Raw genomic sequence first — 144,179 nt, 5'->3', positions numbered from 1 at the left:
CCACTGTTATTTGTCATTTATATTAATGATTTGGATGAGAATATAGGAGGCATGGTTAGTAAGTTTGCAGATGACACGAAGATTGGCGGCATAGTGGACAGTGAAGAAAGTTATCTCCAATTGCAATGGGATCTTGATCAATTGGGCCAGTGGGCTGATGAATGGTAGATGGGAGTTTAATTTGGACAAATGCGAGGTGATGAATTTTGGTAGATTGAACCAGGGCAGGACTTACTCAGTTAATGGGAGAGTTACAGAACAAAGAGATCTTGGGGTACATGTTCATAGCTCCTTGAAAGTGGAGTCACAGGTGGACAGAGTGGTGAAGAAGGCATTCGGCATGCTTGGTTTCATCGGTCAGAACACTGAATACAGGAGTTGGGATGTCTTGCTGAAGTTGTACAAGACATTGGTAAGGCCACACTTGGAATACTGTGTGCAATTCTGGTCACCCTATTATAGAAAGGATATTATTAAACTAGAAAGAGTGCAGAAAAGATTTACTAGGATGCTACCGGGACTTGATGGATTGAGTTATAAGGAGAGGCTGAATATACTGGGACTTTTTTCTCTGGAGCATAGGAGGGGCTGAGGGGTGACCTTATAGAGGTCTATAAAATAATGAGGGGCATAGACAAGGTAGATAGTCAATATCTTTTCCCAAATGTAGGGGAATCTAAAACTAGAGGGCATAGGTTTAAGGTGAGAGGTGTCCACAAAAGTGTCCAGAGGGGCAATTGTTTCACACAGAGGGAGGTGAGTGTCTGGAACAAGTGCCAGAGGTAGTAGTAGAGGCGGGTACGATTTTATCTTTTAAAAAGCATTTAGTTACATGGGTACGATGGGTATAGAGGGATATGGGCCAAATGCGGGCAATTGGGATTAGTTTAGGGGTTTTTAAAAAAAGGGTGGCATGGACAAGTTGGGCCGAAGGGCCTGTTTCTATGCTGTAAACCTCCATGACTCTATAAATGTCACCTAATTTGAAACATTGCTGATTTCTGATCACCACAATGATCGCCCCCAAGGGGAGGCGATGGCTGAGTGGTATTATCACTAGACTATTAATCCAGAAACTCAGCTAATATTCTGGGGACCTGGGTTCGAATCCCGCCACGGCAGATGGTGGAATTTGAATTCAATAAAAAAAATCTGGAATTAAGAATCTACTGATGACCATGAAACCATTGTTGATTGTTGGAAAAACCCATCTGGTTCCCTAATGTCCTTTCGGGAAGGAAATCTGCCGTGCTTACCCGGTCTGGCCTACATGTGACTCTAGAGCCACAGCAATGTGGTTGACTCTCAACAGCCCTCTTAACAAGGGCAACTAGGGATGGGCAATAAATGCTGCCCAGCCAGTGACGCCCATGTCCCACGAATGATTAAAAAACTATGCCCTGTGTAACACGTTATAGTTAAGACACTAAACTCACCTCAATTCCCATTATCAAGCCACTCCCCCTTAGTAGAGGGCAGATTTGGTGCAAGGGGAAATGATATGGACAGAAGAAGAGACAACAAAAGAGGAAGAAAATGTCAGCTTGATTTACAAATAAAGATAATTGCAGAAGGGACTTTGCTGGCAATTCGAAGGGGATATAAGTCACAGCCCTGGGGTGGCACAGTGGTTAGCACTGCTGCCTCACAGTGCCAGGGACCCAGATTCAATTCCCAGCTTAGGTCACTCACTATATGTGTGGAGTTTGCACATTCCCCCCATGCTTTCATGTGTTTCCTCCAGGTATTCCTGTTTCCTCCCACAGTCTGAAAGATGTGCAGGTTAGGTGGATTGGCCATGGTAAATTGTCCCTTAGCATCCAAAGATGTGCTGGTGAGGTGAATTGGCCATGGTAAATTGCCCCTTAGTGTCCAAAGATGTGCGGGTTAGGTGGATTGGCCATGCTAAATTGCTCCTTTAATGTCCAAAGATGTACAGGTTAGGTGGATGAACAGAGTAAATACATGGGGTTTGGGGGATAAGGCGGGGGGAGGGCCTGGGTAAGATGCTCTGTTGGGGAGAGTCAGTGCAGATTCAATGGGCTGAATGGCCTCCTTCTGCACTGTAGGGATTCAATGGTGGACCCGTAGAAGTTGAAAATTTCTCCATAGCAGAGAACGAAAAAAAAACTTGGCAGTAGTTTGCCTGTAGCTGTCTATTTTGGCAAACAATAGCTCGATTGTTTGTAAGCTTATGTACTTGTTGGCCACATTGCTGCTGTGGTGTACTGATACATGTTGGCCTGTTTACTGAGCTAAGCCACCCGGGGAGAGTTATACAGGTGGTGAAATCTGATGCTGGAATGAACAATGAAATGTTTAAACAAATCTGTCGGTGCGGTTAACCATACTGGAATCTCAGGCATCACTCCCCTCTCTCTGTACAGTCTGTTTCACTGGAGTCATAATAAGTTTGAAGCTCTGAGGTCTTAACCCTCTTGTTTGGGAATTAGGATGTTATCTGCCCCTAATCATCACTTATTCACTCAGTGAAACCCAAGGCTGCAGATTCCAACCTTCTTTTTGGGATGTCTTGTTGAAGTTGTACAAGACATCGTTAAGGCCACACTTGGAATACTGCGTACAGTTCTGGTCACCCTGTTACAGAAAGAATATTAATCTGGAAAGAATGCAGAAAAGATTTACTAGGACGCTACTGGGACTTAATGGTTTGAGTTACAAGGAGAGGCTGGATAGACTGGGACTTTTTTCTCTGGAGCGTCGGAGGCTGAGGGGCGATCTTATAGAGGTCTATAAAATAATGAGGGGCATAGATCAGCTAGTCAATATCGTTTCCCAAAGGTAGGGGAGTCTAAAACTAGAGGGCATAGGTTTAAGGTGAGAGGGGAGAGATACAAAAGGGTCCAGAGAGCAATTTTTTCACACAGGGATGGAGAGTGTCTGGAACAAGCTGCCAGAGGTAGTAGTAGAGGCGGGTACAATTTTGACTTTTAAAAGGCCTTTATATACAGTTACATGGGTAAATGGGTGTAGAGGGATATGGGCCAAATACAGGCAATTGGGACCTGCTGAATGGTAAAAATTGGGCGGCATGGACAAGTTGGGCCAAAGGGCCTGGTTCTATGCTGTAAACCTCTATGACTCTAACTCCCTCCCGACCATATACCACAGTCAATGTTGTGAGTAATCAGCATGCACTCACTTGCTTTACGCAGGAATCACTTCAGTCAGACCGGTTGGAAAAAAAACTATACGGACGGGAATCAGTGGAACGTGGGAACCCTACACGTGGGTAACAGTCAATAATATGTCTTGTGTGGCCGCACTCAGAACCCAGATGAGCCGCATGTGGCCCACAAGCTACCCACCACTGCCCTAGTATATTAACAGACACAGTGAATAAGTTGTGGTTTGTTACTACAGGACATCAAACGGTGTACAAACACTTAATAGATCTTCCGTGTCTCACACTTTACTACCACTTGCAATTCACGAGTAAACCTTCTTGAAATCAACAACAAACTCTTTTCAAATAAAATAGAGTTCAACTATATTTGCAGAAGCGAGGAAAATTACTGTCATCACACCCAATCTTAAAATCGCAATTCCAACACCTACACCTCATTGTCTCACCTTGTTAAACTGTGGGGCAGCATTTTAGGGATGTTGGTAGAATTGGATGTTCATACATCTCCTTTCCAGATGTATCACAGCTTGGTCTGGCTCCTGCGCTGACCAAGACTGCAAGAAACTACAAAGCGTTGCGAACAAAGCCCAGCCCATCACTCAAACCAGCCTCCCGTCCACGGACTCTGTCCACACTTCCTGCTGCCTCAGAAAAGCAGCCAGCATAATCAAGGACCCCACTCACCCCGGACATTCTCTCTTCCACCTTCGTCCGTCGGGAAAAAGATACAGGAGTCTGAAAACACGTATTAACGTGTTAGGGCGGCATGGTGGCACAGTGATTAGCACTGCTGCCTCACAGTGCCAGGGACCCGGGCTCGATTCCCAGCTTGGGTCACTGTCTGTGCGGAGTTTGCACACTCTCCCCGTGTCTGCGTGGGTTTCCTGCAGGTGCTCCGGTTTCCCCTCACAGTCCGAAAGGCGTGCTGGTTAGGTGCACTGGCCGTGCTAAATTCTCCCTCAGTGTACCCGAACAGGCGCCAGAGTGTGGGCGACTAGGGGATTTTCACAGTAACTTCATTGCAGTGTAAGCCTTACTTGTGACACTAATAAATAAACTTTAAATTATTTTTCGCTGACATCTTTCAATCCAGTTGACCATCTCTGTTGTCCCTTTCTCTTCTTCTTTGGGACAGTTTGTGTGAAATCCCACTTCGAGGGGCAGAAAAGAGTCATCACCTGACACGCCAATCTGCCTCCCCCCTTGTAGCTGCTAGTGTACACGGACTTTCCAGCTGACTGTGTCTCAGTTACAAATCTACAGTATTTGCACTCTTGGATTTCATCATTTCCCCAAACGGGAAGCTTCTGTAGTGAACAGGACCGACTTTGATATTAAAGCAAAGTACAAACTCAAAAATGCCATTATCGCTTTTAATATAAATTAGTTTAATATCAGCTAGATGCTGCCTGCAAACTTTAGAAAAATTATACGTGCAAATAAATTCAATTTTATATTCAAATCTTGTTAACAGCACTCTAATTTTTATTTGCCAGAAACAAATCAACAGGACTGTGTGTCGAGTCTGACCTTAAAAAATGGTGAGAATACAAAAAAAGATTCACTTTGCCAGGATGTGTTTGATATGGCAATGGAAGCAAAGAATTATATAGCGGATAATTTCTGAGGATCGGTCAAAGACAGACAAACGAGCGTTAAAATTACCCCACAAAATGTTTCCAGTGGGGTGGCTGATAAACTTTGATACAGTGCATAAAACCTGAAAGGATATTTTTTTTTTAAAAACACTAGAAAGAGATATTGCACGACCCACCCAGTGTGGGGGCTAAGTGCAGTTGTCACAGAATCCTGTCATCAGTGGTGTCAACATCTGTAAAAGCAGCAGAAAGACAAAACCTCACCGTGAAATAAATAGACTCATAACAAGAGCTTGCAATGTTAAAATAGACAAGTACTTAAAAATGTTATACGTAATGCACATGCCGCCTTCTTCTGAAGAAAAGGTCCTCCCATCCTTGGGGTTTTAGTCTAACAGTAGTGACAACTTTTTAATAAAGTGCATTGTTGAAAGATTTGCTAGTCAAGCCTTGCCTGCACCGAATATATAAAGTTAACAAAACATCTGCATTCATTAGAAACCAAGTCCGTCACAGCATAAATCTTCAGGAAATTCATTTCGTTTTTACACTGACAATTTACTAAAAAGAATTAAGATGCAAACTAAAAAACCCACAATAGTGTTTACATAATACATAAATACCAAGCATCCATTTTGTGCTTCTGATTGGCAATTCTGTCTTTCCATACCCAGGTCAAAATTAAGCAAAACGGTTAAATACTTCTTATTGTTCTTTTAGCACAGTTTGACAAGAGGAGTTGCACACGGCTCTAAACTGGGTCAGATTTTCGGAAGCTTTGGTGCGCTAACAACAGGGTTGGCCTCCTGCAAGTATCTCCTTCCTGCCGTCTTGTAGTCGTACGTGCATGCGTGAGTCTCGGCATAGCGATGTGTTGCACAGAAGTTGTTTCCACACCTGCGGTTGGATGAACACGGTTTAGTCTTTCAGCGATAGGCTGTGTCACAGAACGGGCAACTCGCTAAACTGGAAGCAGCTCAAGGTTCCGGGCCCCACCACAACGCTGCAGTCTCACCAGAAACAACTAACATCTGGGAGATCTTAACCAACGGAGTGTGCACTGAGCAAACTCGGGATACTTTAGCAGCCGGAACAGAAGCATCAATCCAGCCCAAACGGATTGTGTGAAAGCCTTCTGTGGGGCGCAGAGGCTCCTGTTAATTTCAGCTTGTCAGCAAGTGTGTAACTGCTCTTAATTTGACAACTGCTTGCAGAGACCACAAGGCGGCCCGGCACAAAACAAAACTGCCCTAAGACCAAGCCTTGCCCCTCAACCAGAGGTTGTCCTGTGACGAGAGGCTCCAGTTTACAGCTGGCTGCTCTCTATTCGACAATGCTGGCAAGCTTAAGTTTTAAAGTTTATTTATGAGTGTCACAAGTAGGCTGACATTAACACTGCAATGAAGTTACTATGAAAATCCCCTAGTCGCCACACTCCGGCGCCTGTTCGGGTACCCTGAGGGAGAATTTAGCACGGCCAATGCACCTGACCGGCACGTCTTTCCAACTGTGGGAGGAAACCCACGCAGACACGGGGAGAACGTGCAAACTCCGCACAGACAGTGACTCGAGGCCGGGAATTGAGCCCGGGTCCCCGGCGCTGTGAGACAGCCACTGTGCCACCATGCTGATTGTGAATAGTGTCCACTGTTTATACTGGGAAGGTTCATGCCAGTGCAATTTGCCGACTGCACACAATGGACAGTATCACACCCAAGAGGGAATGAGGAAGGCCCAAACATACAAAAGGTAATACACAGGGAACTTGGCCAGGTGATAGCTGCTTACTTAAGGTCACTCTTGTATTCAGTGCACCCGACCAGTGTGTAAACTAGTGGGTAAATACAACTGTTTCTGCCCAAAATAAAGAGAACACTGAAGAATGTGCAACTGGCAACTTTAAAATTGATGGTGAACAGTTTTTGCAACTGTCCATTTTACACATGGACATTCTAAATGGTGGGGTCAGTGTCTGATACGGAAAAAAACAGGTAAGGATCTCAGAGAGTTGGGGGTAATGCATTAGCAGGGATAAAGGATTGATTAAAGACAGGAAACAGAGTGCAGGAATGAACGGGGCATTCCTTTGTTTGTAGGCTGTAAGGTCAGTGCTCAGGCCTCAGCTATTTACAATCCGTAAGTCTTGCTACACTTGTTCAGGCATTTGATGAGGCCTGGAATATTGTGCAGGGCGGCACGGTGGCACAGCGGTCAGCACTGCTGCCTCACAGCGCCAGGGACTCGGGTTCGATTCCCAGCTTGGGTCACTGTCTGTGCAGAGTTTGCACATTCTCTCCGTGTCTGCGTGGGTTTCCTCCGGGTGCTCCGGTTTCCTCCCACAGTCTATAAGACGTGCTGGTTAGATGGATTGGCCATGCTAAATTCTCCCTCAGTGTACCCGAACAGGCGCCGGAGTGTGGTGATTAGGGGATTTTCACAGCAACTTCATTGCAATGTTAATGTAAGCCTGCTTGTGTCACTAATAAATAAAAAAATTTTTAAATTAATTTAGGCTTTAGTGTTCTTTTCTAAGGAAGGATATACCCATCTGGAGGCAGTGCGACAAAGGTTCACTAGATTGGTTGCTGGGGTGAGAGGGTTGTCCTACGATGAGAGGCTGAGTAACTTGGGTCTGTATTCTCTGGAGTTTAGTGGAACGAGAGGCAATCTCACTGAAATATAAAAGGTTCTGAGGGGACTCGACAGGACTGAAGCAAGAGGCTGTTTCCACTGGCTGAACACGAGGACTTAATCTCAGGGTAAGGGGTGGATTATTTTAAGATCACTTCAATTTCTTCACTCATGAGGGTTGTGGATCTTTGGAATTCTCTAAGCCAGAGAGCTGAGAGGACTCAGTCACTGAGTATGTTTACGACAGCTGTTTGGAGCCTTGGAGAAACCAAAGGATATTTGGGGGCAGATGCAAGGGGCTGAATGGTCTACTACAGCTATTCTTTACATTCTGAAAGCTATTACGCCAAGGAAGACAAATATTCGTTCAAGAGTAGATGAGGAAAGCACTTTGAACTGTAAACACTTGGTGGTTCGCACTGCTGCCTCACAGCGCCAGGGATACAGGTTCGATTCCTGGCTTGGGCCACTGTCTATGTGGAGTCTGCACGTATCTGCGTGGGTTTCCTCCCACAGCCCGAAAGACGTGCTGGTTAGGGTGCATCGGCCTTGCTAAATTCTCCCTCAGTGTACACGAACAGGCGTCGGAGCGTGGCGACTAGGGGATTTTCACAGTAACTTCATTGCAGTGTTAATGCAAGCCTACTTCTGACACTAATAAATAATCTTTAAGACTTCTAAATTGGGATTGCATACCAAAGCAAAACCCGCAGCAGGGAAACACGTCCACTTGGAACACAACACTCAAGAATTGCGACTGATTTACTTGCCTGCACTCATAGCTGGTAGCCAATCCAGTTTTCTTCCCACAAAGAAAGCAGTGCTTGGCATTTTTCTTTTTTGGTTGGGTTACAGCCTTTACTGGTGGGAAATGGTGTGTAGGGGTGCCTGGGACAAACAATGAGCAGACATGAAATGGCGTTTAAATTAGATTATACTCTCCAACCTCTTTCCTCTCGCGACTTCAAAAACCAAAACAGGGATTAGGGAAAGGATTAGAACGTGAGAAACATTCGAGAAAGGAGTGAGTGGGTGAATGCCCCGTTTCAGTCTCAGAATGGATGCCTCATTACAGAAACTCGAGAGACAGAATTGTACTTAGGAAGGCGCTTCATCAAAGTTTCTATTTGCTTTTAACATTCATTGGTGAAAAGTCACTCAGTATAAGGTCTTCAGCACCTCCTCTGAAAGAAGCTAATCCCACTTGCTTGCAACTCAGCTGGAATCAGGCCCAAATGCACAGAGAGAGCAAGCAGTCATTCTCTGAACAAATGAGCTAAAATTGACTGCTACTTTTTAAAAAATTCATTGGTGGGACATGGGCGTCGCTGGCTGGCCAGCATTTGTTGCCCATCCCCAGTCGCCCTTCAACTGAGTGGCCTGCTGGTCGTGAACGTAGCCCAGTCCATCACGCAAACCAGACTCCCATCCATTGACTCTGTCTACACTTCCCACTGCCTGGGAAAAGCAGCCAGCATAACTAAGGACCCCACGCACCCCGGACATTCTCTCTTCCACCTGCTTCCGTCGGGAAAAAGATACAAAAGTCTGAGGTCACGTACCAAACGGCCTCAAAAACTGCTTCTTCCCTGCTGTCAGCAGACTTTTGAATGGACCTACCTCACAATAAGTTGATCTTTCTCTACACCCTAGCTATGACTGTAACACTACATTCTGCACTCTCTCCTTTCCTTCTCTATGAACGGTAGGTTTTGTCTGTATAGCGCACAAGAAACAATACTTTCCACTGTGTACTAATACACGTGACAATAATGAATCAAATCAAATCATTCAAGAGGGCAGTTGAGAGTCGACCACATTGCTGTGGCTCTGGAGTCACATGTAGACCAGACCGGGTAAGGACGGCAGATTTCCTTCCCTAAAGGACATTAGTGACCCAGATGGGTTTTTACAACAATTGATAATGGTTTTATGGTCATCAGTTGATTCTGCATTCCAGATATTTTTTATTGAATTCAAATTCTACCATCTGCCGTGGTGGGATTCGAACCCAGGTCCCCAGAACATTAGCTGAGTTTCTGGATTAATAGTTCAGCGATAATACCACTAGGCCATCGCCTCCTCACTAGGGAAAGGACCTTACAATGAAAGGTCTTCCTTATTCACTCGTCCAGCCGTGCCTTGGCCCACACACACACCTCGTTCCCCAATTCGATCTGTGTTTGTTGCGGATCAGCTGCGGTTTGAGCCTCGCAAACATTAATTCTGGTTGCATATTCTTGTGCATTAAATCAACAAGGGGTTCAACAGGTATGTTCCTGCTTTGCAAAGCGAGGAGGACAGGCAGCTGATGAAATGGAAGTGAGAGAAGGTGACACGGGATCACTCAACACAAGAACAGAAAACGCTGGGAACACTCCAGCAGGTCAGGCAGCATCCGTGGAGAGACTGAGTGCTGAGGATGAAGTAACCAGGAGTCTAAACAAAATGACCCAGGGGAACAAATTGAAACAAAAATCACTAAAAGGAGCAAGACAGGTTAGAAAGGCCACTGAAATGTCCAAACACAACATTGGGACTAATTTCTAAGAGGCGGCACAGTGGTTGGCACCGCTGCCTCACAGCACCAGGGACCCGGGTTCGATTCCGGCCTCGGCTCACTGTCTGTGTGGAGTTTGCACGTTTCTCCCCGTGTCTGTGTGGGTTTCCTCCGGATGCTCCGGTTTCCTCCCACACTCCAAAGACGTGCTAAATTGCCCCTAATGTCAGGGGGACTAGCAGGGTAAATACGTGGGGTTATGGGAATAGGGTGGGATTGTGGTCCGTGCAGATTCGATGGGCCAAATGGCCTCCTTCTGCACTGTAGGGATTCTATGATTTCTATGAAGTGGATTGGAACTGAAAAGCAGAGAAGTATGTTGAAATTCTCTGGATTAGACCACACTTGGAGCACTTTGCATAATGCTGGTCTCCATATCAAAGTTTGGAGCAACCATAGAAACCCGACAGTGCAGAAAGAGATGAGATAAATATTCTCAAGGATGATTCCAGAACTGAGAGGTTGTATTGGGCAGGGAGGATTGAACAAGCTGCAGCTTTATTCTTTAGAAGAGAGAAGGCAGAGAGGTAAACTATACAATGCATGTGAATGGGGGAGTAGTTATACAGGTAGAGTGTTTCAAAACCAGCCGAGTCTGAAAACCAGACTTTCATTTTAACACAAAAGGGACCATGCATCAATTTTTAGGCGCTGAGTGAAAAGAAAACTGACTGGTCCGTTTGAGGAGTTGCTGCATTGGCGTGGTGATGTGCCAAGGGGTTATCTGTTTCACGCGCCTGTCATTTCCAGCACTCCGAGTGGTCACAGTGACCTTTGACCCCACCCAACCCAGCTCAAGGGAGTCTGGGGATTTTTTTTGGCACGACTTCCATCTTGAATGTTTCTCTGGTCCTCCCAGTGGGCTGAACCAAAGGCAGCTCCTTACACAGCGTCCTTGACCAAAGCGCCAGCCAGCTTCAGTGTGGCTGCTTGAGATTTGGATTGCTTGCAATCTTTATCCAACAACATTATCGATTCTGTGAAATACTTGGGGACCTGTTGCCAAAAAAAAAAATTGGCAAGAATTCCAGCACCGACTCAGCCCCGAGGGTGTCGGGGTGGAGATAACTTGGGCTATGGCTTGATGTTGAGGTGTACAATGAAGGTGAACTGATAGAGGGCTTTAAGATTACAAAAGGGTTTCATCAGGTAGGCCGGGGAAACCAAAACTAGAAGCCCTAAATATATGAGAGTCGCAAAATGAATCCCATTGGAATTTCAGGAGAAGTTTCTTGACCCAGACAATGATTGGAAAGTGGAACGTTTTCCTAGAAGTTGCTGAAAGGATTAGCACTGAAGCAATTACGGGGAAGCTGTACAAGTTCATGAGAGGGACAGCAATACGTGGTTATCCCAGACTAAGACTCCATGCTTAAATTGTGCCCTTTCTGGTGTATTGACGAGGGGTTGGAACAGACTTAATGGAGTATAGTGGGCGACACGGTGGCACAGTGGTTAGCGCTGCTGCCTCACAGTGCCAGAGACCCAGGTTCGATTCCCAGCTTGGACCACTGTCTGTGTGGAGTTTGCACATTCTCCCCGTGTCTGCGTGGGCTTCCTCCGGGTGCTCCGGTTTCCTCCCACAGTCCAAAGATGTGAGGGTTAGGTGGATTGGCCATGCTAAATTGCCCCCCGAGTGCCAGGAGGACTAGCTAGGGTAAATGCATGGGGTTATGGGGATAGGGCCTGGGAGGGAGACTCAATGGGCCGAAAGGCCTCCTTCTGCACTGTAGGATTCTATAATTCGATGATAAACACTTGACCTGGACCTGTTGGGCTGAATGGCCTGTTCCTGTGCTCTACTATGTAAAAAGAGAAAGCTTGGGACAGGGTGAGTGATGATGGGCAGGGAATGAGACTCATTGAATCTGTGTGAATAGGAGAATGTCTCCTGGTCTAAAAAGGGGAGATTTAAACAACCTGCAGGAAATCAAAGTCATGTTGCTTCAGCAAGCTTACCTATTCGTCTTCCTATTGTAGTGGGTCTGCAAGTCGCACAAAGTCCAAGGGGAGACTGTAAGCGAAGGAAAGGAGAACATTGGGTATATTAAACACATAACAGAAATTAAGGATGCAGCAAACTATGATACATATTGGGTACAGTGATTTCGGTATCAGACACCGCAAGGGTGTTTTCTAACTCTTGGTATTGTTTTAGGGCTGAAACACACAAGTCTTTGTAAGTAATGATTCCCAGGGGCTTAATAATCACCCAAACCAGAAATGGTCAAATCTGTGGAGGAAGATGCCAAAATCGTTGACTCAACATGAAAAAAAATAGGAATATTCACCTTTCTCCTCAGCTTTCCTCCGGAAAGAAATGTTTCCTCCTTATCCTTTGTGACTTTCCAAGTTTGGCACTACCCCGGCTCAGGCTTTGCTGGAGTGGGGCATCTCATTGTGTGGCCCGTCTGTTACCTTACTCTGCTCACCCTCCAGTCCGGAGCGCTTTCCGTGCTGCAAGTTGCTACAAGTGCGAGCGTCTAACAGCATAGAGAAGGTAAGGCCTGGGACCATGGCAGGCAAATGGACTAAGAGTTTATACCCTTAACCAATAAAATTCAAGAGCAAAAGAAAGAAACTGAGGAACAATGGAGAAGGAAATAGAATTTTAAAGTTTATTTATTAGTATCACAAGTAGGCTTACATTAACACTGCAATGAAGTTACTGTGAAAATCCCCCAGTCGCCACACTCCGGCGCCTGTTCGGGTACACTGAGGGAGAATTTAGCATGGCCAATGCACTTAACCGGCACGTCTTTCGGGCTGTGGGAGGAAACTGGAGCACCCGGAGGAAACCCACGCAGACACGGGGAGAATGTGCAAGCTCCACACAGACAGCAACCCAAGCCGGGAATTGAACCCAGGTCCCTGGCGCTGTGAGGCAGCAGTGCTAACCCACTGTGCCAGCATAGAGTGAATTAGAGTCACATTTGGGAAAGAGCTATAAAGGGAGGGAAAGATTTAGGGAGAAAGAAAGAAGGGACATAAGAACATTTTTTTAAATTTTAAAAACCGCTCTCTTACGAATGAGACTGCACCTTTGATTTTGTCCCTTTCTGGGGCACAGATGTTGAGGGGCATCGCAGAAATGTAAACCTACTCACGAGAAGGTTCCTTACGCCACTGAATACGAGCTCTAACTTTCTGTGGGGAGTTTACACTGCTTCAAAATGGCACCTGCAGAAATTTCTAGAAACTCTCGGGGAACTTGCACCGAGTTACCAGGTTAACAGCAGAGCAGTGCAGACTGTGCAACAGTTTGCGACGGTTCACAACTTCCATTGCCACAAATCGGATTGTTCATGCAGTAATAATGCAGTAAAGTTATCGGAACACGACACAGCAGAGGAACAAACACTGGAAAGACGAACTGTGGAAGAATTCCGCTGATTTTCACAACATTTCCCCGTGCGCAATGGGCCCAGGACACTGCTCAAGTTATTCCAATCAGCAAAGGTTAATCATCCACACGCCCAACATTTTTCTTGGAGCTGTTTAGCTGATCTGGCTTTTAGTCGGAGCTGCCACATTTTTTGCACCTTTCACAAGTTAGAAAGATTCGATTGTGCAAAACAAAAGTTCCTCTCTTTCCCGCCCCACAGAATCTCAAAGATCAGGATTCAAATCCTAAAAAGCCCACATAAATTTTGAACAAGAGCGTATTTTACCACAACAGAAACAGAAAATGCTGGAAAATCTCAGCAGGTCTGACAGCATCTGTGGGGAGAGAGAATACAGCCAATGTTTACCTTGGTTCCGTTTTCTCCCCACAAATAGGTGGCACAGTGGGTTAGCACTGCTGCCTCACAGCGCCAGGGACCCGGGTTCCATTCCCAGCTTGGGTCACTGTCTGTGCGGATTCTGTACATTCTCCCCGTGTCTGCGTGGGTTTCCTCCGGGTGCTCCGGTTTCCTCCCACAGTCCGAAAGACGTGCTGGTTGGGTGAATTGGCCGTGCTAAATTCTCCCTCAGGTGTTCCTGAAGTGTGGCGACTTGGGGATTTTCACAGTAACTTCATTGCAGCGTTAATGTAAGCCTGCTTGTGACACTAGTACAAAATGCTGTCAGACCTGCTGAGATTTTCCAGCATGTTCTGTTTTTGTTTCAGATTCCAGCATCTGCAGTAATTTGCTTTCGTGTTAGTGTATTCTGCCTTCTATTCAAGAAAATCTTCAAGCAATCCCACCTATTTAGGAGCTTAACACGTCAAAGTAGCACAGACACGCCAATGCAGAAAGGGCTCTTTCTAGGGAATTGCACTAAATATCGGGTTTCAAGCCAGGTTTGAAAAATCACTCTGTCTATTGTATAATGGACTTACTCCAATATCCGCACAGGATAAACAAACTGGAAACTACAAAATAGTTCCACAAATGTGTGAGAAAGTGAAGACTGAGAAACAGGTTTGTTTGATGTGTTCGCCCCCATGTTGGCATACTGTTCCAAAATAATTCAAGGTGTATGCAAAGCTTCTGACGCACAAGGTGGTTTCATTTCACAGCATGAGGGGGTGGTATCTCTCAAAATACTTTTAAATTTTACATTACTATTTGTGTCCTGGTCGATGAGGTTCATTCTGACAGTCTTGTCCATGGCCTGTGTTGCCTCAAGTGCTGTCACAGGCTAGACCCCTCTGCCACACTGCTGCTTCCACCTACCCAACACATTACCCAACCCTATCCACGCCCCTTTTGCTGTACCCCCCCATTCACCACCCCACACAAGAAAACAGGAGTTAACTAACGGGGTGGCACAGTGGGTTAGCACTGCTGCCTCACAGTGCCAGGGACCCGGGTTCGATTCCCGGCTTGGGTCACCGTCTGTGTGGAGTTTACACGTTCTCCCCGTGTCTGCGTGGGTTTCCTCCGGGCGCTCCGGTTTCCTCCCACAGTTCAAAGCTGTGCTGGTTAGGTGGATTGGCCATGGGAAATCAATCCTAATGTCAGGGGGATTTGCAGGGGAAATATGAGGGGTTACAGGAGTGGGGCCTGGGTGGGATTGTGGTCGGTGCAGACTCGATGGGCGGAATGGCCTCCTTCTGCACTGTAGGGATTTTATGAATAGCTACCATCTACTGAGACTCTAGGTGCCCATCTGCCATACACTCAGAATAAGGAATTCCACATTTTCAAAACTGAAACTGTGTCTGAGAACCTTGTTTTCCTAGTTTTTTTTAAAACTCAAGAACACTCGTGTTCCTGCCCAAGATTTAACACGTGGACAAGCTCTGCCGACATCTCCCTCACCCTGGGTAAGAGGTCTGGCAGATTAGTGATCTTAATTTTTAAAGCCTCTCTCTTCACTCTCTCAATCCCCCTCAGCAACGTTTGGTAGCTGTTTCATTGAGATTAGAGGTCCTGAGAACTAAATCCGTCTTGGTCTTCATAAGCCTTCCAAAACATCTCCCAAGCCTATGACCTCTACCACCTGAAGAGTAAAGGCAGCAGGCTTGAGGGAACACCTACACCAACTCCAAGTCACACGCCATCCTGACTTGTGACTATTCCTTCATCGCCACGGGGTCAAATTCCCCAAACCCCCCCCTTATTTTTATTCCTTTGTGGGACTTGGGTCTCTCTGGCTGGCCAGCATTTATTGCCCATCCCTAGTTGCCCTTAAAGGGCAGTTCAGAGTCAACCACATTGCTTTTTTTTGGATTCAAATTCCACCATCCACCGTGGCGGGATTCGATACCGGGTCCCCAGAATGTTAGCTGAGTTTCTGGATTAATTGTCTAGTGATAATACCACGAGCCATCACCTCCCCTCCCTAACAGCACTGGGGATGTACCTACACCACACGGACAGCAGTGTTTCAAGGCTCACCACCACCATCTCTGGGGCAATTAGTGAAGGACAAGGAATGCTGGTTTGGCCAGCAACGTAAATAGTATCCCGAAACTCTTTTTAAAAATCTGTAAATCTATTCTCCGACATAAACTTCCTCATTCTCAAATCCTCACAATGTTGAAACCAAGACCCAGTGCATCACCAATCTCCATCCTCGGGGCCTCATGACTGTGGAATCTGTGACCAATCACAGTTTTGTTTTCACCCATGAGCTTCAGTCCAACTTCTCAGCCAACCACAACTAACGCTACTTTTTCCTGCTCCCTACCTCCCCACCAGGTTCGGAGATATCCTGAACTCAGGAGTCTTCACCTCAATTTCTCCAAGCAATGGAATATTACTCTACAGCTACAGACACCTGGATTGGAAGCTCTGCCTCAGTGTTTGTTCCTGACACTCCAACAGTAGAAGTTTTCTGAAGATGCGTACCGTGGCACGTCCTGTTGAAGTTCCAGACCAGTCAGTGGCTTTGATCTGTTGCTAGTCTGGGCATCAAGTGGTGCTGCAACTCTGCTTTCAAACCTTGGTTTGAACCTTCTTTTAGCAAAGTGGATTCAAAAGGGAAATCATACAATCCCTACAGTGCAGAAGGAGGCCATTCAGCCCTTCAAGTCTGCACTGATCACAATCCCACCCGGGCCCTATTCCCGTAACCCCACATATTTACCCTGCTAATCCCCTTGACACTAGGGGCAATTTAGCATGGCCAATCAACCTAACCCTCACATCTTTGGACTGTGGGAGGAAACCAGAGCACCCGGAGGAAACCCACGCAGACACGGGGAGAATGTGCAGACTCCACACAGACAGTGACCAGCCAGGAATCGAACCGAGTCTCTGGCGCTGAGAGGCAGCAGTGCTAACCACTGTGCCATTGTGCCCATAGCACCGGATAACAGTAGAGCCGGTAACACTTGAGAATTTGTTTTTTGTTACCCAGGGACCCCAGGCCCTGTGTGATCGTGAATGCTGATGGGAAGAAAACTCCATCCCTGGATGGTCTCGAACCACCAACCTTTCGGTTAACAGCCGAACGCGCTGACCACTTGCGCCACAGAGACTGATAGTGGAGATGGTGGCGTAGTGGTAATATCACTGGATCAGTAATCTAGAGACCCAGGAACCTGGGTTCAAATCCTACCACGGCAGATAGTAAAATTTGAATTTAATCTAAAAATCTGGAATTAAAAGTCTAAGCATGAAGTCATTGTCGACTGTCGTAAAAACCCATCTGGTTCACGACTGTCCTTTAGGGAAGGAAATCTGCCGTCCTTACCCGGTCTGGCCTACATGTGATTCCAGAGCCACAGCAATGTGGCAGACACGGTGCCACGGTGGTTAGCACTGTTGCCTCACAGCGCCAGGGACCAGTGATTCTATTCCAGCCTCGAGTGATAGTCTGTGTGGAGTTTGCACGGTCTCCCAGTGTCTCCGCGGGTTTCCTCCGGGTGTTCCAGTTTCCTCCCACACTCCAAAGATGTGCGGGTTGGGTGGATTGGCCATGCTAAATTGCCCAATAATGTCAAAAGATGCGCAGGTTAGGGGGATTAGGGGGGTAAATGCATGAGGTTGGGGGAATGGGGGGGGGGGGGGGGGGGGCTCTGGCTAGAATGTTCTGTCGGAGAGTCGGTGCAAACTTGATGGGCCGAATGACCTCCTTCCGCCCTGTCGGGATTCTATGATGATTCGATGACTATGAAGAAGGATAATTAGGGACGGTCAATAAATGCAAGCCCAGCCAGCGACACTCACATCCCCTGAACGAATAAACAAACGGAGCCCCTGGGCCCCAGATACCAATCTGACAAGTGACGAAACGCGGGTATAATATTCCACTGGGGGCAGCATTTTCCACTGAACCGCAGGGAGAGAAATACAAAGTCCTGTCCGATTAAAAGCAACATCTCACCAGACTCAAAGGACGACAGAGGAAGCCCCAAGTTCGACAGACTGTTCAAGACTCGGCCCCCTGATGTGAACTCCCTGTAACTGAATTGTTCATCACCTTACAAAGGCAGTGTTTTATACAGATCAGAGAACCCTTCACAACGAGAGCTACAGTTCCAGCTTTGAAGATTCCTATCGCCAATGTAGAATCGAGAGTGGACACAATCGCGGGTCCTTTTATTCGGGAAGCAGTTTGGTACAGAAAACTGCAAATTCGATTCAAGAGCACCGTAAAATCCACCAGCAATTAAAAACCCCGGAGTTAAAGAGTTCATCAAAGCAAAACTGTACCGATTTTAAAAATGATAATTGCCGGAGGAAGATGTGAAATCTTTTCATACAGAATCCCCACAGTGCAGAAGGAGGCCATTTGGCCCATCAACAACAATCCCATCCAGGCCCTATCCCCAAAACCCCACATATTTACCCTGCTAATCCCTTCAACATATACATCCCGGGACACGAAGGGGCAATTTTAACATGGCCAATCAACCTAACCTGCGCATCTTTGGAGTGTGGGAGGAAACTGGAGCACGCGGAGGAAACCCACGCAGACACGGGGAGGACGTGCAGACTCCGCACAGACAGTGACCCGAGCCGGGAATCGAACCCGGGTCCCTGGCGCTGTGAGGCAGCAGTGCTAACCACTGTGCCACCGTGCCGCTCCTTATCGTCGCCACCTGCAGAACATAGGTCATGCACTATTAATATACAAATTTAAGAGGCGGAGATACTTGACACAGTGTTATCATGAACTTCACACAGCACATCACCCAAGCTGTTCAGGAAACCACAAATCAAAGACAAAAGTGGAACTCTACGGGTGGGATTTTCCGGCCGCGCTTGCCCCAGGGTCGGAAAATCCCGCCCGTGGTCAATGGACCTTTGCGTGGTCCGTGTCCCGTCCGCCACGGGAATCAGGGATGGGAAATTTCCACCCTATGAGTTAAAGTTTACCACGGGCGGCCAAAGTATAATTTGTCATTTGACGAAGTAGTGTGGACACTGTATAACGGGCATGAGGTAAACAGTAAACTCTCAGTGCGCCGAGTCTCCCAGGTTACAGTTCAGGCTTTCTCATATGCAAATTTGGGAGAGCCACTCAGGCTAGATTGTACGGTTTCCTTAAACTGATTGCCAGAAAAGTGGTAGAATTCACTTACAACAAATGTATTTGAAACTCGATCTGGTGAGGGAATGCTTCGAAAAATCTCTTCGTGAAAGTTTTGAACATTAGCAGGTAGTGCAATACCAGACGTCCGCTGCCTGTTCGCCGCACAGTTACTTTGTACGCTGTCCCGGGATGTGCTTCGGGCCAGCGAAGCAAGCATTCCAATGTCTTTCGGTGAGCCCACGGGCTCCCGGGCTGCTTTATTTGCCATCTCGGCCACTTCCGTTTTCAAAATTATATCCGCCTTCTTCCCGGGGGAATCGACCTTGAGTCCTCGGAACCGGCCTGCCTTGGACAGTGAAACACTGGGGAAAGCGCCACTGTCCGGGGGGGCTGTGTGCAGCAACTGCTGTGCGGCGGGGGGTCTCAGGCTATTTATGTCAAACATCTTCGAGGGTCTTTGAGTTGGGAGGGCAATTAAAGAACTATGCGAGGCCGGGTCACGGTATCGAGGCGGCGACGCAACCTTTTCCTTCTTCAACTCAGCAAGATTAGATTTTTCAGATTCCATTGGGATGTAGCCCAGCATGTTTGGGAACGCTGGTCTGATCACATTTGGTTCCACAGCATCCCTCTCTGCCAGCTTAGCTTCCATCTTGGTCTGTTCATACAGTGAAGTGTTAAGTCCTATTTCGCTCAGTAGGTTGGCCTCCTCCGCTCGGTCGGCATCGACAGACAAGGCAAGGACACTTGCAGCATCATCAGCTACCCTTCTCTCTTCACCGAGGCTGGCTTCCGTAACGGGGGACTTCAGCCGCGAGCCACCTGCCACACAATCGCTTACAAAATCTGTGCAAATAGTCGGAGCTTCCCTGAAGTCCTGAGAAATAAGAGGCGGGAGCATGTTCTGTTGCCGGGAGTTTCTCATTTCTCCCTGAAGAACCATGCCCGGCGTGGGCACCGCACTCTGGAGCAGAGGGGTCAAGTCGGCATTCTCGTCATCCTTCAGCAGGAAGCTGTTCGAAGAGGACGGAGCCAAGCTAACGCCAGAAGCAAAATTGGAGCTCAGTACATTATGGTACGAAAGCGTTGGATCACCAACAGGAGGTAGACACAGTGAATGATTGAGAGACTGCCCACTGTGAGGGAGAACCCGGAAGAGGCGATGACGAGCTGCGGTGACTGAGCTGCTGGTAGGTCTGGGTGCCACTGGAGGCCTCGGCTTCACCTTGGCAATCTTCTTGGGCTTTGTGGAAAGATTAACAAATAAAAAGTTAGACACAACTACTGAAAAACATAACCCCCCAACCCCCTGGAGAATTAAATTAGAAACAATTTGTATGTGCGGAGTCTGCACATTCTCCCCGTGTCTGCGTGGGTTTCCTCCCACACTCCAAAGATGTGCAGGTTAGGTGGATTGGCCATGCTAAATTGACCCTAGTGTCAGGGGTAAATGCATGGGGTTCTGGGGATAGGGCCTGGGTGGGATTGTGGTTGGTGCAGACTCAATGGGCTGAATGGCCTCCTTCTGCACTGTAAGGATTCTATGAAATTCTTTGCTAAAAATGCATGCTTTCAATTCACATTTCAACCTCACCAGTTGGATTATAAATATCTAGAAACTTTCATTTGCCACTATAATGACAATATTGGATAAAGCGGTGGAAGGTTTGCCTTCCTGTTCACCTTCTTGTCAGTTCAACTTGAGAGATTTTTGTCCAAAGCTTCCAAATGGAAGGCACACTGGGGAAGATTTACTAAAAATAAAGTACAGGGAAAAAAGGATTTAATCCGGATTTTTCTAGTGAATACTAGCTGATCTTCTATAGAATTACTCGTGGATATTTCCAAACCTAATTATAGCTGCTTTTTCAGGTCTGTCCTGAGATGCTTCACAGAATCCATAGAATCCCTACAGTGCAGGAGGAGGCCATTCGGCCCATCGAGTCTGCACCGATCACAATCCCACCCAGGCCCTATCCCCGTAATTCCACGTATTTACCCTGCTAATGCCCCTGACACTAAGGTCAATTTAGCATGGCCAATCAACACATCTTTGGACTGTGGGAGGAAACCGGAGCACCCGGAGGAAACTCACACAGACACGGGGAGAACGTGCAGACTCCACACAGACAGTGACCCGAGACCGGAATTGAACCCGGGTCCCTGGTGCTGTGAGGCAGCCGCCCCAACTCGATCCTCCACTTTCTACTCCATCTTTAAGATTTCCACTCCATGTACACTTTCATCAGCTACATCTCCTATTCTCTGACTCATTAATTTATTTCCTTCTTTCTCATCTCTCTCTCTCTTGCCAAATCTCTTTGTCCGCTTCCTCCCAGCTTATCTGCCCCAGCCATTAACACAAACTCATCCCCTTCCCTTTTCTCATTCTCTGCTTACTAACTACATTTCATTTTCTCTCCACATTGAGGAACTCACTCATGCACTGGCCAACATGTACCAAGAGTGGTGGTGAGCGCAAGGAGTGAGGGGGCATTAAACTGGTGCATGCTGTGGTGTCGTGGCAAGTTGAAAGTTTTAAAATTTATTTATTTGTGCCACAAGTAGGTTTACATTAACACTGCAATGGAGTTACTGTGAAAATTCCCCAGTTGGCACACTCCGGCGCCTGTCCAGGTACACTGAGGGAGAATTTAGCATTGCCAATGCACCTAACCAGCACGTCTTTCAGACCGTGGGAGGAAACTGAAGGAAACCCACACAGACACGGGGAGAACGTGCAGACTCCGCACAGACGGGAATCGAATCTGGGTCCATGGCAGCAGTGCTAACCACTGTACCACTGGGTAAAGGCCCTGGTCTAGCAATCCAGAGGCCCAGGCTAATGTTCTGGTAATACAATTCAAACCCTGGAATTCAAATTCTAGTAATAACAACTGGTGACCATGAAACTATCACCAATTGTCGTAAAAACCCATCTGGTTCACCAATGTTGTTTAGAGAAGGAAATCTGCCAACATTACCTAGTCCGGCCTACATGCACTTCCAGGCCCACAGCAACGTGGCCGGCTCTTAGGTAGCGTCTGATATGGTCCAGCAAGCCTTCGAGTTCAAGGGCAATTAGGGATGGGTAATAAATGCTGGCCTTGCCACTGACGCCCCCATCCCATGAAAGGATAAAGAAAAAATTCTGCGGGACAACAAGTGCGATGGAAAATCTCACTGATCAATCTTGACCTTGGGAAGACAGCAGAGCAAAGGCCCTCAGGCAAAAGGAGGGCCTGTGCAGTGCTTTACTAAAGTTAGAGAATCAACTTTTAAGGGATACATAAAGCAATCACATGGAAACAGCCAAAGACACTTTTTGTTTAAAACAAAGTGATGAGATTGAGGCGTCCTTTTGAGGGAGAAGTGCAGAGTTTGTCTCTGTTCTGTGTCTGTGAAATTTGAGCCAAAAGCCATGTTTTATATCTTGCGGAAACACTGGACTGTCACAGTAAATACAAAACTTTTACTTAAGACATTTAAATAGTGCAGCCAAGTTATACTCAGTCATTTTTAACATGTCAGCACCATGGGTCACAGTAGAATCATAGAATCTCGACAGTGCAGAAGGAGGCCATTCGGCCCATCAAGTCTGCACCAACCACAATCCCACCCAGGCCCTATCCCCATAACCCCACACATTTATTGGCATCACAAAACAAAAAATACTGAGGGGTGGGAAAAGGTGCTCGAAGAGTAAGGAGTTGGGGGGGGGTCTATAATCAGGAAATAGAAGCAGGTATAAAGGAAATGAGAGAAGATACAGAAGCAGATAATGGTGGACTTGCTAAAAGATTGCGTAAATATTAACTTCTCCAGCTTTTGGAACAGTGATGTTACAAATGACCATTTCGAGAATAAAATGTCAAAACAGCAGCTGAAGGGTTATAACTGAGTTTAATCCCCTTTCACTAGGGCCAATTCAGTATGGCCAATCAACCTAACCCGCACACCTTTGTAATGTCGGTGATCTTGAAATGTCTGAGCCAAATATTGTATTTTATTTAACAGATTTAGAAACTTCATGAAGGTTTGGATTGGAGAAAAGTCTGGCAGACTCGTGGTATAAGCAACCAGGGTGATAGTTGCTGAATGCTCAGCATCATCAGAACATGTGCCATCTGAATTTCATGGGATGCTTGATATCTCCAATGGTCTGTGTCACAGAAGAAAGTCAGGAGTGAATATTCTTTTACTTATAGAGTGAGAATAGATCTAAATGAATCAAGTGACCATTTCTGCATTTACCAGATACACTCTTGCTCTAAACTCTCTTATTAAGCACTACAAAATGGGATGGAGAGATGTTCAGGTTGAGGTTTACTCGCTAGACTAATCCTATCCTGGAGACAACTCTCTCTCTCCATTCCATCAGAACTTTTCAACTCCAATAAACATCAGAATTTTGCAACAAGTGAGAAACAGAAACCGTGGCCACTCGCTGGGTGCAACCCTCCTGGGTACCACTCTTCAGTATGATGTCCAAGAATTAAATCGGATAGCCTTTAGGATGGTCTTTGGTGCCCTGGAGGCAAGGAGTGGAAAATAGCACATTCACACTCCTGTACACTGCTCTGAAAGTGCCGTGTGTATATACCCGATGGCGACCAGCTGCAATACTGCAGGGGTACAGCCAGCACTCACACTCTAAGTTCACACATGAAGACTGGATGCTTGGGAATGGCAACTTTCAGGAAGAAGTCAATAGGTTCAGGAGACAAATGCACATTGACAGAAGGTGGTGGCCAATTAAACTCAGTTATAACCCTTCAGCTGCTGTTTTGACATTTTATTCTCGAAATGGTCATTTGTAACATCACTGTTCCATATCGAAAGCTGGAGAAGTTAATATTTACGCAATCTTTTAGCAAGTCCACCATTATCTGCTTCTGTATCTTCTAGGGGCAATTTAGCTTGACAAATCCACCTAACCTACACATCTTTGGACACTAATGGGCAATTTAGCATAGCCAATCCACCTAACCTGCACGGTGCACAGTGGTTAGCACTGGTACCTCACAGTGCCAGGGACCCGGGTTCAATTCCAGTTTTGGGTTACTGTCTGTGTGGAGTTTGCACATTCGCCCCGTGTCTGCATGGATTTCCTCCGGGTGCTCCGGTTTCCTCCCACAGTCCCAAGATGTGGGAGTTAGGTGGATTGGCCATGCTCATTGCCCCTTAGTGACGGGGGGGCTAGCTAGGGTAAATACACGAGGTTATGGGGATAGGGCCTGGCTGGGATTGTGGTCGGTGCAGACTTGAGGGGCCGAATGGCCTCCTTCTGCACTGTAGGGATTCTATGATCTTTGGAGTGTGGGAGGAAACCGGAGCACCCGGAGGAAATCCACGCAGACACGGGGCGAACGTGCAGACTCCGCACAGACAGTCATCCGAGACTGGAATTGAACCCGGTTCCCTGGCGCTGAGAGGCAGCAGTGCTAACCACTGTGCCACCGTGCTGCCCTAGTCTAACCTCAGGCGTCTATTCAAATCATAAAAAGAGGTAGACACAATGATCAAAAACTATGATATTTCAGAAAGGGTAAGAAAGCTCGAATAACAGATTGGTTTTTGCTGAATTAGGGGCAGCAGGTGGAAAGGAGATGGAGAGGCAAGTGTTTCAACAATACCTTCTTACTAAGATTCATATTTTCCATCTTTGCTTTCAGCTGCTTCATCTTGTTCATGGTAATTGAATTCTCCAGTATCTGCTGCCCCGACGGAGATTCCTCTGATTCATCTTCATCGTCTGCACAAAGGTTGAACACTGAACCTCCACTTAAATCAGAAAATAAAACATTGTTTTTTTTAAACAAACCTGCAGCAGACACAGAAAACAAATCACACAAGTCTTTTCACACCCATTCCGGCCGTACAGGAAAGGTCGATTAAATCCGACACAGTACTGAGTGTGCAACCTTAAGATTCTTATATTCAAATCTCACATGTGGAAAGGGAATAGCTTCGCATCAGGAAATGAACATTTTGGACTGTCAGAAAAATCTAACTGGTTTACTCATGCAAAGGTGACCCCCTACGCACGAATCCAGTGCCAGACTTGGTCAATAAATACTGACTTACAACTGTCACCCACATACCAAAGATAATTTTTTAAAAGCATGACGTATTTATAACCTTGCCTCTCCCAAAAAAAACATTCAATATTCATAACCCCGTATCTCCAAGGAAACCAGAGATAGAGAATCTGGTGAACTGGTGCAACGACAATAATCTCCCCCTCAATGTCAGCAAAACGAATGAGATAGTCATCGACTTCAGTAAGTGTAGTGGAGGACATGCCCCTGTCTACATCAACGGGGATGAAGTGGAAATGGTCGAGAGCTTCAGGTTTTTAGGTGTCCAGATCACAAACAACCCCCTCTACTCTGACGCTGTAGTTAAGAAAGCTCACCAACTTTCTCAGGTGCACCCTAGAAAGCATTCTTTCTGGTTGTATCACAGCTTGGTATGGCTCCTGCTCTGACTAAAGATTGTGAACGCAGCCCAGTCCGTCACACAAACCAACCTCCCATCCACTGACTCTGTCCATACTTCCCGCTGCCTCGGAAAAGCAGCCAATCAAGGACCCCACACACTCTAGGCATACCCTCTTCCAATTTCTTCCGTCGGGAAAAAGATACAAAAGTCTGAGATCACGTACCAACTGACTCAAGGACAGCTTCTTCCCTGCTGCCATCAAACCTTTGAACGGGTCTACCTTATATTAAGGTGACCTTTCTCTACATCCTAGCTATGAGTGTCACACTATATTCTGCACCCTCTCCTTTCCTTCTCTCCTATGTACGCTATGAACGGTATGCTTTACTTGTATAGCGCACAACAATACCTTTCACTGTATTCCAATACATGAGGCAATAATAAATCAAATCTAATCAATTCACTGCCTGGTTACGACCAAATTTCTTCAAATTAATGCACACCACTCACAAAATTCTTATTAAATATTACACACGACACACGCTTGTTGAATTCAGTGATATGACATTGCAGCCCAGTTCTGTTTTGTTAACTAACATACCTCAAGGACTCGGAGAGTGGTGTTAAAGTGCCGTCCCCCCGATCTACAACTCGAAAAAAATTCAACTGGTCCCCTTCACGATACACCAGAAAGGTGACTTGCTTGTTGGACGGAATCTTATCCCAGATGTCATCCCGACTGGTTTCCATGTATTCAGCCATATCCCTGGTGGGATCTTCCATTGGAACTGCAAAATACGGATTCATAAATGGGAGTACCTTAAATGAGGCACTGTGCTACACAAGTACAATATTAAAAACTTGTTCTGGGCTGAAACGGAGTTAAAGTTAACTTGCTTGCAAGTTAATAGTCTATTTTACCTACTCCCAAGGTTGCTAATCAGGGGGTGGCGGGGGGGCATAGATGTAAACATAGAAATATAGAAAATAGGAGGAGGAGGCCATTCGGCCCTCCAAGCCTACTCCGCCATTCATTATGATCATGGCTGATCATCCAACTCACTCGGGCAATTGATTTGGTCTGAAGGCTGATGACTTGTTAGACTTTTATAGCCACAGTATAAAGGAGAGAGTTTTGCCACAGCTACACAAAGCCCTGCAGTGCTGTGTGGAATCTGGGCACTGCCCTCAGGATTTATTGGCCTTGGAAAGAGCGCTGTGCAGATTCATCAGCATGATACCAAGTGTCTACAGGATGTGCTGGACAGACACAGCCAGTCTGGCAGCATCTCAGGAGAGATAAGTTAATGCCTGATGGGGGGAGCCTGATCCCGCCTCCCCCATATCCCTTGATTCCTTTAGCCCCAAGTGCTTTATCCAACTCTTTCTTGAAACATTCAATGCTTTGGCCTCAACTGCTTTCTGTAGTAGTGAATTCCACAAGCGTACCACTCTCTGGGTGAAGAAATTTCTCCTCATCTCAGTCCTAAAAGGTTTACCCCGTATCCTTAGACCATAAGCCCTGGTTCTGGACACCACCACCATCGGGAACATCCTTCCTGCATCTACCCTGTCTAGTTCTGTTAGAATTTTATAGGCTTCTATGAGATCCCCCCGTCATTCTTCCGAACTCCAGCGAATATAATCCTAACCGACTTGTCAGTCCCGCCATTCCAGGAATCAGTCTGGTGAGGTAAGAGACAGGAGATTTACAGGGGATTTCAGGAACAACATTTTCACCTGGAGTGTGGTGGGAATCTGGAACTCAGGTGGTAGAGGCAGGAACCCTCACGACATTTAAGAAGCACTTTGATGAGCACTTGAAACGCCATAGCATACAAGGCAATGGACCAAGTGCTGGAAAATGGGATTAGAATAGATAGGTGTTGGATGGCAGGAACAGACGATGGGCCAAAGTGCCTCTCTTTGTGCTGTAAAACTCTATGGATTAATCTCTGTTCAGAGATGTGTGGTATAGTCTTTATTCTGCTCACAAACAGGTTTAACATGAGCAAGGAGTCCCAGGTAATATCACACGCGAGTGCATCCACCACTACAACACAATAATAACTCAACCAACCCAATTTTATCACGTCAAGGCATAATGGAGAAATACAAAGATGCAACAGAAGACCACACCTGTGAACACATCTTTTCATCGCATTTTCTTTCACCCGCCTGTCCAATCTTGACGACTAACACAGATTGTGTTTCAACCGCCAAGGAGGTGAATTTCACAGCCTCACAACTCTGTGTAAACTGGTTTCTCTTGTTCTCTGTTCTGAATTGGATTTTGTCTTTGTGAGCCCGCAACAATCCACTACTCTAACAGGCCCCAGCCTTTCATAAGCTGCCCCATAATCAGCACAAGAAAATGATTCTCGTAGCCCCCTTCCCTCCAAATCTTTCCCTTTATTTGTATTTTCTCCTTTCAAGCTGTATAACAGTGAACGTAATCAATTTCTGCCTAACCTTAATCAGTGGTCCTGCTTTCAAATGCCTTGACCCAAGCTCTGGAATTGCTTCCCTAAAACACTCCACCTTCCTCTTTTAACATGTTCCTAAAAAGTTACCCCTTTAAAATCAAGCTTTAAGGGCGGCACGGTGGTACAGTGGTTAGCACTGCTGCCTCACAGTGCCAGGGACCCGGGTGGCTTGGGTCACTGTCTGTGTGGAGTCTGGACATTCTCCCCGTGTCTGGGTGGGTTTCTTCCGGGGGCTCCAGTTTCCTCCAACAATCTGAAAGACGTGCATTGGCCATGCTAAATGCTGCCTCAGTGTACCCAAACAGGCGCTGAAGTGTGGCGACTAGGGGATTTTCACAGTAACTTCATTGCAGTGTTAATGTAAGCCTACTTGTGACAAATAAATAAACTTTAAAAGTCTGTTGTGTGGCACTGTATTGAATACCTTCTGAAAGTCTATGCACTCCACAGGAACACTAAATATACGTTATTCCTAACATCCAACAATACAAACATTGAGCACTCAAAACTAGTAAGAAGTTTAACACCAGGTTAAAGTCCAACAGGTTTATTTGGTAGCAAAAGCTACACAAGCTTTCGGAGCTCCAAGCCCCTTCTTCAGGTGAGTGGGAATTCTGTTCACAAACAGGGCATATAAAGACACAAACTCAATTTACATGAATAATGGTTGGAATGCGAATACTTACAGCTAATCAAGTCTTTAAGATACAAACAATGTGAGTGGAGAGAGCATCAAGACAGGTTAAAGAGATGTGTATTGTCTCCAAACAGGACAGCCAGTGAGACTCTGCAGGTCCAGGCAAGCTGTGGGGAAACTGTGCCAAATAAACCTGTTGGACTTTAACCTGGTGTTGTTAAACTTCTTACTGTGTTTACCCCAGTCCAACGCCGGCATCTCCACATCATTCAAAACTACCCAGACAAATGTCAATTAAAGAAAGATTTCTTTAAAGTGTTGAACAGAGCAAAGTGTAATTGACTGAACCTAACACCGATGGACTGTGTGCAGTACCAAAGAAACATGCACTTATAAGGTCTTAGTCTGTGTGGTGCTTAGTTGAATTCCAGTATGGAGGCACTCAGGTAGAATGTTCAGCATTCGCCCACACTTAATGTACCCAATATCAGCAAACTCAGCTATCAGGCAGGAACACCCAATTCCCATAGGCAGGAGGGGGTAAAATCCAGCCGGCAAATTTACTTTATCCCAGCCACAACTTGCAAAATGCTGCCTCCATGCTGCTCCACATTAGGTCAACTCCTGCAGCGTGCATCTGGGGTAATGGCGCTTAACTGACACACATCAATACTTCAGCTAGTAGGGGGACAGAGGGGACCTGGGTTCAATTCCCGGCTTGGATCACTGTCTGTGCGGAGTCTGCACGTTCTCCCCGTGTCTGCGTGGGTTTCCTCCGGGTGCTCCGGTTTCCTCCCACAGTCTGATAGGCGTGCGAGTTAGGGTGCATCGGCCGTGCTAAGTTCTCCCTCAGTATACCCGAACAGGCGCCGGAGTGTGGGGGATTTTCAGAGTAACTTCATTGCAGTGTTAATGTCAGCCTATCCTTGACGACAATAAATAAACTTAAACTAAGACATTCAAATCCAATTACGTCTTTGAAAATCTAGTTGAAAGCATTGTGACTGGCTCTTGCATTTGAACTTTGCACAACTAGGCGTGCGACACTTGAATCAAACAACTGGCAAGTAACAGCGAGTGAGAATTTATATTTGTTTCAAATACCAGTTGGATAAAAGACATCAAAAGACTCGGAACGAAAACATGGTGTGGGCCTCACAGATATGTAGCCATAGAAACCATGAACATGGTTCGGTAGGAGTCAACGTCTGCTTTGAAGAAATCTTAGCGAGAGTTATCGTAACAGCCAAACGCAACTAAGTATTAAGCAGCAACCATTTTATACAGCAATGGGCGAATGGAGCAAAAATCAAAGTGCTTCGCTCTGTTGTTTATTGGAAGGGATGGGTTTTGAACCAGTTTTCAATCAACGAGATTATTTAAATGAAGGAAAAGGTTAGGAAAACAGGCAGCATATGTAGAGAGAAAGAAAGCTAATGTTTCAGGTCAGTGACCCTTCAGCAGAACTCTCTTGTTCCCTCCAAAATGCTGCCTGACCTGTTAAGTATTTGATTATTTTCCGTTTTTAAGTCAGATTTCCAGCATTTGGTATTTTAAGAAAGAATGACTTTTATGACCTGTAGATGCCCCAAAGTGCTTTACAGCCAATTAAATATTTTTTGAAGTACTGTTATAATGTAAAGAAAAACACTGCAGCTAATTTCCACATAATGAGGTTCCACAAATACAAATGAGATAATGACCAGATAATCGGATGAGAGTTAATTAATTTGTGTAGCTGGGAACGTTTGTTGTCAAGGCTAAAAATTCAACAACTTCAGCTGACGCAGTGTAGACAGTTGTGCTGCCACCAGGAATTAATCTCTCAGGCAGAAGTTCCAATATATAAAGGATGGTCTGACTTGGGGTTTAAAAATGAGGCGGAGATGCCAGCGTTGGACTGGGGTGGGCACAGTAAGAAGTCTCACAACACCAGGTTAAAGTCCAACAGGTTTATTTGGAATCACGAGCTTTTGGAGCGCTGCTCCTTCATCAGGTGAGTGAAGGATGAGGCGCTCCAAAAGCTCGTGATTCCAAATAAACCTGTTGGACTTTAACCTGGTGTTGTGAGACTTCTTACTTTAAGAATGGGGAGGAGATCTAATTGAGGTATATAAGATGCCAAAGGGATCAACAGGGTAGACGCAGAGCAGATGTTTCCTCTTGTTGGACATTCCAGAATGAGGGGCCATAGCTATAGGCCAAGGGTTAGAGATTTAAAGCAGAAATGAGGAGGAATTATTTCACTCGAAGGGTCATGAATCTGGAAATTTCTACCCCAAAGTGCAGTGGACGCCAAAACACTGAACAAATTTGAGGGGGTAGATAGAGAGGTTTTTAATTAGTAATTAGTATGAAGGGTTATGGGGATCGGGCAGGAAGGTGGAGATGAGGCTGAGAATAGATCAGCCATGATCGTATAGAATGGCTGCGCAGGCTCGAGGGGCTGAATGATCCACTCCTGCTCCCAGTTCTTATGTTTGAGCTGTTCCTCTTGCCATATCTTCCCTGGCCCGGTCCTTAAGCAGGTGGGGGTTGCCCAGATTTTCGATGGAATGTTGAAAACTGGGTCTCCGCCACTCGGTTCAGTTGTCAGGTTGTGGGTGGTGATGGTTCCAGTCAAACAGAGATTGCGTCATCGAGAGGTTTACCGGGTGTGGAGTATGCTCCAGTGGGGTCTTTGCAATTTCAAACAAAATGTGTGGGGTTTTTGAGGTTCTGTCAGTACTTCCGCAGCTGCCAGCCAGTGTTTGAGGAAGATTTTTTAAAAATTTGTTCATGGGAAGTGGGCATCGCTGGTTGGGCCAGCATTTATTGCCCATCCCTAGTTGCTCGTGTCGGGGCAATTAAGAGTCAACCATATTGTTGTGGATCTGGAGTCACATGTAGGCCAGACCAGGTAAGGACGGCAGATTTCCTTCCCTAAAGGACATTAGTGAACCGGATGGCTTTTTACGGCAATCGACAATGGTTTCATGGTCATCATTGGACTTTTAATTCCAGATTTTTATTGAATTCAAACTTCACCATCTGCCGTGGCGGGATTTGAACCCGGGTCCCCAGAGCATTTCCCTGGATCTTTGGATTACTAGTCCAGTGACAATACCACTACACCACCTCCACCATTTTCCCCGTGGGCCTCAGAATGATCAATGTGTGCTAGCCGCAGGAAGCCACTCGAGCCTTGTTGGTTTCAATGGGAAGGAGACTGAAACATTCACGTGGCCTTCCTGTTAAAGCAAGTTTTCCAATCTGAAAACCTGCAGACTAATACTGTCCAGAAGTGTTGATCCTGTGTACGGTTTGCTTCATTTATGCAAAGACTTCATTTTAAGAGATTTGTGCCGACGCAATTACATTTAAATGCCAAGCTTAAAAAACTTAACTTGACCACACTTTAAAGCTCAGAAGGAATGCTGGGTTAGCTGGAGAATTGACTGCAATTTTGAAAGTACAATGCAAGCAAAATCAGGCCTCTTTATAAGCCAAACAAAGTTTTTCATAAACAACATCTGCAGGGCCACGAGATAAGGATGGATATATTGCGGAACTGTGTGCTGAGCTAGCAGTCTGTTTTCGAGACCTGTTCAGTCTGTTTGGAGTTCTGCTTTGATTAGTATAGGACTGGCAGAAAAAAGCCAGTTTCTCTCTTTCCAGTATTTCTCTTTCTGTTCGCTTTTGTAATGATCTAATTTTACGTTCTGTTCAACTATAGAAATTCATCGTATCAGTGCTGCCTCCGTCTATTCTAAGGAATGAATGGACCCTACAGAAGACAACCAAACTCACCGCAAGGTTCTCGGGCCAAAAGCCCATTGCAATCCATGATGTTGGTTGAGGGATAAATATGGGCCAGGACATCAGGAAGTGCTCTGCTGTTCCTCTTCAATACTGAACAATGGGAACTTTTAATGATTGAGAGGCAGACAGGACCTCCGTTTCACAACACCCTGAAAGGTGGCATCTCCAACTGCCCAGAAATTAACTTAATGCCAAAAATACCAAAGTACTTTCAAACAGCGCGCACCCAAGTGGGTTTCATTCAATATTAATCTCTGGCACAGCGCACAAGTTCAAATTTTAACACTGGATCCTCTCATTCTATTAATTATGACAATACCATGCCTTTAAGAAATGTTTTTGTGTCATGTTTCTTGTGCAGGATTTTTTTTTAGCAGTCACTTCTATCTATTGGTGCCACTTTGTCTATAGCCGTCATCCACTGCTGTTACTGCATCAACATAATTGATCTTAATTGCTGGAATGTTTGTTCTAATCTGGATTAATGCAGAGTTGTTGTGTTAGTGTCTTCCCCTGGTGTTTTTCAGAGTAGGGTTTAATTAGGGTTTGACAGTAAGAGTCATGTGACTGGGCAGGGTTAGGCTCACAGAGAGAAACCCAGTTCAGTTGTGCTTGAGAGCTGTAGGGAGAAGTCGCCCTTTCTCTCTCTGAAGATTGGAGACTGGGATCTGCCAGAATATAGGTCTCTTGCTCTGAAGTTCTGCTGCTTGGAAGTTAGATCTTTCTCTAGAGACTGCTGTATGGGAGTTAGAAGACAAGTGCCTGTCTGGATCTCTGTCCAGGGGTGTTAAAAGGCTGGAAATGCTAGCTATTAAGAATTATACCTTGTCACGGTGGCACAGTGGTTAGCACTGCTGTCTCACAGCGCCAGGGACCCGGGTTCGATTCCCGGCTTGGATCACTGGCTGTGCAGAGTTTGCACGTTCTCCCAGTGTCTGCGTGGGTTTCCTCCAGATGCTCCAGTTTCCTCCCAAAGTCCAAAAATGTGCAGATTAGGTGGATTGGCCACCTAAATTGCCCCTTAGAATCAGGGGGATGTCGGGGGATTGGCAGGGTAAATACGTGGGGTTATGGGGATAGGGCCTGGATGGGATTGTCGTCAGTGCAGCTCGATGGGCCAAATGGCCTCCTTCTGCGCTGTAGGGATTCTATGATTCTATGTTTAAGTATTTTCAATTGTTAAAAGTTATGCCAATCCGTTTTGCTATATTCTGTGTTCTTAAATAAAGTTTATTTTATTGAAAGCTTCCTAATGGGTTAATAGAATCACACCCTGGAGAGAAACACCATATGTTGCTCACACTAATGCCAAAATCAAATAAAGTTGGGGTCTACGCCAACTTCATAATGTAGCTAGGAGTTTCTGATCTGATCCCTAACTTGTCCATCATTTTACCGAGTTAACCAATTGCTTGGTATTGATTCCTTGGGGCCCAAACTCATCAAAACCAACGGTTAGAATCCCTACAGTGCAGAAGGAGGCCATTCAGCTCATCGTGCCTGCACCGACAACAATCCCACCCAGGCAATCCCCGTATCCCCACATATTTACCCCGCTAATCCCTCTAACCTTCGCATCCCCGGACACTAAAGGACAATTTTAGCATGGCCACTGCACCTAACCCATACGTCTTTGGAATGCAGGATGAAACCGGAGCACCCAGAGGAAACCCACTCAGACACGGGGTGAACGTGCAGACTCCACACAGACAGTGACCCGAGTCCAGAATTGAACCCGAGTCTCTGCAGCAGAGAGGCAGCGGTGCCAACCACTGTGCCGCAGCCAATCTTTTGAGGTTCTACAAAAGCAGGAAGAGTTGATGCAGTGCAGCTCTGGAACAGTCAGTAGCGCTGATGCTGTGTCAGTGACAAAGTCCAGTTTAAAAGGAACCTTATAAGGCGGTCAGAAGTCTCCCAACGTTAATTGGTCATTCAAGATAACTGAAGTTTCATGTTAAATGATAACTAACTAACGACTAGCATGCTAGGTTTTACGTATCAATGAAGAATCATTCCAAGGCACCAAGAATGGCTCTGAACCAAGTCAATATTACTATTAGTGAAAGGCATACTGCACAGATAAACATTTGCACTTCCACAACCCATGGTAACATGGACTAGGTGTGTCTAACAATAATAGAGTTCTTCAGCGGTAGTAAGACAATGGTTGGGCAACATAACGCCCACTTACTGCAGTTTATAAATACTCATTGCAGACCACAATTGTTGCAACAGCCATTCGCTGCAGCAAGTGCCACAAAGTCGGTGTGTCTTCACATCGAACAGCTGAATGCTAATTATGTCACAAGGTGAACACATGACATGAGTGTAATTCACAATTTGGCAAGGTAATTACGTGCTACGACATGAATCGCACCCAGACATTTCACAGTTTATGTCTGTGCTGCACACATTCTGTACAAAGCAACATCTTATGCAATAGATTGCCGGGGTTTCGGGGGGTGGGGGCAATGTTGGTGTAGAAAAGGGTAGCCAGGAACAAAAGCAGACAGGAGACACGGGTCTTCAAAAGCTTTGCAAGGGGAGCAAAGTTCTCTCGAGCCCATGCTCACAGAGGCAAGCTGGAGCCCATCACAAGTGGACATCACAGCCTTTGAAAAGCTCCTGAAGACCTCCGACCTATAGCGGATCACAAGCAGCAAAGAGGGAAGTAGGGCGGTGTTGGAAGGCTGCAGTAACTGTGCAGGGTTATATGGCTGGAGTACATTTCAGGGGGTAGGGCCGAGGCCATGGAGGGATGTGAAAGCTGGGAGGACAAGAACCGTCACAGTCAATCTTTTGGGAAGTGCAAAAGCAGGAGTGAGGGGGATGCAGAAATTAGTGCAGGGCAAAGGCATTCTACATGACTCTGCTCAAGAAATGTAGAACGGGGGGGCCTAAAGGGAGAGCTCCGAGGTCCAGCTGCAAGGTGATAAAGGCTCAGATTAGGGCTGTGATGGAATGATGTACGAAGAACTTGCATTCACATACTGAGACATCCTAAAGTACTTTGCAGCTGCTGAATTACTGAAGTTTAACCAGTACCTTTAGATCTTTTACATCTAGCTGACAGGAGAGAGAGAACCTTGTGTTCACGTCTCAATTAAAAGGCAATGTAGCACTCCCTGGATGCTTCACCAGAGTCACTCTTGATAACAGGCCAGCGTCAGACTTGAACCTAGAGAAGTAGAGGCTACCACAGCAAGTGATCACTTGGCTCAATGTCACGGGCATCAGCAGGTGACTGTGTGGGGGGCTAAAGGAAATAGTCAGGGGCAAATCAAATGCGCAGAATAATGAGTGCTGGGGTTGGGCAATGATATCTGTAGAAATTTGCAGGGCGATGGGGCAAAAGCGAAGTGGGGGACTAAATGGATAGCTCTTTCAAAATGTATGATTTGAAATAAGCTTTTGTATCTTTGAGCAAAGTTAGAGGAGAGCGAGTGGAAAAGAGAGAGAGCAGAAGGGAAAGAACGGAAGAGAGGGTGAAAGGTAGCAGGAAGGGAGATATTCAGTAGAGGTAGGATTGGAGATTGTGGGTTCCTACATGCCCATATCTACAACCCAACAACAACCCATTCCAGCAGACCTGGAGTGGGTGGGTGCAGGAGCAATTCTCTAACAGCACAAGCAAGTAATTACCAAAGCATTGGAAATTTGACCCCCTAGCTATGAATCATTGGAACTCAACTCCCTGAGGCGAATAGATTCCAACAGCTCTCTCTCGCCTGTCTCTGTGTAGAACTGAGACGCTGGGTCTCAGGGGAAGAAACAGAATGAAAAACACACATCTCCTGCCAGTTAGCAGTGATGCCCCATTAACAGCAAGCTGGGGAAAGCTCACCGTACGTGGTTGCATTGTGCTGGCTGAAGGTGGAGAGCAAAAAAGTTAACAAGAGGGAAGGAACAACTCAATCTTCTGAAGTTCAGAGGGTTGGCATTCTTTACTTACCCCTTCTGGTATTTATAGGTCCTCCACGCATAGCAAGCACCAGTTTAAGTGTACAACCTTCTGATATACTGTAAATAAAAGACAGCAAACTGTGATCAACTGACGATGACTTCTGATGCAGTAGCTTGTTTGAAGTTAGCTACAACACTCCGAATTAAAAACTTAAAAGTTTTAAACAGTATCTGGAAAAAAAAGATACACAAAGCTCACTGGCGGGCCCTCCGACTGGAGCTGCGTTTACGTTGCTACGTTATTATCAGAGCGCACCAGCACATAGTTTATGTTGTTGCACCACAGGGCTCAGGGTTTCCTGCAACATTACACAAATCAGAGCCAGGCACCGAGCTCAGAAAGGTCGGGGGGACGGCAGAATTGCTCCACTGCTCTTGGTCTGGGCTGCAACAATACGAAACATTCGCAATGCTTCGGTAATAATCAAATAAAACTTCTGCTTATTGTGTTGGGAGTTCAACGGGAGAGGACGCTGGATGGAATGGGATGAGGTGGTGAAGAGGTTGCATTTCTCTTTAAACGACCTCAACTTACTTGTAGTCATGTAAACAGTACTCATCCTCCAGTTCCAGGTTGTTCCAGATCAGATGTTGCTGTACTATGGGAATACCTAGGAAAAAATAGACAGGTTCTGTTAAACACAAGGGGTGTTAGGTGTCAAGATAAAACACTCAACTGCAACCTCGGTATTGGCAATGATGGAGTGACACCCCGTTTACCCTGCAAAGTCTTCCTCACTAACATGTGGGGCCTAGTGTCAGAGTCGGGAATAAGAGCCTGATTAACAACCATGCACACTCAATCACAGCCACCTTCCTCCATCCCTGGCTACATCCTTTTCCACTGGTAGAGGTGGTGACAGCTTCAGGTCAAGGGAGAACAACGTTTATGGACAGGTGACAGCACACCTCGCCACCGTAAGTTTTAATTTTTGAATCAGACTGTGACGTCTTTTCCCAAACCCTCTGTTTATGAAGTCAATTTGACAGTGACTTGCATCAAACTCTCTTTCGGGTTAAATCAGAAATATTTTTTATTCATACATTCAAACCAGGATGGTCGTCATAACTACGCACACGCACAAAGGAGAAGATAGAAATGAAACATGTTTTATGACTAGGAACAGCTTAGAAAAGGAAACAAAGATAGGAATATTAATTCATGTGAATGTCAGGGTCCAGTGATGGTTCCTTCACGTAGGAGCTAGTTCAAGCTAGCTGAAAGCAGGAGTTGCCGAATTCCTTCAAAGTTGGTAACGACACAGCAAAATGAGGTGATATATGGAGACTCAGTCCACTCTACCGGCGATGGTAGGAATCTTCCAGAGAATCAGGCTTCGAGGAGGTTAGACTTTTTGTCGTCAGCCTGGAGTCCTGCTTTGGTGTTGACAGGCTGGATGCTAACAGCAAACCGCCCTGGGAGTCCAGGAACGTACAACAAACTTTCCAAAGGCGCTGAGGTCATGTGGTGTTGCCCAATGAGGAGACTTTTTCAGGTCAATCAGTTTCTGCGTCTCCGGTCAAAATCCACTGCTCAACCTCGGAGATAGATGGTGGCTATTAGCAACCCCACAGGGATAACGAGTTTCTCTTTTTGTTCAAAGTTCAGGCTGGGGAGACAGTACATCTGCTGCTCCCATATTTCATTGATGTGTAAGATTCCACAAGGTTAAGCTTTAGCTTGACATTACTGCTGGAAGTTTCCAAAACTGTAGCCATAGCTTTGGTCCAGCAAAGTCCATGTTTAAATAAGCAGAAAGTAAGGTTTAATCTAATTAGTTAATGTTTTCTTTCCTATCTTGTGGACATGACAACAAGAAAACATCCTGCTAGTTACCACCTACCACCCTCCTGCAGCTGAGGAATCAGTATGTTGAACATGGAAGAAGCAGCAAGGGTATGGAATGTACTCTGAGCGCGGCCATCAGCGTCCATCACCAAGAGTGTGTCACGGTAGATCCACGACTGACCAATCTAGCCGAGTTATGAAGGGAAAAGCACCCTGGCAGGGCCTGAGGCAAATGGTGAGGGAACCAACATGGGAGAAAGATTAGCTTGACCTCATCTTGCCAATCGACCTGCAGCATGTATCCATGACGATACTGGCAAGAGTGACCATTACGCAATCCATGTGGAGGACAAGTCCTGTCTTCACAATGAGGGCATCTTTCATCGTCTCCTGCTGCACCATCCCCATGCTAAGTTGGACAGACTCAAAACAGACCTTGCAGTTCCAAACAGGCTACCAGGAGATATTGTGAGCCATCGACAACAGAACTTCCTCAAGGCTTGGAATACCCCTCCGTCAGTGTAGAAGAGTATACCAGGAGCAGCACCAGTTTTACTTGAAAATACGACACCAATTCAATGAAGCGACAATTCAGGACAATGTATGCTATAAACAGAGTAAGTAGTCTCACAACACCAGGTTAAAGTCCACCAGGTTTATTTGGTAGCAAATACCATAAGCTTTCGGAGCGCTGCTCCTTCGTCAGATGGAGTGGAAATGTGCTCTCAAACAGTGCACAGAGACACAAAATCAAGTTACAGAATACTGATTAGAATGCGAATCCGGGATGTTGGATTTATGTCACACTATCAGTAACCCCCACAGCTTGCCTCCTGGGCTTGCAGAATCTCACTAGCTGTTCTGTCTGGAGACAATACACATCTCTTTAACCTGTGTTTAATGTTCCCTCCACCCACATTGTCTGTACCTTTAAGACCTGGCTGGCTGTAGGGATTCGCATTCTAATCAGTATTCTGTAACTTGATGTTGTGTCTCTGTGCACTGTTTGAGAGCACATTTCCACTCCATCTGACGAAGGAGCTGCGCTCCGAAAGCTTATGGTATTTGCTACCAAATAAACCTGTTGGACTTTAACCTGGTGTTGTGAGACTTCTTACTGTCCAATGCCGGCATCTCCACATCATGCTATAAACAGAGCCATGCAATCTCACAACCAACAGATAAACTGTGAACATTTAAGGACCTCCACTGGAAAAATGGGGTTAATGCCCAAGTTCAACTATGATAATACTGAATAGTGGGGCAGGCTCGATGGACCAGATGTCTAGTCCTGCTCCTATTTCTGTGTTCCTCATCCTCAACGAGTACAAATTGATCAAGAGGGGGAACATTATTCCCACACCTACCTTGTCAATACCGTTCAGAATCTTATAGACTTCAATCAAGTCGCCCCTTACTCTTCAAAACACTAGTGGAAACAAACCCACTCATTCCAGATATCAATCTAGTAAACCTCCTCTGAACTGTCTCCAACGCAGTTACATCTTTTCTTAAATAAGGAGCCCAAAACTTCACACGATGGTTGAGATGACTCACCAATGCCCTACGTAACTACTGAAGCATAACGGTCTACTTTCATGTTCAATTCCTCTTGTAATAAAGGATAACATTCCATTAGCCTTATTGATTATATGTTGCACTTGCATACCCACATTTTATAATTCATACGAGTACACCTCACTCACTCGGCACCTCGGCATTCTGCAATCATTCTCCATCTTGTTGAAGTTGTATAAGACATTGGTAAGGCCACACTTGGAATACCGTGTGCAATTCTGGTCACCATATTATAGGAAGGATATTATTAAAGTAGAAAGAATGCAGAAAAGATTTACTAGGATGCTACCGGGACTTGATGGATTGAGTTATAAGGAGAGGCTAGATAGACTGGGACTTTTATCTATGGAACGTAGGAGGCTGAGAGGTGATCTTATAGAGGTCTATAAAATAACGAGGGGCACAGATCAGCTCGATAGTCAAGATCTTTTCCCAAAGGTAGGGGAGTCTAAAACTAGAGGGCACAGGTTTAAGGTGAGAGGGGAGAGATACAAAAGTGTCCAGAGGTAAATTTTTTCACACAGAGGGTGGTGAGTGTCTGGAACAAGCTGCCAGAGGTAGTAGTAGAGACAGGTACAATTTTGTCTTTTAAAAAGCATTTAGTTACATGGGTACGATGGGTATAGAGGGATATGGGTCAAATGCGGGTAATTGGGACTAGCTTAGGGGTTTTAATAAAAAAAGGCGGCATGGACAAGTTGGGTTGAAGGGCCTGTTTCCATGCTGTAAACCTCTATGACTATTTAAATAATCCTCTACCTTTTTTATTCTTCCTGCCAAACTGAACGATTTCACATTTACCCATATTATAATCCATCTGCCCACTCACTCAACCTATCTATATCCGCCTGCAAACTTCGTACGTCTTCTTCACAACATACTTTCCTACCTCTGTGTCATTTGCATATTTAGCTCCCATGCCTTTGCTCCTCTCATTGATAGAAATTGTAAATAGTTGAGGTCCCAGCACAGATCCGTGTGTGACTCCATTGGTCAAATCCTGCCAATCTGAGAAAGACCCATTATACTTTCTGCCAGCCAGCCAAGCTACAATCCAACTAATATGTTACCCCCACAGCATGAACTTTTATTTTTTGCAATAACCTTTGACGTGGCACCTTAGAAATCCAAGTACAGCACATCTACAGGTTCCCCTTTCTCCATGGTGCATGTTATTCCTTCAAACAACTCTAGTAAATTGGTTACATGTGATTTCTCGTGATAAAACCATGCTGACTCTTCCAAATTACCTTGAGCCTAAGTGCCCAGCTATAACCTCTTTACTGACCGATTCTAACACCTTCCATACCACAGATGTCAAGCTAACTGGCCGATAGTTTCCTGTCTCCCCCCTCTTCTTGAATAGAGGGATTATATTTGTTACCTTCCAGTCTGATGGAATCTTTCCAGAAACAAATTTTGGAAAATGAACACCAACGCATTGGCTATCTCATTAGCCACCTCTTTTAAGACAATAGGATGAAGTCCATCTGGACCCAGATGTCAGACCACTGCTTCATTAGTTTGCTCAGTACAGCTTCCCTAGCGACTGTAATTTCACCAAGTTTCTCTCTCCCTTCCACCTCCCGATTTACAGCTTTTACTGGAATGTTCCTTGTGTGGCAGCACCTTCGCCAAGTTATCCATGATCAACATCCATGGGGGTTTCCACTGGCCAGAAACCCAACCAATGCAACCACGTAAACTCTGTGGCAACTTGAGAAGGTTAGAGGCTCGGTACTTTGTAGGTGTCACTGGCTGGCCCATCCCTAATTACCCTTGAACTGAGTGGCTCATTACGAGGTCATTTCAGGTAAGAGTCAACCACATTGCTGTGGATCTGGAGTCACATGTAGGCCAGACCAGGTAAGGACGGCAGATTTCCTTCCCTAAAGGGCATTAGTGAACCAGGTGGGTTTTTATGACAATTGACAATGGTTTCATGGTCATCAATTGACCTTTATTGAATTCAAATTTTACTATCCGTCATGTTGAGATCCGAATCTGGGTCCCCAGAGGATTGCCCTGCATCCCGGAGGCAAGCGAGCACAAAAAAACCTCTCCAGTGCATACAAAGCACAAATCAGGAATGCTATGGAATAACTTCCACACATACTTGTGTGATTACAGCTGCAACAATGGTCAAGAAGGTCAAGACAATCCAGGACAAAGCGGTACACTTGTAGGCAGCCCATCCACCACTTCAAACACAAACCCCCTCTCCCCTCAATCAGCAGCGCACCATGTCTACACTGTGCATTGCTTGCTATAGGATGTATTCCATTAAGACTTCTTCAACTGTACCTTCAAAACCTGCTACGTCCACCTAGGACAAGGGGAACAAGTCCATGTGGGCAGCCCAACTCCAAGTCATACCACATCCTAACTTGGACATATATCATTTCCTCATCACTTATTGGTCTAAATTCCTATCTAACCAAACTGTGGGAGCATCTTCAGCCTGCGGTCAAAGTGAAGCAGCTTCCTCCCACCTTCATTCACATGGGTAACCAGGTAAGCAGACGCTACAACAACCGATGAATGAACACCGCTCGACAATCACCAGGCAAGAGTGTTCTCTTCCCATTGGGGAACACTTCAGCGGTCACGGGCATTCGGCCTCTGATCTTCGGGTAAGTGTTCTCCAAGGCAGCCTTCACGACACAGCAGAGTCGCTGAGCAGAGACTGATAGCCAGGTTCCGCACACATAAGGACGGCCTCAACCGGGATCTTGGGTTCATGTCACACTATCTGTAACACCCACGACTTGCCTGGGCTTGCAAAGTCTCACTAACTGTCCTGTCTGGAGACAATACACATCTCTTTAACCTGTGCTTAATGCACTCTCCACTCACATTGTCTGTACCTTTAAGACTTGATGACCTGTAAAGACTCACATTCCAACAATGATTTTGTAAATTGAGTTTGTGTCTTTATATGCCCTGTTTGTGGACAGAACTCCCACTTACCTGACGAAGGAGCAGCGCTCCGAAAGCTGGTGGATTTTGCTGCCAAATAAACCTGTTGGACTTTAACCTGGTGTTGTGAGACTTCTTACTGAGTTAACCAGGGATAGACAGTAAATGCCAGCCTTAACTGCAATGTCCACAGCCCGAGAATTTAAAAAAAAACCTTACTCTCGACTACAGGCCTTGCAGAAGTCACATGACTAGATAGGAACCTTTGCAGGAAAATGCAAATGATTTTTATGAAATGTCAACAGTAATTGTGTTTGAAATGCAAATGCGTTTGTCAATACTGAGTGAACCATCAATAATTGGGTTACAGAGGCTATGGCCCAGACATTGTGACTGTTGGCCAACGTTTTCCATCATTTATATACAACTGACACAACAGAGAATGCTGGAAAATCTCAACAGGTCGGACAGCATCTGTGGAGAGAGAACAGGGCCTGTGGAGAGAGAACAGGGCCAACGTCTGGATGACTCAGGGTGGGATTTTCTGGCCACATTCACCCCAAAACTGGAAAATCCCCCACAAGGTCAAAGGACCTTTGCATGGTCTGCCCCCTGCCCACTATGATTCCCATGCCGGGCGGGACGGGAAAATTCCTCCCTTTGTCTTCTCTGACCTTCCCCGCTCTGAGGCTGCACATGCTGTAATCAGCAAAGGACTCAACCTCATACCCTTACGCTCCCACCTCAATGAATTTCGGGCTCGACACAATGCTGAACACTTCTCCCGCTACCTTCGTCTCCGTGCTGACTTCCTTGGGCAGGGGTCCTCCCTCCCGCCTCCATTCAACAGATCCTTTCACCCACCTCCAGTATTCTCACTCCACCCGGACCCCTTCCTCTGGCCTCTCACCTTCTCCTTGGGAACTGTTGGCATGACATCGGCCATCTCAATTTCTCTGCTCCTCTCACCCACTCCAACCTGTCTCCTTCTGAACTTGTTGCACTTCCCTCTCTCAGGTCCAACCCTGACTTTGTTATCAAAGCTGCCAACAAGGTCGGCTGTCATTGTCTGGCGGACTGATCTCTGCCTCGCAGAGGGTGAGCACCAACTCTCAGCCATTTCCTCCGACCCACCCCCCCTCCCAAGATCATGACCGCATCACCAAGCATCGAGCCATTGCTTCCAGGACTGTCACTGACCTCATCTCCTCTGGAGATCTTCCCTCCACAGCCTCCAACCTCAGTCTCCCAACCCGGACAGCCCACTTCTACCTCCTTCCCAAAATCCACAACTAGGACTGTCCCGGTAGTCCCATTGTGTCAGCGTGTTCCTGCCCCATTGAACTCATTTCTTCCCATCTTGACTCCATCCTCTCTCCTCTTGTCCAGTCCCTTCCCATCTACCTCCACGATTCCTCTGATACCCTACGCCATAACAACTCCAGCTCCCTGGTCCTAACCGCCTCTTTACCAGCGCTGATGCAGAGTCGCTCAGATTTGAAACATTAGCTCTGTTCTCTCTCCACAGAGGCTGTCAGACCTGCAGAGGTTTTCCAGAATTTTCTGTTTTTGTTTTAGCATCCACCATTTGTTCAGGTTTCAGATACACAGACTTTGTAGCCTTTTCTAAAGCACTGAACATGCCGTGGGCGAGTGCACTGCTTCTCCTGGGATCTGAGAGCAGGGCAAGAAACAAGTGAGTCTTAACGAGAGTGAAGAATACTCACTAAGACTAACACAGTCTAACCCAGAAAATGTAAACTGGAAAATATTATTAAATGTAAAATCACGTACAGAAATCATGGGCGGCACAGTGGTTAGCACTGCTGCCTCACAGCACAAGAGACCCGGGTTCGATTCCGGCCTCGGGTCACTGTCTGTGTGGAGCTTGCACGTTCTCCCCGTGTCTGCATGGGTTTCCTCCGTGTGCTCCAGTTTCCTCCCACAGTCCAAAGATGTGCAGGTGTGGTGCATTGGCCATGCTAAATTGACCCAAGTGTCAGGAGATTGGCAGGATAAATGTGTGGAGTTGCAGGAGTAGGGTGTGGGTGGGATTGTGGTCGGTGCAGACGCGATGGGCTGAATGGCCTCTTTCTGCACTGTAGGGATTCTATGATTCTATGTACAGAAAGAGTTGATATAAAAGGCAGATGGAAAGTTGAAGCAATTCTTTTTAAAAATCTCCTCCAATAATTAAAATTGTCAAACCTGCGCTCTCTGATCCACTCTGCATGCTTTCCCATCTGCTTTTGACGTACCTTGTTCAAAGTTTTTTTAAAATCATTGCTCCCGACAGCAAACTGACACTTGCGATCTATTTACAGAACAAATGTCCAAAGGTCCAAAAATGTCCAAAGATCGAGGGATTGAGTTTAGGAGTCGGGAGATAATGATGCAGCTTTATAAGACCCTCGTCAGACCCCACTTGGAGTACTGTGCTCAGTTCTGGTCGCCTCATTACAGGAAGGATGTAGAAATTATTGAAAGGGTGCCGAGAAGATTTACAAGGATGTTGCCTGGATTGGGGAGCATGCCTTATGAGGATAGGCTGAGGGAGCTCGGTCTTTTCTCCTTGGAGAGACGAAGGATGAGAGGTGACCTGATAGAGGTGTATAAGATGTTGAGAGGTATAGATCGGGTGGATTCTCAGAGGCTTTTTCCCAGGGCTGAAATGGCTGCTACGAGAGGACGCTGGTTTAAGGTGCTGGGGAGTAGGTACAGAAGAGATGTCAGGGGTAAGTTTTTCATTCAGAGGGTGGTGGGTGAGTGGAATCGGCTGCCGTCAATGGTGGTGGAGGCAAACTCGATGGGGTCTTTTAAGAGACTTCTGGATGAGTACATGGAACTTAATAGGATTGAGGGTTATAGGTAAGCCTATATGTAGGCCTAGGTAGGTAGGGACATGACCGGCGCAACCTGTGGGCCGAAGGGCCTGTTTGTGCTGTAGCTTTTCTATGTTCTATGTGTGGGTTAGGTGGATTGGCCATGCTAAATTGCCCCTTAATGCCAGGGGGACTAGCTAGGGTAAATGCATGGGGTTATGGGGATAGGGTCTGGATGGGATTGTGGTCGGTGCAGACTCGATGAACCGAATGGCCTCCTTCTGCACTATAGGGATTCTATGGTTCTGGTACTTCCCTGGCAATCCAGGAAAGAGAGAGAGAATACCCCACACACAAACACATCCATGTGCGTCCTCACCACTTGCAATACCCACGGCTCAGCAAGTCGAGGTGTTGTCTGGCTTGGAGGGGAAGCCGAAAGTCGTGGTTTATGTGCCTGCTGCCTTTTTCCTTCGAGGTGATGAAGGTTGAGAGTTTGGGAGCTGCTACTGAGCAATGGACACGGCACTGGATGTAAAGGGGAAAAGACCAGACCCTCTCTTGTTGGAGATGCTCATTGCCTGACACTTGTGTGGCAAGAGTGTTCAGTACCATTCACCAGCCCAAGCTGCATGCAGGCATAAACTGCTTCATTATCGGAGAGTGGAACTGAGCACTGTGCAATCAGCATCAGCCTCATTTCATAGAATCATAGAATCCCTACAGTGCAGAAGGAGGCCATTCGGCCCATCAAGTCTGCACCGACCACAATCCCACCCAGGCCCCATCCCTGTAACCCCACATATTTACCCTGCTAGTCCCGCTGACACTGGGGTCAATTTAGCATGGCCAATCAACCTAACCCGCACATCTTTGGACTGTGGGAGGAAACTGGAGCACCCGGAGGAAACCCATAGAGACACGGGGAGAACGTGCAGACTCCACACAGACAGTGACCCGAGGCCGGAATCGAACCCGGGTCCCTGGCACTGTGAGGCAGCAGTGCCACCGTGCCGCCCTTATACCGTGCCGAACCTTATACGGAGAAAAAGGTCATGACAAAGCAGCTAAAAATGAGGAACATTTTTTTTTGTTCATGGGATGTGGGCGTCGCAGGTTGGGCCCTTGAACTGAGTGGTTTGCTCGGCCATTCCAGACATTTTAAGTCAACCACATTGCTGTGGCTCTGGAGTCACATGTCGGCCAGACCAGGTAAGGACGGCAGATTTCCTTCCCTAAAGGACAATAGTGAACCAGATGGGTTTTTCCGACAATCGACAATGGTTTCATGGTCATCAGTAGATTCTTAATTTCAGATTTTTATTGAATTCAAATTTCACCATCTACCATGGTGGGATTCGAACCCGAGCTCCCAGAGCTTTACCCTGGCTCTGTGGATTATTAGTCCAGTGAAAGTACCACCACACCACTGCCTCCACTATATTATCTTGTGCAGTGATGTCCTAACAGCTGAGATAATTGGTCTCCAAAAACCACAACCTTTGTGCACGATATGACTGCAGGCAGTGGATTGACTTCACATCCACGGGGACAGATGTGGTCAAATGCTGGTTTGAGGTCAGACGTGGTCACTCTCACCTCAGAATCTGACTCCTTTGTCCATGTTTCGACCAAGTAATAAGGTCAGGAGCAGAGGGGTCCTGGCAGAACAAGCACAAAGCAATTGACAGGGTATCGGTGAGTTAATACCGCTTACTAGCACTGTCAGTGACACCTTCCATCATGAGTGAGCGCACTGGCCACACACAAACCTGGAATGTATCACGAGTTGAAAAAGGCAAGGCTCGGAATTTCAGCGGGAGGAATTTCCAGCGTAGATGCAAGAACTTCCTTTGAAAATGTAAACTGGCCACGGAGAGGAAGTGGTGCTCAGGAGAGTTTGCAGCCCATTGAGTACAAAGAGGGCGGGACAGTGATTGGATCTGCTTATTTGTAGATAGCACGGAATTCTCATGCGTCCTGTGTCAGGCGGATACCAGCCTTGCTGCTACTTTGGAACGGCTTGGCGGGAGGTGTGGCTGGTCCTGTAGCACAAGTCTTCCGCACTACAGCTGTTGTTGGGATCCGCAAGCTTTCCTGTGTTCACCGCACTTCACTGATTCCTGACATCCTGTGGAATTAAACTGGCTGAAGACTGACAGCAAAGGCCTCGGGGGTGGATCATCCACTCAGCACTCCCAGCTGGTCGAAAGCTTTGTCTTTCACGCTTTCTTGCTGGTGGTTTTCATGGAACATCGTCCTCCCTTCAGTTGTTTAATTGTTGACCACCATTTACATCTGGATGTGGCAGGATTGCAGTGGGCAACCCCACTGGTTATGGGGCTGCTTAGCTCTGTCTCTGGAAGCTGCTTCTGTGTAGTAGGCACCTAGAGCTGTAGCTTCACTAGACTGGCACCTCTTTTAGGTATGCTTGGCGCTGCCCCTGGCAGGCTCTCTTACACTCCTCACTAAATCAGGTTGATGCCCTGGCTCGATGGCAGTGGGGAATATGCCGGAGCCCGAGGTTACAAAGCTGCGGTGAAATACAACGCTGCTGGTTTTTGGTGACCCGCAGCGTCTCATGGGTGCCCAGTTTTGAGCTGCCAGGCACGTTCTGACTCGCTCCCATTTCACAAAGCAGTTGTGCTACTCAACACCACGGGAGGACGTCCTGAGTGAGAAACCGGGGCTTCCTCTCCACATGATCCATCACAGACTCAATGGGCTGAATGGCCTCCTGTATCATTCCATGACCCCAGTCTAGAATCATAGAATCCCTGCAGTGCAGAAAGAGGCCATTCGGCCCATCGAGCCTGCACCGACAACAATCCCACCCAGGCCCTATCCCCGTAATCCCACATATTTACCCCGCTAACCCCTCCAACCTACGCATCCCGGGACAGTAAGGCGCAATTTAGCACGGTCTAACCCGCACATCTTTGGACTGTGGGTAGAAACCGGAGCACCCGGAGGAAACCCACGCAGACACGGAGAACATGCAGACTCCACACACAGACAGACAGTGACCCAAACCGGGAATTGAACCCGGGTCCCTGGCGCTGTGAGGCAACAGTGCTAACCACTGTGCCACCAGACCGCCCATACTGCAGTGTTTCAAGAAGTCTCTGTATCTTCTGTGTTCTGTATCAGGGTTATGGGGATTCCAAGTACTGAGCAGTCCAGGTCCAGGATGTGGAGAATCCAGGTGCGTGTTTTGTGGGCTTAGCTACTTGCGATTAGAGGAGTAGTTCCCCAAATGGTGGAGGGTGACTGTTCTCTCATTTGTCACACCTACCATTGATTCGTCATGGGCTTTGGAGGGTGAATTTTCCAGCCGCCCTCATGTATTTTGAACCCTGTCCCCAACTCCATGGGCCCTGATTTAGTGTATTAACCTTCTGTGTGGCAGCTTATCAAATGCTTTTTGGAAATCCAGGTATATCACATCTACTGATTCCCCTTTATCTACTCGACTAAATACATACTCAAAAACTAACATTTGTCAAACAGAATTTTCCTTTCATAAAACCATGTTGTCTTGTTCTAATCAAATGATGCCTTTCTATCCTGGGGAGGCAAGGGATTTTTATACAGTTAGTCAATGTGATGCCCTGAATAATTGCCAAAGGGTGGTTAGAGAGGAAGAACCCTCAGAAACTTCTAACAGGGTTGGACAGGGTGGATTCCCAATGGTGGAGGAGTCCAGCACGAGGGGGTCATAGTTCAAGGGAGCCCTTGAGGACGGAGAAATTTCTTCACCCAGAGTGTGGAATTCACGACCACAGAGAGTAGTTGAGGCCAAAACGTTGTGTGATTTCAAGACGAAGTCAGATATAACTCTTGGGGATAAATGGAATCAAGGGTTTAAAGTTTATTTATTAGCGTCACAAGTAGGCTTACATTAACACTGCAATGAAGTTACTGTGAAAATCCTCCAGTCATCACACTCTGGTGCCTGTTCGGGTACACTGAGGGAGAATTAGCACGGCCAATGGATCTAACCAGCACATCTTTCAGGCTGTGGGAGGAAACCGGAGCACCCGGAGGAAACCCAAATAGACACATGGAGAGCATGCAGACCCTGCAAAGACGGTGGCCCAATCCAGGTCCCTGGCGCTGTGAGGCAGCAGTGCTAACCACTCTGCCACCCGTTGGAGGATCAGGATTTTGAATTTGATGATCAGTCCAAAGATGTGCGGGTTAGGTTGATTGGCCATGCTAAAAATTGCCCTTAGTGTCCTGAGATGCGTAGGTTGGAGGGATTAGTGGGTTGATATGGGGGTAGGGCCTGGGTGGGATTGTGGTCGGTGCAGACTCGATGGGCCGAATGGCCTCTTTCTGTACTGTAGGGTTTCTATGATTCTATGATGATTAAAATGAATGACGGAGCAGGCTCGAAGGGCCGAATGGCCTCCACCTGCTTCTAGTTTCTCTGTTTCTAACCCAGTTGTGAAAATCTAGCCATCGTGTGAGCAGGCTTGAAGGAACAACTTATCTTTTCCTGCCCAATTTCATGTCTTTCTCGGAGTCTGCAACACAGCAGCGATGTATCACCGAGCCATGCCTTTACCGAAGGTTTGCAAACGACACGTCCACCCAGTTGTGAATTAGAAAGTAAGCGGGAGCAAATCTCTCGCAAGGTCTGGAAAAGTGGAACGTACCAAACACACAAATTCAATCAAAGCCCATTTGATCAAATTAACGGGGAATAAAATAAATCTGTACCTTCTAGTCTTTGAATTTTTGCCTTCACAGAAATCACTGTCTCGAAAGGTGACACTCTGAGTTCAAAACAAGTTCCTGTGAGTGTTTCAATGAAGAGTTCCATTGTCTCATAAAACGGGAGTTTATAACTTATCGGCCCAGAATTGTCCTCATTAAAGAAGGGAGGTTCCTTTTTGTTTTCCATTTTACCACATCCAGAAGCTTCAAAGGGCAGCTTGTGATGAAGGCTGCTCCCACCACAGCTGCAGACTGAAGTCACATTCGAATCTCAGCCGAGGCAGGCGAGTGATGACCATGACCAAACACCTCGCTCTGGTGGCAAAAACAAGGAGACAGTTACTCCCCATTCCAGAACGGCACATTTCAGATTAAATATTATAATGTAACAAGACAATTCCCAGATACAATGCAGGAAATGAATCAAACGTGTCCATTAATTCGGTTCTGCATAAACAAAGTCAATGTGTGACAGTATTGCGAAAGCTAATAAAAAGGTATGACGACACTTTAACACACTTGCACAGTTAGCGAGCAGGGTATTACGTACTGGTGCATTTCATACAATAACCGGCAGCGACAGTATTCATCAGCATAATACCACAAAAAAAACAACCACGACGCACACAGCAGCTATGATCACCTCACACACACATTACCCGGACATAACCCAGATCAGCCAAGACCGCAAGGCACACACTGTGAAACCGGGAACACTGTCAGTGTGAGACACACACACACTGAAACCAGGAACACTGTCAGTGTGAGACACACACGCACACTGAAACCGGGAACACTGTCAGTGTGAGACACACACACTGAAACCGGGAACACTGACAGTGTGAGACACACACACACTGAAACCGGGAACACTGTCAGTGTGAGACACACACACACTGAAACCGGGAACACTGTCAGTGTGAGACACACACACTGAAACCAGGAACACTGTCAGTGTGAGACACACACACACTGAAACCAGGAACACTGTCAGTGTGAGACACACACTGAAACCAGGAACACTGTCAGTGTGAGACACACACACACTGAAACTGGGAACACTGTCAGTGTGAGACACACACACACACTGAAACCGGGAACCATGACAGTGTGAGAGACACACACACTGAAACCGGGTACACTGTCAGTGTGAGACACACACACACACACACCGAAACCGGGAACACTGTCAGTGTGAGACACACACACACACTGAAACCGGGAACACTGTCAGTGTGAGACACACACACTGAAACCAGGAACACTGTCAGTGTGAGACACACACACTGAAACCAGGAACACTGTCAGTGTGAGACACACACACACTGAAACCAGGAACACTGTCAGTGTGAGACACACACACCGAAACCGGGAACACTGTCAGTGTGAGACACACACACACTGAAACCGGGAACACTGTCAGTGTGAGACACACACACACTGAAACCGGGAACACTGTCAGTGTGAGACACACACACACACTGAAACCGGGAACACTGTCAGTGTGAGACACACACACTGAAACCAGGAACACTGTCAGTGTGAGACACACACACACTGAAACCAGGAACACTGTCAGTGTGAGACACACACACACACACCGAAACCGGGAACACTGTCAGTGTGAGACACACACACACTGAAACCGGGAACACTGTCAGTGTGAGACACACACACACTGAAACCGGGAACACTGTCACTGTGAGACACACATACACACTGAAACCGGGAACACTATCAGTGTGAGACACACATACACACTGAAACCGCGAACACTGTCAGTGTGAGACACACACACTGAAACCGGGAACACTGTCAGTGTGGGACACACACACACACTGAAACTGGGAACACTGTCAGTGTGAGACACACACACTGAAACCAGGAACACTGTCAGTGTGAGACACACACACACTGAAACCAGGAACACTGTCAGTGTGAGACACACACACACTGAAACCAGGAACACTGTCAGTGTGAGACACACACACACACACCGAAACCGGGAACACTGTCAGTGTGAGACACACACACACTGAAACCGGGAACACTGTCAGTGTGAGACACACACACACTGAAACCGGGAACACTGTCACTGTGAGACACACATACACACTGAAACCGGGAACACTATCAGTGTGAGACACACATACACACTGAAACCGCGAACACTGTCAGTGTGAGACACACACACTGAAACCGGGAACACTGTCAGTGTGGGACACACACACACACTGAAACTGGGAACACTGTCAGTGTGAGACACACACTGAAACCAGGAACACTGTCAGTGTGAGACACACACACACTGAAACCAGGAACACTGTCAGTGTGAGAGACACACACACTGAAACCGGGAACACTTGTCAGTGTGAGACACACACACTGAAACCAGGAACACTGTCAGTGTGAGACACACACACACTGAAACCAGGAACACTGTCAGTGTGAGACACACACACTGAAACCGGGAACACTGTCAGTGTGGGACACACACACACACTGAAACTGGGAACACTGTCAGTGTGAGACACACACTGAAACCAGGAACACTGTCAGTGTGAGACACACACACACTGAAACCAGGAACACTGTCAGTGTGAGAGACACACACACTGAAACCGGGAACACTGTCAGTGTGAGAGACACACACACTGAAACCGGGAACACTGTCAGTGTGAGACACACACACACTGAAACCGGGAACACTGTCAGTGTGAGACACACACACACACACTGAAACCGGGAACACTGTCACTGTGAGACACACATACACACTGAAACCGGGAACACTATCAGTGTGAGACACACATACACACTGAAACCGGGAACACTGTCAGTGTGAGACACACACACACTGAAACCAGGAACACTGTCAGTGTGAGACACACACACTGAAACCGGGAACACTGTCAGTGTGGGACACACACACACACTGAAACTGGGAACACTGTCAGTGTGAGACACACACTGAAACCAGGAACACTGTCAGTGTGAGACACACACACACTGAAACCGGGAACACTTCTCAGTGTGAGACACACACACTGAAACCAGGAACACTGTCAGTGTGAGAGACACACACACTGAAACCGGGAACACTTGTCAGTGTGAGACACACACACTGAAACCAGGAACACTGTCAGTGTGAGAGAGACACACACTGAAACCGGGAACACTGTCAGTGTGAGACACACACACTGAAACCGGGAACACTGTCAGTGAGAGACACACACACACACTGAAACCGGGAACACTTGTCAGTGTGAGACACACACACTGAAACCAGGAACACTGTCAGTGTGAGAGACACACACTGAAACCGGGAACACTGTCAGTGAGAGACACACACACTGAAACCGGGAACACTTGTCAGTGTGAGACACACACACTGAAACCGGGAACACTGTCAGTGTGAGACACACACACTGAAACCGGGAACACTGTCAGTGTGAGACACACACTGAAACTGGGAACACTGTCAGTGTGAGAGACACACACACTGAAACCGGGAACACTGTCAGTGTGAGACACACACTGAAACCGGGAACACTGTCAGTGTGAGACACACACACACTGAAACCAGGAACACTGTCAGTGTGAGACACACACTGAAACCGGGAACACTGTCAGTGTGAGACACACACACTGAAACCGGGAACACTGTCAGTGTGGGACACACACACACACTGAAACTGGGAACACTGTCAGTGTGAGAGACACACACACTGAAACCGGGAACACTTGTCAGTGTGAGACACACACACTGAAACCAGGAACACTGTCAGTGTGAGACACACACACTGAAACCAGGAACACTGTCAGTGTGAGAGACACACACACTGAAACCGGGAACACTTGTCAGTGTGAGACACACACACTGAAACCAGGAACACTGTCAGTGTGAGAGACACACACACTGAAACCGGGAACACTGTCAGTGTGAGACACACACACTGAAACCAGGAACACTGTCAGTGTGAGACACACACACTGAAACCGGGAACACTGTCAGTGTGGGACACACACACACACTGAAACTGGGAACACTGTCAGTGTGAGACACACACTGAAACCAGGAACACTGTCAGTGTGAGACACACACTGAAACCAGGAACACTGTCAGTGTGAGAGACACACACTGAAACCGGGAACACTGTCAGTGTGAGAGACACACACACTGAAACCGGGAACACTGTCAGTGTGAGAGACACACACACTGAAAGAGACACACACACTGAAACCGGGAACACTGTCAGTGTGAGACACACACACACACTGAAACCGGGAACACTGTCAGTGTGAGACACACACACTGAAACCGGGAACACTGTCAGTGTGAGAGACACACACTAAAACCGGGAACACTGTCAGTGTGAGAGACACACACTGAAACCGGGAACACTGTCAGTGTGAGAGACACACACTGAAACCGGGAACACTGTCAGTGTGAGAGACACACACTGAAACCGGGAACACTGTCAGTGTGAGACACACACACTGAAACCAGGAACACTGTCAGTGTGAGACACACACACACTGAAACCGGGAACACTGTCAGTGTGAGACACACACACACTGAAACCAGGAACACTGTCAGTGTGAGACACACACACTGAAACCAGGACCACTGTCAGTGTGAGACACACACACACTGAAACCGGGAACACTGTCACTGTGAGACACACACACTGAAACCAGGAACACTGTCAGTGTGAGACACACACACTGAAACCAGGAACACTGTCAGTGTGAGACACACACACACTGAAACCGGGAACACTGTCAGTGTGAGACACACACACACTGAAACCGGGAACACTGTCAGTGTGAGACACACACACACTGAAACCAGGAACACTGTCAGTGTGAGAGACACACACACTGAAACCGGGAACACTGTCAGTGTGAGACACACACACACACTGAAACCGGGAACACTGTCAGTGTGAGACACACACACTGAAACCGGGAACACTGTCAGTGTGAGAGACACACACTGAAACCGGGAACACTGTCAGTGTGAGAGACACACACTGAAACCGGGAACACTGTCAGTGTGAGAGACACACACTGAAACCGGGAACACTGTCAGTGTGAGAGACACACACTGAAACCGGGAACACTGTCAGTGTGAGAGACACACACTGAAACCGGGAACACTGTCAGTGTGAGACACACACACTGAAACCAGGAACACTGTCAGTGTGAGACACACACACACTGAAACCGGGAACACTGTCAGTGTGAGACACACACACACTGAAACCGGGAACACTGTCAGTGTGAGACACACACACTGAAACCAGGACCACTGTCAGTGTGAGACACACACACACTGAAACCGGGAACACTGTCACTGTGAGACACACACACTGAAACCAGGAACACTGTCAGTGTGAGACACACACACACTGAAACCAGGAACACTGTCAGTGTGAGACACACACACACTGAAACCAGGAACACTGTCAGTGTGAGACACACACACACACACTGAAACCAGGAACACTGTCAGTGTGAGAGACACACACACTGAAGCCGGGAACACTGTCAGTGTGAGACACACACACTGAAACCGGGAACACTGTCAGTGTGAGACACACACACTGAAACCAGGAACACTGTCAGTGTGAGACACACACACTGAAACCAGGAACACTGTCAGTGTGAGACACACACACACTGAAACCGGGAACACTGTCAGTGTGAGACACACACACACTGAAACCAGGAACACTGTCAGTGTGAGAGACACACACACTGAAACCGGGAACACTGTCAGTGTGAGACACACACACTGAAACCAGGAACACTGTCAGTGTGAGACACACACTGAAACCAGGAACACTGTCAGTGTGAGACACACACACACTGAAACCGGGAACACTGTCAGTGTGAGACACACACACTGAAACCGGGAACACTGTCAGTGTGAGACACACACACACACTGAAACCAGGAACACTGTCAGTGTGAGACACACACACACTGAAACCAGGAACACTATCAGTGTGAGACACACACACTGAAACCAGGAACACTGTCAGTGTGAGACACACACACTGAAACCAGGAACACTGTCAGTGTGAGACACACACACACTGAAACCGGGAACACTGTCAGTGTGAGACACACACACACTGAAACCGGGAACACTGTCAGTGTGAGACACACACACACTGAAACCAGGAACACTGTCAGTGTGAGAGACACACACACTGAAACCGGGAACACTGTCAGTGTGAGAGACACACACACTGAAACCGGGAACACTGTCAGTGTGAGACACACACACTGAAACCGGGAACACTGTCAGTGTGAGACACACACACACTGAAACCGGGAACACTGTCAGTGTGAGACACACACACACTGAAACCGGGAACACTGTCAGTGTGAGAGACACACACACTGAAACCGGGAACACTGTCAGTGTGAGAGACACACACACTAAAACCGGGAACACTGTCAGTGTGAGACACACACACACTGAAACCGGGAACACTGTCAGTGTGAGACACACACACTGAAACCGGGAACACTGTCAGTGTGAGACACACACACACACACTGAAACCGGGAACACTGTCAGTGTGAGACACAGACACACTGAAACCGGGAACACTGTCAGTGTGAGACACACACACTGAAACCGGGAACACTGTCAGTGTGAGACACACACACTGAAACTGGGAACACTGTCAGTGTGAGACACACACACTGAAACCGGGAACACTGTCAGTGTGAGACACACACACATATCAGTGTGACACACACCCTCCCCGGCAAGGGGGGGGGGCGGTGGATGAATATCAGTGACACACACCCTCCCCTAGGGGGTTTGGATATCAGTGTGTCACACAACCACCCCCAGAGGGGATGGGTATCAGTGTGACACACCCTCTCCCGGGGGAGGAGTATCAGTATGACACACACCCACCCCAGGGGGGATGAGTATCAGTGTGACACACACCCACCCCAGGGGGGGGAGGAGTATCAGTGTGACACACACCCACCCCAGGGGGGGAGGAGCATCAGTGTGACACTCACCCACCCCAGGGGGGATGAGTATCAGTGTGACACACACCCACCCCAGGGGGGGATGAGTATCAGTGTGACACACACCCACCCCAGGGGGGATGAGTATCAGTGTGACACACACCCACCCCAGGGGGGGATGAGTATCAGTGTGACACACACCCACCCCAGGGGGGGGGAGGAGTATCAGTGTGACACACACCCACCCCAGGGGGGGAGGAGTATCAGTGTGACACACACCCACCCCAGGGGGTTTGGATATCAGTGTGACACACACCCACCCCAGGGGGTTTGGATATCAGTGTGACACACACTCACCCCCAGGGGGGGAGGAGTATCAGTGTGACACACACCCTCAGAGCCCGGTGTGGGTGTCACCCTCCCCCAGGGCCCGGTGTGGGTGTTATTTCCCGCGCTCTCTCTCCCCGGTGTTCCCCCCTCTCTCTCACTCACCGGGCCGCCTCGCCGCGCCCGCCGCTCCCTCACATCCTCGGCCTTCCCTCCGCGACCTCTCACACGAGCTCTGCCGCTCCGCCGCCGCGGAAAAACCAAACCTGCTGGCGGGCCGCCGGCGCGCGGAGGGGGCGGGGCTGAGGGAGCCTTTGTGACGACACGGTGAGTGACGGGCCGGCCGGCCAATCGGAGTGGCGGGGGCGTTCCCTCTGGAACGTCAGCTGTGTGGGCAGCCAATCGGTGAGCAGGGCGCCCGTCAATCGGGGAGTGGGGGGGCGCAGCCACAGAGTGGGCGGGGCACAGGAGGTACCCGGATGCGACCGCTCATCTCCAACAACAATGAGCACGTGACCTTCCCCACCCCTGACCCTTAACCCCAACACACAGCAACATGGAGCCCCCTGAACCCCAACACACAGCAACATGGAGCCCCCTGAACCCCAACACACAGCAACATGGAGCCCCCTGAACCCCAACACGCAGCAACATGGAGCCCCCTGAACCCCAACACGCAGCAACATGGAGCCCCCTGAACCTCAACACGCAGCAACATGGAGCCCCCTGAACCCCAACACGCAGCAACATGGAGCCCCCTGAACCCCAACACACAGCAACATGGAGCCCCCTGAACCCCAACACGCAGCAACATGGAACCCCTGAACCCCAACACGCAGCAACATGGAGCCCCCCGAACCCCAACACGCAGCAACATGGAACCCCCCCTGGACCCCAACACACAGCAACATGGAGCCCCCTGAACCCCAACAGGCAGCAACATGGAGCCCCCTGAACCCCAACACAGAGCAACATGGAGCCCCCTGAACCCCAACACACAGCAACATGGAGCCCCCTGAATCCCAACACACAGCAACATGGAGCTGCCTGAAACCCAACAGGCAGCAACATGGAGCCCCCTGAACCCCAACACACAGCAACATGGAACCCCCTGAACCCCAACACGCAGCAACATGGAGCCCCCTGAACCCCAACACACAGCAACATGGAGCCCCCTGAACCCCAACGCGCAGCAACGTGGAGCCCCCTGAACCCCAACACGCAGCAACATGGAACCCCTGAACCCCAACACGCAGCAACATGGAACCCAACACAGAGCAACATGGAGCCCCCTGAACCCCAACACGCAGCAACATGGAGCCCCCTGAACCCCAACACGCAGCAACATGGAGCCCCCTGAACCCCAACACGCAGCAACATGGAACCCCCCCTGGACCCCAACACAGAGCAACAAGTGCCTGTAATGAGGAAGTGTTACCCCCCATATGAATTGTGAAACATCACAAGCTTTTGGCCAAACACTCACTCATTACGACATGGGAAACCAGAGCAGGGGAAGACACACTGCCTGTCACGCCTGCTCCGCCATTCAATATGAATTTGGTCTATCACCGGATTCAGCCCCACAATCCCACCCCCTCCCCACCCCTCCACTGTGGCATCTTCAGCCAGACTTTCCCCGTGAAACTTATAAAGTCACCGCACTTGCAGGTCAGACGTCCATTAATCTCACCACAGAATGTTAAGTCCAGTAATTAACAGTGTGGGTATTACATTAACAATGAGGTGATGTTAATGGCCACCAATTAACCTCGCTCACAGGAAGTGAACTATTTATGGAGATTTCTAAAATGTCAGACTTCAGTTTTTACCTTTCCTTCCCCTGATCTTTTTCCTCAATCCTGTCTTCATTCCCCACACTTTCTTTCACTTCATCTACGGGCAGCACAGTAGTTAACACTGTTATCTCACAGCACCAGGGACCTGGGTTCAATTTCGGCTTTGGGTCACTGTCTGTGTGGAGTTTGCACGTTCTCCCCATGTCTGTGTGGGGTTTCCTCCGGGTGCTCCAGTTTCCTCCCACACTCCAAAGATGTGCGGGTTAGGTGGATTGGCTATGCTAAATTGCCCCCTTGTGTCTAAAAATGTGTAGGCTCTGGGGATTAGCAGGTAAATACATGGGGATAGGGCCTGAGTAAGGTGCTCTATCGGAGAATCAGTGCAGACTGGATGGGCCGAATGGCCTCCTTCTGCAAAGGTGAGCAGGGGCCAGGCAGGGAAGTGAAGTTAGAATCCCTACAGTGCAGAAGGAGGCCATTCAGCCCATCGAGTCTGCACCGATCACAATCCTAAGCAGGCTCTGTCCCCATAACCCATGCTAGCCCCCCTGACACTAAGGGACAATTTAGCATGGCCAATCCACCTAACCCGTACATCTTTGGACTGAGAGAGGAAACCGGAGCACCCGGAGGAAACCCACGCAGACATGGGGAGAATGTACAAACTCCACACAGACAGTGACCCAAGCCGGGAATCGAACCTGGGTCCCTCGCGCTGTGCAGCAGCAGTGCTGACCATTCTGCCACTTTGCCGCCCCAGCAGTTGAGTTGAGGCCACCATCAGATCAGCCATTATCTTATTGAATGGTGGAACAGGCTGAATGGGCTGAGTGGCCTACACTGGCCCTAATTTGTACGTATGCATGTTTTTATAGACTGGGGTGTCTCTCGACCGCAAGAGCTCATGTTGAATAGTGCGGTATTTCCTCAGTACTGTACCAACATGTGTTCAAGCCTCTGCCGGGACATGAACCCACACATTGACTACTCCGAAGCAAGGTTACTCGCAGTGAGCTATAACTGAACACTTACTCAGGCATCAGGACAAGCCAGTAGAGCAAATGGAATTTTGTGGGAAGTGAAGGGTACACTTTTATCCCCGCGCAATAGTGGATCGTAGACTTTTACTGAGATAAATCTCCATCAATGGCAATCTTCCTTTCACATTCCCTGCCTGAACAAAACCAATCCCAACTTCTCCAGTCCCTCAACGCCTGTAAAATCCTAGAACATCACTTCATGAAAGAATTCCCTCAAGTGTCCAGAACTGGACACAACACTCTAACTGGGGCCTAACAGCTGTGACGTATAAAGGTTTAGCATAATTCCAAAGATGTGCGGGTTAGGTGGTTGACTATTCTAAATTGTCCCTGGGTGTGTAGGTTAGAGGGATTAGTGGGGTAAATATGTAGGGTTGCAGGGATGAGGCCTGGGTGGGATCGTGGTCGGTGCAGACTCGATGGGCCGAATGGCCTCCTTCTGCACTGTCAGGATTCTATGATTCGATAACTTCCTTGGTGGAGCATGGAAGCAGTAAGAGGCCAGTTAGTCCACCCCACCAAGCTTCATGGTTAGTCCGCAGTCTAACTCGATAACCCATCTCTGCCTCATCACCCCAAACACCGTAGTTATCAAAATTCTCTCAATCTCAGATTTAAAATACATCAAATGCATAAGGGGGAAACCTTTTAGAACTGAGGTGAGAAGAAATGTCTTCACCCAGAGGGTGGTGAATGTGTGGAATTCACTACCACAGGAAGTAGTTGAGGCCAAAACATTGTGTGATTTCAAGAAGAAATTAGATATAGCTCTTGGAGCTAAAGGGATCGAGGGATATGGGGAGGAAGGGGGGGATCAGGATATTGAATTTGATGAGCAGCCATGATCACAATGAATGGTGGAGCAGGCTCGAGGGGCCGAACGGCCTACTCCTGCTTCTAGTTTCTATGTATGTTTCTGTGCATTAAACTGTGACGAGGACATGCGATTTTACCGGTTCGTCCCGCTGCCCATCGATGGGCGGAGCAAGCCGGTAAAATAACGCAATAGCCGAGGATTCAGGATCACGCCGGATTTCTCAGCCCTCGTGATTATACTGGAGCTGGATTTCTGGCGCGGTCAGTCGCTCGCCCATTTCCGGCAGAGGCTGAATATATTATTCAAATCTACTGAAATGTTTATTTACTTGGCATTAGTGAGCCCAGCACTCATTCGCCCGTCTCGCTCGCCTTTTTGGCCTCGCCAGGAAAGGTTCTCTCTGGAGAGGAAAATACCTGGTCCCCATGAACGGGGAACAGTCGTGTGGACCTCGCCGGTAGAACCGGAGGTCATTGAGGCCCCCCCCGAGGAGGCCGCGGGCAAGGGGGGCCCTTTGGCACTGCCAGCCTGACACCTTGGCAATGTCCACCAGACACCTTGACGCTGCTCATCGAGCAGTGCCAGGGCAGGCTTGGAGGGGACAGAGCTTGGAGCAAGCGGGGCCTGGGGTGGTGTACCTATGGGAGCGGGGTTGGGCCTATGGGGGGGGCGGAGACTTGAGAGGTCAGGGCCTATGGGAGCGGGGCCTGGAGGGAGCTGTGCCAGGCCGGGGTCGTCCGATTCGGTCGGGAGGGGGAATTGCTGCGCACTCTGCATCATGATTGGTTGGGGGGTGGCAGGGGGGGGGTTGGTGAGCCCACTGCCACTCTGCCAAAGATCGTGGGTAGGGGAGTGCTGTGCACTCTGTAGTTACAATTGGTGGGAGGAGAGGGAGCCCACTGCCACTCTGCTGGAGATTGGTGGGGGGAGGTGCAATCAATCTGGGCAGTGGTGGGCTATTGCAGTGGTGGGGTGCTGTGTTGAGGCCGGCTGCGATCGCAGGCGCCTGACAGCTCTCTCTCTGTCAGCCCTCTGCTGTTGCTATTGTGCATGCGCAGCCATGAAGGTCTGCACATCCGCAATAGCTCCCTCTGTTGCCTGATCAGGCTGGCTGGTGAATTAAGCCCCGCCCAGTGCCTCGTATAGCTCGAAACAGTCTAGCCCATTTTTCATGCACTATGTGCATAAGATGTGAACTCATCCACTTTGGCAGGAAGAATAGAAAAACAATGCAGAGGTTTAAATGGAGCGAGATTGTGAAACTCTGAGGTACAGAAGGATCTGGGTGTCCTGGTATATGAATCTGGAAAAGTTAGCATGCAGGTACAGCAAGTGATTCAGAAAACAAATGGAATCATGGTGTTTACTGCAAGGGGGATGGAATATAAAAGCAGGAATGTTTTGCTACAGTTGTACAGGGCCTTGGTGAGACCTTGTCTGGAGTATCATAGAATCCCTACAGTGCAGAAGGAGGCCATTTGGCCCACTGAGTCTACACCAACAACAATCCCACCCAGGCCCTATCCCTGAAACCCCACGTATTTACCCGAGCTAGTTCCCCTGACACGAAGGGGCAATTTAGCATGGCCAATCAACCTAAACTACACAACTTTGGACTGTGGGAGGAAACCGGAGCACCCGGAGGAAACCCACGCAGACACTGAGGGAATGGGCAAACTCCACACAGACAGCGACCCAAAGCCAGAAACGAACCTGGGCCCCTGGCATTGTGAGGCAGCAGTGCCAACCACTGTGCCATCCTGTATTGTGTGCATTTTTGGTCTCCTTATTTATTAAAGGATTTAAACGCACTTGAAGCAGTTCAGAGAGGGTTCACTTGACAGAAACCTGTGGTGGGGGAGAAAGTTATCTTGAGGACAGATTGGGCCTGTATCCATTCGAGTTTAGAAGCAATGAGAGGTGATCTTATTGAAACGTACAATATCATGAGGGGACTTGACAGGGTGGATACTGAGAGGATGTTTCCCCTTGTGTGGGAGAGACTAGAACAGGGGCACACAGTCTAAAAACAAGGCGTCTCCTATTAAAGAGAGAGATGAGGAAAATTGTTGCCTCTCAGAGTGTTGAAATATTCTGAATATTTTTAAGGCAGAGGTAGACAGATTCTTAACTAACAAAGGAGTCAAATGTTATTGGGATAGGCAGAATGAGGCCACCAGCAAATCATCCATGATTTTATTGAACAGCAGATTAGCATCAAGGGGCCGAATGGACAACTCTTGCTCCTAATTAGAGTTATAGAGTTACAGAAGTTTACAGCATGGAAACAGGCCCTTCGGCCCAACTTGTCTATGCTGGCCAGTGTTTACCATTAAGCTAGTCCTAATTGCCCGCATTTGGCCCATATCCCTCTCTACCCATCGTACCCATATAACTATCTAAATGCTTTTTAAAAAAGATAAAATTGTACCTGCCTCTACTACTACCTCTGGCAACTTGTTCCAGACACACCACCCAGTGCGTGAAAAAAATGCCCCTCTGGACACTTTTGTATTTCTCCCCTCTCACCTTAAACCTATGCCCTCTAGTTTTAGACTCCCCTACATTTGGGAAAAGATATCGACTATTTACCTTGTCTATGCCCCTCATTATTTTATAGACCTCTATAAGGTCACCTCTCAGCCTCCTACGCTCCAGAGAAAAAAGTCCCAGTCTATCCAGCCTCTCCTTATAACTCAATCCATCAAGTCCCGGTAGCATCCTAGTAAATCTTTTCTGCACTCTTTCTAGTTTAATAATATCCTTTCTACAATAGGGTGACCAGAATTACACACAGTATTCCAAGCGTGGCCTTACCAATGTCTTGTACAACTTCAACAAGACGTTCCAACTCCTGTATTCAATGTTCTGACCGATGAAACCAAGCATGCCGAATGCCTTCTTCACCACTCTGTCCACCTGTGACTCCACTTTCAAGGAGCTATGAACATGTACCCCTACATCTCTCTGTTCTGTAACTCTCCCCAACGCCCTACCATTAACTGAGTAAGTCCTGCCCTGGTTCAATCTACCAAAATGCATCACCTCGCATTCGTCTAAATTAAACTCCATCTGCCATTCGTCAGCCCACTGGCCCAATTGTTCCAAGATCCCGTTGCAATTGGAGATAACTTTCTTCACTGTCCAGTATGCCACCAATCTTGGTGTCATCTACAAACTTACTAACCATGCCCCCTATATTCTCATCCAAGTCATTAATATAAATGACAAATAACAGTGGACCCAGCACTGATCCCTGAGGCACACCGCTGGTCACAGGCCTCCAGTTTGAAAAACAACTCTCTACAACCACCTTCTGGCTTCTGTCAAGAAGCCAATTTTGTATCCATTTAGATACCTCACCCTGGATCCCGTGAGATTTAACCTTATGGAACAACCTACCATGCGGTACCTTGTCAAAGGCCTCATCTATCCTTGCCTTAAAAACATTCAATGAGGTAGCCTCAACTGCTTCACTGGGCAGGGAATTCCACAGATTCACAACCCTTTGTGTGAAGAAGTTCCTCCTCAGCTCAGTCCTAAAGCTGCTTCCCCTTATTTTGAGGCTATGCCCCCTAGTTCTAGTTTCACCTGCCAGTGGAAACAACTTCCCTGCTTCTGTCTTATCTATTCCCTTCATAATCTTATATGTTTCTTCAAGATCTCCCCTCACCCTTCTGAATTCCAATGAGTATAGGCCCAGTCTACTCAGTCTCTCCTCATAAGCCAACCCTCTCAACTCCGGAATCAACCTAGTGAATCTCCTCTGCACCCCCTCCAGTGCCAGTATATCCTTTCTCAAGTAAGGAGACCAAAACTGTACACAGTACTCCAGGTGTGGCCTCACCGGCACCTTATACAGCTGCAACATAATCTCGCTGTTTTTAAACTCTGTTATGGTGAAATTAAAATGATGGACACAAAATGGTTACCTGGCACACAAAATGGACTCTGGGACGGGACATTAAAAGGCACTGACTTTGGGCACAGACAGTTAGACAGAGTTAAAACCTGCAGTATCTGAATTGCTGCAGGAAACTGGTCAGACCTGGGGCACCTTCAGACTTAAGATAAGAGCAGACCCAGAACAATGAGTTTGATAACAAGATCGGCCACTGATGGGGACATAAATACATAAATGTATATATCAAAACCAGTCATTGATAGAGGACATAACTGCATAAATGTACCCATTCTATGTATGATGTGTTAACTGTCCATATCCGTACCTGTCTGCTTGTAACGATGTGTTAACGGCTAATGTCCGTACTGCCTATTGTCTAAAACGTATAAGAGATGCTCAACTACCATTGTGTAGTTGAGAAGGTAGCTGCCAAGTACTGCGGAGTACCAGCGCTTCTCCCAAAGCTTTGTCCGAAATAAAACTGTTTTGTTGAACCTCCAAGTCTGACTCCAAAGTGGTAAATTTCCCACAACTCCATCCCTCGAGCAATGAAGGACAAAATTCCATTTGCCTTCTTAATTACCTGCTGCACCTGCAAACCAACTCCTTGAGATTCCTACATAAGGACACCCAGGTCCCTCTGCACAGCAGCATGCTGCAATTTTTTTACCTCCGGTTTCCTCCCACAGTCCGGATATGTATACGTTAAGTGGATTGGCTATGCTAAATTGCCCCTTGGTGTCCCAAGATGTGTAGGTTAGGTGGATTGGCCATGCTAAATTGCCCGTTAGCATTCAAAGGTGTGCAGGTTAGGTGGATTGGCTATGCTAAATTGCCCATTAGTGTCCCAAGATGTGGTTAGGTGGATTGGCCATGCTAAATTGTCTATTAGCGGGCAATCAGGGGGACCAGCAGGGTAAATACATGGGGTTACTGGGATAGGTCCTGGGTGAAATTGTTGTCAGTGCAGGCTTGATGGGCTGAATGGCCTCCTTCTGCAGTGGAGGGATTTTACGAATTCTATGAGTTCTAAGGACTACTCAAATCTCAAATGCAGCCATTAGGAGCCTTGCCAAATAAAGTGAAGCCTCCTTTGAAAATTATCAGGAGACTGTCCCAGAGGAGGCCTTTAAATCGATTGGGCGCCACATCAAAAGTGTAAAATGGTTTTAGCAGTGGTTGAGGAACTCTCAAGAACGATCGACCATGATAAGCCGATGAATATTTCATAACGCTTCTCTCCCACACTGCTATCACATTTTCAGATCAATTAAGTGGGTCAAACAGACTGGAGTCAGAACTCTTGCAGTTACTAGATTTGTGTGCAACTCCCTTTGTGAATTTGGGAAACAAATTGCTTCTAAATCGGTGGGGGGGGGAGAAAGAGGGGAATGGTGCAGGTTAAATGCAGAGAAATTAATCCCTCCTGGTGGGGAAATCCAGAACAAAAAATAGAGTTTAGTCATTTATTTTGGAGTGAAATTGGGAAGCACTTTTCCATACAAAGGATAATTGGAAACGTGGAATTCCCGTCCCCAAGACGGCTGGATGGTAGATCCATTGGGATAGTCAATAAGGTAGATCCATTTTTTGGGGGTATGGATATCAAGGAACATGGATCAAAGACCGATAGATGGATTCAAGATACAGATCAACTATCATCCAATTGAATAAAGGAACAGGTTTGATGGGCTGAATGGTCTCCCACCTGGTCCAACAAATCCACCCTGCCCCACAAAAAGCACAGAATTCTCTTAAAAACTAATGTTGGAAATTGTAGAGAAGGAAACTTTCTATCCACCATTTTAATTCTGAATAGGTCCATCACACTCTCATTTCTAATACCCAAGTTTTATTATTTCCACCTTCCCCAGACTTTCGCCACCACCATATCTACCCCCCATCCACAAAGCTTCACAGCTCCAGGGTCCCGGGTTCGATTCCCGGCTCGGGTCACTGTCTGTGTGGAGTTTGCACATTCTCCTCGTGTCTGCGTGGGTTTCCTCCGGGTGCTCCGGTTTCCTCCCACAGTCCAAAGATGTGCGGGTTAGGTTGATTGGCCAGGTTAAAAATTGCCCCTTAGAGTCCTGAGATGCGTAGGTTAGAGGGATTAGCGGGTAAAATATGTGGGGGTAGGGCCTGGGTGGGATTGTGGTCGGAGCAGACTTGATGGGCCGAATGGCCTCCTTCTGCACTGTAGGGATTCTATGATTCTATGAAAACACCCTCAACATCCTAACTCAAACCCTCCTCGTTGTTTGCCTTGTGCTACTGCTCATGAACCCCTTGGCTTGCTGGTGACAAGGTTCTTGACAACATTTCCCCCAATACTGGCATCCGAGTCATAAATAAAAACAGTAAAGTTGCTAAAGTCCAAAAATCAACCTCTGCGAGGTACCACCAGCAGCGTGTCACCTAATTTATAGACAACTTCCTATGCAGGGGCCTGTTCTTAATCCATTGAGTGGGATACCATTCATTCTCAAGCTCCATCTTGTGGAGTGTTTTCTTACATAGGAAGTATACATAGAAACTAGAAGGAGTAGGCCAGTCAGCTCTTCGAGCCTGCTCTGCCATTAGAATCATAGAACCCTACAGTGCAGAGAGAGGCCATTCGGCCCATCGAGTCTGCACCGACCACAATCCCACCCACACCCTACCCCCATAGCCCTACATATTTTACCCGCTAATCCCTCTAATCTACGCATCCCAGGACACTAAGGGGCAATTTAGCATGGCCAATCAACCTAACCCACACATCTTTGGACTGTGGGAGGAAACCGGAGCACCCGGAGGAAACCCACACAGACACGGGGAGAATGTGCAAACTCCACACAGACAGTGGCCCGAGCAGGGAATCGAACCCAGGTCCCTGGAGCTGTGAAGCAGCAGTGCTAACCACTGTGCTACCGTGCCGCCCACGGTATCATGGCTGATCATCAAATTCAATACTCTGATCCCACCTTCCCTCCCCATACCCCTTGACCTTTTAACCCCAAGAGCCACATCTAATTCCTTCTTGAAATTAGACAACGTTTGGGTCTCAACTACTTTCTGTGGTAGAGAATTCCATATTGATGGGCCTTATCAATAGTTTATCTGGGCCAGAAAACTACGTCCATTTGCTCATCCACCTGATGACTTCAAGAAAAAGAAATTTGTAGGGCAGAACTTTCTTTTCTGGAACTGTGCTGTTATTCCCCTGAGAGGCTCTGTCCGTCTACCTGGTTTAATAAGGAACCCTTAGCTATACTGAACAGAAGCTATGCTAATGGCCCTACCATTAACCGGCTTTATTTCATTACTCACCACTCTACTGCTTTTAGGTGGTCTTCTTGACAGAATCATTAACATAGCTCCCCAATTACACTGCGGGTTTCTTAAATTCATTCATGGGATGTGGGCGTCGCTGGCTGGTCAGCATTTGTTGCCCATCCCTAATTGCCCTTGAACCGAGTGTCTTGCTCAGCCATTTGGTCAATGGTCAGCACTGCTGCCTCCCAGCACCAAGGACCCGGGTTCGATTCCCGGCTTGGGTCACTGTCTCTGCAGAGTCTGCACGTTCTCCCCGTGTCTGCGCGGGTTTCCTCCGGGTGCTCCGGTTTCCTCCCACAGTCCAAAGACGTGTGGGCTCAGGTTGATTGGCCGTGCTAAATTGCCCCTTAGTGTCAGGGGGATTGGCAGGGTAAATGCATGGGATTACGGGGATAGGGGCTGGGTGGGATTGTGGTCGGTGCCGACTCGATGGGCCGAATGGCCTCCTTCTGCGCTGTAGGGATTCTAAATCTAAATTTCAGAGGGCAGTTAAGAGCCAACCACATTGCTGTGGATCTGGAGTCACATGTAGACCAGACCAGGCAAGGACGGCAGATTCCCTTCCCGAAAGGGCATTAGTGAACCAAGTGGGTTTTATCGACAATGGTTTTATGGTCGTCATTAAACTTTTATTGAATTCAAATTCGGAGCAGGCTCGAGAGGCAAGATGGCCGACTCCTGCTCCGAGTCCTTATGTCCACGGGGCAGAGGGTTCCATTTCCTGACCAAACGGTCCTCATCCAGCAGAAGGTTAATGGGCAGGAATCCGGTGAGGGAGCTCTGATCAAGATTTAGTGCAGCACAGACAGAGGACTGAACTAGACATTTCTGCATCTGAGACACTGGTCTAGACCACATGATAGACTCACAGAAGTCCACATTCGCAATCAGCAGTGCTTACGATGAAAGGAACACACTTAACCACAATGTTATTCAGAGAATTTCTTCATTGGGTGCAATGCAATACTTTGTGTTAAACAGTCAAAAAAGTTCTTATCTTTCCTCCTCCCCTCATTTCATACAATCATAGAAACCCTACAGTGCAGAAGGAGGCCATTCAGCCCATCGGGTCTGCACCAACAACAATCCCACCCAAGCCCTATTCCCGTAATCCCACATATTTACCCTGCTAATCCCTGACACTAAGGGGCAATTTAGCATGGCTAATCAACCTAATCCGCACATCTTTGGACTGTGGAGGAAACCGGAGCACCCAGAGGAAACCCATGCAGACATGGGGAGAATGTGCAGACCCACACAGACAGTGACCCAAGACAGGGGTTGAACCCGTTCTCTGGTGCTGAGGGCAGCAGTGCTAACCACCGTGCCGCCCACATTTATTCGTCAACAGTGAGTCCTCTTTTCCGAATCTTATGATCTAAAAGTATTCAAAGGATCATCAAAAAAGTCTGCAGTCTTGCGATTGCCGAAGCAGCTGGCCATCTGTCTGCCCATGCACGGCAGATAAATCCCAAAGAAATATAACCCCCAGAGACCAAGTAAACACTGCCTAGAAGATGCAGGACATCACTTATGTTTATTGCAAAGTGTGCAGTTTCATTTTGCCGAGCAATTTAAACTCAAAACTGGATTGAACAGAACCGGAGGTGTGAAGGGAACAGACACAACAGCAGTTGGATGACCTCAACACAATGTTCCCACTAAAAGCCACAAGGTCTATTGGCCTTTGTAAACCTGCAAAGAACTCATTTACGAAGCTGGTTTTCAATTTGAGGAGAAGTATTTACATTATATTGCACTGATCTTGTTAATGCTCCCCGCCTGGAAACCTGTCCGAGAGAGAAATCTCAAACCGGATATCCCAACAATTTACAGGTGAATTTAATAAAATTCAATGAACAAAGATCAGAGACCGGCTTACACGTGAAGTGCTCAAAGCTTAATGTTAAAACCTTGCGTCGTTAGGCAAACTGAATTATTGAGGAAGAATTCACACGATTATAAAAATTGAGGTTGATTAGAACTTGGATGAAAGGTGCCATGATTGAATGATTAAGGAACCAACAATGGTAGGGGTGCGGGGGGGGGGGGGGGGTGCAGAGAGAGAGGGGGGGTGCAGAGAGAGAGAGGGGGGGTGCAGAGAGAGAGAGGGGGGTGCAGAGAGAGAGAGGGGGGTGCAGAGAGAGAGAGGGGGGGTGCAGAGAGAGAGAGGGGGGGTGCAGAGAGAGAGAGGGGGGGTGCAGAGAGAGAGAGGGGGGGTGCAGAGAGAGAGAGGGGGGGTGCAGAGAGAGAGAGGGGGGGTGCAGAGAGAGAGAGGGGGGTGCAGAGAGAGAGAGGGGGGTGCAGAGAGAGAGAGGGGGGGTGCAGAGAGAGAGAGGGGGGGTGCAGAGAGAGAGAGGGGGGGTGCAGAGAGAGAGAGGGGGGGTGCAGAGAGAGAGAGGGGGGGTGCAGAGAGAGAGAGGGGGGGTGCAGAGAGAGAGAGGGGGGTGCAGAGAGAGAGAGGGGGGGTGCAGAGAGAGAGAGGGGGGGTGCAGAGAGAGAGAGGGGGGGTGCAGAGAGAGAGAGGGGGGGTGCAGAGAGAGAGAGGGGGGGTGCAGAGAGAGAGAGGGGGGGTGCAGAGAGAGAGAGGGGGGGTGCAGAGAGAGAGAGGGGGGGTGCAGAGAGAGAGAGGGGGGGTGCAGAGAGAGAGAGGGGGGGTGCAGAGAGAGAGAGGGGGGGTGCAGAGAGAGAGAGGGGGGGTGCAGAGAGAGAGAGGGGGGGTGCAGAGAGAGAGAGGGGGGGTGCAGAGAGAGAGAGGGGGGGTGCAGAGAGAGAGAGGGGGGGTGCAGAGAGAGAGAGGGGGGGTGCAGAGAGAGAGAGGGGGGGTGCAGAGAGAGAGAGGGGGGGTGCAGAGAGAGAGAGGGGGGGTGCAGAGAGAGAGAGGGGGGGTGCAGAGAGAGAGAGGGGGGGTGCAGAGAGAGAGAGGGGGGGTGCAGAGAGAGAGAGGGGGGGTGCAGAGAGAGAGAGGGGGGGTGCAGAGAGAGAGAGGGGGGGTGCAGAGAGAGAGAGGGGGGGTGCAGAGAGAGAGAGGGGGGGTGCAGAGAGAGAGAGGGGGGGTGCAGAGAGAGAGAGGGGGGGTGCAGAGAGAGAGAGGGGGGGTGCAGAGAGAGAGAGGGGGGGTGCAGAGAGAGAGAGGGGGGGTGCAGAGAGAGAGAGGGGGGGTGCAGAGAGAGAGAGGGGGGGTGCAGAGAGAGAGAGGGGGGGTGCAGAGAGAGAGAGGGGGGGTGCAGAGAGAGAGAGGGGGGGTGCAGAGAGAGAGAGGGGGGGTGCAGAGAGAGAGAGGGGGGGTGCAGAGAGAGAGAGGGGGGGTGCAGAGAGAGAGAGGGGGGGTGCAGAGAGAGAGAGGGGGGGTGCAGAGAGAGAGAGGGGGGGTGCAGAGAGAGAGAGGGGGGGTGCAGAGAGAGAGAGGGGGGGTGCAGAGAGAGAGAGGGGGGGTGCAGAGAGAGAGAGGGGGGGTGCAGAGAGAGAGAGGGGGGGTGCAGAGAGAGAGAGGGGGGGTGCAGAGAGAGAGAGGGGGGGTGCAGAGAGAGAGAGGGGGGTGCAGAGAGAGAGAGGGGGGGTGCAGAGAGAGAGAGGGGGGGTGCAGAGAGAGAGAGGGGGGGTGCAGAGAGAGAGAGGGGGGGTGCAGAGAGAGAGAGGGGGGGTGCAGAGAGAGAGAGGGGGGGTGCAGAGAGAGAGAGGGGGGGTGCAGAGAGAGAGAGGGGGGGTGCAGAGAGAGAGAGGGGGGGTGCAGAGAGAGAGAGGGGGGGTGCAGAGAGAGAGAGGGGGGGTGCAGAGAGAGAGAGGGGGGGTGCAGAGAGAGAGAGGGGGGGTGCAGAGAGAGAGAGGGGGGGTGCAGAGAGAGAGAGGGGGGGTGCAGAGAGAGAGAGGGGGGGTGCAGAGAGAGAGAGGGGGGGTGCAGAGAGAGAGAGGGGGGGTGCAGAGAGAGAGAGGGGGGGTGCAGAGAGAGAGAGGGGGGGTGCAGAGAGAGAGAGGGGGGGTGCAGAGAGAGAGAGGGGGGGTGCAGAGAGAGAGAGGGGGGGTGCAGAGAGAGAGAGGGGGGGTGCAGAGAGAGAGAGGGGGGGTGCAGAGAGAGAGAGGGGGGGTGCAGAGAGAGAGAGGGGGGGTGCAGAGAGAGAGAGGGGGGGTGCAGAGAGAGAGAGGGGGGGTGCAGAGAGAGAGAGGGGGGTGCAGAGAGAGAGAGGGGGGGTGCAGAGAGAGAGAGGGGGGTGCAGAGAGAGAGAGGGGGGTGCAGAGAGAGAGAGGGGGGTGCAGAGAGAGAGAGGGGGGTGCAGAGAGAGAGAGGGGGGTGCAGAGAGAGAGAGGGGGGTGCAGAGAGAGAGAGGGGGGTGCAGAGAGAGAGAGGGGGGTGCAGAGAGAGAGAGGGGGGTGCAGAGAGAGAGAGGGGGGTGCAGAGAGAGAGAGAGGGGGTGCAGAGAGAGAGAGGGGGGTGCAGAGAGAGAGAGGGGGGTGCAGAGAGAGAGAGGGGGGTGCAGAGAGAGAGAGGGGGGGTGCAGAGAGAGAGAGGGGGGGTGCAGAGAGAGAGAGGGGGGGTGCAGAGAGAGAGAGGGGGGGTGCAGAGAGAGAGAGGGGGGGTGCAGAGAGAGAGAGGGGGGTGCAGAGAGAGAGAGGGGGGTGCAGAGAGAGAGAGGGGGGGTGCAGAGAGAGAGAGGGGGGGTGCAGAGAGAGAGAGGGGGGTGCAGAGAGAGAGAGGGGGGTGCAGAGAGAGAGAGGGGGGTGCAGAGAGAGAGAGGGGGGTGCAGAGAGAGAGAAGGGGGGTGCAGAGAGAGAGAGGGGGGTGCAGAGAGAGAGAGGGGGGGTGCAGAGAGAGAGAGGGGGGTGCAGAGAGAGAGAGGGGGGTGCAGAGAGAGAGAGAGGGGGTGCAGAGAGAGAGAGAGGGGGTGCAGAGAGAGAGAGAGGGGGTGCAGAGAGAGAGAGAGGGGGTGCAGAGAGAGAGAGAGGGGGTGCAGAGAGAGAGAGAGGGGGTGCAGAGAGAGAGAGAGGGGGTGCAGAGAGAGAGAGAGGGGGTGCAGAGAGAGAGAGAGGGGGTGCAGAGAGAGAGAGGGGGTGCAGAGAGAGAGAGGGGGTGCAGAGAGAGAGAGGGGGGTGCAGAGAGAGAGAGAGGGGGTGCAGAGAGAGAGAGAGAGGGGGTGCAGAGAGAGAGAGAGAGGGGGTGCAGAGAGAGAGAGAGGGGGTGCAGAGAGAGAGAGAGGGGGTGCAGAGAGAGAGAGAGGGGGTGCAGAGAGAGAGAGAGGGGGTGCAGAGAGAGAGAGAGGGGGTGCAGAGAGAGAGAGAGGGGGTGCAGAGAGAGAGAGAGGGGGTGCAGAGAGAGAGAGAGGGGGTGCAGAGAGAGAGAGAGGGGGTGCAGAGAGAGAGAGAGGGGGTGCAGAGAGAGAGAGAGGGGGTGCAGAGAGAGAGAGAGGGGGTGCAGAGAGAGAGAGAGGGGGTGCAGAGAGAGAGAGAGGGGGTGCAGAGAGAGAGAGAGGGGTGCAGAGAGAGAGAGAGGGGGTGCAGAGAGAGAGAGAGGGGGTGCAGAGAGAGAGAGAGAGAGAGGGGGTGCAGAGAAAAAGGGAGCACACCACAGATTCAGAGAACACAGCAAATGAGAGTGGAATGTTCAGAACTACTGTGAACGTATCATATCTTAAAAGTAAAAGATAGTTGCGCCCACACTGCCTCTTCCACTGAAGTACCCAAGTCCACATTAGCTATCAGTAGTGCTTACAATTAGCGTGCTTGTTGATGGTTTCGCCAAAGTATTATTCAGACCAAGTATTTGTTCATTTGGTGCAATGCAATGCTTCCTGTGTCAAACAGTAAAACACACACATTCTCTGTCTTCCCCCGCACTCTGCTTCCTATGACAACGCTCTTCACCAAATCTATGGGCCAAAAGCGTTCAAAGGATCATCAAAAATGTCCACCGTTTTGCTATCCGGTGTGCTGGCTGGAACAGCAGCCTGCTTCGACCTGCTCTTGGGTTTGGATTGCTTCTTGCTACTTGTCGAGGACTTGGCAGGAGCAAAGATATCGTCTGGAAGACAGAGTCAGAGCAGGTTAGATAAAACACACAAGAACACGTCAACCGGCACGGTGGCACAGTGGTTAGCACGGCTGCCTCACAGCGCCAGGGACCCGGATTCAATTCCAGCCTCGGGTCACTGTCTGTGTGGAGTTGGCACATTCCCCCAGTGTCTGCGTGGGTTTCCTCCGGGTGCTCCGGTTTCCTCCCACAGTCCAAAGATGTGTGGGTTAGGTGGATTGGCTGCTAAATTGCCCCTTAGTGTCAGGGGAACTAGCTGGGGTAAATGCATGGGATTATGGGGATAGGGCCTGGGTGGGATTGTGGTCGGTGCAGACCCGAATGGCCTCCTTCTGCCCTGTAGGATTCTATGAAATGGCCTAGCAAGCCACCAAGTTCAAGGGGCAATTAGGGATGGACAACACATGCTGGCCCAGGCAGTGACACTCACATGAAAGAATTTTTAAAAAATACAGGTGGTGTGTTGTGATGAGTGGGAAGAGTTCCTACAGGGCTGGTTTGATGGGCATAGACCCAGGCAAGGACGGCAGATTTCCCTCCCTAAGGGACATCAGTGAACCAGATGGGGTTTTATACGACAGTCAGTTCCACAGTCACCATTACTAAGACTGGCTTTCAATTCCAGATTTGATTAATTTAAATTCCACTAGCTGCCATGGTGGGATTTGAACTCACATCACCCGGAGCATTTGCCTGGGCCTCTGGATGAGTAGTCCAGTGATGTGCCACCATTTCCCCAAATATAGCATCGTTAAATGCAACAGGACATCCCAAGGGGCTTCACAGGAACATTAACACTGAGCCACGAGGACAGATGGCCAAAAGATGGGTAAAAAGGGTAGGCTTTTAAGGAGCGTCTTAAAAGGGGGAGAGAGGCAGGGGGGTTCAGGGAGGGAATTCCAGAGTTTCCCGTCATATATTACATACCCATGTCATCATCAAATATAGACTTGGTCTCCACTTTCTTCCTGCTCTTCTCCTTCGGAGCCACTTTTAAATCAGCAAATATGTCGACATGATCACTGAAGAGGTCAACACCAACACTCCCCTCGCTGCTCTTCTTGGTCAAGGTAACAGATTCCGTGGAAAACAAATCGTCCTGGAAAAGAATAGGTTCGGCAGGCAATCACTTGAAAGACTCTCCTGAAAAACAGGGCAGCATTTACCCAGACCCAGCTCCCCGCATACTGCAGAATATCACAAGTATTCTGACCAATCCAATTCTGGGGCCGGGGGGGGGGGGGGGGGGCAGCGCTATATGACAACTTACGACTTGGACTAACTAATTTCATAGAACCCCCACAGTGCAGAAGAGGCCATTCGGCCCATCGAGTCTGCACCGACTCTGACAGAGCATCTTACCCAGGCCCCACTCCCCCCGCCGCTGTATCCCTGTAACTCCACGCATTTAACATGGATAATCCATCTAACCTACACATCTTGGGACACTAAGGGGCAATTTATCATGGCCAATCCACCTAATCTACACATCTTTGGACTGTGGGAGGAAACCGGAGCATCCGGAGGAAACCCACGCAGACACGGAGAGAACGTGCAAACTCCACACACTCACCCCAGGCCGGAATTGAATCCAGGTCCCTGGGGCTGAGAGGCAGCCACTGTGCCGTGCCACTAATTTCACTCATGTTCACCAACTAACTAGTGCATCCTCCATGGCATCTCCACCAGAGAGAGTGTGCTGACCAACCAATCACCATTCTCCTCCCATGCAGTATAAATTGTTGTTTGCTTTATGTTTGGTATTCTTGCAAACTGTCCTGGTGAGTGCAGGACAAAAAGTTTCAACACCATGCATCCTTTTGCAGCAATTTTCTGGTTGAACCCAGCGTCTAAAAATTCAAACCCCCTGCCCCGGTCCTAAAAGAAGGGTCTCCTCAGTGCCGGTATTGGAATGAGCTCCACTGTGAACCTCAGTCCAATGACATGACATGGGGATGTGGCCTGGCTACAATCACATCTTTATTGCTTTCAGCCAGGGTTGTTGACCGGTGATCCATATTTGGAGGTTACAGGGAAGCCTATGGAAAAGGCCAGGCATTGGATTAGGCTCTCACAGCAGAAGCCGGCAATACACCATCGAGATGGGAAATGGACACTTGGCCGAGAAGCTTCCAGCTCTTCAGGAACCCTAGGCAACCTGGCCTACACTATTCAGATAAGGACAGGGAGAAAGGGAGAAAAAAAGCTAATAAAAAGTTAACAGAAAAGGACTTCTAGTGCTACCCAATGCTAGAAATGAAGGTTCCACCAAGCATTTACTTGAAATCAATATAATGATTACCTCAAAGATATCCAATGTTTTTGAACTCTTTTGTGTTGTTGGTTTAGTTTTCCCTGATTTTGGTATCCCAAAGAGATCATCACCACCTTCCTCCTCCAAGAAAGCTGCTACTTTGGGTTTCTTCACAGTCCGTTTACCGGACTGGAACAGATCATCTTCGCTCGGTGCAAATATCGATAGGCCTGGGTCGTCCTTGGGCAGGAGGTCACCCCGCGCTCCGGGAGCCAGCTCCGGCACCAAACTCGCTTTGAACAGGTTGTCCGAACTGAAGAGGTCGGAATGTACTGGCAATTTTGCGATGGCGGCAGGGGGAGGGCCAGCATCGCCACCCGGTGAAGGCTCAGGCGGCAGTGCCCACTTTGCCACCAGCGTCTCATCCGGACTCGGTTTTCGGATCAGGGCTGTCGGCGAAAGGTCGGCAACGCCGCTCGCGCCATCGACCTCTGAACTCTGGTCCAAGTCTTCTATCTCATCAGACTGCTGAGCTGCCAGTCTCCGTGCCCCCCGGGTTGGCGGTCGACGTTTCTGACCCACTCTTGCACGGCTCTACAAGAAAACAGGATAGGTTTCAATAATCTTGAGGGAAAGGCCTTGCTGGATCCTTATAAATAGCCGCTACGCATGTGAACTGCCTCACCCATCAGTCTATCAGACGATGAGAATCCAGTTCCAAAAACTCCTTTTAAGGCAAGAACAGATACATTTTTGAACAGTAAAGGAATTAAGGGTTATGGTGAGCGGGCGGGTAAGTGGAGCTGAGTCCACGAAAAGATCAGCCATGATCTTATTGAATGGCGGAGCAGGCTCGAGGGGCCAGATGGCCTACTCCTGCTCCTAGTTCTTATGTTCTTATGCTCCTCATATTCCACGATCCATAACCACCACCTCCCACTCACTTTGTTTTTTCACTCGGCTAATCACCAACTCAACGAGATGTGAGTGATGATAGCAATATATATCTCGTATTTTTATGTTTAAAGGGAATGTTTAAAAATTCAGCTTTATGCTACAGGTAGTCAGTATGTCTGGAGGGAATGTAGCTCAGATATTGGTAGAGCAGGATAATTTTAACCTTGCAATTGTTTCTTAAGTAGAGTTGATGGACTTTTGTTTACTTAAGTTCCCCTGAGATTTCTGATTAGAGTAATCAACAGCATCATGTGATGATGTGATTTATGTGCAGTGTTGGGTCTGTCGCAGAGAGAAAAGGTTTTTGCAGGAAGCAGCTTAGTTTGCAGCTGAAACCTAGTTGAAGTTAGAAGGATTTTGCGGGCTTCTGAAACTCATTTTCTCTCTAAAAGCTTCAAAACCATCTACACTCCTGGTAGGAAGTGTATTTATGGTTGCTAACTGTATTTAAAGTGGCATTTAAGTCTGTGAGAGAAATGTTGCTTATTTGGAATTGAAAGAGTGATAAGTTAGAAATTAAATTTGTTTCCTTTTCATTTTTAAATATTGTTCAACTGTTAAACTTTAACTATTATTTATCAGTCACAAGTAGACTTACATTAACACTGCAATGAAGTTACTGTGAAAATCCCCTAGTCGCCACACTCCGGCACCTGTTCGGGTACACTGAGGGAGAATTTAGCACGGCCAATGCACCTAACCAACACTTCTTTCGGAGGAAACTGGAGCATCCAGAGGAAACCCACGGAGACATGGGGAGAACGTGCAGACTCCACACAGACAATTCACCCAAGCCGGGAATCGAACCCGGGCTCCTGGCGCTGTGAGGCAGCAGTGCTAACCACTGTGCCACCGTGCTGCCCATAACTTCAGAAAGCTGTCAAGGAATTACATCCGAACAAATTGTGCATCTTTACTAGAACTGAATCGAACGCCTTGGCGCCTCTCTCAGCATTTGATCAAGTTACAATTTCCGTTCGCACTTCTGCTCGTGGTGAGACAATTGGAACAAAACGCTCACCCGTTGCCGCATCTTACCTTGTTAACACTGGGCAGCGTGTCCACCTGCATCGGCCGGTCGAAGCTCACACTGGCGCTCTCGTCCACAGCTGGTCCTGAAGCTGACGGTATGACCTCGCGGGAAGACAAACCAGGTGGAGAGGAGGGTGATGCTGACCCAGGCGTAACCACAACAGCTTTGGGTGAGGCTCCAGGGAGAAGGCTCGCTGGATTAATGGCCAAATTTGCCTAGAGAGGAGGGGAAAATTCAGGAATGTTGGGCATAGCCAGATATGAACTTACAAAACCGAGCCAGAATAGAGAAGTGAACAAGAGAAAAGGAGATAAGCATCTGCACGCCGTTATTGTTGCATAGTTCAAAGCTGCCTGAAGTCTTGTTAGTGTTTAAGCAGTAAAGATTTGACAGCTGGTATTCAGTAACAGATCCACAAGGAACTGCTTATAAAACCCGCTGCACACCAACTCGGAAGCATGCAGGTATATTCAACTGTAAGGGGTTTTACAAAGTTCAGTGTTTGTTGCTGCAGTTAACTAGCAGAGAAAATGTAACGCACGGAGCAGTAAAGGCCGCAGAGGAGGAGAAACTGTCAAGTCACAAATCTGCTGCCTTCAGACTAATCCCTGGTGCTCAGAGACTGTGCATGGCAACTGTCATCCAATCCAAAGCTGGCTTCCTCATCGCGATGAATGCTAACTAAACAACGGCCACTCGTGGGTCAGGACGAGGCCAACACCAGTTCACCGATATCGGTACCTGGATTCTGTGCCACTCTCTCCAGCTGGCAAAGGCACCACCTAGTGTAGAACTAAACCGCACAGGCTAGGAGATTCCTGACCCAAATCCCAATCTGTGGCGAAAGAGTTGGGTTCAGCCACAGCAAGGGGGAGGCAAATCAATTGGTGCCTCCATCAGAAAGTGCACGCAGGTTGTCTGGGGAAGAATGGGACTTGGATTTATGTCACATTATCAGAAACCCCCACAGCTTGCCTCCTGGACTTGCGGGCTATCCTGTCTGGAGACAATACACATCTCTTTAACCTGTGCTTGATGCTCCCTCCACCCACATTGTCTGTACCTTTAAGATCTGGTTGGCTGTAGGGATTCGCATTCTAATCAGTATTCTGTAACTTGATTTTGTGTCTCTGTGCCCTGTTTGAGAGCAGATTTCCACTCCATCTGACGAAGGAGCAGCGCTCCGAAAGCTAATGGTATTTGCTACCAAATAAACCTGTTGGACTTTAACCTGGTGTTGTTAAAACTCTTACTGTGTTCACCCCAGTCCAACGCCGGCATCTCCACATCAAGAATGGGATCGACAGTCAAACAAACAATCTGACACCATCTCGGGTGGGATATCAGAGCAGCCATTAAGCGGCACCCCAACAGCTTTGGAAAGGCTGACATTTAAAAAACACAAACCCTCAAACGATGCCAGAATCACCATTGTGCCTCTGCCATGGTGCCTCTGCCATGGTGGCACTCTTATCCAAGAGCAAAGTGCCCAGGTGCAGTAATCCAGTCTGACACTCAGTGCAGTACTGAAGGTGTGCCGCACTGCCGGGATATCATTTTTCAGATAAGACATTAAACCGAAGGTGGATGGAAAAGATCACACAACACTGTTCTGAAAGGAGGAGAGCTCCTCCTGGTGTAAAGGTCAATATTTATATCTATCAACACCAGATAGATGATCGAGTCCTCAGAGAGTTTGCTCCACGCACTTGGCTGCCATGTTTCCTACATTTCACTGACTACAATTCTAAAGTAGTTCATTGGTTGTGAGGCACTTTGAGAAGTCCCAGTGGTCGTGACAAACATTATATAAACCTTTCTTTCCAAAAGCTAGTGAGTCAGATTTGATTTACTCCCAAAAGGCAGCCATTTCATAACCTGCATTCCCTTTCCCGAGCATCCCTTAATGCCCAACTTTCCCTCGACTTGACAGTTCTAAGCTGCTGGTGCCAGTAGAGCGAGAGCAGGCTTAGCGCAGTGCGCGGGGGCCCCTCCTGTTCACACTGCTCAGTGCCAACACGAGGCAGCACGCAGAGGACAGATTGCTGACGTCGGCGCATCATCAAAAAGCAAGAAGTGGAAAAAAGAAGAATGTTATTAATCGTGAGGTAAGTAAAGTTACAAAACAGTTACTTGGAGTCTTCCAATCCGAGAGGAAGGTCCTTTTGTTTTAATGGGGCTGGCGTTGGTGGCTCTCTGTGGACAGCCGGGGTCGGAGGAGGGGGGAAATCAGGAAACGAACATCAGTCACAGTTTTAATACTAAGCACCAAAAAAACTAAAATGTTCTGTACCACGATCGCGCACATTTTTAAATGCCATCATATGAATAACTTTGTCAATACCCATTTTCAATACAAAATCAATGCTATTTGCCGTACAGTGCTGAGGGCCACACAGTGGTTAGCACTGCTGCCTCACAGCGCCAGGCAACCAGGTTCAATTCCCGGTTGGGTCACTGTCTGTGTGGAGGCTGCACGTTCTCCCCGGGTGCTCCAGTTTCCTCCCAAAGACGTGCAGGTTAGGCGCATTGGCCATGCTAAATTGGCACTCACTGTCCCCGGGATGCGCAGGTTAGGTTGACTGGCCATGCTCAATTGCCCCTTAGTGTCACAAGGTGTGTAGGTTATGGGGAATAGTCATGGTAAATTGCCCCTTAGTGTCAGGGGGATTAGCACGGGAATGATGTGGGGTGAGGGGCATAGAGCCTGGGTGGGATTGTTGTCGGTGCAGGCTCGATGGGCCGAATGGCCTCCTTCTGCACTGTAGGGATTCTATGATCTGCAGCAGCCTAAGTTATTTTTAACTCTTGCCCGCTCGCGTGTTGCGCTTGTGTTCTGAATGTTACCAGGAAGTGCAAATCTGGGGGTGACAGCAAACACATGAGTCACGTGGCAACACAAAGTGACGCCCACCTGCGTTCAATACAAACAGTAAAAAAGTCTTACAACACCAAGTCTAACAGGTTTATTTGGTATCAGGTGAGTGATGAAGGAGCAGCGCTCCGATAGCTCGTGATTCCAAATAAACCCGTTGGACTTTAACCTGGTGTTGTGAGACTTCTTACTGTGCCCACCCCAGTCTCACGCCGGCATCTCCACATCAAAACAAACTTCCTTACTTCCTTCTCCTCTGCTCTCGGTTTGTTTGGTACGTCCTCCTGTGCTTCCTTGGGATGCTGACTGGTTTTGGTGGCAGCAACCGGTGAGATCACTGTTCCCTTAAGCACTGGCTTCTTCCAAATGGGAGAAAAAAAGAGAGATGGGTGCGGGGGACATTACAGGTGCCCTTTGCTGTCAGCCAACTTTCTACATGGCAGGGTCAGATCAACTCAGCAATCACTAGGGAGATCGGTCTCCAGAACCTTCCATGATTGTCTTAAGACAGAGGATTGTTCCTCCCCACGGAACAGCAGCAGCTGCACAGCTCAGCACAGCTCGTCTTCTCCAGCACGAGGGCGTGGTTAAGAACACAAGAACTAGGAGCAGGAGTAGGCCATCTGGCCCCTCGAGCCTGCTCCGTCATTCAATAAGATCATGGCTGATCTTTCCGTGGATTCAGCTCCACTTACCCGCCCGCTCACCATAACCCTTCATTCCTTTACTGTTCAAAAATGTATCTATCCTTGCCTTAGAAACATTCAATGAGGCAGCCTCAACTGCTTCACTGGGCAGGGAATTCCACAGATTCACAACCCTTTGTGTGAAGAAGTTCCTCCTCAACTCAGTCCTAAATCTGCTCCCCCTTATTTTGAGGCCATGTCCCCTAGTTCTTGTTTCACCCGCCAGTGGAAACAACCTCCCTGTTTCTATCTTATCTATTCCCTTCATAATTTTATATGTTTCTATAAGATCCCCCACCCCATTTTTCTAAATTCCAATGAGTATACTCAGAGTCTACTCAGTCTCACCTCATAAGCCAACCCTCTCAACTCTGGAATCAACCTCGTGAATCTCCTCTGCACCTCCTCCAGTGCCAGTACATCCTAAGGGATGAATCATCTGTGGATGTGGTAGCCCTGTTATCTGGATAGGTCAGGTTCAATGGCCTTACACTAACCATTCTTTCCCTTATAGGACGGCACGGTGGCAGAGTGGTTAGCACTGCTGCCTCACGGTGCCAGGGACCCGGGTTCAATTCCCAGCTTGGTCACTGTCCATGTGGAGTTTGTACGTTCTCCCCGTGTCTGCTTGGGTTTCCTCCGGGTGCTCCGGTTTCCTCCCACAGTCTGAAAGACGTGCTGGTTAGGTACATTGACCCAAACAGGCGCCGGAGAGTGGCAACGAAGGGATTTTCACAGTAACTTCATTGCAGTGTTAATGTAAGCCTTACTTGTGACACTAATAAATAAACTTTGCCTTACTTTATGTTTGTGAAAGTCTTAGAATTACCTTCTGTACCACAGGTGGCTTCTTAGGAACAGTCACAAAGAGATCTTCATCTACATTGTCTTCAAAAATACTCGTTACGGATGGAGGTGTCTTGGCAGCCCGTGCCTTCACATAGAAATAAGGAATTGAAGTGTTAACAATGAAACTTGTGAATTACAGAATATCTAGGTTTGTCCATCAGCTCTTGGCTGGTTTAAAACTTGCCGTCACATCACTAAATAACCCAATATCACTTAGGCTACCCATTCCAGAATTATTATAGTGCAGATGGAGGCCATTCCACCCACCATGTCTGTACTAGCTCTCTGATCGAGCAAATTAGCTTGGTGCCACCCTCTCGCCTTCTCCCCGTAAACCCCTGCAGGTTCTTCCTTTCAGATAACGGTCTGCTTCCCTTTTGAAAGCTTTGATCGAACCTGCCTCCACCACACTCCCAGGCAGCGCATTCCAGACCTGATCTTTCTCTACATCCGAGCTATAACTGTAACATTACGTTCTGCACTCTCTCCTTTCCTTCTCTATGAACAGTGTGGTTTGTCTGTGAAGCACACAAGAAACAATACTTTTCACTGTATACTAATACACGTGACAATAATAAATCAAATTAAAATAAAATCCCTCGCAGTGAGAAAGGTTTTTCCTCATGTGGCTTTTCCCTCTTTTGCCAATTATTTTAATTCTGTGCCCTCTCGTTTCACTAGTGGGAGCAATTTCTCCCTTTCCACTCCCTCCAGACCCCTCACAATTTGGAACATCTCTCTCAAATCTCCTCTCAGCCTTCTTCCAAATGCCCCCTTCCCTCCTCCAAAGGGAACAGTCCTAACTTCACTGATCTATTTTCATAACTGAAGTTCCTTATCCCTGGAACCATTCTCGTGAATCTTTTCCACACTCTTTTCTCAAGAGTGGTGCCCAGAACTGGGTGCAGTGCTCCAGCTGAGGCCAAACTAGCATCTTATACAAAGTTCAACACAAGTTCTTTGTTCTCGTACTCAGTGCCCCTATCAATAAAGCCTAGGATAACCAATGCCCTCTCAACCTGTCCTGCCATCTTCAATCAATTATGCACATCACTCTGCTCCAGTACGCCGAGAGTTGTACTCTTCATTTTATATTCTCTCCATGTTCTTCCCACCAAAATGCATCACCTCACACTTCTCCACATTGAACTTCATCTGCCACATAGCTGTCCATTCCACCAACTTGTCCATGTCCTTTTGGGGTGGCACAGTGGCACAAGGCTGCTGCCTCACAGCGCCAGGGACCCAGGTTCGATTCTCGGCTTGGGTCACTGTCTGTGCGGAGTCTGCACGTTCTTCCCGTGTCTGCATGGGTTTCCTCCGGGTGCTCCAGTTTCCTCCCACAATCCGAACGATGTGCTGGTTAGGTGCATTGGCCATGCTAAATTCTCCCTCAGTGTAACCCGAACAGGCGCTGGAGTGTGGCGACTCGGGGATTTTCACAGTAACTTCACTGCGGTGCTAATGTAAGCCTACTCGTGACTAATAAAAACTTTAAACTTCTGAAGTTCACCGTGTACCCTTCACAGTTTACAAGACTTCCAAGTTTTGTGTCAACCGTAAATTTCAAATTGTGCCCTTTCCACCATCATTAACATACATCAGGAAGGGCAAGGTCCCAAACTGACCCCCGGGGGACCTCCACTCCAAACCTTCTTCCAGCCTGAAAAATATCCAGTGACCACTACTGTCACTCAGTCAATTCCCTATCCATCTTGCTACTATCCCTTTTATTCCATGAGCTGTAACATCACTCAAAGGTCTGTTGTGTGGCACTGTATCCAATGTCTTTTGGAAGTCCATATACACCACATCAACATCACTACCCTCATCATCCTTCTCCGTTACCTTCAAAAGACTCCAGGTTAAACACAAATTTTCCCTTAAGAAATCCACGCTGACTTTCCTTAATCAACAGGGATTTTCCCATTTGACTATCAATTTTCTCCTGAATTATAACGTCTACAAGTTTCCCCACCACTGAGGTTAAACAGACTGGTCTCTTGCATTATCCTTACAGCCTTTTTGGAGCAGATGTGCAATTCCCCAGTCCTCGGGCACCTACAGCCAGTCTCTCTGCAATTTCCATCTCCATGTGCTTGGATGTGGCATCTCATCTGGTCCCGACGCCTCATCAACTTTCTAAGTACAGACAGTATACCCGATAACTCCTCCTTAGCAATATCAAACCCTCCTCCTGTCTGAATTACTTCCTCAGCATGGCCTGGGTAGCACCTCCATTCTTGGCAAAGTCAGATGCAAAGTATTCATTTAATACCACAAGCAATGCCCCTCAGCTTCCACGTGTAAAGCCCGTTATTGGTCCCTAATCAGTCCCCTTTCCTTCTCCCGTGTACTCCAGCTGGGATTGGTTGGGAGGGTGCCATTGTCGGCATGGACCAGTTGGGCCGAAGGGCCTGTTTCTGTGCTCTATGACTCTATGAACGGTATGCTTTGTCTGTATAGCATAAGAAACAATACTTTTCACTGTATACTAATGCATGCGACAATAATAAATCAAATCTACTCCTTTTACCACCCTCTTACGATTTATACACCTATAGAAGACTTTGGGCTTCCGCCTGTTGGTTGCTAGTCTCTCTTCATACTCTCTTCTTTACATCTCTCATTTGCTTTTCACCTTCCCTCTGAGCCTGTGATATTCAGCCTGGTTCACAGTTGCTGGGCTGCAGGAAATGAATGGCAGAGCACGGAGAGACTTTAACCCCATCGTTCAGTTAGGGATCTGGAGAGGTCCGCGCTGTGCGGGCAGCTGTAACACACAGTCCCATCCATCTATAAAAGCTAACCTCGGGGCCATTCCATTTGTCTCATTCCCACTGCATGGACCAGGGGAATCATTTTGACCAGCTCATTTTTAATCCATCTTGCCGTTTAGAAGCACTTGCTTCAGAAGCTGATCACAGTGGTCGCAGGCTAGGAATATAGCCATGAAAAATTCTGACAAAGTTTCCAGCTGAAATGTTTATCCCTTTATCCTATTACAGACTCCCTCAGCCATCGATCTCCAGCGCTCTATTGCAGATTGAAGCAATTCCGTTTGTATTGCCTTTGAGGTAAACAGATTGTCAACTCCGTCAAAGAGGTCACTGCTCGGAAGGTCCACGGGTCTTGTCGGAGATGCAGGTGGAGGCGGCTTTATCCCTGGCTTTTTAACCTGCCACATAATCCCAGAGTCAGGAGGTGCAAACGGAGCTTTCCTTCATTTCAGGTTAACACGGGAATACTTTCGAAGCTGCCTCCTAGTAGGAGGCAGACAGGGGAACCAGTGCCTAAAAACCGCCAGGACAGACAGGAATCAACCCCGCAACTCCCATCTGCCTTAGCTTGGCCTTAATGCAGCCACAGTCTGAAGCACCAAGAGGAGAGGCTCCCAGTTCCATAATCACCGTGACCATACATGAGTGCAATGTATGCTCGGTTCGGACAGACCATCACCTTCCTGGGAGGAGACACCCTCAGAGTCCCGCTGGAAATATTCAGACACAAACACTAATGTTACATGTTGCATCTTCATAATGGCAAGGTTCTGAAATCCAGCACCAACATTAAGCGTTGCAACCGTGACATTAGGGGCACCAAGCGTGCGTGTTATTTAAAAGGGTCACATGGTTTAAGATTTGATGGTGATGTCATTAGGGTGCTGCATACTCCTGTTTTATTTTCAGTCTCTACTCTGTGCAGTGCAGAGAACACCTCTTTCAATAAACTTCTTAGTTTGAATTTACGCGTGCAAACCATGTTCCTTTCTTTTTTTGTTAAAACCCACAACCTCTAACGTAGTTAGGACATTACTATGCAGAACTCAAGTCACATTGGATTCCCACATGTTGCAGACACATGGCACAGTAAACGGTGGACAGAATGTCGAGGGACGTAGTGAGTGATATATCTCATATATATCACACTTGAGTGACTGCGCAGTGAGCGACAGAGTTCAGGACTAACCTCCGGTTTCAGAGCATCAGCAAAGAGGTCAACGTCAGGGTCATTGTCCTTCTGCTGGTGTTGACTGAACAGCAATTCCTCATCCTGGAACACTCCAGTACTCACACCGCTCTCAGGAAGCTGAGGAAGAGAGAAATGATTGGGAGGCGGAAGGTCATCAGGCATGAACTTCTCGAGTAATCTCCTGCACTGAACTTTACCTTTTCATCGTTCACCAGGCTGCACCGGTTCGGTGTGTCCTCCAGATTCTCATCTTCCTCTTCATCAAACAGGCTCACGACGGAGTTCAGATTGCTCGGTAACTCCTGCTGTAAACCAGCGATGCTCGGTTCGGACAGTCCATCACCTTCCTGGGAGGAGACAGCCTCAGAGTCCAGCTGGAAATATTCAGACACAAACACTAATGTTACATGTTGCATCTTCATAATGGCAAGGTTCTGAAATCCAGCACCAACATTAACTTCCACTGCCGTACTAAACTCAGTCAAATAAATAACAAAATTAGAATTTACCGGTTACTGGGAGGTAGGAGGAGCTGGCCAGTCAGCCCTTCAAATCTGTTCTGCCATTCAATTAGATCAAAGCTGATCCCCATCTTAACTTCATCTGCCCACCTTGGACCAGTAGCCCTCCACACAACCGTAACAGAGAAATTTCAACTGACCTCCCGCTTGCCTCAGCTTGTTGGGGTGGAGATTCCAAATTTCCCCTCTTGTGAAGGAGGCTTCCTGACAGCACCGCGGAACGGTCGGGCTGATTTGAAAGGTTTTGCCTCCTTTTCCGTCAAGGGAAATAGAATTCAGCTCTCTACTTACTATGTCAGCTTCTCAACTGGGTGAATCTCCAACAACACACACAGCCCCAGGTGCTCAAGGAGGAGGAGTTGCTGTTCAGTCAACACCACCCCCCCTTAACCTTCAACATTCCAGAGTCCATAAGCGTGGTCTACACAACCTGTCCTCCTAATATAACCCTTTTAGCCCCGTGTCATTTCGCTAACACTCCGCTGAATGGTTCCTCTCTGTACCAGGCTATCCTTCCCCTCCACACTCTAAATCCAACCACCCCGCTAAGAAATGTGAGCAAGTCAATCACAACCTAAAGCAAGTGGCACAATTCAAGTGAGTCGGTCAGGGGTCCCCAAATGCTTGCCCTCTGTGTGTTTTTCCATTAACTTTCTAATCCAAAGTGGATCTAAGTCACCACACACTCTCAGTTTGACCAGGTTCATGAGGAGGTTCTGTCGGGCCGGCTGCCCAGGAGACCGTTAAGCTATCAGTAAAAATGCAATTGGTTCCTAAGTGCCCAAAGAGAAGCCATCCCTCTCCAGTTTGGCCTGAGAATCCAGCCACTCCCCCCCCTCCCAGCGTGACTAACTCCAAGCCGTCCCAAACTGGCCCAGTAAGTGTTTCAGTTATGTCAAACTGACGACTGTGGCAACGCGCCAATGCTCCCTCCTAAGACTTGCATTTATATAGCACCTTTCACAAGCTCCTAACAGCCAATGAAACACTTTGAAGAGTGGTCACTGTTGTGACATTGGAAATACGGCGGCCAATGTACGCACAGCAAGCTCCCATAGACAGCGCGATAACCAGATTATCTCCGTTTTGGATAATTGACGAGGATACGGGGAGAACACTCCCACGCTCCCTCAAAGCAGCACCGCAGGATCTTTCAGATAAACACAAAATACTGCGGATGCTGGAATCTGAAACAAAGACAGAAAAATGCTGGAAAATCTCAGCAGGTCTGACAGCATCTGTGGGGAGAGAATAGAGCCAACGTTTCAGAGCTGACGAAGGGTCACCTAGATGCGAAACGTTGGCTCTGTTCTCTCTCCACAGATGCTGTCAGACCTGCTGAGATTTTCCAGCATTCTTCTGTTTCACCAGGATCTTTCCTGTTCACCCGAGGGGGCAGACAGGGTCTCGGGTCTGACATCTCATCTGAAAGTTGGTAACCGCTGACAGTGCAGCACTCCTCTCCCAGGGCAGCGCTGGAGTGTAAACCTCGTTTGTGTGCTCAGGTGCTTGAAGGCACAACCTTGTGATTGAGGAGCGAGCACGCCAGCGACTCAGGTCACAGCCAACACTCCAACAACTTCCACGGCAACCAAATAAACAGCAGCCTCACCACCGACACCCACGTCAACAAAGGAAAGTATCCGACGCTCCGCTGACTCTGACCTACCACTTTTGTCTTACTTTGGTGTTCGAGAATGTCGATCCCAGCAATGAGGTGAGCAGTTGCCACTGGCACTGGTTTTGCACCAATCCCTTCTCCCACTTGCCTCTTCCCACCGCACCCGTCAACAGAGTCACTGTCCACAACGCTTCCAAAGAGTGAGGAGCCGTGGGGAGGAGCAGCTGGCTTCTGTTAAAAGAGGATTTTGTAAAAATGTCAGCACACAGCAGCCAGGAGCTTCAGCTCCATGGAGAATACACTGCAGAGAGTAATGAGTACACTGTCCTCCCCATCCACAGTATCCAAACTCACAGCAACACCCATTTTCCTGTCAGCCCTGCTCACTTTTCTTTATTCATTCATGGGACATGGGGCATTGCTGCGTGGGCCAGCATTCATTGCCCATCACTAATTGCTCTTGATGGAGCAATTAAGAGTCAACCACATGGCTGGACAGCAAATCTCCTTCCCGAAAGGACATCAGTGAACCAGATGGGTTGTTTTTTTTAAAAAAGAGGACAACTGACAATGGTTTCACGGTTGTCAGTAGATTTTTAATTCCAGATTTTTATTGAATTCAAATTCTACGATCTGCCGTGATGGGATTCGAACCCGGGTCCCCAGGGGTAATCATTGTTATAGTGTAAGGAAATAATGGCGCCTTGGTGATGGCCACACAGATTCCAGCCCGTGTCTCTGAACCCACTTGGGGTGGCACAGTGGCAAGCACTGCTGCCTCACAGCGCCAGGGCCCCGGGTTCAATTCCGGCTTGGGTGACTGTTCGCAGATTCTCCCAGTGTCTGTGTGGGTTTCCTCCGGGTGCTCCGGTTTCCACCCACAGTCCAAAGATGTGTGGGTTAGGTGATTGCCATGCTAAACTGCCCCTTAGTGTCAGGGGGACTAGCAGGGTGGGGTTACAAGAATAGGGCCTGGGGGGGGGATTGTTGTTGGTGCAGGCTCGATGGGCCGAATGGCCTCCTTCTGCACTGTAGTGATTCTATGATTCTAGGTGGGTTAATGTGTCTCAGGTATAAGGTGGCTTTGTCCCCATCTCATTTGGAAGCCAGTTATAGCTGAGATCAGTCGACTCCACACCAGGTCCATGGGTCACTGGGACCTTGGCGATCTGGTCAGCTCAGCCCCGCAGCAGGGAATAATGAGTGTTTATTTTTAAATTAATGAATGAAAACACAAAGGATGGCACTTTACTGCCAACTGTAGCCCAAAGCACAAATACCTGAGCAGCAGGCTTGCTGGCTGCTGGCTTCGATGCAAAGAGATCACCTTCATCATCCTCAAATAAAAGGGACACTTTCTGAGATTTCTTCTGGCTGGACAGAGAAGGGAAGAGGTTACAATAAAAACCACAGGTGACGTAAAGAAACTTGCATCTGACAACAATTTGAGCTCCTTTTAATGTCTTCAAAATCTCACCCCCATCACCTTCCTTAACCACAACTAAACTCGGAGCACTGAGTGAGGAAAGAGCAAGGGGAAGAGGGCAGAGAGGGGACAGGGCAAGAAAATTGTGGGGGGTGGGGGCGAAAGAGAGACAGGGCATGAAAACTGGGGGGTGGGGGGGGTGGAGTTGTGAAAGGGTCATGATGCATCTTTAAAGATTAAAATGTACACTCTGCATTCTCGACGTGTCACACCCACACATCTTATATTAGAGAGTGGAGTTTTTGAAAGGTAACTACGATGTGCAGGTTAGGGGGATTGGCCATTGCTAACTCCCTTAGTGTCCAGAGATATGTAGGTTAGGTCGATTGGCCATTGCTACATTGCCCCTTAGCATCAGGGGGATTAGCAGACTAAATAAGTGGGGTTACAGGGATAGGGTCTGGGTAGGATTGTTGCCAGTGCAGGCTCGATGGGCCAAATGGCCTCCTTTTACACTGTGGGGATTCTACGATCTACGAAGGCGAATTAACGTACCTGTTCAGGTTTCAGACAGCTTTTTAATAGACAGCACACAAAGAGTTAACAAGTCACGTCCAAAGGTCAATGTTTCCACGCAGCTGAACTTTGCAGATAGTTTCCACAACAAAGGTTATGTGCGTGGCTCGCTTTGGCTAACATTCTGAAGAGAACTCGTTGTAACGGAGAACGAAGAACCCACTTTGTCTGAGCTTAACCCCGGGGTCTTCCTGGAAGGCCCAATTAATCACCTCCGGCATTTACCAAGCCAGTAAGTTCACACCGAGCCACTCTGGGGGCAAGTACAAACACAAAACTACACCATGTACCCAAGACATTGCCTGGACAGTAAGAAACTCTTGACTTCTCTCACTTCTCTTAAAGATGGTCTTGGTGACAGTTGCATAGATTCCAGTCCTTGTCTCGAAACCCATTCAGGGCAGCACGGTGGCACAGTGGTTAGCACTGCTGCCTCACAGCACCAGGGACCCGGGTTCAATTCCCAGCTCGGGTCACTGTCTGTGTGGAGTTTGCACATTCTCCCCTTGTCTGCGTGGGTTTCCTCCGGATGCTCTGGTTTCCTCCCACAGTCCAAAAACTTGCGGGTTAGGTTGATTGGCCATGCTAAATTGCCACTTAGTGGTAAATTCGTGGGACGATGGGGATAGGGCCTGGGTGGGATTGTTGTTGGTGCAGGATCGATGGGCCGAATGGCCTCATACTGCTCTGTAGTGATTCTGTGATTCTAGGCGCACTGGGTTAATGTGTCTCAGGCACAATGTTGTTTGGTCCCCTCCTCATTTGGAAGCCAGTTACAGCTGAGATCAGTCGACTCCACACCAGGTCCAAGGATCACTGGGACCATGGCGGTCTGGTCAGCTCAGCCCCGCAGCAGGGAACCTGCCTCTGTGACCGAATGTTTGGGCATCTGTCTGAACACCACGTGACTCGTTATCAAATTTTGCTCATTAATGCTTCTGCCAAGTACCTTGAGATAGTGTACAACAATACAGGTACTATGCAATACACACCGTAAACCATACTCTTTACATCAACACAACATCTCTGCACTGGAGCATACAGATCTTTCTGGAATCCTCCATAAGGTTTGCTGACCAACATTTTGTCCCTCCCACTCCACCCAGTGCTCCAGGTACTAGGCAGCGCTTACAGCAGTGGCTCTCTCTGCTATTTTGTGATCTTAAACTTGGAAAGAAGGTGAGTATTATTGTACGCTGGCTAGATCAGATGGCCACAGGTGAATTCTTGGCCAGGACAGGATTCCTTCATGGTTTTGGCCCATTTAAAAGCACGATACATCTCTAAAATGTGCAACATGTCCCACTCAGCTCTGCTTGCCTTCACGTGCTGCATACTCGCTGATCCTCACCTTTCCTTCGGGGTCACACCAAATAAGTCATCCTCCTCGTTGTAGTCATCGAACAAGCTGGTCTTTTTCGGTATTGTGGAGGCCTCAGGGGCCTTGGGTGTCGTTTGCTTTCCCCACGAGGACTGTGCGGCCTCGCTGTCAGTAGCCTGGTCTGCCACTCCCAAACCTCCCCATTCGTCCTGCAAAAGGGAAACGTCCAATGAAGCAGCAGCTCGTGTCATGGCAGCGTTTGCAGAGAGAGATAGGTACTGAAGTGCTGGGACACGTTTGAGTGACTAAGTGATTACTGCCAGGTGCTGGGGCTAAAGGGATTTGAGTTGAGGTAATTGGAGGGGAGGGGAGGGGAAAACAAATGGCATCATCAGTGCCTTTGACTGAGAAAAATCAACTGAAGAAGTGTAAGCGTAACTGGAATAGTCCCAAGAATGAGGGACTTGAGTCATGAGGAGAGACGAGAGATGTCATTGTTCTAAAGCAGTGAAGGTTGATGGGAGATTTAATGGATGGGTTTGAAATTATTGAGCAGTTTTAATTGAGTCAATGGAATCACAGAATGTTTACAACAGAGAGAGAGGCCACTTGGCCCATCATGTCCGCGCTTGCCAAAAACAGCGCCTAATGCCACTTTCCAGGGTTTGGTCTGTAGCCCTGCAGGTTACAGCACTCGAGGTGCAAATCCAGACAGCTTTTCAATGAGTTGAAGGTTTCTGCCTCTACTACCCTTTCAGACAGTGAGTTCCAGGTCTCTAAACTCTCTGGGTGAAGAATGTTTTCCTCATCTCCCCTCTAATCTTTCTACCAATCATTTTAAATCTGTACACCCTAGTCATTGACCTCTCTGCTAAACTAAATAGGTCCTTTCCATCCACTCTATCCAGGCCTCTCACAATTTTGTGCATCTCAATCAAATCTCCCCTCAGCCTCCTCTGTTCCAAGGCGAACAACCCCAGCCTATCCAATCTTTCCTCATAGCTGAAATTTTCCAGCTCTGGCAACACTCATAAATCTCCTCTGTACCCTCTAATGAGGTGATCAGAATGGCACACAGTATTTAAGTTGTGGGCTAAATAATGTTTTATTTAGTTCCAGTATAACCTCCCTGCTCCTATATTTTTATATTCTGTACCTTGGTCAATAAAGGAAAGGATTCAATTTGCCTTCTTAACCACTTTATCCACCTGTCCTGCTACCCTCAGGTATTTGTGGACATTCACTCGAAGGTCCCTCAATTCCTCTACACCTCTCAGTATTCTCCCATTTGTTGTGTAATCCTTTGCCTTGTTTAACTGCTTCAAATGCATCACCTCACACCTCGGAGTTGAATTCCATTTTGCTATTGTTTCTGCCCCCCTGACCAGTCCAAATAAGGAGGCAGTATTTCATTGGACAGCAAGCAAGCAGAGCACACATTTAAAATAATTGGCAAAAATCAAGGGTGCTTAAAGTTTATTAGTGTCACAAGTAGGCTGACCTTAACACTGCAATGAAGTTACTGTGAAAATCCCAGAGTCGCCACACTCCCGGTGCTTGTTCGGATGCACTGAGGAAGAATTTAGCATAGCCAATGCACCCTAACCAGCACGTCTTTCGGACCGTGGGAGGAAACCGGAGCACCCGGAGGAAACCCCATGCAGACACGAGGAGAACGTGCAAACTCCGCACAGACAGTGACCCAAGCCGGGAATTGAACCGGGGTCCCTGGCGCTGTGAGGCAGCAGTGCTAACCACCGTGCCACCCGTGGGTGAAGCAGGGTGATAAGGAACATTACTGTTGGGAGCTGTTAGGCTCTGGAATGCACTGCCTGAGAGGGCGTTTGGAAGCAGATTTGATGGCAAGGTTTGAGAAGGAATTTTTTCCAATGTTTAAAAAGGGAAAGACATCACGGAGATGGCGGGGCGGTGAGGTGGACTCAATGCGAAGATTTTTCATGTTGGATCAAGCAGCCTCCTCCTGTGCTGTTGGTTCACAGTTTGAGCGGCAGACAGAGGAAGGAGGTGGCCACTGAATAGGCAATGGTGGAATGCAGCAAGGTGGGCAGGGAGCTCCGGAGCGTGCGGGTGAGATACCGAAGGCTTCGTCATGGCGACAGGAGCACAGAGCGCTCATCCTACCAGAGATGGACGAGCAACCCGGAACATGGGTTAGAGATACAGAAACCCGGAGGAAACCGAGGATGGAGATTTTGCAGAGTGCTGTGAAATGGGAAACTCGGTACAAAACAGGGCGATAGGGTGGCACAGCGGTTGGCACTGTGGCCTCAGCGCCAGGGAGATGCAGTGGTTCAAGGAATTCAATCATCACTAGCTCCTCAGAGCAACAAGGGATGGACAATAACTACCAGCCTCGCAGCAACACCCAAATCCTGGGAGTGAGGTCACATCAGATGAGGTATTTTGCCACTGAGTGCATGATTTACTCCGGCCTTGGCAGGCTATCTCGGTAACGGACTTGGTGTGGGATTTGCAACGCAGGGATTCCCTGACGCCACAGACTGGCGAACTGGGCAAGCATTCAGGAAGGTCAGGCGAGTGTAGGTTTTCCCAAACTCCTTACCCTGTCGAACAGCGCAGTGGGTTTTGATCCGCTGGCCGGGGGTTTAGCTTCACGGGGCTGCTGGGATTTCTTTTCCAGCGTAGGCTCCATCGCAGGAGCAGAGCTGAAGAGATCGCCCTATAAAACCCAGAGAAAACAGTGGCACCAGATCACAGGAACAGCATCAAAAACATAGAACATAGAACAGTACAGCACAGAACAGGCCCTTCGGCCCACGATGTTGTGCCGAGCTTTATCTGAAACCAAGATCAAGCTATCCCACTCCCTATCATCCTGGTGTGCTCCATGTGCCTATCCAATAACCGCTTAAATGTTCCTAAAGTGTCTGACTCCACTATCACTGCAGGCAGTCCATTCCACACCCCAACCACTCTCTGCGTAAAGAACCTACCTCTGATATCCTTCCTGTATCTCCCATCACGAACCCTATAGTTATGCCCCCTTGTAATAGCTCCATCCACCCGAGGAAATAGTCTTTGAACGTTCACTCTATCTATCCCCTTCATCATTTTATAAACCTCTATTAAGTCTCCCCTCAGCCTCCTCCGCTCCAGAGAGAACAGCCCTAGCTCCCTCAACCTTTCCTCATAAGACCTACCCTCCAAACCAGGCAGCATCCTGGTAAATCTCCTCTGCACTCTTTCCAGCACTTCCACATCCTTCCTATAGTGAGGTGACCAGAACTGCACACAATACTCCAAATGTGGTCTCACCAAGGTCCTGTACAGTTGCAGCATAACCCCACGGCTCTTAAACTCCAACCCCGTTAATAAAAGCTAACACACTATAGGCCTTCTTCACAGCTCTATCCACTTGAGTGGCAACCTTTAGAGATCTGTGGATATGAACCCCAAGATCTTTCTGTTCCTCCAGTCTACAGAACCCTACCTTTGACCCTGTAATCCACATTTAAATTTGTCCTACCAAAATGAATCACCTCACATTTATCAGGGTTAAACTCCATTTGCCATTTTTCAGCCCAGCTTTGCATCCTATCTATGTCTCTTTGCAGCCTACAGCAGCCCTCCACCTCATCCACTACTCCACCAATCTTGGTGTCATCAGCAAATTTACTGATCCACCCTTCAGCCCCCTCCTCTAAGTCATTAATAAAAATCACAAAGAGCAGAGGACCAAGCACTGATCCCTGCGGCACTCCGCTAGCAACCTGCCTCCAATCCGAAAATTTTCCATCGACCACCACCCTCTGTCTTCGATCAGACAGCCAGTTACCTATCCAATCGGCCAACTTTCCCTCTATCCCACACCTCCTCACTTTCATCATAAGCCGACCATGGGGGACCTTATCAAACGCCTTACTAAAATCCATGTATATGACATCAACTGCCCTACCTTCATCAACACACTTAGTTACCTCCTCAAAAAATTCTATCAAATTTGTGAGGCACGACTTGCCTTTCACGAATCCGTGCTGACTATCCCGGATTAATCCGCATCTTTCTAAATGGTCGTAAATCCCATCTCTAAGGACCTTTTCCATCAATTTACCAACTACCGAAGTAAGACTAACCGGTCTATAATTACCAGGGTCATTTCTATTCCCTTTCTTAAACAGAGGAACAACATTCGCCATTGTCCAGTCCTCTGGCACCATCCCCGTGGACAGCGAGGACCCAAAGATCAAAGCCAAAGGCTCTGCAATCTCATCCCTTGCCTCCCAAAGAATCCTAGGATACATTTCATCAGGCCCAGGGGACTTATCGACCTTCAGTTTATTCAAAACTGCCAGGACACCCTCCCTCCAAACATCTATTTCCTCCAGCCTATTAGCCTGTAACACCTTCTCTTCCTCAAAAACATGGCCCCTCTCCTTGGTGAACACTGAAGAAAAGTATTCATTCATCACCTCGCCTATCTCTACTGACTCCATACACAAGTTCCCACTACTGTCCTTGACCGGCCCTAACCTCACCCTGGTCATTCTTTTATTCCTCACGTAAGAGTAAAAAGCCTTGGGGTTTTCCTTGATCCGACCCGCCAAGGACTTCTCGTGTCCCCTCCTAGCTCTCCTAAGCTCCTTTTTCAGCTCATTCCTTGCTAACTTGTACCCCTCAATCGAGCCATCTGAACCTTGTTTCCTCATCTCTACATAAGCTTCCCTCTTCCTTTTCACAAGACATTCCACCTCTTTCGTGAACCATGCTTCCCTCACTCGGCCATTTCCTCCCTGCCTGACAGGGACATACCTATCAAGGACACCCAGTATTTGTTCCTTGAAAAAGTTCCACTTTTCATTAGTTCCTTTCCCTGACAGTTTCTGTTCCCAACTTATGCCCCCTAATTCTTGCCTAATCGCATCATAATTACCTCTCCCCCAATTGTAAACCTTGCCCTGCCGTACGGCCCTATCCCTCTCCATTGCAATAACAAAAGACACCGAATTGTGGTCACTATCTCCAAAGTGCTCTCTCACAACCAAATCTAACACTTGGCCCTTTCTAACACAAACCCTTCAACAACGCCCAGACCTACACCGATCTTTCACATACACACAAGGCAAATATTTACTGTGTACAGTAACAATGCTAGCTTCTGTAATCACACCTTGCAATTTAACCCTTGGGAATCCAGGTATAATTGTTCCATCCACACCACACTCAGACCATTAATCCTTTTTAAGACATGCTGCCCACTATTGCTCCCATTACATGGGGCGGCACAGTGGCTAGCACTACTGCCTCACAACACCAGGGACCCGGGTTCAATTCCGACCTCGGGCGACTGTCTGTGCGGAGTTTGCACTTTCTCCCCGTGTCTGTGTGGGTTTCCTCCGGGTGCTCCGGTTTCCTCCCCCAGTCCAAAAGATGTGCAGGCAAGGTGGATTGGCCATGCTAAATTGACCCTAGTGTCTGGGGGGGCGGGGGGGGGGGGTAACAGGGCAAATGTGGGTTACAGGAATAGGGCCTGGGTGGGATTGTGGTCGGTGCAGACTCAATGGGCCAAATGGCCTCCTTCTGCACTGAAGGGATTTTATGATTCTACTCCCATGGCATAGCTTCAGCATGACTTCTTATCCGCTTGTGTTAACAACCTGAGCTACAAAGACCAGCAATCTATTAGCCCTTTTGATGATATTATCATGAGCAGGGACGGAAAGCAATGGTCTATGTACATGGATCCAGAAGTCTTCTACATCTCCGCTATTTCCAGCCTCACTGTTCTATCCTTTTTAGAACAATGTATTTCGCTGCATTGAAATCCATTTGTCCAAGTTTGCCCATCTGTTTCACACTATTCCTTGGTAATATTACATGCCCACCTACACTACCTAAATACAATGAATACACCCCCCCCCCCCCAAAACCACTCATCACATCCTGCCAATCAAAGTACCTGACCTTTAACCCCCCCACCGCTCACTCTCAAATTGCTCAGCCAACGTCCTAACCAGATCAACAATTGGCCTTCAATTCCATGAGTTTTGACATTAGCTGACAGTCTCTCATGAGGGACTTTATCAAATGTCTTCTGGAAGTCAATATAAACAAAGGAAAGCTGTAACAGAAACAGAAAAACGCTGGAGAATCTCAGCAGCTCTGACAGCATCTGTGGAGAGAGAGAATAGAGCCAACGTTTGGAGTCTGGATGACCCTTTGTCAGGAACATTAGCTCTATTCTCTCTCCACAGATGCTGTCAGACCTGCTGAGATTTTCCAGCATTTTCTGTTTTTGTTTCAGATTCCAGCATCCGCAGTATTTTGCCTTTAAGGAAAGCCACCTTTCGGAGGTGAGAGGATTGAATACAAGTCAATCACATTTGTAGCCTTGGTCTGAGAGAGTTCATTATGACAGTGGGAAATTGTCAATAATATCCTCATACGATGTCCTCCTTGGTACCTCTGGAGATTATTTAATTAACAAGTGCGACTTTGGTCTATAAGATTGCACAATATTCGAAGAATGAGTTTAGATAAATTATTTTCTTTAAAAATTTTTTTTTTTTAAATTACAGAATTAACAGAAAAATTACCTCATCATCATCATCAAAGAATGAGATTGGATTCTGATTGGATTTGATCTGACCTAAGGATGGTTTTGATTGGTGTTGCTTTGAGGCTTTGTTTGAAGAGAACAGATCCTGTTATGGACAAGAAGGAGTTAGAGCCAATGAGGATCCAGAGGAGAAGCTGAATCTGCCCAACAACAACTCTCGCGCTTCTTTCCAAACCCAATTTCATCCAGAGAAGGAATGCAAAGCACTAACGACAAGGAGGATTATGGATACTTTCTCTGCACCTTACAACGATCCAAGATTTGATCGCCACGCTGTATCAATGAGCTCTAGTGCGATTTGGCCTTGAGAGGTGAGGCATAGAGGAAATTCAGGAAGCAAAACCATGTCTGACCCTCAACCCAGTCAGTCTGCAGGTGGAATTAAGGCAGGATGATGGGTATTCATGGGGTGTAATGGGAGCGGATTGGGTTGGTAATCGAGAACAGGCTGCTGGCGCTCACCGGCAAAAGCTCACAAGTTTGGTTCAATACACGAGGACAAGCTCTTGGGCGGCATGGTGGCACAGTAGTTAGCACTGCTGCCTCACAGTGCCGGGGACTCGGGTTCAATTCCGGCCTCGGGTCAGTGTGTGTGTGTGTGTGTGTGTGTGTGTGTGTGTGTGTGTGTGTGGAGTCCACACGTCCTCCCCGTGTCTGCGTGGGTTTCCTCCGGGTGCTCCAGTTTCCTCCCACAGTTCAAAGATGTGCAGGTTAGGTTGATTGGCCATGCTAAATTGCCCCTAGTGTTCCAAGATGTGTAGATTAGGGGGATATCAGCAGGGAAAATGTGTGAGGTTACAAGGATAGGGGCTGGGTGGAATTGTGGTCGATGCAGGCTTGATGGACCGAATGGCCTCTTCCTGCACTATAGGGATTCTATGAACCAACCCATGTGGAACTGACAACCAGTAAATAGGGGGAAGTGGCAAGAGGAAAGAAAAATAACAAGTCTACTGAATATAATTCATTCCACGGTAAAGAAAATCCAACAGGAAACATGATGGAGTTGAGTATTCTAGGTGTACAGCAACCTTCAACATCTAACTTAATTTTTATTCACCCAAGAGTAACGCAGCTTGGAACAAAGAGTTAGGTGTTATTTTTCTGCCTGGGATGGGGCGGTACAGTGATTAGCACTGCTGCCTCACAGCGTTCGATTCCAGCCTTGGGTCACTTTCTGTGCAGAGTCTCCCTTGTCTGCATGTGTTTCCTCCGGGTGCTACAGTTTCCTCCCACACTCCAAAGATGTGCAGGTTAGGTGGATTGGCCATGCTAAATTGCCCCTTAGTGTCCAAAGATGTGTAGGTTAGGGGGATTAACCAGGGTAAATGCATGGGATTACAGGAATTGGGGGAGGGGGTGGGGAAATGGGCCTGGGTAAGATGCTCTGTCGGAGAGCTGGTGCAGCCTCGATGGGCCAAATGGCCTCTTTCTGCACTGTAGGGATTCTATGATTCGATGCAAGTTATATATTGTGTGATGATGGTTGCTGCAGGAGTCAGAATTTCATCCAAGGCAGGATTTTGTTAAGAGTCCATTTCAGGGAAGTGGGAATTTTCTACAGATAGAAACAGAGCCGCAGATACAAGCAGCACCATCAGGAAATTATCAGAGGGCCGCCTGCAGTCATCACATGGGCCTCTAGACTTTCACAGTTGGTATCAGTCCAAGGATGCTGGGTGTCGCTATGGTCACTTCTCTTACCTGAGAGTCTTCGTCATCGGAGAATAGGCCCGAGGTGGTATGTGACTTGTCAGCAAGTTGCGGAGAGGATTCCACTGCTTCAGAGTGTGGCTCTGCGTTCTTGGAAGCACAACCAAAAGCATGCTCAGTATCCCAACAACTCAATTCCCCACCAAAGTCTTCCTCCCTTCCCCCAACCTCTGCCTTCTTTCCTTCTCTACTGAAGGGACCGACTCATGGGCCGGCTCCTAAATATCCCAAAGGACGTTCAGCCGAAAGGTTTTACATATAAAGTGCCGCATCGTGCACAGCTCAGGGTGGGAAATATGGAATGGAAACAATGTTGAAGTCAATCAGCGTTTGCACCATCGTATCACGGAGACAGTAACTCACCTGCTGTGCTCCGGGTCTCTCTTTGGCCGCTTTTGGTGTGATACTGGTTTCAAACAACCCACTGTCTTCGCTCTCAAAGAGGCTTGCCGTCAACTTGGGTTCGGTCGTGGCTGGCAAAAATCAGACAGGCAGAAAGGTTGATGCAAAGGCTTTGCAAAACAATCAGGAGGTCATTCACACAATGACCACGTTCAACTGCATTAAAACACCCAAACGCCTTCTGTTCAACTCAGAGATTTCAAATTTCACTGCTCGCCCACGGCAGGAACCGGATCACCTGCACTTTGTTCCCTCTTTATGAGTGTTTCCAAGCACTCAGTGAACCAGAATCCTCTGCATTACACAGAGCGGCACGGTGGCACAGCATGGCTGTCTCATAGCGCCAGGGACCCGAGTTTGATTCCCAGCTTGGGTCACTGTCTGTGCAGAGTCTGCACGTTCTCCCCGTGTCTGCGTGGGTTTCCTCCGGGTGCACCGGTTTCCTCCCACATTCTGAAAGATGTGCTGGTTAGGTGCATTGGTCGTGCTAAATTCTCCCTCAGTGTGACCCGAACAGGCGGCTATCATAGAATCATAGAAACCCTACAGCACAGAAAGAGGCCATTCGGCCCATCGAGTCTGCACCGACCACAATCCTATCCAGACCCTACCCCCATATCCCTACATATTTACCCACTAATCCCCCTAACCTACGCATCTCAGGACACTAAGGGCAATTTTTTTTTTAGCATGGCCAATCCACCTAACCCGCACATCTTTGGACTGTGGGAGGAAACCGGAGCACCCAGAGGTGTACTGGCCATGCTAAATTGCCCTTTTATGTACAGGTTAGGTGGGTTAGCCAGGTTAAATGCACAGGGTTACGGGGATAGGGCAGGGGGTAAGATGCTCTTTTGGGGAGTCGGTGCTGACTTGATGGACTGAATGGCCTCCTTCTGCACTGCAAGGATTCTATGACAATACCAAGGCTGTCTCTCTACGTTATCTCGAAGGTTACATGGAGCACAGTTCATGGGTTTGCAGTTGCAGGCCCGTGGCTATAATGGTGGGAATTGGGAAAGGTTCTATGCTGAATGCTAGCCCCGGATTTACCTGCTGTTGCGGTCTTCACACTCGATCCAAACAAGTCATCTTCCTCATCATCGAATAGCCCACCAGCATCGACCGGCTCTCGGACAGGGGAGGCTCGCGTCACTTTTTCTCTCGCTTTCTTATCTTGTACTCGCTCAGTAATCGCATTGGTGGCGAATAAATCTCCACCTGAAAGGGGAAATCAAAACAGTCACAAAGTGTCCCTGAACAAGCAGGGCGATTCGCCAGGAATGGAGAACTGAAGGCGGTGGAAATACTCAGCAGCTTTGACAGCCCGTGCAGGAAGGGAGAGGAGTTCGGAAGAAGGTTCACCTCCTGAAGAGCCATCAGGAGTATAGACACACAGAGGGACCTGGGTGTACAAGTCCACAGATCCTTAAGGTGGCAGCACAGGTGGAGAGGGTGGTCAAAGCGGCATATATCATGCTTGCCTTTATTGGACAGGGGATAGAATGTAATAGTTGACATATGATGTTGCAGCTGTATAGAACGATGGTTAGGCCACATTTGGAACACTGCATCCAGTTCTGGTCGCCACACTACCAGAAGGACGTGGAGGCTTTGGAGAGAGTACAGAAAAGGTTTACCAGGATGTTGCCTGGTATGGAGGGTCTTAGCTATGAGGAGAGATGAGGTAAACTGGGGTTGTTCTCCCTGGAAAGATGATGGAGGATGAGGGACGACCTAATAGAGGTGGAGAAAATTATGAAGGGCATAGATAGAGTGAACAGTGGGAAGCTTTTTCCAAGGTCGGAGGTGACGAACGCAAGGGGTCACGGGTTCAAGATGAGGGGGGCAAGGTTCAACACAGATGTCAGGGGGACGTATTTTACACAGAGGGTGGTGGGGGCCTGGAATGCACTCCCAAGCAAGGTGATTGAGGCGGACACGCTGGGATCGTTTAAGATTTATCTAGATAGCCACATGAACAGACTGGGAATAGAGGGATACGAAAGAATGGTCTAGTTGGGCACATGAGCGGCGCAGGCTTGGGGGGGCCGAAGGGCCTGTTCCTGTGCTGTATTGTTCTTTGTTCTTTCTTCAAAACATCAATTCTCCTTTCACACAAGTTTCAGCATCTTTGGGACTTCTTACCTTGGTCATTTTTCTATCTCAGCAGAAGCATTTGATGGTGGGGTTTATAAAATTCCTATTGTGTGCAGGAATGTTACAGGGAACTGGGCTGGGAATGAGTGGGATGGCAGTGAGCCCCGCAGCCGATTTCCAGATTGTGGCCCAGATCTTGCGGTCTCCGGATGGCAGTACCCAGGAGGGTGGGCTGCAGGATCCTCCCCCTAGAGGTCCCCCCTACACTGACTGCACAGCGATCGCCCTGGGAATTTAAACTGGTGTTTTGCAATGTCCAGCACCTGGAACCCGCGGACAATCCGAATTAGAATCAGAAACTTTGAGTGGTTGAGACTCACTTAGCAGAATGGCTAGCCAGGAAAAGGGAGGAAGACTGAAAATCATTCTAACTCCTGGGTAACAAGGCTACTGACACCCCGAACCCCACCCCGTGGACAACCATGCTACTTCCTCATCCACTTACCTTCTCTCCGTAGCTTGTCCAAGTGTCTTTGGGACACGTAAACTCACTGGAAAATGCTGGCTTGTTCTGGAACAAGGGAGCGAGGCTGGGCTTGCCTCACCTACACTCTGAGAAGAAAGAACTCAGTAGTTACCCACCCCAGGAGGTCTCGTTCCCAACCCTGGACGGAACACGTTGAGCTCCAGTGAAAGCCAAGGGACAACCTGGCTGCGTCAGCTGAAGATTCAGCCCAAACACTCATGGCCAACTGGACTCCGTGCCGGGGTAAAGACGTACAAACTCTGCCCTGCAATCCATGTGCAATTCCTGACCCCAGAAATGGGCCAATGTATCCTGTTAATCTTTTCTCTATCCCTCCTTCCACCCAGAAGCCAGTGGCTTTGAGCTGGGCAAACCTTCCAGAGACTGTTGTTTCTGAAACCTATCTCCATCGGCAAGTCTTGACAGCGTCGGCCATTTAACCGCATGAGGCATCCCAGTTAAACAGGAAATAGCTGCTGGGGGCTTTAAGTGCCCCGTGTGTGGAGAGTAAATTGCTCAGAAGTCCCCAGATCCAGGCTGAAGAAAATAACCGCACCTACCGGGATAAATAGAAACTGCTCCTGCTGGTACTTTTTTCCCAGATTTTCTTGCAGCAGGTTCTGATTTTGAAATTAAAGAAAAAGGTTTAAAAACGGGGAAAATCATCAAAAGGCGGCAACACAACCCCCGGACTCGGGAATAGCTTCTCGTTGACTGCAGGCAGGACATGTGGAAAGCTGTCTCACTGAGTTCCGGGGACAGACTGCACACAGCACCATAAAAAGCATCAGCATCAGCAAGCTCTCAGACTGACAATCTTCTCTGGGATCATTCGAGCCGCGAGTGAAACCCGCAATGACCCGGAGGGAAATGACTGTCCGCAGCACGGAGTTTACCCGCGAGAAAGCAAGCGTGTGGAAATGATCAGGGGAGGGCGAGTGCCGTCAAAACAAAAGCGACAGTTCCAGCCACAAAGCACAGATGCCACAAGTTACATCAACTCAGTTATCATAAAATCCTACAGGACAGAAGGAGGCCATTCAGCCCATCGAGTCTGCACTGACCGCAATCCCACTCAGGCCCTATCCCCACAACCCCATGCATTTACCCTAGCTAGTCCCCCTGACACTAAGGGGGCAAGTTAGCATGGCCAATCGACCGAACCTGCACATCTTTGAACTGTGGGAGGAAATCCACACAGACACGGGGAGAACGTGCAAACTCCACACAGCCACCCAAGCCAGGAATTGAACTCGGCTCCTTGGCGCTGACAGGCAGCAGTGGTAACCACTGTGTGGGCCATCGTGCTGCTCACTTACGCCCAGTTACGGCAGGCCACAATGGCAAATTAACACCAACTATTTGCCATTACCACAGACGCGAATGACAAATGCCAATTTCGGGAAGGATGCTAATCGCAGTTCATTAAGGTGTGATCACCTTGGACACCAAACCCCCCTCCTCCACCTATCACCCCTCCCTGCACCACCCGCCAGGTTGTGTTAATTATTCAGCAGTACCCTGAACGAGTTGAGCGCACTCCTCTCCTTCCAGCGTCCTTTTGTCCTTTTTGCACAGCGGGCGGAGCGGTCCAGCAGTAACATTCCCGCTGTAAGCAGCCAGCACTGTAACCCCCTCGAAGCAGCAGCAACAACACGGCAAAATACTTTGACACAGAGTGAGCAGAGTCTCGATCACGCCCCAGCAGGTTTAGTGCAGAGCCCTGCGGGGCTGGGTTAGTGAGCAGCACCTCGCGTGGAGATCTCATCCTGAAGTTTCAGGACGAAGCACCCGAGAGGCAGGACTTGGATTCAATCTGAACTCAGCAAGTGCGGTTTGAGAGCCATGCGCTGACACGGGAGGGAAAGCAGATTATTTGGAGTTCGCGGCAACTTTCCCACAACCTACATTCCAGATTTAATTACAGTGGGCCAACCCCCGGCAGATTTACTGGCACCCGATTAAAACGGGTATCATTTAGCAAAATTGATGAATTTGTTTTTGGAGAATCCCCAGTTTAAATGCGTGCAGCTATATGGAACACTGGCCTCGACACTCACCATTATCCACAACCGGCTTGACTTCTTTTTCTGTTTCGAGTTCTTCCTTTGGTGCCTCAGCAAAAAGGTCACCCTGGGAACAAAAGCAGCATTTTTAACCAATTAATTTAATGGAGGAACGTGTTAACTTCTAAACCTCGTACTCAGTCCAGCCTTGTCCCCCGAAACCCCAGCCCAGGAGTCAAAGGGACCAAGAGATAACCAGAAGCTCCCAGAGGTCTATCCCCATAAACCTCGATTCCCTTACCGATTAAAAATCTGTCCATCTCAGCCTTAAACATATTTAACCCAGCCTCTACAGCCCTCTGCGGGGAAGAATTCCACAGATTCACCACCCTCAGGAGAAATTTCTCTTCATCTCTGAAGATCGTAACCACTCAAGTGCAGGTTTTTCTTCCTGAACCTGTTGCTTCCCTTGGTTAATCACCGTGAATTGGTGTCCTCTCGCTCTCCATCCTTCCGCCAACAGGAATCTTCTTGCTCTCTGCTCTGCCTGGGCACCTCATCATTTTGTACACCCCCACCAAATCTTCCCCTCCCTTGGCGGAACAGCCCCAGCTTCTCCAACCTATCCTCGTAACTCGAGTCCCCCATCCCCGGAATTATTGTGAATCTTCCCTCCACCCTGTCCTTCCTAAAGCTCGGATCCAATCTTGGGCACCAATACTCCACTTGAGGCCAAGCCAGCATTTTATGCAGCTTCATCATCACTTCGTTGCTTTTGTACTCGACATGTCTCTTCACGAAGCCCAGTATCCCCTCGACTGGGAGACGGGAGTGCTGTAACCTGCAGTAACAGATTAAATAGCACGCAAGCCCAGCCACCAGCTTTAATATCTGGATCTCAGGATGCTGAACAATTTATACTTAGAAAGCCCCAATGAGCATTACGGTACGGTGGCACAGCGGGTTAGCACTACTGCCTCACAGCGCCAGGGACCTGGGTTCAATGCCCGGCTTGGGTCACTGTCTGTGCGGAGTCTGCACGTTCTCCCCATGTCTGCGTGGGTTTCCTCCGGGTGCTCCGGTTTCCTCCCACAGTCCAAAGATGCGTAGGTTAGGTGGATTGGCCATGCTAAATTGCCCCCTAGGGTCAGGGGGACTAGCAGGGTAAATACGTGGGGTGGCGGGGAAAGGGGTTGGGTGGGATTGTGGTCGATGCAGATACGATGGACCAAATGGCTTCCTGTACTGTAGGGATTCTATGATTAGTCGGCTAGTTTATATTACAGGCTTCTTTTCAATAAGTGAAGTTTCTAAACAGCAACGTCTCAGTACTAACCTCATCACTGTCAAAAAGACCTTTGCCTCCGCTGAAGAGACCACCTTTGCTGCAAAACGGAGAATAATCGTCATCTTCATCGGCAATCTCAGACGTGAATAGGTTCTCATCATCTTCTGATAGAGAAAGAAAAGTCTGCTGTAACGAGTGATCACAGACATTCCGATAAACTACTGTCTAAACTCTAATCATCATCACTTTTATATCCCATTCCCCTTGCTATTGTAACACCAAAGTTCCATTGGCCTTCCTAATCATTGGCCGCACCTACACACTAACCTTTCCTGATCCATATCCCAGAATCCCACCTCTCCGCAGCCTGCAGCAGTCTGGAGGAACCAGGGGCTCATCATTCTCACAGCATCAAAAGCACTGGCTTCCACTTCGAATCAGAATCCCCACAGTGCAGGAGGAGGCCATTTGGCCCATTGAGTCTGCACTGACTCTGTCAGGGTCTCTTACCCAGGCCCACCTCACCACCTTATCCACGTCACCCCCACACATTTCCCATCGCTAATCCACCTAACATAGAACATAGAACAGTACAGCACAGAACAGGCCCTTCGGCCCACGATGTTGTGCCGAGCTTTATCTGAAACCAAGATCAAGCTATCCCACTCCCTATCATCCTGGTGTGCTCCATGTGCCTATCCAATAACCACTTAAATGTTCCTAAAGTGTCTGACTCCACTATCACTGCAGGCAGTCCATTCCACACCCCAACCACTCTCTGTGTAAAGAACCTACCTCTGATATCCTTCCGATATCTCCCATCATGAACCCTATAGTTATGCCCCCTTGTAATAGCTCCATCCACCCGAGGCAATAGACTTTGAACGTTCACTCTATCTATCCCCTTCATCATTTTATAAACCTCTATTAAGTCTCCCCTCAACCTCCTCCGCTCCAGAGAGAACAGCCCTAGCTCCCTCAACCTTTCATCATAAGACCTACCCTCCAAACCTGGCAGCATCCTGGTAAATCTCCTCTGCACTCTTTCCAGTGCTTCCACATCCTTCCTATAGTGAGGTGACCAGAACTGCACACAATATTCCAAATGTGGTCTCACCAAGGTCCTGTACAGTTGCAGCATAACCCCACAGCTCTTAAACTCCAACCCCCTGTTAATAAAAGCTAACACACTATAGGCCTTCTTCACAGCTCTATCCACTTGAGTGGCAACCTTCAGAGATCTGTGGATATGGACCCCAAGATCTCTCTGTTCCTCCACAGTCTTCAGAACCCTATCTTTGACCCTGTAATCCACATTTAAATTTGTCCTACCAAAATGAATCACCTCACCTTTATCAGGGTTAAACTCCATCTGCCATTTTTCAGCCCAGCTTTGCATCCTATCAATGTCTCTTTGCAGCCTACAGCAGCCCTCCACCTCATCCACTACTCCACCAATCTTGGTGTCATCAGCAAATTTACTGATCCACCCTTCAGCCCCCTCCTCTAGGTCATTAATAAAAACCACAAAGAGCAGAGGACCAAGCACTGACCCCTGTGGCACTCCGCTAGCAACCTGCCTCCTGTCCAAACATTTTCCATCCACCACCACCCTCTGTCTTCGATCAGATAGCCAGTTACCTACCCAATCGGCCAACTTTCCCTCTATCCCACACCTCCTTACTTTCATCATAAGCCGACCATGGGCGACCTTATCAAACACCTTAGTAAAATCCATGTATATGACATCAACTGCCCTACCTTCATCAACACACTTAGTTACCTCCTCAAAAAATTCAATCAAATTTGTGAGGCACGACTAACCTCCACATCTTTGGACACTAAGGGTCATTTAGCACGGCCAATCCACAACCTGCACATCTTTAGATTGTGGGAGGAAACCGGAACATCCGGAGGAAACCCACGCAGACACGGGGAGAACGTGCAGACTCCACACAGTGACCCAAGGCCGGAATTGAACCTGGGTCCCTGGTGCTGTGAGGCAGCAGTGCTAACCACTGTGCCTCCCTAGGTCAGAGGATGGTAGAGTTTTGGAACTCCCACCAATGGCAGTTGGTGCTAGATCAGTTTCTATCTTTAAATCTGAGAGAGATAAATTTGAAGCAAAGGTATTAAAGGCCATGGGCCAAAGGTAGTATATGGAGTCAGATCAGATATTAGCCATGATCTCATTAAATGGCAGAACAGGCTCGATGGGTTGAATGGCCTACTATGCTCCTATCAGTTGTCCAATGTGGGACTGTTCCAGAAAACATGAGTTAGCCGACAGACCAAACTCCACTACCGTGACGAATAAAGTTCCAGTTAGGACGTTCTCACAGACTGCCCAGAGGATGACGGAACTATTCACCAACACTCATCCCTCATCTTCCCGTCAGAATCAACTGGTCCAAACCTTGTTGCTCACCTTGCCGTTTCGCCTTTGGAGCTTCCTTTTTGACCTTTGTTCGACTCTTCTTTGCTGGACCTCCTGAAGTCAAAGCTGTGAGGGAACGAACAGGAGGAAATCCGGAATGAGATTGGGAGAGGCAGATCACAGAGAGAGAAATCCATTGTTCCCCCGCCCACTCCCTCCCAAAACCACCAATAATTACTCGGGCTGTCTTCCTCTGGGGCCTTGGGGCTTTCTCCTTGAATCCGTGCCGCGAGCTCTTCTGCAAAGGAGGATTGTCCCATCTTCCTCTGCAGGGAAAAGAAGGTGGAGATTAAGCCAGTCAAAGCCGTCCTTTTAAAATGATTCCCACCAGTACGAGTATCGGAGAGTGAAGAGCCCACTCACCGTGCTGGTCAAATCTTCATCATCCTCCTCTTTATCCGACTCGTGAAACAAATCAGAATCTTCATCTTCATCCTCGTCACTGATCAGCTGCCGCGGTTTCTACAACAACAACAACTTGCATTTATATAGCACCTAAAATGCAGCAGCAACACATCACGGCGCTGCGCGGGAGCATTACCAGATGAAATCCGACCCTGCGCCGCATGAGGAGGTAACGGTGACAGGTAACCAAAAGCTTGGTCAAAGGGGTAGCTTTTAAGAAGCATCTTGAAGGAGAGAGAGAGAGAGGCGCCCAAGGAAGGAATTCCAAAGCCTCTGGGCCGAGGCAGGGGAAGGCACAGCTGCCTTGGGCGGAGTGCCGGGCTGCGCAAGAAGCCAGGATGTAGGAACACGCAAATTCTCGGCCGTTTTTGGGGTAGGAGGTCAGCGATCAGGAGTCAACAGGCTCCGGGGAGGATTTGAAAACAAGGATGAGAATTTTTTTTTAAAATCAAGGCTTTTACAGAATAAAATGATTCCAAAACACTGCTTAAAGGAGCGAACAGTTACTCGAGAAACCTGCAGAGATTTTAAACCACATTGAAATTGCATGATCCGCAATCGCTTCATTGCTAACTGTACGTCTGTCCTTATTTTTGCAAGTGTGCTTTCCAACTTATTAAATACAATTCTTCTACGATGCTAAAGTTTCCTGTAGCCTCACCTATCCTCAGACAGCAGACAGCATGGGCACAGGCCATAAAGCGAATCAGCCAGGCCTGTGGCGGTTGCTGCAACCCATCTTTCCTGAATGCCGACCCTACAGCTCCGATCACCACACTACAGGAAAGATGTGATTGCAGAGATTCACCAGGACGCTGCCTGGGCTGGAGTGTTTCAGCTGTGAAGAGAGGCTGGATAGGCTGGGGTTGTTTTCCTTCGAACAGAGAAGGCTGAGGGGGGGGGGCCTGATTGAGGTGTACACAATTATGAGGGACATAGGTCATAGGACGCAGAGAGTGGTTGGGGTGTGGAATGGACTGCCTGCAGTGATAGTGGAGTCAAGACACTTTAGGAACATTTAAGCGGTTATTGGATAGGCACATGGAGCACACCAGGATGATAGGGAGTGGGATAGATTGATCTTGGTTTCAGATAAAGCTCGGCACAACATCGTGGGCTGAAGGGCCTGTTCTATGTTCTAATAGGTAGGGGAGATGGGGAGAAATCTTTCCCAAGGGGTCAATAACCAGGGGGCCCAGATTTAAGATAAGGGGCAGGAGATTTAGAGGGAATTTTGAGGAAAAGCTTTTTCACCCAGAGGGTGGTGGGAATCTGGAACTCGCTGCCTGAAAGGGTGGTAGAAGCGGGAACCCTCACGACATTTAAGAAATATTTAGATGAGCGCTTGAAATGCCAGAGCATGCACAGCTCCGGTCCAAGTGCTGGAAAATGGGATTAGAATAGATAGGTGCTTGATGGCTGGCATAGACATGATGGGTCGAAAGGCCTCTTTTGTTGTTGTAAAACCCTGACACTATAACAGTGTCATGTGACCAGGCAGCGTGGCTATGAGAATATGAGCTGTGGGCTGTCTCTCGTCACTCAACGTCACTCCACCCTGCGAGGGGGCTTTGCTGTGGTGTAAGGCACAAACTTCCTCAGCTTTTCTGACTCATTGCAGACACAGGTGGCCAATGTTTTCAACCAGGATTCAACTTGCCAGGGCAGTCAGGAGCACTGACCTTTGTCCCTTCTCCACCCGGGGAGCAAGGCAGAGACCTTGCTCTGAGGTCCCAGAGTAACTGCTGCCCCAGCTGGGATCAGTCTACCCGGCAGAGGCTGAGCATGCAACCCGAGCTCCTAGTCTGTACGTGTTTGGTACTCGCACCAGTGTATTTTACCCCTTAATTTAACAGAGACAGTCAGAGGGAGTTTGGATTTGAAAATATAATCATCCCTTTTAAGATCTAAACATGGTTAAAACATGAATCAAATAACATACTTGTAATTTGTTTAAAAGTTTCTCGTGAAACAAGTGGCAGAAATGAATCGTTCTAAAGCTTCAAAGACAACATGTGCAGCCGTGATAAATACATACGTGAACCGACTTTAGTGGCTTCTGCTCATCATCCTCGCTTTCACCCACAAAGTCATCCCCGGACTCCTGTAGAGGTTGCACAGAACAACAGTCCAGTGACTAACAACTGTTTGCCGCGCGTACCAGCACGCACACAGGCACACACAAGCACGCACACAGGCACACACAAGCACACACACAGGCAGACGCAGGTGGGTGAATGATGTGGGAGCGTCCGATTCTCAATAACATTTGGATTAATATGAAGGATTAAACAGTTTGAGTAGGTGAGTGTTGGGTTCTGCGGAGTTAGGATTTCCTCCGGGTGCTCCGGTTTCCTCCCACGGTCCAAAGATGTGCGGGTTAGGTTGATTGGCCGTGCTAAATTGCCTCTTATTAGGGGGACTAAGCTAGGATAAATGCGTTGGGTTATGGGGATAGAGCCTGGGTGGGATTGTGGTCAGTGCAGGCTCGATGGGCTGAATGGCCTCCTTCTGCCCAGTACGATTCTATGATCTGCAGTTGGAAGCTGAAATGTTTGAAGTGAGCGCATTCCTAATGGTTAACCACAACCATAGCATGATACCAGCACGGGGACAGAGATAGCTCCTGGGTACTGCCCGCAACCCCGCGCCACCCGGGTCGGGCAGGCACCGATACGCGCTTCTCCATTAACCTCTTCCTCTCTGCTCACCTCCTCCTTTTCCTCCTCGCTCTCAATGACACTGCCATGTTCACTGTCCACAGACGCTGTACAAAACAGAAGGAATAAATTGAAAAGATCACAGCAGGGAAATCATTACGGAAATCAGTAACTTATAAGATGGCATTGAGCAGGAGGGGATGTTTTCATATTTTAAACACAAATTGACAAGGTGGAGTTTTCTCGTGAAGGGACGGATTGAAGCGAAAATCGCTTTCAATTTTCCTTTGCCAGATTTCATCCCAGTTTTCCACCAACTGAAAGATGTGACTGAGTTCGCTGTGACCACAGGAAGAGAAGATTCAAGCATCAACCCGAAAGTCAACCTCAAACGCACCAAGAATTACCCCTTCCTTCAACTCCTGCTTCACCAACACCAGTAAATTCACTGCTGGAGAAGGGAATACTCTCCCATTGCTGGAACACAGGGGTTAGGGTGGACATGGCCAGTTACACGGTCAAACTGCCCACTACAGCATTAATTCAATTCAACACAGCCTGGAATAAAGAGCCATCAGAGATGGTGAACGGCTACTGGACTGCCACGGAAACCAAATTCACTAATGTCTTTGAGGTAAGGAAATCTGCTGCCCTCACCCAGCCTGGCCTACGTGACTCCAGCCCCACAGCAATGGGGTCTTAACTGTCCACTGAAACAACTGAACAGGAGGGGAGTCACTTGCTGCAGGATTCCTAACCAGAGCAGGTCAGAGGCTAGGAATTCCGCAGCAAGTAACTCACCTCCTGACTACCCAAAGCCTGTCCACCATCTACAAGGCACAAGTTAGGAGTGTGATGGAATACTCCCCACTTGCCTGGATGGGTGCAGCTCCAACAACACTCAAGAAGCTCAACATCATCCAGGGCAAAGCAGCCCCGCTTGATTGGCACCCCATCCACAAACATCCACTCCCTCCACCACCGACGCTCAGTAGCAGCAGTGTGTACTATCTACAAGATGCACTGCAGCAACTCACCAAAGATCCTCAGACAGCACCTTCCAAACCCGTGACCACGACCATCTAGGAGGACAAGAGCAGCAGATCCCTCGGAACACTCCCACCTGGAGGTTCCCTTCTAAGTCACTCACCACCCTGACTTGGAAATATATCACTGTTCCTTCTGATAACCAGCAAGTTGAATAAAATTATTTTTTTTCTTTTTATTCGTTCATGGGATTTGGGCATCACTGGCTGGGCCAGCATTTATTGCCCATCCCTGAGAGAATTTTAAGAGTCTGGAGTCACATGTAGGCCAGACTAGGCAAGGACAGCAGGTTTCCTTCCCGAAAGAACATGAGTGAAACAGATGGGCTTTTACGACAATTGACAATGGTGTCATGGTCACCAGTAGACTTTTAATTCCAGGTTTTTATTGAATTCAAATTGCACCATCCACTGTGGCGGGATTTGAACCTGGGTCCCCAGAACATTACCCTTGGCCTCTGGGTTACGAGTCCAATGACAATACCACTACACCACTGCCTCCCCACGAATAAAATGATTAATTCTTGAATGCAACAGTAAGGGTCAATCATTAAGCATCTTACTCTGCATTGGGTGGTTTTTGCAACACTTTAAAAGTCTAATGTTCTTGAAATGACTCAACCATTCCATACAATGTAGGTTGCCTGGTTTTAAACATCATTGCAATGTTGGGGGTATCGATTTCCATGTGGCAGCCACTTTTCTTTTTAATTTCATTCATGGGATGTGGGCAGCGCTGGTTGCGGGCAAGGCTCATCTTTGTTGCCCATCCCCAATTGTCCTTGAACAGAGTGGCTTGCTGGACCATTTTGGATGCCATTGCTATGGGCCTGGGGTCACATGTAGGCCAGACTGGGCAAGGACGGCAGGTTCCCTTCCCTAAAGGGCAGGAGGGAACCAGCAACAACAATCGACAATAGCTTTATGGTCACCATTACAGAGATTAGCTTCCAACTCCAGATTTTTAATGAATTGAATTGAAACCCATGGTGGGATTTGAAGCCGTTTGCCCAGTGCATCAATCTGGGCCTCTGAATTACTAATCTAGAGACATTGCCACCACTCCACCTTCCCCCGAGGGGGGATACCAGAGTGTGGTCAGTTTGATCGGTCTCTGGGGAAGTACAGTTGATGCACATTTCCTCTGGCATCATCATTTCTTGATGCAATGAATATTGATTCTGAATTAAATGAAAGACAGACTGAAAACATTAAGCTATAAACTTTCTGCTTTCAGGCTCTTTGAATAGTCAACCTCCATTTACATCATCCCAGTTAGGCCACAAAGATTAACGGTTCAGTAAATTTGCAGATGCAAGTAACAGATTCCCAATTTATCATCGCGAGACAGCACAAAGAATGGAGACTGCAATATTTATCTAATTGAGAGAAGATTTGATCATCGTTGTCTGATTTCAAGAAGAAATTAGATATAGATCTTGGGGCTGAAGGGATCAAGGGATATGGAAGAAAGGGGGGAATCAGGGTATTGAATTCGATGATCAGCCATGATCAAAATGAATGGCGGAGCAGGTTCGAAGGGCTGAATGGCCTCCTCCTGCTTCTAGTTTCTATGTTGCAGTTATGGACCATTTTAAAGTTGCCAAAATCATGCTCTTCACAAATGAATGTGTTGTTACATGGAGTGGTGAGGAAGGCCTTCCAGATGAACTGTTTGTGAAGGACTTGTTCTCATGGTTCAGAGGGCAAACCAAACTGACCAGTCACTGTACTGTTTCCCTGCACAAAAATGAGTTATGCTCTTTGTATGGTGGGGTCAGTGGAATTTGGGGGGGGGGGGGGGGGGGGGGGGCATAGGGGACAACCCTCTTCCCTCCGCAGCCTGGTCACAGCTACTGGAACATCGGCATGCCTCACATTCAGCAGATTGTGGGAATATTCCCGAGTCTGCAGCAGACCCCGGTGTCTCTGTGATGGGAAACCTGGGCACACGGACAGATTGTTAGCCTGACTCTTAAAGCCCTCACCAGGAGAGAGAGACCCAAGGCCTTCAGCCTGGCTCCCGGCTCCTCTAACCGACCATCAGCTTGGCTCGGGGTGGCTCTGCCTGGAGTTGTACTTCGGGGAACAGAGCTCTCGGTGTTGTGGGAACATGCAAACCTTCCCACCATGTCACGGTGGAGTCCCGAGGGATGATGCTGCATTTTCCAACGTTTCCCCATCCAGCCCCATTTCCTTACCATCGCCACCCGGTCGCAAAATGGATCTTCTTGCATGGAGCTTCACCTCATATAACCAAACCTGGATCCTTTCCTCCCCCGGAAAACCCTGTCACTCCAGCCACTTCTCACACACACATTGCTACAATAGTTGCCAGCACCAGTCTTGGAAGCTCTGCTGCTTTTGAGCACAAGGCTCCCTCTTTCCCCCACCTCCCCACAAGCAATTGCCGGCAATTGTTAACCACAGACCAGATCCTTCGGCCCTAACTCCAACTTTCTCCTCAATTTCCCTCACATGCTGAACTCGCGGGTCAGGATTTTCCAGCCCTTTCCACTAGCGGATCTTCCAGTCCAGCCGAAGATGACCCCTTTCCCCGCAAGTTACCCGCTGGTGGGACGAGCAAACAAAGCTCCCCAATGCTCTTGCCCATGACATGATTCAAGATAGAAATGTAGAATAGCCTGGAGCTTACTGTTCCCGAACTGGCACAGTTTATGGTCTGGTTTCTGTGAAACAGGGTGCGAACCTTTGAGGGTGACTGAATGAGTGACCAATACAGAATACTTTATCAGAGACGGTAGGCATGAGATGGGCACGATTCCCTGGAACAGATAGTTCCCTTTTCACCCCAACTTCAGTACCTTCACTGGAGAGGTCACCCAGGCCAACATCCTCCTCCTCCATGAACTGTTGAGAGCCAATGATATAAGGCAGGGGCCTGTCAATGTACAGATCCTGGAATCGACACAAACAAAGCCAGTACATGTAACTGTTACTTAACACGTTTAGAGAGAGATCACCAATTTCACACCTTCTTCAAGCACAATTAGGTTAAGCGTCCATGGGGAGTCTCTGCCCTCCTAATGGCTAGGTGGAACTTCAAACACATCATGATCCAGGCTGACAATCCAGTGCAGTACCGACAGAGTGCTGCCCTGTCAGAAAGTGTGCCATTCGGATGAGATGTTTAACCACAGCCTTAACAGCAGAGTATCACCACACGGAGGCACCATCTCCTTCCAAGGGCAATTCAGATGGTCAACAAATGCGCTTTTTCCAGCGTCCCTTGCATGTGGAGCATAATACATCATGTACATAATACATACCATGATACATTAGAACGGCCAAGCTTACAGCTGGAAATGGTTTTGCCCCCCGCAATTTATCATGGCTAATCAACCTAACCCTCACCTTCAGACTGTGGGAGGAAACCAGAGCATGCAGAGGAAACCCACGCAGACACGGGGAGAATGTACAGACTCCACACAGACAGTTACCCGAGGCTGGAATTGAACCCGGGTCCCTGGTGCTGTGAGGCGGCAGTGCTGACCACTGTCACCATTCGGCCCATCAAGTCTGCTCCGCCATTCAATCATGGTTGATATTTTTCTCATTCTCCTGCCTTCTCCCCATAACCCTTGATCCCCTTATTAATCAAGAACATATCTATCTCTGTCTTAAAGACACTCAATGACCCAGCCTCTCTAGCCCTCTGTGGCAATGAATTCCACAGATTCACCACCCTCTGGCTGAAGAAATTCCTCCTCATCTCAGTTTTAAAGGAGCATCCCTTCACTCTGAGGTTGTGCCCTCTGGTTCTAGTCTCTCCTGATGTGGAGATGCCGGCGTTGGACTGGGGTAAACACAGTAAGAGTTTTGACATCACCAGGTTAAAGTCCAACAGGTTTATTTGGTAGCTAATGGTATTTGCTACCAAATTAACCTGTTGTTAAAACTCTTACTCTAGTCTCTCCCACCAGTGGAAACATCCTCTCCATGTTTACTCTATCCAGGCCTCTCAGTATTCTGCAAGTTTCAATTAGATCTCCCCTCAATCTTCTAAACTCCATCGAGTGTAAACCCAGAGTCCTCAAATAAGCTCCCCTTCAATGTGGATTCCTATCTGGGATGAGAGAGAGCAGGACAGGTAGTGACGGAGAAAAAGAAACAAAAAGGAGAGAAAGAAAGAGGAAACAAAACAAAATAGATTTGAAACAACTGCCAAAACTCCAGGACATGGGGGAATGAAGTGAGTCCCCTCCTGGTTCAATGGGAGCAACCAACCCCACCCAAGTCAGGAGTCTATGGTTTCAAACCCACCCCCCCTGGACACAAGTTACTGAAACCTTGGACACAAACATCAGCGCTGCACTGTCAGAAGGGCCATCTTTCAGGATGAAACGTTAAATCGCAGCCCCCTGGGGTGAATGTAAAAGATTTCACAGCACTGCCCGAGGAAGAGCAGGCGAACTCACCCACCATGTTTCCAAAGGTGGAAGTATGGTAAACTGCGAAGAGGACAGCGAAGAACCTCAAAAGGACATAGACAAATTGGTGGAGTGGGCAGATTGGTGGCAGATGAAGTTCAGTGCGGCGAAGTGAGGTGATTCATTTTGGTAGGAAGAACATGGAGACACAATATAAAATAAGGGGTAAAATTGTTACGGGGTACAGGAGCAGAGGGAGTTGGGTGTACATGTGCACAGATCACTGAAGGTGGCAGGACAGGTGGAGAGAGCAGTTAATAAACATATAGTATTCGGGGCTTATTAATAGGAGCATAAAATACAAGAACAAGGAGATTATGCTGAACTTATACGAGATCCCAGCTGGAATATCGTGCACAGTTCTGGGCGCCACACTATAGGAAGGATGTGAATGCATTGGAGAGAGTGCGGAAGAGGTTTACAAGAATGGTTCCAGGGATTGAGAAACTTCAGTTATGAGGATAGATTGGAGAGGTTGGGACTGTTCTCCCTCGAGAGAAGGTAAAGAGGAGATTTGATGGAGATGTTCAAGATCATGAGGGGGGCTGGACAGAGTAGATAGAAGCATTCAAAAGAGCATTAGGTAATATTTGAATGGGAACAATGTACAGGGGGATGGGGGAAAGGCAGGGGAATAGCGCTACGTCACAATACTCGTTTGGAGGTGGCGCAGACACGATGGGCCAAACGGCCTCCTTCCACGCCGTAACAATCCAGTGATGCTCCGACTAATATTTAGCCTTTAGTCGTCGCTGAAACAGTTATTTACCACACTCCTTTCCAAATTAGCTGCAGCATTTCTCCACAGGGACTAGATTTCAGAAATACTTCACTGGACTTCAAATACTTTGGGATTCATGAGGTTACATACACAAACTTATTCCTTCTCATCGGAGCACACACCTGTGTGAGAATGAGAATCATTGGTTTACTGTTCTGCTTGCAGTGACTTAGTGGATTACAAGTGAGGCAACTGGGACGTAAACATTATCCTCATGACCCCGACCTCCTCAAACACCAGGGGCAGGACCAGCCACGGCTCCGGAACAGTGATGCTAGAAAATACACGGGACGTTAGGATGGGGCAATATCAGGTTGCCCTGTGCTGCTTCCTGACTTTCCACAACGTACGCGACCCCAACCACACCATTCCCACTCAGACTGGAAAGAGGCTGCCTGTGTCCTCATGGCCACCATACCCGAGCAAGTTCCAACGTTCCAACAGACCACACGAGTGGACTGTGGAACGCTTTAGGATGTCACCCAAGGCTATCTTTCTAGAAGTCAACATCATCAGGAGAGAGAGAGCAGCAGAGAAGTAATGAAAAGCTGAGGTGGGACAAGCCAGTTTGCAGCTATGATTAACGGATTCTCAACACGGTGAGGGAATCAGGCAGACACGAGGTTCAATTCAATGAACAGAAACTCGATCCCCCCCAGTTGCGTCCGTCACCATTCACCTTGGGCTCCAGCAGATGTTCCACCCTCTCGTTCACTTCCTCATCCTCGGAGTCCGAGTTTCCCGCTTTGATGTCCAGTTGCTCGAAGGCAGACTCCAGGACTCTCAGTCCGTGGCGCACAGCTTCCTGGACCTTGGGTATTAGCTCCGCCTCCTTCTGCTCCCGTGTTCTCTCCTGCAGGAAACAAACACTTCAGGACCACGGCGAGAAACTGGGTGTGTCCAAACTAACATTCAAAAGCACAGCATCACACAGTTAGTCTCTCGGTCCCAGGTAACCTTTTAACCACTGGAAACAGTAACATCTACATCAAGATAAAACAATTCTCAACATTAACGCTTTGCCACTTGTACGGTGGTTTTGTATGTTTTAAAAAAAATTTATTTACGGGATATGGCCAGCATTCATTGCCCATCCCCAATTGCCCTTGAGGAGGTGCTGGTGAGCCGCCTTCTTGAACCACTGCAGTCCCCGAGGTGTAGGTACACCCACAGTGCTGTTAGGAGGGAGTGGCAGGATTCTGACCCAGTGACAGTGAAGGAACGGCCGATATATTTCCAAGTCAGGTTGGCGTTCCCAGGTATCTGCTGCCCTTGTCCTTCTAGATGGTAGCAGTCGTGAGTTTGGAAGATGCTGTCTAAGGAGCCTTGGCGAGTTACTGCAGTGTGACTTGTAGGTGGTGCATATAGCAGCCACTGTTCATCAGTGGTGGAGGGAGCGAATGTTTGTGGGTGGGGTGCCTATCAAGCGGGGCTGCTTTGCCCTGGATGGTGTTGAACTTGAGTGTTGTTGGAGCTGCGCCCATCCAGGCAAGTGGAGAGAATTCCATCACACTCCTGACTTGTGTCTTGTAGATGGTGGACAGGCTTTGTGAGGTCAGGAGGTGAGTTACTCTCCACAGGATTCCTAGCCTCTGACCTGCTCTTGTAGCCACTGTGTTTATATGGCTGGTCCAGTTCAGTTTCTGGTCAATGATAAACCCCAGGATGTTGATAGTGGGGAATTCAGCATTGGCAATGCCATCTCTCTTGTTTGAGGTGGTCACTGCCTGGCATTTGTGTGGCGTGAATGTTATTTGCCACTTGTCAGCCCAAACCTGGATAGTGTCCAGATCTTGTTGCATTTGGACATGGACTGCTTCAGTATGAGTCATCGCGAATGGTGCTGAACATTGTGCAATCATCGGCGAACATCCCCACTTCTGACCTTATGATGGAGGGAAGGTCATTGATGAAGCAGCTGAAGATGGTTGGGCCGAGGACACTACCCTGAGGGACTCCTGCAATGATGTCCTGGAGCTGAGATGATTGACCTCCAATCACCACAACCATCTTCCAATGTACCAGGTACGACTCCAACCAGAAGAGGGTTTTCCCCCGATTCCCATTAGTTCCAGTTTTGCTTGGGCCTCCTGGATACTGAAGCCACACTCTGTCAATGCAGCTCCGATGTCAGGGGTTGTCACTCCCACCTCACCTCAGGAGTTCAGCTCCTTTGTCTATGATTGAACCAAGGTGTTAAAGAGCCCCAGAACTACAAATACACAACAAGAGCAAGCAAGAACAGGAACTCTGACCGACTGATCCAGATGGCCAGCCCAGAGAGGAACTAATGGCAACAGCAGCTGCTAACGAACTTGCTGGCTCCAATCGGGTCCCAGTACAGACTGGGTTAATCTGAACGAAACCATTGTGCAGCGTATGAACCAAGTCAGCACAAATGGCCCAAAACTTAAAAACAGAGCAAAACAATTGACATGTGAAAACAGGAAGTTGCTCTAGCCTGGTTAAATGGTTCAGTCACGTACCGGCTCAACTGGTTTCCCTCCACTCTCTGGCCTCGCCGCTTCTTCCACTTCTTCATCATACACCCTCTGTAACAACAAATCGCCACCGATTGCTTCCACATTTCAGAAAGAAAACACCACCAAAAACCCACAAATCAAACAATGCCAATTCACCGCCTCCCAACGCTACCCGGGGGAGGAGGGGGGGGGGGGGGGGGGGGTTAACCACCTCCCAACGCACCCGGGGTATATTAATTGCTGCCTCAGTACTCAGGACTGCAGAGCAGAAACAAATGTGGACTGAGTGATCCAGATTTGATTAAAAGCTTCCTGTCTGTGGACTGTAAGCAAAGTTCCTAATGGGAGCAAGTTAAACACAAAACAACCTGTAATCAACAAACATGAGCCCCCTTTGGATGGCTGGTACTGAAATACCCCACTGGTGCTGAAAAGACGGCCAGTGAAATTTGGGAGTGAAGAACATCGCAGGGGCAAGGTGGAGGGGGCTTTACTCTGCATCGCACCAAGCTGTAATCATGTACATGCTCGACAACGCACAAGGCCACACCGAGCAGCAGTGATTAGAACAAAAATAAATTAGCAATGCCGCTTGGGACCTGCTCAAACCAACTAATTCAACAATCCGGAACATGATGGACTCCTCTCAAACTTAACCAGATGAGATGAAGCAGACACAAAACATTTACTCCTAACCCATGAAACATAACCACGATGGCACGGTGGTTAGCACCGCTGCCTCACAGCGCCAGGGACCCGGGTTCGATTCCCAGCTCAGGTCACTGTCTGTGTGGAGTTTGCATGTTCTCCTCGTGTCTGCGTGGGTTTCCTCCGGGTGCTCCGGTTTCCTCCCACAGTCCAAAGATATGCAGGTTAGGTGGATTGGCCATGCTAAATTTAGTTCCTTCTGTTTGGTGTTTCCTTTCTTAGTTCCTTCTGTTTGGTGTGTGTAAAGGTTTGAAAATGGATGTTGCTCGGCCAGTGAATAAATGGGGGGGGGGGGGTGAATAAATCGATGGACCTTCGCTTGGTGAGGAATTATAATAAGTTTAACAACACCAGGTTAAAGTCCAACAGGTTTATTTGGTAGCAAAAGCCACACAAGCTTTCGAAGCTCTAAGCCCCTTGAAGGGGCTTAGAGCTTCGAAAGCTTGTGTGGCTTTTGCTACCAAATAAACCTGTTGGACTTTAACCTGTTGTTAAACTTCTTACTGTGTTTACCCCAGTCCAACGCCGACATCTCCACATCATGAGGAATTATAATACAGAACAGAATTATTAATAGATTAAATTTAGATGGAGACCAGCCGTACATAAGAAATAGGAGCAGGATTAGACCATTCGGCCCATCCAGCCTGCTCCACCATTCAATACTATCATGTCTGATCTTGAGTTTCAACTTCACTTTCCTGCCCGCTCCCCATATCTTTTAATTCCCCCAGACACCAAAAACCTGTCTAACCCCAGCCTCAACTATATTTAATGATGGAGCATCCACAACCCTCTGGGGAAAAGAATTCTAAATATTCACAACCCTCTCAGTGAAGAAATCGCTCCTCAACGGAGTTCAAAGTGATCAGCCCCTTATCCTGAGACTGTGCCCGCATGCTTTAGGTTCCCCGACCAGCAGAAACAATCTCTCAGCGTCCATCCTGTCAAAACCCCCTTCCAATTTCTGTAGGTTGCAATGAGATCGCCTCTCAATCTTCCAAACCAGAGACTACAGCCCCAATTTTCTCATCATAGGACAACTGGGGTGGCACGGTGGCACGGTGGCTAGCACTGCTGCTGCACAGCGCCAGGGACCCAGGTTCAATTCCCAGCTTGGGTCATGGTCTGTGTGGCGCTTGCATGCTCTCCCAGTGTCTGCATGGGTTTCCTCCGGGTGCTCCGATTTCCTCCCACAGTCAGAAAGACCTGCTGGTTAGGTGCGTTGGCCGTGCTAAATTCTCCCTCAGTGAACAGGCGCCAGAGTGTGGCGACTAGGGGATTTTCACAGTAACTTCATCGTAGTGTTATAATGTAAGCTTACTTGTAACAGTAATAAACAAACTTTAAACGTAAACTGTAAATCCCTTCATCCCAGGGACCACAGTCTAACTAAACAGTGGAAGACACTCAAGGGGCTGAATGGCCTCTTCCTGTTCCTATGTTAAGTTATTGAACACTTGGAGGTCAGGTGCACATAGCTTGGATACAGAGCAAAAAGCTCCCAGTCATTCTCGATCCAGCATCATCTGTTCTGTCTCGTATTTATTCCACCTCTTCATTATCCAACGAGAGGGGAAATCACTTGCACTGCCTGGTCTTAGCTGTCCTTACTTTCACACCGTGTGCTCTTACCCTCTGCTCTTGAGAGCTTCTGATGTTCGGAAATAAAATAGTCAAGACACTGCAACATCGCAAATATTTCTGATGATCTTTTCAGGAGAGAGGTTTCCCATGAAAGATGTGGAAGTATGTCCAGTTAGCCAAACCAAATACCTTTTTTTCCTTCAGGGGACACGGGCATCACTGTTAAGAGACTGGGAATACAATGGCCTAGTGGTATTATTGCCGGACTATCAATCCAAACACTCAGCTAATGTCCTGGACACCCGGGTTCGAATCCCGCCACGGCAGATGGAATTTGAATTCAATTAAAAAAACATCCGGAATTACGAATCTACTGATGACCATGAAACCATTGTCAGAAAAACCCATCTGGTTCACTAATGCCCTTTAGAGAAGGAAATCTGCCGTACTTACCTGGCCTGGCCTCCATGTGACTCCAGAGCCACAGCAACATGGTTGACATTCAAATGGCCTCAGGCAACTAGGGATGGGCAATAAATGCTGGCCCAGCCAGCGACGCCCATGTCCCACAAATGAATAAACAAAAATTTATTGCCCATCCCTAGTTGCCCTTGAATCGAGTGTCTTGCTCGGCCATTTCAGAGGGCAGTTAAGAGTCAACCACATTCCTGTGGGTCTGGAGTCACATGTAGACCAGACCAGGTGAAAACGACAGATTTCCTTCCCTAAAGCACATTAGTGACCCAGATGGGTTTTCAACAACAGTTATTGTTGAAGCAATGATAGTTGCCATGGTCACCATTACCCAGAGTAGCTTTTACATTCCAGACTTGTTTAGTGAGTTTAAATTCCACCGGCCATGTTTGGATTTGAACCCTGCTACCCCCGAGCCTCTGGATCACTGGACCAGTGCTATTACCACTACACCATCATCTGGAGATTCACACTAGATGGTGATGGATTGGGTCCCAGCTCGGAAAAGGCTCCGTAGAAGCCCAGATTGTATTCAGGGAACAGAAGGTTGACAGCAATCAAGACATTTCCAGGGGCTAGAAGAGGTGAGCACACAATGCAAAGGTCTACCTCTGGCCTGGTCCCTGCGGCGCGCACGCACACGCGCTCTAAACCGCTCCCTTAAACCACGCAGACTGCCCCGTCATCCGTCCAAGGTGGGCTCGGAACAGCAAGGAAAGCGGCACATGCCCCCGTACTCACATTTTCGATGAACTGAATGTTTGATAGCATCAGGAAATCATTGAAAACGTTATGGAGGCGCGAGTCCGTGGCCTTGGTGCGCTGAACTAGGCCATCGAGCTGCTTCTCAATCTCGTGCGTGCGGGACAGCATCTGCTGCGAAAAATCTTGCAGAAATAGGAGCAGCTGTTGACAGACAATAAATCATCACTTACACACGCACGTTCACTTAGAATCACCGAGACCATCTCAAATAGCCAGTCTTGTTACACCTCCTTACCACAAGTTCCCATCGCTAACTGCCCTTCCCCACACCCATCCGCACGCCTCCCCCCCCCAACCAACCAAACCCAGGGGGTGGACATTGCTACTGCTGAAGATCTTGAACTCAAGTGATTGGCTGTTCCTGGGGCCCAAGCTCAATCCACTGGGGTGTGGTTTATTCTTTCATGGGATGTGGGCGTCGCTGGCAAGGCCGGCATTTGTTGCCCATCCCTAATTCCCCTTCAACTGATTGGCTCGTTCAGTCATTTCAGAGGGCAGTGAAGAGTCAACCACATTACTGTGGGTCTGGAGTCACATGTAGGCCAGACCGGATAGGGACGGCAGATTTCCTTCCCTAAAGGACATTAGTGAACCAGATGGGTTTTACAACAATCGATGCTAAGTAGTTTGATGGTCACCGGTACTGACGCTTTCAATTCCAGATTTACGGACTGAATTTAAATTCCAGCAGCTGCCGTGGTGGGATTTGAACCTGTGTCTCCGGAGGGTTAGCCTGGGCCTCTGGATTCAGCGATATTACCACAATATCATTGCCTCCTGCAGCACAAACAACATCCTGTCCTTCCCTTAGGCGGTGTTGTCATGCTCCCATTTAGTGACAGTTCAGTGTCCAGTGTGGTAAATCATAGCAACAGCCTGAAACAAAGGGTCAAAGGGCATCCAGCGATTGGACAACATATACTGTTCGCATTTCAGTCTGCCCAACACCACGGAAGCTGCATTGTGGTTTGGGGATCATAGAATCCCTACAGTGGAGGAGGCGGCCATTCGGCCCATTGAGTCTGCACCCACATTCCAATGGAGCATCTTACCCAGGCCCTATCCCCAGAACCCCACATATTTACCCCACTCATCTCCCCTATGAACACTAAGGGACAATTTAGCATGGCCAATCCACCAAATCTGCACATCTTTGGAGTGTGGGAGGAAACCCACGCAAACACGGGGAGAACGTGCAAACTCCACACAGACAGTGACCCAAGGCCAGAATTGAACCTCAGTACCTGGCGCTGTGAGGCAGCAGTGCTAAACACTGCGCCACCCCCTCCCGTTTGCGTGGGAGACAAGAAGCTGTCACTTTAAGGAGGCACAGCAATTTAAAGGGACAAACACAGGCAGAAGTCCACACGCTCACTCCTCCAAAGAGGCGAGCACCATACACGGAAAGTGGAAGGAAACCAGAAATAGTCACAAGGATTGCAGCATAAGTCTTGCACGTTACACAATGAATGCAGCCAAAGACAGGAACAGGAATTAAGCTTCTATTATTGTGGCGAACTGCGATGGCAGCACTTACCCCAGCGTCCGCACCAAGGGACCAGCTCCCACTGGCTTTGTGGATTTCATCCAAACTCCATGGTCGCTCCCAGACAGGCTCAGCCTCACAGCCGTTCTGTCCCAGGGCACTGTTACCGGTCACCGAGGGCCCATTCATCTATCACAGGAGAACAAGTCGTTAACGCTGCGCATGTTCAGGGGCTGGCAATTAGCAGCATTGACAGCACGACACAGAACCTCAGGGAAACATATGACATGGAGAGAGCACACAGAACAATTAAAATTCACAACACTGCTCTTTGTCTGCTCTCAATTAGATTGGTGCCACTGCTTGCTTTAACCGCACGGAGGAATCTTAATCAGTGAGGGCACGCAAAAGGACATTTTTCTATAATTTAATGTCGACTACCCGCTGCTTCTAAAACTGTTGCAGAATTGAAATCATTAACCATTTACTGATTGACTACTGTGACATGGTTTTAGTATATGGTACAAAGATGTACTTCTGAGTGGCGCGGTGGCACCATTGTTAGCAGTGTTGCCCCACAGCGTCAGAGACCCGGGTTTGATTCCAGACTCGGGTCACTGTCTGCGTGAAGTTTACACGTTCTCCCCGTGTCTGCGTGGGTTTCCTCCGGGTGCTCCGGTTTCCTCCCACAGTCCAAAGATATGCGGGTTAGGTTAAGCGGCCATGTTAAATTGCCCCTTCGTGTCCGGGGGGTTAGCAGGGTAAATACATGGGGTAGGATTGCGGTCGGTGCAGACGCGATGGGCCGAATGGCCTCTTTCTGCACTGCAGGGATTCTATGACCATCCTATGATTCTAGCGGGGATTTACCGAGCTTGGCAGCAGATTCCTCGAGGAACCTAAAGCAGGCAGTAGCACCAATCTAATCAGATAAAAAATAAAGAGCAGCCTTGGGAATAAAGGAAAAACAGAACCCAAAATGCCAAGGTTCCAACCTGCGATGCCGCTGTTGCTTCGAATTCACAAGAACATGCGAGCGTTGAGAGATAATTCAGCTGGGCATGCTTTGGATAATTGTGAACTAAAGTCCACAAGTATCAACTGGCATCCATCAGATAGGCTTTCGACAAAGTCTCACATAACAGACTACAATATAAAGTTAAAGCACATGGGACTGCAGGCAATGTCTTGAGATGGATAGAAAACTGGTTAGCAGATAGGAAGCAAAGAGTTGGCATAAATGGGTCTTTTTCTAATTGGCAGTCAGTATCTAGTGGGGTTCCACAGGGATCTGTGCTAGGACCCCAACTGTTCACATTATATTTTAATGATTTGGAAGAGGGAACTGAATGTATTATATCCAAATTTGCAGATGATACAAAGTTGGGAGGGAGGGTGAGCTGTGAGGAGGATGCAGAGATGCTTCAGCGTGATTTGGACAGGCTGAGTGTGTGGGCACCTGCATGGCAGATGCAGTATAATGTGGATAAATGTGAGGTTATCCACTTTGGTAGCAAGAATAGGAAGACAGATTATTATTTGAATGGGTGTAAATTGAGAGAGGTGGATACTCAGCGAGACCTTGGTGTCCTTATGCATCAGTTGCTGAAAGTAAGCGCGCAGGTACAGCAGGCAGCAAAGAAGGCAAATGGTATGTTGGCCTTCATAGCGAGAGGATTTGAGTATAGGGATAGGGATGGTTTACTGCAATTGTACAGGGTGTTGGTGAGACCAGACCTGGAGTATTGTGTGCAGTTTTGGTGTCCTTATCGGAGGAAGGATGTCCTTGCTACAGAGGGAGTACAGCGAAAGTTTACCAGGTTGATTCCTGGGATGGCAGGTCTGTCATATGAGGAGAGACTAAGTCGGTTTGGATTATATTCACTGGAGTTTAGAAGAATGAGAGGGGATCTCACAGAAACTTGTAAAATTCTAACAGGGTAGACTCAGCGAGAATGTTCCCAATGGTGGGGGAGTCCAGAACTAGGGTCATAGTTTGACAATAAGGGGTAAACCTTTTCAGGACTGAGGTGAGAAGAAATTTCTTCACCCAGAGAGTGGTGAATCTGTGGAATTCACTCCCACAGAAAGTATTCGAGGCCAAAATGTTGTGTGATTTCAAGAAGAAATGAGATAAAGCTCATGGGGCTAAAGGGATATGGGGGGGGGGGAAGGTGGGATCACGATATCAAATTTGATGATCAGCCATGATCAAAATGAATGGCGGAGCAGACTCAAAGGACCGAATGGCCTCCTCCTGCTTCTAGTTTCTATGTTTCTATACCTGAAGGAGTTTCACGGGAACATTATCAGACAAACATTGGTGCTGTCATGTAAGGAGATATTGAAACAGGAAACCAAAAGTTTGATCGAAGAACAGACAGCGAGATGGACGCAAGAGTATAAGAAATAAGAGTAGACCATTCGGCCCATCAAGCCTGTTCCACTATTCAATACGATCATGGCTGATCTTGGGCTTCAGCTCCATTTTTCCACCCACTCCCCCAGGACCAAAAAAACTGCCTCTCCCAAACCCTAAATCTGATCAGTGATGGAGCATCCACCACCCCCAGGGTGGGGGAATTCCAAAGATTCACAATCCTTTCATTAAATTAATTTCTCCACATCCGAGTCCTGAATAACCAGGCCCCCTTACCCTGACACCATGCACCCTCCCCCCAGCCATGTTTTAGCTTCCCAGACCAATGGAAGCCATCTCTCAACATCCACTCTATCAGACCCCTTTCCAAATTTTGTAGCTGTCAATGAGATCGCCTCTCATTCTTTTAAACTCCAGGGAAGTTTAAAGTTTTAAAGTTTATTTATTAGTGTCACAAGTAGGCTTACAGTAACACTGCAATGAAGTTTCTGTGAAAATCCCCGAGTCGCCACACTCCGGCGCCTGTTCCGATTCACTGAGGGAGAATTTAGTGTGGCCAATACCTAACCAGCACGTCTTGCAGACTGTGTTATTGACCCAATTCACAGACAGGCAACCTCCTTGTGCCAGGGACCAATTGAGTGAACCCGGGCTTGTACCCTCTATCCTTCCTTAAACGTAGAGACCAAAATTCCAAAGATGTGCGGGTTCGGTGGATTGGCCATGCTAAATTGTCCCTTCATGTCAGGGGGATTAGCTAGGGTAAATGCATGGGGTTACAGTGATAGGGCCTGGGTGGGATTGTGGTCGGTGCAGACTCGATGGGCCGAATGGCCTCCTTCTGCACTCTGGGGATTCTATGATCCGATGCACACGGTGTTCCAAATGTGGTCTCACCATAATCCTGTACAATCATAGCAAGGCTTCTTTATTCATGTACTCCAATCCCCCTGCAATAATGACCAACATGCCACCCCTAATGGTCTTGCTGCACAGAGATTTAGGGGCTAGATGAGAACACTGTTGGTCTGGACAGCTGAATGCAAAGCCGCCAAAGATACTGTGAAAGCAATCAGGCACACGAAAAGCCAGAATCGGAGGAGCACAGACTTCTGAGAGTTGGAGATTAAAGAGAAAGGTCAGAGGGAGGGGAGGTTATGGAGAGATTTAATTAAAAAGGATGGGAGCACAGGGAGAGAACCAGAATAGTCAATCTGAATGTAGGAAAGGCATGAATAGAGATGCCCTATTTTAAGGTAGATCAAATAACCAAATAAATCAAATAAACTGCGGGACAAATTAAAGTGACAGCCCCTTAAAGCGACACTGTTTCAAACAAAAACAAATCACAAATGAGACTTAAATCAAACTGAAATGTGGTTAATGGGGTTGATAATGCAACCCAGTCCCTGTGGTGCCCAGCGGGCATGGAAGGCCTCGAAGGTGCCAGTGGACACCATGTGCTCCCTCTCCAGGGACCACCAAAGTGGTAGAAGGGCAGACAGTCGGGTCAGACGACCCCCTCGCTCTCCCGCTGCCTGGACCTGTTGGAGGTAAGTTTGGCCACGCCAAGGTTCTCAAAGAGGTTCCCCCTCCTTCCCCTTCCGCACCGGGTGGCCACCGATCAGGAGCGTGGAGCTGACGTGCAAACAAAACCGTAACAAAAGGGAGTGCGGTGTAAAACAACCTATACGCACATGGTCCACACACTCCACAAGGCCACAAAGAGGGCTGGCATCTTGGAAGTCCATGAACTGATGCAACCTATGATGATATGGGACTGCTGGTGCAACACCCTCCACCCCAGGTCCCCGATGTTAAGAGGGAGGACTCCTCTGTAGAGGGACCTGCAAGGAGTTACAAAGACCCCTCAGGTCTACAAGCCGGAGCTCCACATCATAATTCAAGCCATACACCTTGTGGAAAAAATACACCACCAGGGCAAAGTCCACGTTTGTCTGCACTGAACTCAGTGACATTGAACATTGATCACGTTAAACCTCCTGTCCAGCTTTAATCAGGACTCATACAAGCCTCGCACTCCGTTTATTTCAATATTTTCAATCCTTTTCTGCAAGCCCTTTGTGGGTCTTCCCAAAGAGGATGGTCACATAACCATACCCTTCAACCAATCCCCAGTCCAAAGGTGTGCAGGTTAGGTTGATTGGCCATGCTAAATTGCCCCTTCGTGTCCAGAGATGTGTAGGTTAGGAGGGCTAGCGGGGTAAATGAGTGGGGTTATGAGGATAGTGCCTGGGTAGAATGCTCTGTTGGAGGGTCAGTGCAAACTCCACAGGTCCAATGGCCTCCTCCTGCACTTTAGGGATTCTATGATTTAAAAAATTACACAACTTTGCGCTTCTCGAGTCAGGAGTCAATGGCAGTGCAAAATGAAACAATTGCCTACTTGTTTTTTATTCGTTCATGAGGTGTGGTCATTGCCGGCTAGGCTAGCTTTTGTCACCCATCATTAATTGCCCCTTAAGAATGTAAGCCAACATCTTGAGCCACTGCAGTTCACATGGTGTAGGTGCAGCAACTGTGCTGTTAGGGAGGGAGTTCCAGGATTTTGATCCAGCGACAGTAATGAACACCCAATGTCAGCAACAAGCTGACTCCTGTGTCAGGTACAGCAATGGGTAAACAAAGCCCCCTGCACTGGCTCAGAAGGGCACTCCAACCACACCAGTGTCACGTTTTCCTTTTGCCCACATCAACATTGCTTACTACTAGAATAAATTTGTAGCACTGGGCTGTTTATTTCATAGAGGCTCTTGAATATCGATGACCATGGCCTGTTTTTAACAGCATAAAGTCAAAGTTGGGACTAACTTCTCGAGGCGAGCTCACAACGGTGGCACACTGGTTAGCACTGCTGCCTCACAGCGCCAGGGACCCGGGTTCGGTCACTGTCTGTGCAGAGTCTGCACGTTCTTCCCGTGTCTGTGTGGGTTTCCTCCGGGTGCTCCAGTTTCCTCCCACAGTCTGAAAGACGTGCCGGTTAGGTGCATTGGCAGTGCTAAATTCTCCCTCAGTGTACCCGAACAGGCACCGGGAGTGTGGCGACTAGGGGAATTTCACAGTGACTTCATTGCAGTGTTTAATGTAAGCCTACTTGTGACACTAATAAATAAACTTTAAAAAACACCAGACAGTTCAAGTCAATGTCTTACCTTGGAGGGCTAACTGTTGCTCACCATCACTGCAGGTGAAATGGTGAAACACTGACCCAATGGGATTGTAGATCAGAAGTTTTACCAGGGTAACCGATGGACTGATGGGCAGAATGTTTCAAAAAGATGTTTTATTCCACTCGCGATGGCATCTGGGGTCTACAGAACAGAAACATTATCACCATCAATCCCTGTACAGGCGCCAGCCGCCAACACTGACCACCAACCATCACTTAGCAACCCAATCCTCTATCACAGGAGCCTCCCGCCCCCGCCCCCCCCCCCCCCCCCCAGACAGGAATGTGGGGGGGTGGGGGGAGGGGAGCATTCAGCAACTCAATGTTCAAGCAGCTTATCCTACAGGATGTGGAGGTCAGGGGGAGGTGAGGGGTCGGGGGAGGTGAGGGGTCGGGGAGGTGAGGAGTCGGGAGGATTTGGGGGAGGTGAGGGGTCAGGGAGGTGAGGGGTCAGGGTGAGAGGGGGTGTTGGTGCTGACAGTTCACAGCTGAACCCTCAATGGAAGCTCTGTGGCTGTGGGGGGTAAATAGACCGCCCCCACAATGAGGGCAGGGGGAGAGGGGGCAAGAAGGGAGGCACAAGGGAGGATAGCAAGGGGGAAGAGGGGGGACACATTGGGGTATCTCCCCCCTCCCCCATGGGTTTCCCTATTTGCCTCAGGACCCGCTGCCTTGTCCCGGTTCCCCCTCACTCACAGCCTCCTGGGTCCCGCGCAGCCGCTCCAGACTCGTCACATGACCGAGGAGCACGTGATCACTGCCAGGGGGCGGGACCACTGAAAAGCACCGCCCCCTCCGCAATCGCAGCCAATCAGTGAGAGTGCAATGCAGCCAATCAGTGAGAGAGAATGTAGCAACGCAGCCAATCAGTGGGAGTGCAATTTAGCAATGCAGCCAATCAGTGAGAGAGCAATTTAGCAATGCAGCCAATCAGTGAGAGAGAATGTAGCAATGCAGCCAATCAGTGAGAGATAATGTAGCAACGCAGCCAATCAGTGAGAGTGCAATTTAGCAATGCAGCCAATCAGTGAGAGAGAATGTAGCAATGCAGCCAATCAGTGGGAGTGCAATTTAGCAATGCAGCCAATCAGTGAGAGAGCAATTTAGCAATGCAGCCAATCAGTGAGAGAGAATGTAGCAACGCAGCCAATCAGTGAGAGTGCAATTTAGCAATGCAGCCAATCAGTGAGAGAGCAATTTAGCAATGCAGCCAATCAGTGAGAGAGAATGTAGCAATGCAGCCAATCAGTGAGAGATAATGTAGCAACGCAGCCAATCAGTGAGAGTGCAATTTAGCAATGCAGCCAATCAGTGAGAGAGAATGTAGCAATGCAGCCAATCAGTGGGAGTGCAATTTAGCAATGCAGCCAATCAGTGAGAGAGCAATTTAGCAATGCAGCCAATCAGTGAGAGAGAATGTAGCAACGCAGCCAATCAGTGAGAGTGCAATTTAGCAATGCAGCCAATCAGTGAGAGAGCAATTTAGCAATGCAGCCAATCAGTGGGAGTGCAATTTAGCAATGCAGCCAATCAGTGGGAGTGCAATTTAGCAATGCAGCCAACAACCTGTATTTGAAGAAGGGCCCATTTGAACAGGAAGGGCCGAATGGTCATCTCCTGAATTGTAACCTTTCTCTAACTAGGACAGGTAACCCACAGAATCATAGAAATGATACAACACAGAAGGGGGCCATTCAGCCTATCTTGTCCATGCTAACCCAAAGACACCCAGTTTCCCCTTCTAATCGCACCCTGCTACATATGACCCATAGCCCTCCAATTTACAGCGCTCAAGGAACAGATCCAGGTACTTCTCAAACGGGTTTGGGGTCTCTGCCTCCACCACCAACTCAAGCAGCGAATTCCAGACATCCACCACTTTCTGCGTAAATATAATTTTCCTCATGTCGCCTCTAACCCTCTGCCACTCAGCTTGAATCTTTTTGAACTCTCTGCCAAGAGAAACAGGTTCCTCCTGTCTCCTCTCTCCGTATCCCCCACAATAGGTGGGTTTCCTCCAGGTGCTCAGGTTTCCTCCCGCAGTCCAAAGATGTGCGGGATAGGTGGTTTGGCCATGCTAAATTGCCCCTTAGTGTCAGGGGATTTAATTGCAGCCTCGGGTCACTGTCTGTGTAGAATTTATATGTTCTCCCCATGTCTGCATGCGTTTCCTCTGGGTGCTCCGGTTTCATAGAAATCATAGAAACCCTACAGTGCAGAAGGAGGCCATTCGGCCCATCGAGTCTGCACCGACCACAATCCCACCCAGGCCCTACCCCCACATATTTACCCGCTAATCCCTCTAACCTACGCATCCCAGGACTCTAAGGGGCAATTTTTAACCTGGCCAATCAACCTAACCCGCACATCTTTGGACTGTGGGAGGAAACCGGAGCACCCGGAGGAAACCCACGCAGACACGAGGAGAATGTGCAAACTCCACACAGACAGTGATCCGAGCCGGGAATCCTCCCACAGTCCTAAAGATATGCTGGTTAGGTTGACTGGCCATGCTAAATTGACCCTAGTGTCAGGGGGATTAGCAGGGTAAATATGTGGGGTTATAGGGATAGGGCCTGGGTGGGATTGTGTTCGGTGCAGACTTGATGGGCCGAATGGCCTCCGCCTACACTGTCGGGATTCTATGAATTTTGTGTACCTCAATCATGTCACCTCTCAGCCTTCTCTGTTACAAGAAAGACAACACTAACCTCTCCAATCTCTCCTCGTAGCTACAATTCTCCGGCCCTGGCAACATTCTCATAAATCTTCTCTGCACTCTCTCCAGAGCAACTACATCCTTCCTGTAATGCGGTGACCAGAGCTGCACACAGTACTCCAGTTGTGGCCTCACCAGTTTCTTACACAGTTTCATCATTATATCCCTACTTTTGTATTCTACACCTCTGCCAATGAAGGAGAATATTCCATATCCTTCTTCACAACCTTATCTACTTATAATGCTACTGTTGGGGACCTGTGACCTTGCACACCAAGATCACTCACTTCATTTACCCCCCTCAGTATATTCCCATTTATTGTGTATTCTCTTTGACTGTTTGACTTCCCTAAATGCATTACCTCATGCTAAGCAGAGTTGAACTCCACCTGCTCACTCCACCATAAGAACATAAGAAATAGGAGCAGGAGTAGGCCATCTAGCCCCTCGAGCCTGCCCTGCCGTACAATAAGATCATGGCTGATCTGAAGTGGATCAGTTCCACTTACCCGCCTGATCCCTATAACCCCTAATTCCCTTACCGATCAGGAATCCATCTATCCGTGATTTAAACATATTCAACGAGGTAGCCTCCACCACTTCAGTTGGGCAGAGAATTCCAGAGATTCACCACCCTCTGAGAGAAGAAGTTCCTCCTCAACTCTGTCCTAAACTGACCCCCCTTTATTTTGAGGCTGTGCCCTCTAGTTCTAGCTTCCTTTCTAAGTGGAAAGAATCTCTCCACCTCTACCCTATCCAGCCCCTTCATTATCTTATAGGTCTCTATAAGATCCCCCCTCAGCCTTCTAAATTCCAACGAGTACAAACCCAATCTGCTCAGTCTCTCCTCATAATCAACACCCCTCATCTCTGGTATCAACCTGGTGAACCTTCTCTGCACTCCCTCCAAGGCCAATATATCCTTCCGCAAATAAGGGGATCAATACTGCACACAGTATTCCAGCTGCGGCCTCACCAATGCCCTGTACAGATGCAGCAAGACATCTCTGCTTTTATATTCTATTCCCCTTGCGATATAGGCCAACATCCCATTTGCCTTCTTGATCACCTGTTGCACCTGCAGACTGTGTTTTTGCGTCTCATGCACAAGGACCCCAGGTCCCTTTGCACAGTAGCATGCTGTAATTTTTTTCCATTTAGACAATAATCCAATTTGCTATTATTTCTTCCAACCTATCTATATCATTTGGGGCTTACAGCTATCTTCTACACTATCCACTACACAGTCAAGTTTTGTGTCTCTGCAAATTTCCCAATTGTGCCCCCTATGTCCAAGTCCAAATCGTTAATATATAAAACAAACAGCAGGGGTCCCAACACCGAGCCCTGCGGAACCCCACTTGAGACAGCTTTCCATTCGCATGGGCAGCCATCGACCGTTACCCTTTGTTTCCTGTTACTGAGCCAACGTTGGATCCAATTCTCCACAATCCTCTGTATCCCAATGGGTTTTTACATTTTTGACAAACCCAAAAAAACGTGGTCAATGTAATGACGCAGGAAGCCCGACTGGAAAGGAACATAGTCTACCACAGAATGCAAAGTAAAACCACTACTGTTGTGTACACACACTAGTCCCTGCCTGGGGAAGCAATGGCCTAGTGGTATTATCGCTAGACTATCAATCCAGAAACTCAACTAATGTTCTGGGGACTTGGGTTCGAATCCCACCATGGCAGATGGTGGAATTTGAATTCAATTTTTAAAAATCTGGAATTAAGAATCTACTGATGCCATGAAACCATTGTCGATTGTCGGAAAAACCCATCTGCTTCACTAATGTCCTTTAGGGAAGGAAATCTGCTGTCCTTACCTGGTCTGGCCTACATGTCAGTCCAGAGCTGCAGCAATGTGCTTGACTCTCAACTGCCCTTGGGCAACTAGGGATGAATAATAAATGCTGGCCAGCCAGCGACGCCCATGTCCCATGAGTGAATAAAAAAAAGGACTACAGTCAGCAGGCCCAGTCCTGGGTCTGCCTTATAAAAGGCTCAGGTGATGAGTTCCAGCTTGACAGGCCACTGCTTGTTACCAGGGGAACTCTTACTCAACGGGCCCCACAGGGAGATCAATCAGTGATTCACTTATGAACCTCGTAGGGGTCAAAGAGCTCTCAAGATGCAACTTAAAGGAGGAGGGAGAGGTTTAGGGAAGGGGATCCCTAAAGGGGATCCCAGGCAGCTGAAGTCCCAACGACCAGCTATGCAGTTGTTAAAACCAGGGCAGATCAGAGACCAGAATTAGATGCACTTTCAGATAGAAACATTACATTACATGGCAGAGGCCATTCAGCCCATCACTCTGCAAATTGCTCACTTCCAGTTGCTTATTGATTTCCCTTTTTGAAAGCCACAATTGAATCTGACTCCGCCAGTCTCTCAGGCAGCGCATTTCACATCCAACCACTCTCTGTATGAATTGCTTCTCTCACAATGCATTCTTTACTCATCACCTTAAATCCGGGTTCTCTGGAACTACCGCAGATTCTCCTCATAACTGGAGTCCCTGAAAAAACTCTCATAATTATTTTCTTCACCCTCGCTCTCTGACATATTCACATCCTTCCTAAATTGTAGCGCCCACAACTGGACACAATACTCTGAATAAAGGTTCTATCAAAGTTCATCGTAACTTCTGTGTTTTTGAACTCTCTGCTTCTATTTACACAACCCAAGATTCCTTGTGCTTTTTTAATTGCTTACCCAATCTGACCTATCACATTCAGTTATCTGAGCACAAATACCCCAGTCTCTCTTTAGAATTTCCTATTTAGTTTGTCCCACCTCCCCTTGTTCAGAGCAGAATGTATCACTTCACATTTCTCTGTGTTAACTTTCATTTCAAAATTGTACGGCCATTCGACCAGGCTATCTACGTCCTCTTGAAGTCCATCATCATCCTCCTCACAGCTGGATGGGTGCAGCTCCAACAACACTCAAGAATCTCGACGCCATCTAGGACAAAGCAGCCCCGCTTGATTGGCACCCGATCCACAAACATCCACTTCCTCCACCACCGACGCTCAGTAGCAGCAGTGTGTACTATCTACAAGATGCACTGCAGCGACTCATCAAGCTTCCTGAGACAGCACCTTCCAAACCCAAAACAATTACCCTCTAGGAGGAGAAGGGCAGCAGATACCTGGGAACACCACCATCTGGAGGTCCCCCTCCAAGTCACTCCCCATGCTGACTTGGAAATATATCGGCCGTTCCTTCACTGTCGCTGCGTCAAAATCCTGGAGCTCCCTCCCTAACATTATTGTCATGATGTGGAGATACCAGCGTTGGACTGGGGTAGGCACAGTAAGAAGTCTCACAACACCAGGTTAAAGTCCAACAGGTTTATTCTGAAATCACAAGCTTTTGGAGCGCTGCTCCTTCATCAGGTGAGCCATTATTGTGACTGTTTTTGACTTTTGGGAAAGGGAGTTTCTAATCTGAGCTGGATGTGCCGGGCCAGCTGGATGTCCTTGGGCATGATGGTGACCCGCTTGGCATGGATGGTGCACAGGTTGATCTCCTCGAAGAGCCCCACCAGGTAAGCCTCGCTGGCCTCCTGCAGGGCCATGACGGCAGAGCTCTGGAATCGCAGATTGATATTGAAGTCTTGGGTGATCTCTTGCCCCAGGTGCTGGACAGGCAGCTTGCAGATCAGCAGCTCGGTAGACTGCTGGTATTGGTGGATCTCCCGCAGCGCCACGGTGCTGGACCAGTATCGGTGCGGCTTCTTCAAGCCGCCAGTGGCCGGGGCACTCTTGCGGGCAGCCTTGGTGGCCAGCTGCTTGCGGGGAGTTTTGACCCCAGTGGATTCCCGTGCTGTCGGCTTAGTCCTCACCACCCACTCCCACCTTCCTCTTCTCACCCCAGCAGCTCAAGAAGGCAGCTCATCACCACCTTCTCAAGGGCACTTAGGGATGGTCAATAAGTGCTGGCCTAGGCAGCGACACCCACATCCTGTGAATGAGCTAAAATAAAGCTTTGTGCCATGTGTAAATTTTCAGACTGTGTCATGTACACCCAGGTTTAAGTCATCAACGTGGGTCAGGAAAAGCAGCGGATCTAATACCAAACTCCATGACACCCCCAATATAACACCCTCTAGTCCAAAAAGCGGGTGTCCCGGTGGCACAGTGGGTTAGCACTGCTGCCTCACAGCTCCGGGTTCGAATCCCAGCTCGGGTCACTGTCTGTGTGGAGTCTGCACTTTCTCCTCGTGTCTGCGTGGGTTTCCTCCAGGTGCTCCGGTTTCCTCCCACAGTCCAAAGATATTGGGAGGGGGGGGGGGCGATCTTACTGGCTCATCATGCCAGTAGATGGCCGGAGTAAGCCAGTAAGATCGCGCAAGAGGCAAAATATCAGGATCACATTCGGTTTCTCGCCACTTGCGATCTTATCGGCCCCGGATTTCTGCTGATAGTTAGTGAGCCGGGGATGTCATTGTCCAGGCTCACTTGCCTTAACAGCCTTGCAGGTGAAGGTCTTCATCGGCGAGGATCATGCATGGTCTCCATCAATGGGAACTTGACAGGGTGGCCTCGCCGGTAGGACTGGAGGCCATTGAGGCCCCTGGTGGTCAAGGGCATGGGGGAGCAGCGACCTAGGGGCAGTGCCAGACTGGCAGTGCCACTAGGCATTCTGACACTGCCCACCAGGCACCCTGGCACTGCCCACCGGGCACCGGGCAAAGCCAAGGAGCGGGGCCATGATGGAGGTGGGGCCTAAGGGGAGTGGAGGGGCCATAATGAGGCAGGGCCTAAGGGTAGGCAGGTGGGTGAGCAGAGCTACACACTCTGCAATCGGGGATCAGTTGGGCTGGGGGGAGCTATCGACCTCATGATGGGCCAAATAGCCTCCTTCTGCACTTTAAGGAGTCTATGATAAAGGTAGACATTTTCTCACTGGGAAGTAGGTTGAGAAGTTAGATGATTACTACTTTTCAGATGCTGAAGAGATTACCTGATGCAGGTGGCAGCACTGTTACAGCGGGTAGGACTCTTGTCTCTGATCAGAAGGTTGTGAGTTCGAGCCCCACTCCAGCAAAATGAGCCCAAAATCGAGGTTGGCATTCTGGCGCAGTACTGAATGGGTGCTGCACTGTTGGAGGTGCAGTGTTCCAGATGGAAGTGGAAATCTCCAAGGAAGACACAAAGCACCCTGTGCTGATATCTTGAAAGAAGAGGACTCCCGACCAATTGTCCCCCAACCAACCTTCTGAAAAGATGATCCAATGATGGGCCAGAATTTCCCCGTTCCGCCCGCAACGGGAATAGGAGTGGGTGAGGGGTGAACCATGGAAAGGTCTGTTGACCTCATCATAGAAATCATAGAAACCCTACAGTACAGAAAGAGGCCATTCAGCCCATCAAGTCTGCACCGACCACAATCCCACCCAGGCCCCACCCCCACATCCCTACACATTTTACCCGCTAATCCCTCCAATCTACGCATCCCAGGACACCAAGGGCAATTTTAGCATGGCCAATCAACCCAACCCGCACATCTTTGGACTGTGGGAGGAAACCGGAGCACCCGGAGGAAACCCACGCAGACACGAGGAGAATGTGCAAACTCCACACAGACAGTGACCCGAGCCGGGATTCGAACCCAGGTCCCTGGAGCTGTGAAGCAGCAGTGCTAACCACTGTGCTACCGTGCCGCCCTCAGGTGGGATTTTATGGTTTTGGGACGAGCGAGGCCGTAAAATCCTGCCCTTAATCTCAGTGTTGTTTGGGGGATCTTGCTGTGTAAAAAATTGTTTCCTTCATTACTTCAGTATTGAACATTTCAAAACTGTTTCCCTGGCTGTAAAGCGCTTTGGGACAGCCTGAGGCTATGAAAGGTTTTATGTCAATGCGATGGTTTTATGTCTAGCTGAGGGTGACCGTGATAAGCCATTTCCTCCAGTGCCAAGCAAGTTTGCATCTCTGTACCCGAAGGGAAGTCAAAACTAATCCGTGTGTCAGTGCTCAACCTTTGGAACTGTCTCTCCTGGGAGATGATGGCAGCAGTTACGACTGATAAACTGACATTAAAATGAGGTAGATAATTTCAGAAAATACCATTTCGGGACATGAATCATTCGAGTAAGGGCAAGTGCTGAATGTAACATGCTTGGTGGAACTTGGCAAGTTTGAACCTTTGATCCCTGAAGGTTCCCATTTCCGAGAGTTTTCTAACGTCTGGGTCTATTGTAGATCAACTGATTCCTATCATCAGCTCAATTATGTTTCAATCATGTGATTTATCAGGACGGCCACAGGTTTTATATATAAATTCATATAAATCTTCTAATTATGATGATTTTGTTCCTTTGGTTCACGCCAATAATTGTGAGCCATTTTCCCGACAATTTGGCATGACTATCAGCTTCCAGCAGCCACTGGCACTCTCCCACCAAGTTCCAGATATTCCGTCTACCTTCACTATCAGTGGGCACACAGTCTGTCTGTGCACAACTTTGCTCTGTGAACGCCAGAGGGACAAAAGAGGTGTCAACTTGCAGATCTAGCCAAGCATTTACAGGGCTCTGATGATGCTGCTTAGTGTTCTATGGACAGCATCAGGCAATGCATACGTTAAGGAACTGAATCACCTTCAACTGACCCTGTCAGAGAACGCCCTCCGGCCTCATTCCAGTCTCTTCCTATTCCTGAATTACAAGCTGACCTTAAACAATTCTCTCAGTAGTAGCGCGGCCCTTGAAGGGTGGGGGTATGTTCCGAGGGCCACATGACCGGCAAGGATGCTATGGATAGCTCCAGCAGGAAGCTGAGCCAATTGGCAGTGGGCGGGGGGGGGGGGGGGGGGGGGGGGGATGGACCACGGGTGGAGGGGGGACAGGCAGTTGGAGCCTAGGAGTCCACTTGTGGTCCAGTCTTACCTTGTTGTGTCCGTATATAAATACTCTGTTGGCAATAAAGCCTTTATTGTTAAAGCTGCATCGAGTCCTCCTCAATCTATTACACTGGCGACGAAGCAAAACAGCAATGCTGTCAGGGCCCATTGAGTCCAGCTGGAAGGGGAGGAGACTTGAGTGTTGGGAGTAAGAAGTAGTAAGCTATACTCATTTCGCAATGTCGATGATGGGGAAGATCGAGCCATTCGACCCAGAGGCCTGTGACTGGGAACAATATATAGAAAGGCTACAATATCACTGCATTGCAAATGAAATAAACACAGAGGAAGGTTTGCTAACAATCTGTGGCTCACAGACTTACAGCTTAGTGAGTGAGGACATTAACCTAGTGTGAGGGTCCTGGACCAGAGTCCCAAATTATATTAGGAAACCAGACCAGAACCCAACAATTTTTCTATTTTGGCATAAATGTGAGAATAGGATGTTTCACTCCTGGAGTGATTCCACTGACAAGTTAGGGATCTTTTTATCAAAGCAAACTTTATCCAAAACACAGTTTAAATATAATTCTAACAAAATGAAGCAGTTTAACTCTTAACAGTCGAACGATACTTAAAAATGAAAAGAAACAACTCCAATTTCTAACTTATCACTGTTTCAATTCCAAATAAGCAACATTCTTCTCACAGACTTAAAAACCACTTTAGATACAGTCAGCGGCAACTTGCTATAGGGAGTGTAAACAGTCTCGAAGCATTCAGAGAGGTTTTGATTTTCACAGCAGCTTGCAGACCTCTGATTTTAAACAATTCCCAGCCAAAGCTCAAAACTGTTCTCACCCCTACCAACCTGGCTCCTCCCATTAACCGCATCATCGCATGACACTGCCTACCTAAATCCACATTCCATTCCTTTAATCAAAAATCACAGGGACCTTTTCTTTCTGTAAACAGCCAAGTCCTATCTCAGTAAATGCTACATGGCTAAAATGAGTAATTATCCTGCTCTTCCAGGTGAGGGCAGCAGAACAGCAGAGCTGATTGGCTGTTGCAGGTAAGATTTGCATTGGCGCAGTCACTGCTACCATAAGGTGGTCTGTGGAGGAGCTGTTGTAAAGGTTGTAAAGCTGTTAAATCCCAAACAGTACTTCAGTGTTTCCCTTCCTACCTCCTCCTCTAACCAAAAAAAAAGACGTCAGGAGGGCCACAAGCAAGGGAGAGGTGAGTTGAGATTCTTTTATCCTTTTACCTGTATAAGGGCAGTATGGCAGCTAGGGCAGTGGTGTGCTCCTCCTGTCAGATGTGGGAAATTAGGGAGCAATCTAGTCTCCCTGACAACTTTGTCTGCAGGAAGTGTTGCAGCTCCTCACAGACCACATTGTTCGGTTGGAGGGGCAGGTGGATGCACTGTGGGGCATACAGGAGGCAGAGAGTGTGATAGACACTAGTTACAGGGAGGTTGTCACACCACAGGTTCAGTCAGGTAGATGGGTGACCGCCAGGAGAGGCAGGCAGGTAGTGCAGGAGTCTCCTGTGTCTATTCCCCTTCAAACAGGTATACCACTTTGGATACTGTTGAGGGGAATAGCCTGTCAGGGGAGGATACCAGCAGCAGCCAGGCCTGTGGCTGAAGAGCAGGGTCGGGCAAAGAAAAGAGCAAGCGAGCAGTAGTAATAGGGGACCTGCTAGTTAGAGGCACAGACAGGTATTTCTGTGGCCGTGATCGAGACTCCAGGATGGTGCGTTGCCTCCCTGATGCCAAAGCCAAGGACGTCTCTATTAGTTTTAAGATAGCTCTGGAGAATGATAGGTCTGGCCCAAAAGTTAAAATTCTAAATTGGGACAAGGCCAATTTTGATTGTCAGGCAGGAACTTTCAAAAGTTAATTGGGGGAGTCTGTGGGAAGGCAAAGGGACGTCTGTAAGTGGGCGGCTTTCAAAGGTGTGTTAACCAGGGTTCAGGGTAAGCACATTCCTCTTAGAGTGAAGGACAAGGCTGGTAGAAGTAGAGAACCCTGGATGACTCAAGATACTGAGGCCCTAGTCAAGGAGAAGAAGGAGACACATGACATGCATAAACAGCTGGGATCCAGTGAATCCCTTGAAGAGTATAGGGAGTGTAGGAGTAGAGTTCAGAGAGAAATCAGGAAGGCAAAAAGGGGATACGAGATTGTTTTGGCAGATAAGGCAAAAGAGAATCCAAAGAGCTTCTACAAATACATAAAGGCCAAAAGAGTAACTAGGGAGAGAGTAGGGCCTCTTAAGAATCAACAAGGTCATCTATGTGTGGATCTAGAAGAGATGGGTGAGATCGTAAGTGAATATGTCTCATCAGTATTCACTGTTGAGAAAAGCATGGATGTTAGGGAACTTGGAGAAATAAATAGTGATGTCTTGAGGAGTGTACATATTACAGAGAAGGAAGTGCTGGAAGTCTTAAAGCGCATCAAGGTAGATAAATCCCCGGGACCTGATGAAGTGTATCCCAGGACACTGTGGGAGGCTAGGGACGAAACTGCGGGTCCCCCAGCAGAGATATTTGAATCATTGATAGTCACAGGTGAGGTGCCTGAAGATTGGAGGATGGCAATGGGAACTACAGGCCGGTGAGCCTCACATCCGTGGTGGGTAAGTTGTTGGAAGGTATTTTGAGAGACAGGATCTACAGGCATTTAGAGACACAAGGACTGATTAGGGACAGTCAGCATGGCTTTGTGAGTGGAAAATCATGTCTCACAAATTTGATACGGGCGGCACGGTAGCACAGTGG

At 48.4% G+C, this 144,179-nt stretch overlaps 3 protein-coding genes and 1 non-coding gene across 10 annotated transcripts; all 4 read right to left on the bottom strand.

Moving 5' to 3' along the window:
- Nucleotides 1–4,610: 4,610 nt before the first annotated feature.
- On the bottom strand, nucleotides 4,611–57,660 carry zfand4 (zinc finger, AN1-type domain 4). Of its 4 annotated transcripts, XR_013495648.1 has the most exons (11): nucleotides 57,505–57,645; nucleotides 50,015–50,326; nucleotides 36,717–36,792; nucleotides 36,171–36,238; nucleotides 25,896–26,082; nucleotides 24,487–24,634; nucleotides 18,900–20,093; nucleotides 12,229–12,518; nucleotides 11,897–11,951; nucleotides 8,148–8,265; nucleotides 4,611–5,643 (listed from the first exon to the last, which is right to left on the bottom strand). XR_013495648.1 is itself a non-coding variant. In XM_078199706.1 (10 exons), exons 2-10 carry the CDS (start codon nucleotides 50,196–50,198, stop codon nucleotides 5,508–5,510), a joined length of 2,166 nt encoding a protein of 721 aa, XP_078055832.1. In that variant the 5' UTR covers nucleotides 50,199–50,326; nucleotides 57,505–57,660; the 3' UTR covers nucleotides 4,611–5,507. The 4 variants fall into 4 exon arrangements, 2 of the variants coding, with proteins under 2 accessions (XP_078055832.1, XP_078055833.1); XR_013495649.1 differs by lacking the exon at nucleotides 8,148–8,265; XM_078199706.1 differs by lacking the exon at nucleotides 12,229–12,518 and having other exon boundaries at nucleotides 57,505–57,660.
- Nucleotides 16,777–16,850, bottom strand: trnan-guu (transfer RNA asparagine (anticodon GUU)). The gene has a single exon. It is a non-coding gene; the product is annotated as a tRNA-Asn (tRNA).
- Nucleotides 57,661–73,078: 15,418 nt separating the features above from the next.
- washc2c (WASH complex subunit 2C) lies at nucleotides 73,079–132,557 on the bottom strand. Of its 4 annotated transcripts, XM_078199702.1 has the most exons (33): nucleotides 132,510–132,557; nucleotides 131,797–131,955; nucleotides 126,295–126,432; nucleotides 124,734–124,898; nucleotides 121,227–121,292; nucleotides 119,420–119,593; nucleotides 116,334–116,427; nucleotides 112,514–112,569; nucleotides 111,841–111,906; nucleotides 109,761–109,859; nucleotides 109,576–109,663; nucleotides 109,389–109,463; nucleotides 107,009–107,124; nucleotides 105,727–105,799; nucleotides 104,227–104,286; nucleotides 102,094–102,261; nucleotides 101,002–101,111; nucleotides 100,630–100,728; nucleotides 98,903–99,010; nucleotides 94,912–95,028; nucleotides 92,358–92,536; nucleotides 90,285–90,378; nucleotides 89,053–89,235; nucleotides 87,060–87,236; nucleotides 86,860–86,979; nucleotides 85,961–86,068; nucleotides 82,871–82,975; nucleotides 81,601–81,714; nucleotides 80,614–80,676; nucleotides 78,486–78,695; nucleotides 76,539–77,084; nucleotides 75,164–75,335; nucleotides 73,079–74,227 (listed from the first exon to the last, which is right to left on the bottom strand). In XM_078199702.1, exons 3-33 carry the CDS (start codon nucleotides 126,430–126,432, stop codon nucleotides 74,076–74,078), a joined length of 4,095 nt encoding a protein of 1,364 aa, XP_078055828.1. In that variant the 5' UTR covers nucleotides 131,797–131,955; nucleotides 132,510–132,557; the 3' UTR covers nucleotides 73,079–74,075. The 4 variants fall into 4 exon arrangements, with proteins under 4 accessions (XP_078055828.1, XP_078055829.1, XP_078055830.1 ...); XM_078199703.1 differs by lacking the exon at nucleotides 85,961–86,068; XM_078199704.1 differs by lacking the exons at nucleotides 85,961–86,068; nucleotides 98,903–99,010.
- A 5,392-nt stretch (nucleotides 132,558–137,949) lies between these two features.
- LOC144480145 (histone H3-like) lies at nucleotides 137,950–139,040 on the bottom strand. The gene is made up of 2 exons (XM_078199290.1): nucleotides 139,007–139,040; nucleotides 137,950–138,425 (listed from the first exon to the last, which is right to left on the bottom strand). The coding sequence occupies exons 1-2, from the start codon at nucleotides 139,038–139,040 to the stop codon at nucleotides 137,950–137,952; spliced, it is 510 nt and encodes a 169-aa protein (XP_078055416.1).
- Nucleotides 139,041–144,179: the final 5,139 nt, after the last annotated feature.

The sequence above is a fragment of the Mustelus asterias genome, chromosome 28 (assembly GCF_964213995.1).
Source record: "Mustelus asterias chromosome 28, sMusAst1.hap1.1, whole genome shotgun sequence".
Taxonomy (NCBI): Eukaryota; Metazoa; Chordata; class Chondrichthyes; order Carcharhiniformes; family Triakidae; genus Mustelus; species Mustelus asterias.
This window is presented reverse-complemented; position numbering and strand designations above follow the sequence as displayed.

Coding starts and splice junctions, on each gene's coding strand:
- zfand4 (XM_078199706.1), bottom strand. CDS start 50,198: ATGGAAAACAAAAAGGAACCTCCCTTCTTTAATGAGGACAATTCTGGG. Junction 20,094..24,486: donor ATATGAATCTTAGTAAGAAG/GTATTGTTGAAA, acceptor CTTTCCACAAAG/CCCAAGAAGATTGCCAAGGT. Junction 8,266..11,896: donor TACAATAGGAAGACGAATAG/GTAAGCTTGCTG, acceptor TGTTTGTCCCAG/GCACCCCTACACACCATTTC.
- washc2c (XM_078199702.1), bottom strand. CDS start 126,432: ATGAATGGGCCCTCGGTGACCGGTAACAGTGCCCTGGGACAGAACGGC. Junction 109,860..111,840: donor AGCCACTAAAGTCGGTTCAC/GTATGTATTTAT, acceptor TTGTTGTTGTAG/AAACCGCGGCAGCTGATCAG. Junction 89,236..90,284: donor CCAGCAAGCCTGCTGCTCAG/GTATTTGTGCTT, acceptor CTCTTTTAACAG/AAGCCAGCTGCTCCTCCCCA.
- LOC144480145 (XM_078199290.1), bottom strand. CDS start 139,040: ATGAAGACCTTCACCTGCAAGGCTGTTAAGGCAA. Junction 138,426..139,006: donor CTGCAAGGCTGTTAAGGCAA/GTGAGCCTGGAC, acceptor TGCCTTCTTGAG/CTGCTGGGGTGAGAAGAGGA.